The sequence below is a fragment of the Aulonocara sp. 'chitande type north' Nkhata Bay genome, linkage group LG4 (genome assembly GCF_057382095.1).
Source record: "Aulonocara sp. 'chitande type north' Nkhata Bay isolate Kocher_YH1m ecotype deep benthic linkage group LG4, A_spYH_male_GT1.1, whole genome shotgun sequence".
Classification (NCBI taxonomy): domain Eukaryota; kingdom Metazoa; phylum Chordata; class Actinopteri; order Cichliformes; family Cichlidae; genus Aulonocara; species Aulonocara sp. 'chitande type north' Nkhata Bay.
Window position 1 is genome coordinate 24,893,905 of NC_141347.1, and position 135,807 is coordinate 25,029,711.

Below are 135,807 nucleotides of genomic sequence, written 5' to 3' on the forward strand. Positions count from 1 at the left end.
ATCTCTGACCTCTTCCCCTCCAAGATGACATCCAATTCAAAGAAACAAAAAGACATTCAGCTGCACAGCGTGTCTGCCCTAAAGCCACTGTGTGTATTTGCGTGTTGTGTGTGTTCTACTGGAAAGCTGCTGCCAATCCAAGGAATTAGCTGAACTTTCTTTAAACTTCATTTGCATAAAGGCTTAGAGAGTCTCGACCATCTGCTTAAAACGACCACTTTGTTTTCTTGTCTAAGGTGTATACTTTTGAGATACTCTAGCAGATCTAATTAAAAAAAGAAGCAAGCCAAGCGCGTGGTAATCTAGCACAAATAAGTTTACCGTAGTGTTGCCGTTTCTTTCCTCCAGAACACCGACACGCATCTAGAACAAACACAATTGTTGTGAAAGCCTTTCTTTTAGTTTCAGTGTTACTTAAAATTTTCCTTGCAAATGCTTTCAGAGATCTTTGGCACTTTCACTGAAATGTCAGACACAGTGCACAGTTAATATGCTTTGTAGAGATGCGGCTGTATGTGTGTTTGCCTTTGTGTGTTTCTCGGTGCCGTTTCTGTCTGTGCAATTTTCTTCCTCGAGTCAGACCAGGAGAGAACTGAAATTCTCAGGAAAAAATTATTTTGCTGTGGACCATAAATATTTGAAATCGCTAAGAGATGACAGAAGGATGGCAACTAGTAACCTGAAAATGTGGCTGTGGCGAAAACACGCCTTTTTCTTGAGAATGATCTGTAAATGCCAGCTGAGCCCACTCTAAAACCCGTGTTTCTTAAAATGATTAATGAAGTTCATGTCAGAGTGCTGTTTTACTACCAGGTGTTTGTGCTTGTTGCAGCAGGATATGGTATTTTCACTGATTATTGCTGCATAGAAAGGACTAAGTGAGGTACACAGTGCCATCCAGTGTGGTGAATGGGAAAATCCTCTTCTTATTAGAAAAATGACTTATTACGGCAGGATCAAGGAGATATTGCACGTAAATTAAGTATAGCAATTAGCAAACTTAATACAACTGTATTTAAACTGTAACGCTTTTCATTTGAAAGTAATATTTGCTGAAATATTATTTAGCCCTAACAATCAGACACAGGCAGCTGGCATCACTGCAACATCTGGGCTTCCAGCTGTAACAAATATTGACAGTGCCAGCGGCACTGGTTATCCCTCTACTTCATGCTACTGGAAGCAGATCTGAAATCATCACTGATGGTAAATGTTAAACTGAAGTCATTTCACGTTTTAATCACAGCTCACCACACTTCTTTGTTGGAGTTCCCCGCACAATGAATTAGTAGTCATAAAAGTCAGATGGCATAATATTGGCTTCTGATACATTACAATGATGTGGCAGATTTTTACCATTAGGATTAGGACTCAGGAGCTCTACGCCAACCGATGATCAGCTCACAAAAATTTCACACACGTCCTCTAAGCCTGACCCACAGCCGTAAATCTCAAAGACAACAGTGATATTATAAGTTTTTATTGTCAACATTTGTCAAAAATCATCATCATAAAGCAAAGATCGTAAAACGATGTCTATATATACATATATTAGATACATTCTAAAATATGGCCAGAGGTTCTCTATAGAGCTGTTACAGGATGTATAGGTAACCAAACTTTTTTATAACTAAAACTAATCCAGATTGCACACAACACAAAACCACTCGTTTAGACATTCTGCTGAAACTATGGTAGATTTTATTACCTTCTGGGAAATATCCAACAAAAATCTACAGAATTAATTGTTTACATTTTTTGGTTGTCCTCTTTAGTGCACAACAACATCTGTTCTAATTAACTCTGGGCAGCTTGTACCCTTAGCAATTTGTTGTAATCATTTTAGTGAGTCCTGTGAGAGATTTTAGTCATAATATGAAGAGTTTCCCAAAAAAAGAAAAGGATTTTGCAGCTAAGGGTCAACTTCAAGCCAATTATTAGTGCTTCATAAGCAGCACCGGGTAGGTAGGTTTTAGGAAGATTCTACTGATTTATTAAACGTACTAACTTGCTGTTGTATCCAAAGTTAATTAAGAAGATCAATCGGTTTCAGTGGGGTGTTGCTGGCCTTTCTATACACAATGACTGGACGCAAAGGTGGAACAACACGTTTTCCAACAACTATAAAGATTTCTGAAGGAGTTTGCAGGAGCTGGGTCTAACCAGCAACCACTAGGCAAGCAAAGTGCATGCACCTTTACTCTAGATGATTAAATATTCTCATCTAAGTTTGAGCAAATGGATGGAAAACAAGCATCCTGGAAATCAATCTTTGCAGTGTTTTTCAAAAACATCTGTTGTCAAAATCCATTATATTTTCTTATGTGGCTACCAGCCTCTCAACATGAAAACAGGACATAACTGGATATACAGTGCAGTGTAGATTAAGGCCCCTAGGCAGATCACCAGAGAAGCACTTCTGAGTTTACATCAGATACATTAGAAAGATCCATCCGATACTTTAAATCTCCTCCGACTTCTTTCTCACTATTCCCTGATGTGAATAAATCATAAATAATTTTTCTGCCGACATTCTTTATTCCTAAAGATGTCTGAACTTCTTCTTTGTGTAGCACATATTGTATATGTCTCAATGTTTGCAGTGAGCCTGGTTTTGGTGTTCTTTGCATTTCCATTTTCAGCCTGTCCACTTATTTTAAGGTCTATCATTTTTTAAAAATAAAGTCAATAAATGTTTCATTAAGACAAATGAAAGCGATAGTGGTACCAACTATGTGCTGTTTTTAAAGTCAGTGGTGCATCACCTTTCAATGAACTATTCTTGATGAATGTGTTAAAGTCAGAGCCTAACTCGAAATCATTTAAAAGCTCTACGCAAATGCCGAGAGGTTTTACAAGTCAGGCTTTCATAAACATGGACAATGCTAGCTGTATAGCACTGTACATAAACCAAACCAAATGTGTTTCTATACATAGGTAAATGTTTTTTTTAATTAAGCCTAAGGATCCAGGGATAATGACACTGACTTGTCACTATCTGTGTTTTTTTTTTTAAAACTTTTGGAGATGTAACCTATTAAACTTCAGCTTCAACAGAAGATGATTTTTGTTGCTATCTATTAACAAACTCTCTGGGTAGGTTAAGCAGAAAATCTGTCAAAGTAACAACAAACAGTGAGAGGTGCTTACATTCTTGGCAGTAACACCCTGTGTTGTGACCGGTTGGTATGGCTGTCCTCAAAGATATAAGGTTGCATATTGAACAAAGCCTGACTGAAAGAACCGTGATAACATCTCTTGTCTCCCCATTTGTGAAATTACAAAAAATGACACATTTTTCACACAGTATGTGTCGTTTGATGTTGGCATTTTTGAAAGACAAAACATCAAAGAAACATATCTTTCTAAAGTGTTCACTTCTTCCCAATTTCAAAAGAAAAAAATCAAGCCAAAAAAAAAAAAAAGGAAAACAAAACAAAGCAAAAAAGGCAGGAAAATATTTTCCAGTCAGTCTGCTTCATATGACCTGGTAAAAGCACATCCTGCCCTTGCATTATAGGCCATCACTGAAGACCCACATTGAAGGGAATCAGTACTCCCAGAGAGAAGATGCATCGACAGATTTGCCATCACACATAAGTGTGCCTCCCTGGTCTCCACGAAGGTACTTGTCATTGGAGCCCTTGATGGCGACACGTCCATGCTCCAGGAACTCAAGGAAAAAATTCTCTGACTTTTCTCCATCTGAGCACACCAGGCCACTGCTAGAGACATACCAGAACTTTCCATTCACACCTACAGAAGAATACACATCCATTAATAATACAATTAATAGCTATTACATGGCAACAAAATGCAAGTGTACTCATTAAAATGTAATATGTTGTGGACACACTGACTTTTTATATTGTAGGCGCCGTCGTTGAAAATCAGTGTGAAGATGTCGTAGACTGATCGATTCGCATCTAGAGTGTTGGAGTTCTTGTGGTGACACACAAAGCCATTTTCTCCACGAAGGATCAGCATAGGGCGGTTGATGAGTTTCATCAGGAGCAACTCATCATCAGCTGAAACGAAGGATAAATACGTGGTGGGAATTTCAAACAGACACAGCTGACTCTCCAGCATCTTGCTTAAAGGCACGTACCCACTGTATCGCTGACTGCGGAGAGCTGCCCGTTCTTCTTTGTACACACGTACTTTCCATTGCTTGCTTTGAGCGCTACTCTTTGTCCCCTCCATTCAATATCAAACATTGTGTTGACCTCACTGGGTAAAGACATAGACAGGCAGAAGGAGAATCAGACGTGAGATATAGACTTACCAGGATTTCGACATTGATTACCTATGAAATGCCTTTTGAAAACCACAAGAAGTTCTGAAATGACACACTGGAGTGTTTTCCACAACTAGAGGCAAATCTTCCTTGGAGCAGTTAAGTTTCACCGTTAACTGTGATTTTCATGTGCTTAGATTTAAGGACAAAAACCACTTGGTCAGGATTTATAAAAGGCAACAGTTTGGATTGATAATACCAATAATAACAACTGCACTAACAACCAAACCAGTGGGAGGATAACCTGTGTCTACAACTAAGTTACAATTGTGAACAAACCCAATCTAATTAAAATAACAACTCATCAGGAATGGTAACATTTTAGAGTTAAATTCAATTCTTAAACACACAAAGTGCACACTTGAGAACTCTTGAATTTAGTAACTCGAAGAACACACTTTAGTTGTGACTTGCTCAACAACTGTGTTTCTGTATCCTTTTTTCCTCCACTCAACCCCAGCCAGTTACAGCAGACTTCACACCATACTACTCAAAAAGAACAGATTGTCATTAATCAGACTTCATATGTTCTAAAATTACTGAGAGGCGTATATATCAAGTCACATGTTCCATCTTATGTATAGACTAGTTTGTTAAACTTGAAGCGATAGCACCTCACAGTGGCCTGTGAGGCTATGATTTAATTGGATGAAACAGTGTAGTTAGCATGCTAATTTCAGTAGATATGTCTGCAGCACACAGTGCAAAGACGTGTCTAGCGTAACATGCATACTGTTTATTGTTTCTTCACGTTAGTATACAGGTTATACATAGCTCCTGCACAGCTTTAATAGCTACTTACACCTCTGTGGCAGTGGATTGGATCTCTCCATGAGTCACTAATGTCCAGTAGGATCCGCCATTGGTTCTGAACATAGACTTTTTGCTTTCCTTATCTATCTCCATCTGAAAGGTCTCCATGTCTGTCTCCACGTCCTGATTGGCTGAAATACTCACTCCTAGTAATAAAGGGAGGAAGAGATAACATTGATAAGTGTGTCTTGGTTAAATGGATTTTTTATTATCATTTTTTTTATTGGTTTATATGGTTTACTGGTCGGAATGCCCTTTGCTTTTTATTGAGTGATAGATACTCAAGCTATAGCATTGCCAAACAGATTGTTTGTGCATAACGGTAATCCACAATCGTTTTAGTTGCTCCAAAGGTTTTAGCAACAAAAGTGTTTCTGTTGCTGTTGACTCCAGTGCATGCTACCATCTGCTTCAAGACTCCAGCTTGCTCTAGTCTGTTATATATCAGCTCTGCTAACCAAGGTATGTGTGATAACAGGACAAGTTGAATAATATGTGCTAAAATGAATATTACATTTGCATTTACCCTATTCTAAATGTTACACTCACAACAAGTCTCAAGTATGAATCTTATGTGCCTTGTAGTCTTTTGGTTTTGAGTAATAGGTACACTGCAGAATTATTTTTTTTAATTAATTTTTTTCCCTGTCCCGTTTGGATCTTTAGCCATCAGAATTGTTGTCTGCAGGCCAAGAAACATGCCAAGCGGATTCCCTTTACCAATTGGATCATCATGGCCTTGCCATATTGGTCCATTTGATTGACCTTTATTATAATTATGTATTTATTTGATTTGATTTTCGGTTGTTACAGAGGGGACAGACATGACTGGGGGATAGGACAGGGAGAAAGAATGAAAGAAAGAGAGACAAAGAAAAATAGAGGGGAGAAGAGATGGTGAGAAAGGGGGGAAGAAAAAAAAAAGAAAAACAAACAAAACACCTGGATCACCTGTATGGAGATAAGAAAACACAGAAGGGAAAACAAACAAAAAAGAGCAACATAATAAATACAACACCATCACAATAAACTAGCTAACAGTAGATAACAGTACATACTAAGTATTACATGTTATTGTGCAGTATGCAAGATTGACAGCGCACAATGTGCTTTGAGGTAGCAGCCAAGAAAGATGTAGAGCCCCAAACGAGAGGTCACCCAGTAGCCACGGAGCAGAGGCCAGAGGGGGTTGCAGTGATGTGCCTGCAGGCTCTGCCGGCAGCCAGCTGTGCCAGAGAGGACCGGGCCTCAGGCCCAGAGGCCTGAGGGCACCCCACCCTCTGGAAGGGGCCCAGCTGGGCCACAGGTGCCAGGCCCCGCCAATCGGCCACCAGGAGTGAGTCGGCACATACATGAGCACCCAGCCCCAGACACCAAGAACCACCAACACACCAACGTCTGAGGGCATCAGCCACTGGCAGGGAGTGTGGTGAGGGGAGATAGGCCTCCATACCTCGGAGAGCCTGAGATGTTCCCAGAGAGGTAGAGTCTAAGACCCAAGCTGACATATAGACACAGACGAACAGGCGCACGCAGACGCAAACGTGCATGCCCACCCCCATATACATAAATAAATACTCAGCACTCACCCGACATGGAGACAGACACAAATAGACACTGTACACACATTCACACTCCCCAAACATACTCTATATCCCAGGTCCGGGTACCCCTGCCACTGCAGAATTTTTAAGATTTGCATTTGTTGAATTTCTAAGGTAAGTTGCATGCTTTTGCCTTTCTTCCCTACCAGTGAACCATATAATCCATCTATCAGTCTTTCAGACCCTAAGGTCTCAATACGGTTTGACTAAGAAATCAGTTTCCCGGCACTGCAGCTATTCAGCCAATATCCAGCATTTGCTTTCTTAAACAAATTTCATGACCTCATCTCACGTGACCTGTTTTTCTCCTGTTCTCTAACCACAGGCGCCTCACTTGCAGTGAGTCTATTGTTTCAGCCCCTAATCCGCATGTCACATAAACTCTGGTGGTAACACAGACAGGTATAACTGAACTGTGTCTGCTGTAGTTCAAATTAGATGCCACAGAAATATCCTTTAACCTCTCTCTTAATCCCGTTACAACCCTAATCCCCCTCAGTCACCCCTCCACCCTTCCTGTTCATTCGCTTGCTGTAATTCCCTGAGTGGTGAAATGCAAATCTGCACGGCAGGGTCCAGTAAGCAGCTTTCAGAGCCTTGTTCCTTAAAGAAACGTGGAGCTGCCACAAGGCAAACCAGTACTGGCGAAAATTAGTCTTAACCTTCTGTTATGTAGATGAACTGTCAGATTGCTGAAAGATTTCCCTCATAGTAATCTCTTTTAATGCAGAATATTATTCTTGCATAATGTCTGCAGCCCAACATTAGTCTGAGAATCCCCTTCCCACTTTTCACTATAGAGGTAATTTAACAACAGAGTTGTCCTACAGTGATAGTTGTTTGAATTATTGTTTTAATTGACTCTTAAAGCTTGAGAAAAACTTGGAAGAAGAAAAAACTATCTTCTCCTTGTCCTGCTTCATCTGCATAATATTACTGGGCAGAGCAGATCACATCAACCAACCTGAAAGAAGATCATGTGCTTGAGCTGTCTGCTAAGGCCTGGCTATAGCTGCTAACACCTCACTGTCACAGTAGTTAACTATAGATCCACATAATGTGGAGAAAGGTAAAAGGTAAAGAGCGTGTAGCTGTAAGGCTTAAAGTCCATTGATGGTAATTGACACCACTGGGGCACAGATCTCTCCTGGAGTCATTTGCACACTACTTAATCTTCAATGGATACAGTGGAAATGACAAAGCCCATTACTGCAACTGCCTTCACAGTTGCCATCAACCATTCCAACATCCAGGCAAAAGTGGCAGAGCTTTATATTCCTAACTGATAAAAGATAACTCATTGCTTTTTTTCTGGTTACTACAATATAGCTATAAAGATGTATTTTTGTAAACCTAGACCATGTGAAGTTCATTATCATAGACAGAGGCAATGTTCTACTCAGAAGACAAGTCATGACCTCAATTCTGCTGGTTTGAACTGTTTTGCTTTGGCTGAACTCTCAGATAACCCCAATAGCTACACCTAGAAAACAATCAACGTAGCCATTATAGCTCAGTTCTTGAATTACTTTGCAAAGTCCCTGCTGATTTAAAGAGAGGCATAATGCTGCAAAGAGACTACTTATCAGAAATCAAATGTACTTGGATAAAAATATTATTGCATATAATCAGAAATAGAACTTGTTCTTTCCTTTGGCGTGTAGTTATTCTAGCTGTTTATCTCACATGTTTATGCTCTTTTTGGTGTCTGCTTGTTACAATTAATGCATGAATGTTTACCTAAAGATTTTATGTCTTTGCAAATGCTTAAATCGAATTGTTTACCCTCTCAGACTGTCGCTCATTAAAGCTATCCCCTCTTTAATGATTTTGAATCTGATACTCAGTTAAGAATAGTATACTGTAAGTATAGCCTTCCGTTCATCATTTAAAAAAGCAGAGCTGTAATGACACGAAGAACATACTTATTTGTATTACACTGCATTGGATCCAAATTACCTTGCTTGACTGAAACAAATCTTTTATTTGCAGCTTGAAAAACTACTTGTGGATGACTCTCTTCCAGATCGAACAGCTCGTCTTTTCCAGGCTTGGAGCATCGGCCTGACCGCAACGTTCCTGTGGGTCCCACCGGGGCCAGGTATTTCCCGTCACAGTCCTTAAAGGCCAGCTTGCCAGATTTTAGCTCTAGAGTGAAGCTAGTTGCATTGGTATTCTCCTTCACAAGTTTGCCGTCGTTGCTGAGGAAACGGCTGTCACAGGTCTTCAGGCTGTACTTGCCATCGAGGTATACCAAGGTGACGAGGGAGTCCACTCCCCAGGGAATGTTGCTGTCCACAGATATCTCTCCATCTGAAGCAGAGAGATGAGCATAGCGCTTACGTGCCACACTGAGAAGGCTGGCCTGTGGATGTAAAGCCAAATGGACGGCCCACAGCTCTTGTTCCCCAATGATTTGGGCAAAGCAGGACAAATAGTCTGCCGAGCCTCCAAAGTAACGTTGAAAAGGTTCTGATTGCAGAGCCCAGCGTCCGTCAGCTTGGGGCACGATAAGAAAACGGCATTCAGGATCACGCATCTCTGCCCCACATATGATCTTACCATCTTTATCAGAGGCCAGATAGCGTCCCAGGTGGCTGCGGAGGAAGACTACTTGCCCATCTTGCTCATCCTGCTCTAAGGTCCAGATCTGTTTCTTCTTCATGCTAGTAGCCGAGGCGTTTACCTTGAATCCAAAAGCCTCAGCCGTCAGGTAGCGGTTCTCATAGTTGATGAGGCCAAACTGCAGCTTCAAAGCTTTGTTAATTCCGTTTGTAGACATGCTTGGACAGGACGCACGTTACAGATTGCGTGTGGAGAAGGTTAGGACAGACAGAGTAATGAGAAATGAAGAAACTCAGGCATGAGACTGAGCAGTAACAAGTAAAATATTTGATTTCTCTCCTCTTCTGTCTCTCAAGCTGTGAAGTAGCTCCACTTATCTCCCTTGATGGAAGTCCTTGCTTCTCTTGTCACTTTCTCTGTTTCCCCAGAGGGCTTGCTCAGGCACTTGCTCTTGGTTCCCTAATGAGTTAGGATTAAAATCAGCAGGACACAGCTCCTCAATCCAACAAGCTGCTGACGTCACAAACCAGTGCACCAACCACAAGCCACCCCTCCTCCCTATTCTTCTCCAGCATGTTGTCTGCGCAGCTTCGTTCCCCCTCTCTTCTGTATCTCCTGTTCTGCCATCTCCTCCTTCTTTTCCTTCTTGTCTTGCTTCCCTGTAACTCACATTGACACACTCATTTGTCAGCCTGACTCCTATTGGTTCTTACCTCTCCTTGTTTAGGTCCATATACTAGTAGCCACGCTATCCAGTCCCAGGATTATCCTAGCGTTGATCTGCTGGCGAACCTCAGTCTAATTGCAAAATGTCCAGAGAGTAAAGGTGCTTTTGGATGTTCCCCACTTTTTCCTTCTCCTTTGAGTCCCCTTACAAATAGATTTTTTTCAATGATTAAGCAGGTTTTAAAAGTGCAACTTTTGCATTGACAGTTTTAAAAACACTACTTATCTATGAGGAGCATTCTCCTCATGAAGCGTCTCTTTTCCATTGCAATGGGCCAGCATTTATGTATATGGATAATTTAGAATCCCAATGCCTAGAGAACTATAATGAAAGTAAAGTTGTAAATGTTATCTTTATAGCAACAGTTTGCTACACACAGGTCCCTAGAGACTTTCTTGGAACCTTTGTTTCCTTCACAAATTCAAATATCTGAGTCAAAGTCTGTAAGCTCACCCAAGAGGGATTTGAATAGCACACATTTGAATGCACATTTGCCTTTTTCTTCATTCTCATATTGGCTGTGTTTTAACCTTCTTCTTTTTGATCCTGCTGAACCCTTCGCTGTTATCCCGCCAGACAATTAATAATAGAGGACGCAGCTCAATATACTGGCACGCACTGTGACCTTTGTAACAGTGCGTGCTAATATCTACTTTAGTAAGAGCATTACCGCCCTCTTTTACCCTCTTTTAAGGATGTTGTGGGTAATACCAAAAAGAACTGTAATATTGCAAATCCACAAAACTATGTGATTAGGATTGTTTTGCAAAGCTAAATTCTGAGGGTATTATTTCGACTTAATAACCTTTAATGGTAATTGCTCTCATCTATTATTAAGAGTGATTAGCATGGTGATCCCAGACCACCTTAGGGAGTTACCAGTATAATGTTAATCTAGGACAAAGGTTGGCAATAGCCCAAACCTAGACAGAAACTGCACCTAGAGAGCAAATAAATATGCTACGGTGATTCCAGTAATAATTTTTTATTGCTGGAGCTAAATTCTCGGCAATTAAATCAGTGTCACACAGGGTTACAGTAATTGAATCACTGAGAAGATGAGTGGTAGGAATGATCCTGAGTGCAACACTATGAAAACATTCTCAGAAACAGAGTGTAAAAAATGTACACATTATCCATATGTAAATCATACTGTCTTTCCCCTCTCTGCCTTTTTACTCTCCCTTCCAGTGTAGGCATTTTGGAAAAATATATAAACTATGTAGAATTTGTGAAAGGTTGTCTTTAAAACATTTAGGTTTACAGTCATGTGAAAATGATTGATTTACAGGGCTCTATGCTGTCCTGTCAAAACATGCTGAGAATCAAACATCTTGGTTAACTGATCATCAACAATTGTAATCATCTCTATAAAAGCAAAGGTTTTGGTAGTTCGCTCCTTTGGACGGTTCGGTGTGTGTTAACACAATGACACAATCTTCCCAGGAGCGGATGTCTCAGCAAATACATGCCAGGAGAAATCCTCTTCCCTCGGTAAAAAACATGGCAGCATGGCTTAGGTTTTCCAAATTGCGCCTGAGCTAACCACAAAGCCTCTGAACAAAGTGCCGTGGACAGATGTGACCAAAGTAAGGATATTTGGTTATAATGCACAGCACAAACGGCGTATACCAACTGTCAAGCGGTGGTGGAGCGGGTGATGATTTGGGTTTGTTTTACAGCCAGACGAACAAGGCACCTTGCAGTCATTGAGTCTGCCATGAACTCATCTGGTAGACTCTAATGTGAGACCACTTGTCCAACAGTTAAAGCTTGGCCAAAACTGGGTCATGCCACAAGACGATGACCCAAACACAGCAGGAAATTGATAACAGAATGACTGAAAAACAAAACAATCAAGGTATTGCATTGACCTCAGTCAAAGTCCAGGCCTCAACCTGCCTTAAATGCTGCAGTGGGACCTTAAAAGACTTGTGAAAAAAAAAACAGTGTCCACAAACTTTAATAAACTGAAGCAGTATTGTAAAGAAGAGTGGGACAGAATGTCTTCACAATGACGTGAGAGACTGGCAGAGTCATACAGAGGCTGCATTTCAGTTTTTGGGGTGCACACTTGCACATTGCCAATGGTATGCTAAGACCAGACAGTCTACAGCTAACCATGTTAGAGTCGTGTCAAATGCATGGATTCTGAGCCACTCCATGCTCACTGCATGCTCACATGGTCATTGTCAAAAGGTATGTAAATAAAGCCTTTCCTATTATTTGTCTTGGATTGTGATCAGGATCACAATTTCCAAATAAACTAGTGATTGAGACTGTAAACTTATCAGGAAATTGCTTTCCCGTAGACAACTGGACTTAATTTTTACCTCCTGGTGGCTGTTAGAAGCAAGGCTATGCTTTCACTGAATGTTACGCCTATTTGTTGAAAGGACAATATTCCCTGTGGAACCACAAAGGAGCAATTATTACTGATTGATAATTAATTATTTTAATTATTTGATGAGTTTTCTGGAAAAGTCCTATCTCCACACACACACACACACACACACACACACACACACACACACACACACACACACACACACACACACAGAACAACAACCAAACAGTTGTCTGTATTGAGAATTTCATTCTTCAGACTTGACAAAATATTGACTGCTCTGCTCTCAGTTGCCTTGAACTGTGCAGTCACACATTCACACTCAGTCTATCCCCATATTCACACACATGTATTCACTGTACATAATTTTCCATGTGTTTTTGCCCTCTGGTCACTGGGTGGCAGCATAACCTCACCCGGCACATAGTTGTTTACTTTTTAACAATAGATTACATATTAATAGCATCAGAGGAGATGCAATTGCAGAGTTTATTTTAAAGGAGAGACGCAGACAAAGCACAAATTTCTCATGTCAAAATCTGTTTACTGGTCGTGGAGTAAAGATGCTAGAAAGTGAAAACAGCTGTTTAATTCAGTGACTCTACAGCTTTACATTTAGGAAAATCCCCACAGTCATGTCGCTTGAGTAAACGTCTTTTAAATTAATGGGGTTTTTTTGTTTGTTACTTTGTTTTTAATTTACATTGTACATGTCATTGTTTTGTTTTTTCCTTTTCGTTAAGTTAACAGACACCACAATGTAGCCTCTTGTGTGTATTTCATTGATGTTTAATATTTATGAAACAATAAATGATTCAAATGAAAATAGGCTAAAATTTTTCAAACTTCATAAAAGGCCGGCGAGGGTCAAAAGCACACCGGTTTGTTGATATTGATTTTATTTATTTATATCAACCTGCATTGTCCCATTTGTGTGATGATATGATATCAAATGTAAATGAATGCAGTAACACAACAAACTCAGTCTGGCTATTAGGAAAAAATATTTTAACACTAAACCTTTGATTTTAGATAATCTGAAAAATATGGTTGAAAAATATGCTTAAAAATAGGTATATTATCTTCACACGCTGGCTAGAGAAGTTCAATTGATCGATGCCCAGTAGATGGCAGTGTTGGCTAGATGTTTCCCATGCCTTCCAAATTTGGATTCTAGTGCTCACTTGGTTATACTGTGAAATAGAAATGAGTTGCTTGGCTGGTTGAACACAAAGCAGAAGCTGAATTAATTCATGGCAAAGTGCCTCAAATTGATTTTAGGTATAAGAAGTGATGAACTGAGGTTTTTAAGCTGTCCGCTCCTGTTTCCGCTTGCACACAAGAATCCAGAAAAGCAGTGTGCTATGAAGCAATGCTGTCAGTGATGTGCCGTGAGTCTCTGATGATAGGAATAATGTTTAACTAATGAGGACTGTCTGTCTCCTGCCCTTCAGATGCCCCTACCCCCTGGCAAGTCGTGGTTGCCTGGTATTCAAGGAAACTTATGAGCCATAACTGTACATCATTTAAATTGTGGTGGACATCCCCAATAAGAGACAAAAATGTCTCTTTTAGTTGTCTTTGACTTCTCCTTTAACCATAACATGTGTTCGAATTTGCAATTAAACGGTAGTGAGAAAGAAATATTAATCAAACAAGGGGGTGAATGAAAGCAGCTGGCTAGTGCAAACATCCACAAATATACATATATGCAGCTCACACACATCAAATGAGGAGTTGAGGTCTGGCCCTGGGGCATGAACATGGATTAATGTGGCCAGCATGATTATTTAATTTATAACTGTCCTGGACCTTTTCAGATAAGACCATTTTTCAGGTTGCCATCCATTAGCACCTTAAGACTGCATCTATTAGCCTGCCAAGCACTCAGAGCTCCATTTAAAGGGCCAGAACCCTGCCTGTTTAGCTTGCACTGTAAAGCGCTATGAGTCGAGCTTTCCTTGTGGCAAATTTAGACATGTCACATCCCAAAATACTAAAGTGCAAAATGTTTCAAATTATCTGAAAAACTACACTTTGGATGTTAAGACAGGATATAACTTTAAAGTTAAATGTCACGAGGAAGGTTCTTTCACCAATTCATCTGAATCAGCTGGTGATCGTCAAATCTATCACTGGTAATTTCCTTTACAGTGTAGTCGTTGAAGTGGCTGAGAGTTCATAAAATCATAACCGTATAACTTGTAGCCCCACTTTTTATGTCCTATATACAAGCAGTCAAAAATGTCCTCTCTTTTTTCTCCCGCGCTCCCTTTGGACCCTCCTCCGGCCTTCTGTAAAACCAGCAGAGGAAAATGGTCCACATGCAGTAAAAGTAAAATGTAAAATGGCTGCCTTGGCTGGGATTCTCCTTTCTCAGCAGCTTGGTACTCACTGACCCCATTAATCCATTCATTCATCTACAGGAAGATCCTTCCAAAGGCCGTTACGGCTCACCCTACTGCGTTTGCCCAGCCCAAACCAGCCCTGTCATGGGCTTCTCACTCACACTGCTGCCCGCTGTAAGAGGTTCTGGTCCTAGATCAGTGTAATTGGGACTGCCTTTTAAATTTAATACGAACAGCCATATAAATGAGACTTGAATTTAAAGCCTTTTACTACTTAGCTGTAACTCCGCACTTGTTTTGAAAGCTGTCATTTTCTTTTATGGTGACACCTCCCCATCCCCCAAACACACGCACCCAATCTCCTACCCCTTACCGCAAATCTCAAAGTAGAAGCCTAAAGACAGAGAAGCAGCCTATAGCTTTAAGAATAGGTGGTAAAATGAAAACTTGAGCTTACTTTACTGTCAGCGTGTACCATCATTGGCAAAGATGGCTCATCTTTCAGCCAGAGCAGCCTGTAAATAGGTAAACAATAAATGAAGTTTCTGATTAATTAAACTGTTGGACTTTGTTCAGCTGTGCGCAGACTTGGCTCTCGCTGCGACGCAGGCTGGGTGCGCTTTAAGGGACAGGAGTGGGCTCGTGTTAATGTTATCCTTGGCTCACTGGCTTTGACATCAGGTCGAATATGAGGCCACAGCTGCTGCCATTCTGACAATTCAATGTGTCTTTCATAGAACGTGAGTGATCGTGTGAATTAGAAAGGCAGGTATGCGTGTCTGTCTGTAAAAACATGCCTGTGTGTGTGAATCAGTCTAGGTGGATGTGAGCTTGCATGCGTAGTGAATGCTGTTCATTTTGCTTGTGTGCATTTTTTGTTTATGCCTGCATATGCATGCTCATGCATACGCTGTAATTTATGTGCAAACACATATGTTTCAGCGTCCCCACATGCTGGTCGGTTCACTCGCACGTTTATAAACAAGCTCTGCCTTTCACAAGACCCAGACATACATTGTACTTGTCATTTTCCCTCATTTATTTTTTTTTTACTGCATTCTCGCATGCATAGACTGTAAAAGAGAGGGTTTTATACAAGAGTGAATGCCATGACTTGGTGATACCATGCGCTATACCCCTCCTGTGCTGATTTGAAAGCTTTAGTTAGTCCTACGTTAAGCAGGTCAGAGGAGCCCGTTTGTTTAGATTCCCAGCATACACCAGTGTGCATACAAATTACAGGTGTAGATTTAAAAAAATGCTGCAATGGCTAGTCATGGTGACATGTGACGTGAGTATTGGCCCTAGTAGCCAGTCAAACTGGCTAAAATATAGCAGTTTAGGTCAGCAGTGGGAATAGATGTGACAACGTAGGAGGAGAGAGGTTGATAAAGAAAGGAGAGAGAGCCCTTATTATGTAGCGTGAACTCAGCCAAGCTGTATATCCAACGTCTGTCTCCGTAAGCCCTGAGCACTTGCTATGTGTTCATCTGCACACAGCGATGCCATTTGTCCCTAGCAGACACACACGCAAACACACACGTTCCCCCTCAAACAGACTTCCGTAGCTTGTCTGACAAATTGAGCACATTTGTTCACTGGAGAAATTTTCATTGAGCAACTGGGTCTTCTCTGTGTCTCCTGTTGTTTCTCATTCAGAGGTTTCCTCCCCTCTTTCTCAGTCTGCGGGTAGATTGTTTACAGCAGGAAGTGCCTGGCATCCTCTCACTTGGCATTGGGAGACAGCGACTTGGCTGCTGCTGGTAACCCAACATCATTCACAGCCCCAAAGCCTGCTTCAGTGTAATTCATGTGCTTTTGGGAGACATCTTTACCGGAATAGAGAGCATTTTTGTTGATTATTCCGTCTGTTTTTGATTACATCCTGGCCTTCCTCTGACAGCTACTGGACAATTTAGCTATCATTCCTAGATGGGTTAATGGCTGAAGGCTTATGTTGTGGTTCAAAACAGTAGGTTGGCACAGATTTTCACTTGTTACAGCGATGCGGTTAGTGTGTGAAAGTGTTAGTTTGTGTGGCAGTACACATGTGTATCTAGCTAAGCTAGCAACATGGCTTAAGAATGGGAATGTCAGCTAGTCAGTCCACTGATTTCCTCCAAATTTTCCAACGTTTTGTAAAGACATTAAGTCTGTTGATCCCTGGACTTAAGGGGCATTTGGCTTTAACTTTAAATTTGCTTTTTGACAATTTCACTAACAAAGACTTCTAGCAGTGAATCTGCTGAAATCCAGCTTGGGGAGGGACCAAGAAAACATTCTACTTCGTGATATGAGGTCTCTACTACAAAGAAGGCTTTGAACTTATCCAGGTTAACCCTCAGTTTTCTGTGCTATGAAGGTGCTTCACTTCTTACCCAAGTGTATCAACATGATGACTTCTGCTGGAATCCTAACCTGCTTCAGATTAGAGATCAACAGGGATGAAATGACCGCCTGCTGACCAATCAATTCTCCAGAAAATAGTGTAACTATTGCTGGAAGAGCCTTCAGGCATCTGTGCGCAGTTTGTTGGAGGGTTTGAAGGATAAAAAGAATAAAAACTATAACGTTCTGAGTCAAACTTAAGCATTAATGTTGCTATTCGCCCAGATGTGTTAATGGAATACTTTAATTCATCTGATTCTCATGTGTCTTAATGATAGAACTGTGATATTAATGAGTCTTACACTTACACTGTTGGCTTTTTTGCTGGTTTTCCTTCACACTATTAAATAAGCAATACCTACTACATTTACTGTATAAATATAGTAGCTTTTTTCCAGTCTTACTGACACAAAAGCTTTAAAGCACACACATATTCATGCTGACTTTCAACAGCAGAACTACTGTACAGAGTTTTTCCTCTCTCAGGGCTGATTTATTTAAATGTGTGTAACCTTTTTCAAAATTTTCTGATATTCCGTCTTTTATCTTCCTTTGTAAAATCAAACCCTCTGCTGCCAGTAGACTTATCTAAGTGTGTGATTGGTCATTGCCACAAATGCTGTGCAGAGGAAACCCCGAGTTAACTTGCAGAGTTGATAGCTCCATGTGATTGCTTAACCTGATTGTGGATGTTAGGATGAGTGAATCCAGGTAATGAAAAGATGGTATGCTGAACTTGCTTTGTGGTACAAGGCCATGGTCTGTCCCTCTCGGCTACAAAACATGATGTAAAGTATTTTGGCTCAGATTGTGAGAGCAGTGTGGCACAAAAGCAAAATTTCCCTTCATGTTTCTTCTTTTTTTAATTTTGTAAAAAAAAACAAACCCCAGCATAATTGATGTGCAGAAATTCTACTTCAGTATATTGCACAATCAATTAACCTGGCAGTACAGATCACGTTTCACGTGGTGTCCAAAGAGTCGCAGTGATGCTCAGTACTATATGTTAGCAGTTTTTATATTAACAAATATTTGCTCAAACATCAGTAAATTATTTGCCAATAGATATAATACAATTTAAAAAATTTTTTTATTTAAATTGACAAACTTCTTTTTGCACTTGTGATGTCATTACTTTAAAATATGAGAAGGTGTGTGGACAGTTAAGTCTCCCCTGTGAGGCAGTCATAAGTCTTACTTGCCAACGACATAGCTATTGATTGTGCCGCTTGTGACATTTGCATTTTAAGTTCATTCTCAGAGAACTAAAAAGCATTACTTCAGGCTCTTGGCTATAAGTCACCAGATGTTTAATCCATCTCATGACTGTTTGACAAGCCCAGTCCCTGTTGTTTATCCAGCTGTGATATTAAACACTATAAAAGAGAGGATATTGGTGTCTTGGAGGTGTAAACAGAATTTGTGCCGTTTGACCCTTGAGATGGATGTGCATGCTCTGAATAGCACGAGCTTCTGCGTAAGTCCTTTAGCTGCTCTCTGTCGGAGCTGTGTGTGCTGGGTAAGCTTGAATTTCCTCAAGTGTGGACCACCTATAAGCAAGCACCACCATCGTATCTGTTTGGTTTGGTTTTTTCTGTGCATTTATATGTTCATAAACCATTTAGCGCGCCCAAACTGGTAGCACAAGTTTAATTCATGTGTTGTTTTAACTTTTCAGAAGGAATAAGCTACTAACAGTGAGAGGTTAGCAGTCTCTTATTAGGGAGCTTTTAGACGGTGTAATTATATTCCTAAAGCGTTTTCTGCTAGTGCATTCTTATGTCAGTGCAAGAGTGTACATGCAACTTTCCCAGGGGGGGCTACCTGATCCAACTACATTATCCACCGCACATCAAAGGGTTAAGAGCTGTCTGCCTCTATAGTCATTAAGCCCTCTCTTAGCCACAGTAAATCAACGCTGTGCCAGCAACAGCTGCGCTGATCACCTATTAAAACTTCCATAATGTGCGGTGTGTACAGAGTGGGGCCTGTAAGCTGACACTGGCCAACAGACCCAAGATAAAGGCCATATTGAACCTCTGATCTGCTTCGCATCTCGATGGCAAACGAAGGAAAGCTGGGTGGGGATGACAGAAAAAGCTTTGTTATTAAAGCTCCAGTTGGCAGAAAAATAAAGGGCGTAGCCTGAAAAGAGACTGACAGACCTCCACCTGGATTCAGATCCCACTTTTACAAGTTACAGTGCTCCGCTTAACCGATTGTGCCACTGCAGCTTACTTCCTAGGAGGATTTTTTTGCTCATTATTCAATACACCTGATATGCTCTTAAAGGATCATGTGATTGGCCAAAGTCTCCCAACAGGGGTTTGGATTCTCTAAGGTCTGAAAGCAGAGCCCAGAGGAGGTACAGGAGTCTAGCTCCCTCTCAACTAAATTGAAATATGCTGAAAGGTTTTTGTGGCATTTTTGTCCAGTGCTTTATGACCTCTTAGAGCCTGTAACTATACAGGAGAAGAAATGGATATGTCATATATTATAAATGGATTTATATCTTAAGGCACCAGAATATAAGATGATAAAGGACTTTGAACCCTATATCCAAAGCTGTAGATTTCACAGGCCAGAAAAAATAGTGCTTTGTTTGTTTGTTTTTATGTAGTGGCACTGGAGGAAATCTTTATATTTGATTTTTCAATTAAGAATCCTACATTAAAAAATGTTATGAAGTAAAAATATGCAAACTTTAGGTAAGGTTTCTTTGAGTTTCCTTGGTTCAACGCAGACGGTGATCTTCAAAGAATACTCTCAAATGACTGCCTAGGTATGGAGCATATGACGCATGCTAGCTTTAGCTGGTACAGTTTGCTCTGGATCTTTTAATCTTTTAAATAGAGCGACTCAGATGCTCTGACCTCTGGTAGCAAGTGGCGCTTCTTCTTCTATGGTTGTTTATTAGTAGTTGGCAAACCCTAACCCTTGTCGTTGCGTTACCGCCTCCTTCTTCCTTCTTTAAGTATTTGCATTCTACCAGTGAGTGGTTTATTACACAAAAAAGAAAAATCTGTGTTTCACACCAATAACTTCATCCACATTTTTATGACTTAATGACTACTAAAATGTTGTAATCGCACCGTCATGCTTAACAGTTGGTCTGAGGCGTTTGTGCTGTGTTTGGTTTTCGCCAAACATGGTATTGTGCACTGTGGCCAATCATCTCCTCTTCGGTCTTTGTTCTCCGTCATGTAGCACTTAGCATGCTAACTTAGGCCTAACTGAGGTTATGTCCACACATACATGGGTATTTTTGTAAATGGAGATTTTCCATTTTTGTTTAAAGAAAAATCCCGTCCACATGTAACCGCAAAAACGAAGTAAAACGCTGTCAAGAACATGCCAAAGTAACAGGTGGCGATATAATCCTAACCGTGTAGAAATGTCGGCCAATCAGAAGTCTAGAAGCCTGGGAGGGAAAGAGTAAACAAAATAACTGCGTGTGTATATGTAAGACTGCAGAGAGCAAGATTAACAGCAACAGTATTTTGTCTATATGTGCCATTGTAGAAATTCATCTCATGTAAACAATAATGCGTGAGGTCAAAAAAGGCGCACACCTTTGATGTTTTTGAACATCTCCACCTTGGCAGGAGTTTTTAAAAATCTCACTACTCAAAACTGAGTTTACGTGTGGACGAAAGGCCCAAACGCATAGAAAAAGCTGCGTTTTCAAAAATACCCATGTACGTGTGGATGTAACCTGAGTCTGAAATCAAGCTGATGGTTTTTGCTTTACTTGTTTGATTTTTGCAGTTTCTCTGAGCAATGCTTGGTTTGACATTCGGACGAATTTGCTGGGACGTCCATTCCTGGGAAAATTGGCAGCTGTCTTCAGTGTTTTCCACTTGCGAATAATCTTTCTTACTATAGAATGATGGACTTAAAACTGTTTGGAAATGGCCTCATAACCCTTCGCAGATTGATAGGCAGCAAGAATTGCTTCTTTTACATCATTGCTCTGGGTTTCCTTGTTGACAGCGCGTTAACACACATGATTGCTCCAAGCCAGCGACTGCCAAAACTTCTACTTTTATAGTCGTGCTTATTCGTTGAGTTCATCATAAAGTTTTAATTAATAAATCACTTAGACCTGAAAAGTTCAAATCAATATAAATAAGTAAATATTTCCCTCTTAGATGGTGTAGAACAGAAGTAGAAAGTGACATGGAGAAAAGACTCAGTGCAAGTACCTCACAAGTGCACATAGTTACATTTCACCACTGTTTATATGATCAGAGCTACCCACACCCATATATAATGGCTCTTACAAAACACACACACACACAAACAAAGAAAAAAAGCAAGTTTGCTTCTAATGATCAATGCAAAATACATAAAGAAATTAATCTCAACATTGAAGCAAACTCACAGCTGTTCTCCGCAGTTATCAAAACCAGCCCCACGTGCAGAAGACTTGAAGATAGGCTAGCTTTTTTTTGTCACTGATTTTAATGAGGAAATTGTGTGGAAATACTGTCAGTCTGTACAGAAGCACACACTCAGGAGGGCTGTCTCCATGGAGACACAAACAGGGCATGAGACTACCCTCAGGTGAATTCTCTGTGTGGCTCCGCCAGCTGAATTGGTCCATTTAGGTTTCATTTCCTTTCTTGTCCACATCTTTCTTTTTCTCCCTTTCTTTCACCTTCACTCCCACCGTTCAGCCGCGGACCCTAACCCGACTTCACTGCCGTCTTCTTTCATTCACCCACTTTCTGTGTCTCTCCCACTGACATGCAGCGTGGCTAAAATTCAAGAAAAAAGATAAAATTGAGTCTTTATACATAACAACTGTCTCAGGTCATTCAGGTGATAGATGCTGATTTGCCCCTGCTAAGGTTGCAGAGATGTTTGTCAGCTGATCTCATATTGCGGTCCATGCATGCTGTGTTCTTCTCTCTTTTCTTTCTGACAGAATTTCTTTTCACCCTTTTTTTTGTTCTTACCTCTCTTTGACACATTTTCTTTTCCTGATTTTCATTCCTCACTCACGCATGTGCATACTGATTGTTTTTGCTCTTCATTAAACAGACCATATATGGCTTATGTCTCTGTTTCCTCCATCGCAAGGTACATTTAGTGCTTAGGGTTTGTTTCGAATTTAGCACATCAACCCCGCTGGATTTGTTTGAAGAAAACGAGAGATGTCTCCAAAATGTCTGATCAAAGCCTGGCTTAGTTGCCCAGGGGCTTCAACTCATGTTGAGAAGATGTCCAAGTGCCAGTCATGGAGCTTATGAGTGCGTAGTATCTAAGCAGATTGTATATTTTTAAAGTGCTAGATATAAACGAGGAGGAGAGAGGAGCAGAGCCATCCAGTGAAGGACATGGATGTGTTTAAGGGCTCTGGCAATCGGCACTGGAGGCCTGGCAGCTGGGCAGAATTCTTTTATATCCTGCTATGACAGGCATTTTTATACATACACATAGGCATGCATGCAAGGCTCTCTTTCTCTTTAATATGCTCACTCACCACTTGTGCTATTATACACACTGATATCCCTTTTCATCGTAGTAGAGGCTATTATCGAGCTGGACTAGGTGGGAGAAAAGGGGAGTGTGTGTTCAGCAGCTTAAACTGATGCACCCATGTGTCATCGTCACCCTGAGAAATCTGTGGTGAATGTGGAGGAGGGTAACAGTTGCCGTGACCACCTGCATCCCAGTATAGGGGAGGTTTTCCTTTCTGTTTTGCCTTCTTTCCTATTTCGTCTCCATTTTTTTTTGTACCCCCAGAAAACATAAACGCAACATGAGAAGATGAGATCAACACACCCACTGCCTTACTGTACATGTGATGGTATATACTAGACTTGCTAGACTAGGTAAGCTCGTATTCCCCTGGACAGATGCTATTGTATTGTGATGAATGGAGTGTCTCCTGTCGCTGCAGCCACGGGGCACTGCAGTGGTCCACTGGGATCCTGTGGGTGCTTGGTGGCCTTTCTCCTAGGTTTCCTGTCTCCTGATTCAGCACCAGCTGTGCACATCAGCAGGAAAACGAACATGCGAAGGGTAAAAATAATTCACTTGAGATTCCTGTTATAATGACCCTAAGGCAGTCAGATAGACAATGGTCTTCCTTTTTACCTGATAGCAAGCCAGGCAAAGTGTACAGAGGGAAGGATTGTTGTCCACTATATGGGAGAATGGTCACTATAGATAATGTGGATCATGTAGGAATATGCTATATTTAGGTTATCTGAAGAAAATGTGCCAAAATTATGAAAATGCAGAGGAGTTATCTTATTGTAATGTCACGCTAATAAAACCCCCTGTTTCACTTTGGAGGTGCCTGTGCCAGTTTATTCTAGATCATCTGGATATGATTTCTGCTTGTTTGAACCACCACAGAACTGCATCCATACGGAGACACTTAATCAAGAGCTGAACTTGGCAAATTTTGTCTTGCGGTTTGAAGACAATCTCTGACAGTTGCCCCGCCTGACTCTATGCCCAGAAGCCACTCTGGCATTGAGGGAGACTGAGCTTTATGGCAACAATGGCGGGCGTGCCAGCGGAGCCAGGCAGTCATCGTGGTAGCGACCAGGGTGGGCTGTCAAAGAGAGCTGTGTGGCAGCACTGTGCGGTTGAAGCGCCTGCTCTCTCCATAATGGAACAGCTGTTTGGAGCGCGGTGCGCCAGGGCGCTGGAGCACAGAGTAAATAGAGGAGAAGAGCAAAGTAAACAGAGGAGGGATGGTGGGAGCTGCTTCTCTGCTACCGTGAAAGAGGGTAAACACCCAAGAGAACTAGATGGAGGGGTTGTCATCACAGGAATGCACAAACACCACTACACAAGAAGGTGTGGAAAGAGAGGAGGCGTGTATTGTGAAAGAAGTAAACCATAATGCTCTATTGTGGCCTCAGGTCCCATACCATTTCTGACCTGTATGTTTTCATTTTGATGGAAAGGATTAATTATAAGAGTTTAAGGCAAGACATACATTCACCAACCACTTATTTAGGGACACCGTGACCATTTGCCTTAAAACTGCTTTGTTTCTTCATGGCACAGATTCAGCGACGTGCTGGAAACATTCCTGGTTCATATTGACATGATAGCATCACACAGTTGCTGCAGATTTGTCGGCTGCACAACTGTGATATGAATCTCCTGTTCCACCGCATTCCAAAGGTGCTCTTTTGGATTGAGCTCTGATGACTGTGAAAGGTAGGTAGGTGTGGTCTTCTGCTGTTGTAGCTCATCTGCTTCAAGGTTTGATGTATCTGTGTTCAGAGATGCTCTTCTACATACCTTGGTTGTAACAAGTGGTTATTTGACTTACCGTTACCTTTCTAACATCTCAAAGTAATTTGTTCATTCACTCCAAACCTCTGGCATTTTCACCCAGACAACTGCTGCTCACTGGATATTTTCTCAATTTAGGACCATTCTTTGTAAATCCAAAAGAGGGTTGCGTGGGAAAATCCCAGCAGATCAGCAGTTTCGGAAATACTTGGACCGGCCTATCTGGCACCAACAACCATGTCATCTTCAAAGTCATTTAAATCACCTTTCACCCCCGTTCTGAGGCTTGGTTTGAACTTCAGCAGGTCATCTTGACCATGTCTGCATACCTAAATGCAGTCAGTTGCTGGTCTGTGATCTTCCCAAATCTGAACTCTAAACACTAACAACCTGTGGGCTGAATATGCAGCTCATTAAATGTATATCTCTTTTCCCTCTTAAGGTGGTCAAAGGCCTTCCTTTGTTATTTATGGGATATAGAGCTTTTCCAGCTGTCCTGCATTTGCAAGTAGGATAGCACAAGAAGGCGCCTGGCCCCTTTTTTCATGACAGGCTGTAATTTTTCCTGCTATTGTTAGGTCAGCAGAGCACTGCGGACAGTGAGAGAACAACTGCGGCTCTTGGCGCAGTATTGTTTCATAATGTGACAAAAGGGACACTCTAAGGCAATCTATACATGTGAGAGAGCTGATTCTGGTGCGGAGGTTGACTTAGGGGTGACAAGTGACCACTGTTGTAGTTCCTGTGACTATGCAGGGGAGCTCAGCCGAAAGCAGAATTACTGACATATTTTTTTACATCTTTTTTTCATAGCTCGGTCATGTGCAAAAAAACAGAGTCAGAAAAAGATTTGGTATTTTAGATTCAGACACACATTTAAAATCCGCAACAATTGCTGCCACGCTGGGTTACTGCACTATGATTGAGCAGTTTGAAACACATGATGGTGTTTCGTACCATGTAGTTAAGCATTTGCTTTTTTTTCTTAACCCCGTGAGACAGCCATCATATACTTATACAAATCCCCCTTTTCCTGAGATTTGTTCTCTTTTCATTACCATCGTTCACTTCGTTATGAACACGCAAACGTATGCTGCAGAAGAAAAGAAAAGGAAGAGAGAGATGAATGTGAGATAAAACACAGCCCAAATCAGAAACGAAAAGAGGGGGAGACCCTGGGAATGAGTCAAGCAGTTATTTTGTCTCTACCATGTAAACATGTTGGTAATATTACAGCAGAGTTTGTACACAACATATTTGGTGAGGAGACACAGTAATCCCATGTAATACTGTGAAAAGCTCTTTTAGCATAGCTGATACAGAATCTTTACAAGCCACTAATAATGAGCAACAGAGAAATGGATTAGGGGCGGCGAGGCTGGAACTGAGCCACAGGAGGCAATACACAGCACAGCTAGTGAGTTTACTGCATGTTGGCATACAGACAGGTGACAAAATAAAGGAAAAACTCTGAACTCTTGACCCTTCCAGGAGGAGCCCCTGGATCTCCTCCAGGATACCTACTTGCATTTTGCATGGTTGCATGACCTGGATTGAGTTCATTTGCCCCTTTTTTAGATGAAAGGAAATCAATACAAAGGTGTTCTTTGTGATCACCTTTATCCCATGATGAAATATTTTTCTGCTCGTGGGAGGGAGTCTTTTCAAGGATGACAAATTCCCCACGTGTAGGGACAGAGAGGTCACTGAGTGGTTTGATGGATTTTGAAATTATATGAATCACGTTCTTTGGCCTTCACATGCAATTACTGAACAACAACTGAGGGGAAAGCTTTAGAAGAAATGGGGTTCTTCCCTCCTTTAGACTTTTATAAAAGACTTTTATAATCAATGCTAAGGTGCTCTGAAGGTGTTGTGATAGCACATAGTGACGTAGTCGCTTATTTGGAAACTTTTTACTGTTCTTTTCTTTAGTTTGTCACTCATCTGTATATGCTAATATCTTTATTCCAGCATATCCCTTTGAAGAACTATGGGCATTTGCTAAAAGCATTCAGATCCCCACTGATATTTAAACTTTAGCTGCTAACATATTAACAGTTTCTTTGCGATTAGACACCAAAACACTCATTTTATTGAGCATTTACATTTTTATATATCCGGCACCCTGCAACATGAGTCATTTGATATCAAATATGTTTTTTATTTCTCACACTGTGGCTGGACTTTTGCTTCTCACCATTGACGAATGTAATTTATGGTAATTCCCCAGTACAATATGGTCGAGGTTTTTCCACGATGGCTTTAGCTGCTCCATAACCGATTTGCTCTAGAAGAATGATCAGGGTGTCGTTTAAAAATAAGCAGTTAGAGCCCGAGTGATCTGTTTGCCCTGCTCTCTTCTCCCAGCACCTCGTTAAGACCCGAGACCTCACCTCAACCCTTCTCTCGCATGCGCGCACAGAAAACCAGGCTGTCTGTCCCCTGTTCAACCTCGTCACAGTCAGAGGCCAGACAGGGTCAAGCAGAAGGCGAGACATTTATGAGGTGTAGATATTTGTGCAGGAAAGCATTCCTCCTGTTGACACTGAGCAACATGGTCTGGATGCTCACCAAGCTGAACCAGACAGGCACTGAAATGTAAGGCAGGCAGACCAGTCTGAGTGAGATCTCACACTTAGGTTGGGGTGCAGCTGAAGAGTTGAGGCAGTCTTTGAGGAATGCGGTCCGATGTACCAAAGTGTTTTAGTGGTATTTATCTTCCTCATAGAAACAAGTTGTTTAGTTGGCTTAATTCAGAGAGTATAATTTGTCTAAAGTATTTTAATTAAACCCCAAATTATCCTATTAGATCTCTAATGAGTCTTATGTGTACTAAGAAGTAATGAAGCAAAACTATCTCGAAACATAATAATGACCTTAACATGTGCGCACACCCACTCTTAACCCTCTGCTTTAGTTGAGTCCTGCTGACGCAGGAAAGGCAACGGCTTGGACACGGGGCAGTGGCCATAGTCAACACAAAAGGTTGTGGTGGTAAATAGAACTGTTTGTGTTCACTGGGACGCTGTTGGAGATGACTGATGTACCCATTAGTCCCTGCCCGGGCATTAGGGGGCGGGGTTGCGGCGCCCAGGCTCCATGCAGGACAAAAAGACCCCTGGGCCTGCAGAGAAAGGTCACTGACCCATATTGTGTCTCCTTCAGGCCTCGTCAGTAGTTGTTTCCCGGGTTTCAGGTTACAGAAATTGGCTTTGTCAAAGCCGCTATGCATATATGCAAATGGACAGATGCTGTAGGTTACGGATTGTGTGGGTGTACAGAGGAATGTACCTGCTGCTTCAGGCACTGAATGAGCATGGGTTTATATTGCTGCAGGCATTTCATGCTCTATTTAAAATTCATGATACTAGACTGTGTTTTGAGATTAAATCTTGTGAAGAAAAAAGTATTTTTAAACTTATTTTATATGCAGCGTGCTTTGTGTTCCACTAGAGAGCACTCTTCTTTACTTATATCCTTTATTTGACATGTCCTATATGGAAAAATGTTTGAAGAAATCCCTTTATTTTGATAAAAAAAAATAACCAAATATGAATATCAGTTGTACATTTCTGTTATTTCTCTTATTTTGAGAATCTATATCACTGAATTATATATAAACATCACAGGACTTACACATTGAATTTACACATTCAGACATTTTGATGTGATTAGCACTCTAGACTTGGATCTTTTGGGAGGAGGGTGGAGAAAATTGTAGTTTTGTTCACCTTTCGGGGTGATCATATGCCTGTCCACCACCCCCACCAAACACACACCGTCAAAGAACCGTTTCATTTTTAAAAGAAAATAGACAAATATACTCTATCTTGAATCACAGAAATTCAAATTCACATCTATCTCTGAATCAGTCAACATCATATTTACAGAGCTTGGCAGCTAAACCCACTAGGCTTTATTTGATGCTGTGACAGATCTGTCTCTATTTACTAAGGAACACAAAGCTCACATAAACTTAGTTCAGCCAGAGACACTTACATCAAAGGATTTATTGGAACAAATAAAATAATTTGGCAGAAAAGGGGGCTTTGTGCTTGATGGTGCTTTGCAAATGAATCCAAGTAGCCTCAGTATTCTAAGGGGAGCATGTTAAAGCTCCCTAAGGGGTATAAAGAAAAGAGCCAACACAGACATGTAAATGGTGCATGTGATATACATAATGTGCAACATGACAAGAGGTCCCTCCAACATCTAGAAGTGGTGGAGGCTGGGGAATTTGTAATTAGAAGGTAGATAAGTAGAAATAAGTCATGTGAGTTGAGTAAAAAGTAAAGAGTGTAATGTGCAGCAAGCACGAGCTTGCCGTGACGATAGTGTGCCGACTTCACGAATTTCTGTTTTGGTGACTGTTAAGTTCAAACGATACAGAGTGTGCTGTGCTTTGCCTGAACTAGTTACTCCATTTGCATTAACAGCCTTACTTTTTATTATTTCTTTTTCTGCCTTCAATTTTGTGTCCATTTGACACACTCATTTTTCTAGAATTATATCACTCTGTCTTGCTGATATTCAGTGCTTGATAAATTTATTAGACCACCACCCAGTGTAAGGTTTGTGTGACAGCTGCCCTAAATTAACAGTATTGGTAATTACCAGAGACATTTTTATGTTTCTGTAATGACTGTTAATTCACCATCTCTTTAATCAAAATTATATTTTTAATGATAAAATATTATTGCTGTTTTCTATGAATTTTCAAATTTACTGTTTTAAAAAAAAGCATGTTATGTTTTAAAACATTTTTTTTTTAATAAAGATGACAAATCACAGGTAATGTACTTGCATTCATGAACAGAAAAAGGTAGCTTTAGTGACTGAGTGTTATCCTTGATTAATGAATTTCTGACTTGTTAGAGAAGTCCAGTGTGCCGGCTCAAATTTGGGTATAAAAACATGAATTTGGTTATTATTTGCCTAATAAAATGCCTAATAAATAACTATATAAATTTGTTTTTTAACCATTTTTTTGACAGATTTTTTTTATCTTTTCTTGTTTTTATGACTGGTGGTTTAATACATTTGTTAAAGAATCACAGATGTATAGTGTGCACGCATAGAGAGTGCAGTTTTCTAACTTTCTGCTTAAATGAAATAAAATAAGTGTTTATTTTTGCTTCACAAAATTAACTAATATACTGTATATTAAAAAAAGAACAGGGTTAAACATACTCTATATGGACAAAAGTACTGGGCCACCGACACATTACACCCACAGGAGCCGCTCAGCCATGGGAGCTCATGCCCCGAAGCTCTGGGAGCACAGTTTTCGTGCTGATGTTAATGCAATCAGAGATTTGGAAATATCTAGGGGCAAGAAATTTCACAAACTGACCTGTTACAACAGTGGCATCCTATTACAGATAAAAGCAGACTGTGTGGCCAGTTGCTTGACTTTTTTTTTTTTTTTTTTGCTTGATTGAAAACAGTGAAATTTAAAGATTAAGAGGTGTGGGCAATGCTTTTGTCCATATAATGATATAATGTTTGGTAATAGGAAATGAACAGTAAGATGAGTGGGAAACAGTCAAAATAACAGAATTAAATCACAGAGGTTTTTGGATGAGAAGAATCCAGTGTTGCTTTATTTTTTAATCTTTTTTTTCACTAAATGGCCTCTATAAGACCAGTTTTATTTAAGAAATGCAAATGCGACATCACACCAAGAAAAAAAAACAATGTCACATTCTCATAAAGCGCTCTTGGCATGAACAGCAACATTGACAATAAATAAAATGTTGGCAAACAAAATAAAACTTTGTGAGCAAAAAAATACTCAGGATTGCATATCAAACAAGACAAAAATAGAGAAAATGTACTTGGCACAAATTAAATAACATAAGTAATTTCCAGATCGAGTAAACCTGCTCTATGTCCATTGCTTTGTGAATCTGATTGTCCTTCACAGTTAGCATCAAGGATGTATGTGTTCTGTACAAAATAGACACAGACGGCTAATGAAACTAAAAATGGACTCATTTCAACAAATTGTCAGTACTCATCTTCTTTCCTTATCAGTACCTTGACCTTCACAGTCACACCTCCAGGTGGCATTTTGGTACATATTTATGTACTAACCAAAACTGCAGGTACGTGTGCAAGAAACCATTGTCACAATGCAAAGCCAGTAAATTTGCACATAGTGGAGGACAATTATTTTATAAGTTACCAGTGATTTCTGTGTTCAGTACAGGTGCTTGTTTTTTAAATAAAGGAAATTAAGATATTAAAGACACTTTGGTATTTTGTAGGCCATATTATGCTAAACTATGCACTGATGAGTGCATTGCACATTTAACACATTTTCATTAGAAGATCCAGTATTGTGTAACATTGATTTGTGTGGACACGATTATATTGTCGGGACACTCATCGCACACAAACGTCGCGCTGTAACGGTACGCTCGTATCACATCTTAAATCACTTTCGACCCGTGGCTGCGGTTAAGTCTGATCTGACTTTGTGATGATGACCATCAGAGAGGTAAATAAATAAAAAATAGCCAAACGAAAATGTGAAGGAACAGACAACTACGCAAAAAGCCACTTGACCTATGTGGGGGTTTTTTTCTTTTTAAACAGAATGACACCTTTCTCTTAGAAAGGGAGTCTTGTCCTGTTGTAGACTAAATCCTTCTGTCTTTGTCTGTGCTCTGTCTCAGTCTCTCTCAGCAGGGCATATGCAGTGCAACACTAACATCTTCAACCTTAACTTCCTGCAGCAAACGAAAAAAGAAAAAGCACACACAATGTAATGTATTCTACACATATATAAAAATAAATCAATTGCAAACATGGAAAGATACATTTCATATATACATAATAAACTCCTATATAAAATAGCTTTTATGTACATATAGACAACAGACAACAATACAATAATTGAACTATACAATATACACCTGAACAGTTAAGACAGGTGAGAGGTACTGAAGTGTATGGCTTCATTAGGAACATTTAAAAATATTTACAGACATCAACTTTACATCCTTTACATGTTTTCAACTTCCCTGGAATGAAGAGGCTTGGGTCGAGCCCCGTGCCTCACTTTTGTTTCCATTCCCTAAGGCTACCTTTTAAAGAATTGGTCCACATTGACTCTTGAGCCTAATGTTATTTTTTACAGTCAACTACAATTTCAGCTCTCCTTTTGATAGGAGCTGGAAGCGTGAGTTTTTAAAAAGGAGTTGTGAAGCTGTCAAAGGACCTTTTTAAAAGAGATTAGTTAGATGGTTGAAATGTCACTTATTGAATTTTGCTCTGCTCAGAAAGACACAGACTTTCTGCTATTCTTAATGACTGGATCAACCAGCTATGCTCACGGCCTCACAAATGTTAGACACCAACAGACTCCAGTGTGTAATGTCAGTCAGTCCAGTTTTGGTGCTGACATCTTGTCTGTGGGTCCTGGAGGCAAACCCAAATAACATTAGCCATTCTGCCGGACTGAATGGTTGAATAGGAGAAATCATGACGTTATATTCTTCCTCCGAAGAAGTTCTTCAGTAGTGTGTCCCCTTAGTGGATCAGCACATGATGGAAACGCCTTCAGCAGTGACCAACTGACCAGTGGTCGGATCGTACGTCCCAGCCAGGTAGTACAGATCTGGAGAGGTACTGTTCGGCTTCTGATTGCGAGTCAGACACTCATACTCCTCTCTGCTCACCACCTGGCACTTGTGAGAGATTGTCTGGACATCATTCTCATCCTCGTGGCACGACTGATAAAGGGCATGCTGGACAGAAACAAGGGATTAGTTACAGGATATTCACAAAGCAAAACGTTACAAATATAGCTACGAAAACAGTGTTATGAAATGTATTTGCCTGCTTCTTCATTTTTTTGCATATTTGTCTGCACTGTATCCCGTATAACAACCCAGCTTACCTTGCCATCTCGATGCCTTTTCCCTAGCTTTGTCTCTTCAGGGTGGTAGAACCATTTGACTTTGACTACCATTCTAGAAGTCCATGATTCCCAGAAGTTCTCAATTTGACCCACATATGGGAGGTTAGGTCGTCCAGCTGAGAGGAACACAGCACAATCTCCCACTTTCACCGTTTCTCTGCCTCGCACAATGGCCTTATAGAAAAGCTTCTTGGCCTTGCCCTTAAGTCCTCGCCTCTGTGAAAAACCAGACACTTTGACCAATCCTCTTTGATAATGACGATTATTACTGATGTTTGTTGACCTCAAGGGGCACGTATTGTAAACTATTTGAGCTAATATTGCAAGAGAAAACCTAAACCGATTGATAGCCTATTCTCACCTGTGTAGGGCTTCCTGACCACCTCCACATTTGTCTTCCTGAAAGGAATGCGGACATCTTGGGCCTTGGAATAAATGTAGCCTCATCTGGAAGCATCCTAGGTTTCTTGACAAAATCCTTAGTTGGTTTAGATAGGGAGCCTGCACATTCTTTCCTCTTCAAGGACTTGCTGTGAGAGACCTGGTTAAGGGTGGCACCTTTGGCACTGGAAACAGCCATAGCTTTGGCCACAAAGGCATGCTGGCGAGGCCTTGAAGATGTAGAGGGTTCTGATGGTTGTAGGAGCCCCCGATGGGAGGAAAGACAACTCTGCAGCATCAGTGTTGAACTATCCTCATCCTCTGAGCTGTACGAGGAATCATTTTCAGAGGAACAGAGGCTGGAACTTGAAAGAGAGCCTGAAGAGGAGGAGCTTGAAGAACCTGAAGAAGAGGAGGAGACCGAGAGACGAGAAAGGAAGCGACCAGCAGTCCTTAGTCCTCCTGAGGCTGCAGCCAGTGCAGCCCTCCTCTCTTCCTCTTCTTCTTCCTCTTCATCATCCAGATCAGAGTAGGAGCTGTGACAGTCTCTGTGAGAGCTGAAGCCCAAGTCACCATATTCCCCGAGACGCATAGAAGTAGAGGGCTTTCTTTGAGGTGTGGTCCCTTTTAGAAGAAGTTCTACTCTGGAGGCTCCCTTCTTGTTATCCTTTACCAGCAGGACTGGATGAGAGTATGCTTCTGTCCTGGGTAAGCCACTTACACTGGAAGATGCCCCTCGCAGCAGCAGAGCCTTGCTGTTCTTTGTCTTGGGGGATGTCACTCCTTCATGATCCAACTTGATGAGGAACTCTTGTCCAGACCTTTTGCTCCTTGGCATAACCTGTTCATCTTGTTTGCGCTTTTCACCATACAGCCCACTTCTGGAACCCAAAGATAAAGCCGAACCTGGTCCTGTAGACTGGGTACAGAAGGAAGAGTAACCATTTGCAATGCTTCTAAAGGAATCCACCTCAAACGAGCTGCTGCTGAAAAGGCCTTTGGTTGGGACGGAAGCCTGTGACTGGGAATGAGTCATAGAGAACAGGTCATCCTCCTTTCCTTTCAAGGTCCTCTTGGGTGCACCGTTGAACTGAAAGAGATTATCAGACGTCCTCTTTCTGGTGTTGGTCAATGAGCTCCAGCCCAGGAAAGGCGAAGGATTTTTATTGGCATTCTCAATTTGCTGCTGCTTTTGTTTTTTCCCAGAACCCTTTGGTCTCCCTAGAATGAAAAAACATAATATGCTTTAACAATAAATCACAAATGAGCAAACACGGGTGTGTATTTGTACACACCCGTGTATATATATTAGATATACCTTTCATACAGTGGAAACACCTTTCAATAAAATATGTCTAGAATGATACTGAAAATAACTAAATATAAACACAACAATAAGCTGTTCTAACAGCGAACCAAAGCTGAAAAATAAACACTTTACAAAGTATTTTTGTCAAGGCTGTTGTATTAGATCGCATTGCAGCCTATTTATTGAATTATTGTCAAGAACTCCTAAATTTCTTGTTAAAATCAACAATGTTTTGTTATGAGATAAGACATGTCTTCATCTTTAACATTAGAATTGCCAAAGGGTTCATTTAGACTCCTCGCTTAAAATAAAACCCCATTATCTCTTATTTCATGACTTTTCCTAAAATAAATTTCATTATTACATAGTGAATTCTGGGGTTTGATGAGAGACAAAAAAGAAAAAATAATTATACCTAGAATCGCCAAAGAGGCCATTTTGACCTCCATAGAATCGAAGCATGCCTGGTTGCCTAGCAGCACATATTGTTTGCACACATTTTGATATGCAGGCTGTCGTCATGACTGATGGATAAATATAGACATGCAATGGAACACGACAAAAGCAGAGCGAAAACGCAGACTAAGAATCCCAGCTGTGCAGAAATATAGCCAAACAATGACGCAGTGAAGAACCTCCAACATCCAATATTTGTTATGTTAACTTCACTGTCTGCAAATATTTCTTAAAACTATGTCGGAAGAAAATGTTGTTTATTGAACAGTTTCTGATAATAAACTGCAAATAAACGGTGCACTGTTTTGCCCAAATCCTCGTCCAGCAAACCTTTTGGCTACGATGGAAAAACCTCAGCATGGGCCACTCACGCCTAGGGGTGCGACCGGTCAGTGGGTGAAACTTTGTGTTGCTGGCAACTTTTCGATCTTTAGCCTGAGTATGTATCTATTTGCAGTGTTACTAAAACTACAGTAATTCTTTCTCAAATCGTCAACTTATAAATTCATATAAAATACAGATAAATTTAAAAAAATTGTTCTTTTTTTGTTTTCTTTGTGCATATGAATCAATACGTTTTGAAATTATAGCACAAATTAAATATCAAAATGAAAATTTTGGATCTTCTTTATTTTAGTATAGCTAATACTATAGGTTATCTAAAATTTGCTTTTAGCTTTTCCATAATGATGATTGTCTAAAATGATTATATTATTTTGAACTGTTAATTATCATTTTGTTTGTTGTACCTTTGTTTAGATGATTATAAAAGTCTTTCAATCTGTAATAAAATGATCTAAATCATTTATAAAACTCCTAACAGCTCATGTAACACTGGAGGTAAACATGGTTTCAGGGGTTAACTCTCACCTGGTCTTCTTTTAATAACGGTCAGACTCGGGGTGGTGTTTACAGTGTTAATAGTGCTCAGTCTGTCTGAAGGTCTCTCACTGATTGGTGCCTGCTCCAGACTGGAGGTTCTCTTGGCTGCTGAACCACTGGGAACCAATAGGGAAGGAGATGGCTCTCCACCTAAAGTAGAACATTATCAGCATTTAGTTAACACAGTATGCCACACACCCCAACAAAAAAGGGTCTAATTCCATGTTACTCCAAGAGGAGGCACCCACAGTGAATTTGGTATCCTGGAGGCAGGAGGCGGATGTTGGGGAGTGAAATCTTCCCTCGATCCCCATCATCAAACTCTACCATCACCCCGCCTTGCTTCCTCTCATCAGATGAACCACCTGCAAGTGGTAAAAATTCACTCTATCAGCTGTGATAAAAGCGGACGATATGCATATACAGTTTTCTTTGTAACTGATGCCTCACCTCGGCGAACATAGCCTGGGTATAAGCAGCGGGAGCGCTCACTCCAATAAGCGCACACTCTGGTTCCTTCAGCGAGCATAGCCTCCGACTCTGGACGTATATCCAGGACCTGGAGTCAGACCAAAACATAATTAAGATTCATTACAGGTTCCACACAATGCACACACAGACATGCTTGCATACACACACTGACACACACATACAAACAGTGTGAGAGCAATGGAGCATTGTGCTTGGGCAGCCACTGTGCCACGTTTCCAAGCGGCACTTATCTCATGCCAATGTGCCAGTCAGGGCTGAAAAGAACGGAAGCCATGATGCAGTAAATCCTGACTTGCTGAGTAATACTAAAGAGGGCCTGAATAGAGGGCTTGTGATTGCAGGTTGCCAGATCCTCCCTCCAACAATGCAGGCAGCCCCAGCATCCGCCACTCACTGGGGGCTCTTTCAGGTTGCTTTCATTTACTGTTGCTATGGCAAGGGACCCTTTGACTGATGAGGTGTAGATGTGAACGTGTGTGTGCTTGTGTGTGTATGCGTGTCAGGGGTTGGGGGGGGGGGGGGGGGGTATCAGGGTACTGCTGTCAGAGTCAAATGAATGGCTCTTTTGAACCTTAACACTCTTGGACTAATCTAAAGACACCAAAGTGGAAGTATGGCACAATTAGAACCAGCTGCTATGTGATGAGTGTTTAGATAAGAGCAGTTTTGCCAGAACTACTTGGTATAAAACTGCCAGGAAAGTTAGAAAATGACACTACGAGCGGGAAATAGAGAAGAAAGTTAAAGAAGGAAACGAAAAAGCTAAACTGATCACATTAACAAGTTGACATTGATGAGAGGAGGTAAGTGTTAAGGTAGAGAGTAGGCTAACGTGTACTAATGGGCATGCAAGATCATCTTGAGGATAATTGAAATAACATTGTGTTCTTGTATGACTATGTCTGCATTTATACCTGAATAAAAAAGCAAGGGCGTTACACTATACAAAGAATACTTAAAAAGTAAGATTTATTTTTATTATTGTCTTTGAGACCATATGAACATGTGATATATAATTATGAATGAAAGGAACAGCAGTGTGGGTTAGCTGGACACCTTGTTTGGCTGACATAGACATAAAAAAAAATCAGAGACCTGTTTGTGAGCATTTTAGGTCATGATTTCTAGATAGATATAGCTACTGTTTGGGTTTTTTTTTTCATTTTATAATGAATGTATTTATGTATTTAGTTTTGTTTATTAAGAGCCACAAGGCAATTTATGTTGTAGTTCCATTATATTAAAGAGAATGCAGATACATATATATGTATAAAAAAAACTGGTCACCTACACCACTCACCCTAAACAATCTAAGTATAAAATCAGTGATTTTGGTGTGAAGTTTGAACTTTAAAAGATAAAAAAATTAATGAATAAATAATGTAAATAAATATATAAAGTCATCTTACTAAAGCTAGTAAGTACATTTTATTTCTATAGTACATTTAGAAACATTTAAAAGTGGTTTATCGTTAAAAAAAACGTAATAACTAAATATGAAAAAGTTTTTCAGAAAAAATTCATGAAATACACCAAATATAATACACACAATCTCTCTGCGTTCGTTTCTTTGTCCTCCAACTCCTTCTACACAATCAGAGTTACACCAGCCAAACTTGGCTCACGAGTGAAGACTCTTATTTATACTAGATATTATGATGACATCATGTTGCCTAGCAACCAGCTAGCAGCAAGTGAAAATGACCTATAAGACCTTTTGAAAGCATCTTTATCGTTTTAATTTCACAACAGCAACATCTCATTTATATCCGCAATAGCTGAATGATACATTATATACAATAATGTCATCACGTTGCCTAGCAACCACATAGCAATGAGTTAAAATTACCCTCTTTTCTTGCATCCATTCACCTAGAACAGCTTTATAAAAAGCATTATGTCATTTAAAATGTGAATGTGTTTGAAAATGTTTGCATGCTGCATGTATCCATAACCATGAGGAAGTTTTGGTTACATGCAAAGTTTAAAAAACACCCACAACTTTATCGTTTAATTTCTAAAAGAATTTTAAGTGAGCTATGAGCACAACAGCATTTAGGATGAAGTCACTGCAAAGTTACAATGGCCTCTTAACAGCTGCAAACCACAATCGTGCCAGTTAAACTCTGCTCTACTTTTCAGCTCTCCTCGTCTTAGGAATATTCCTTTTGAGCAAGCATAATGTCCTGTGCCCTGTTTGGCAATAATGAAGTCAGTTTCAGGAGATGTGGGTACGACAGCTCTGCTTTGAGTGACCCAGTTGTTATTAGTGCAAAGAGACCTGCATGAACAAATCTGTCCCACTATAGTAAACAGTATGAAGCTATTGTGAATACAGAGAAGGTAAAGAACCAGCCAAGGTATTGAAGCGGTTAAATAAATGAAATGGCAATATTACAATAGCTCTGTAACCCAACATTTGCTTCACAACAGGTCTTCATACACATATAGTGTATTTGTTAATTTCAGCCTTTAAACAGCTCTTATTTTGGCAGTAAAGGGGACGTAATGTACGCATCATGTCCTATTTAATCTCCAAACCGTGAATGGATCCTGGTTTTGGTGGGATTATTCAGCCCACACAAAGAGCTTAGTTTAACAGACATTCAAAGATACTCACACACATAAACCTAAAGATCCTGCCCATCTGTTCATATTCACTTAAGTTTAGATGCTCTCAATGACCCCTGAGAGGAAACAAGGGAAGTTGAAAGAGAGAAAGCGAAATGACTAAAAGAGGCTAAAGAAAAGCTGGAAGGCAATGTGGAAAAAAGTACAAAGAAAGAATATATTGTCGTGGCCAAAGATGAGACATGGCTTTCTTTTAACAAAGAGTGTTTAGGTGCAACAAGGTGAACTTACAGCTTCTTGTAGCAGTTGCTCCAATGAATAGATTCTTGGGCGGTTTCCTCTTTCACCGTCAATAACAACACTAAAGCTAGAGGGAGGCACAGCAGAGAGAAATAAGATGAAGCTATTTTCAGATGCTTGTATTATGCTTGCCTGGCTCCCATGTCATGTGTTACTCCCACTCTACTGTTGTTATAGCATCTCTTTGCTGCCTGCACCAGAGGAGCTGTATTGATACTCAGAGCCTAGTATGGAATAATGTGACGTTTGTTAAGTAAGAAGCATGAAATTATTGATAACTTCTATGACGAGCATGCAAAAATCCTTTTTATTATCAACATGGCTCTGACAGCTATAATAACCTTCTGTAGACGCCCTTTTTTGCCATACCTCAGCTTCTGCTTAGAAATGCCACTTTGACAAAGTTTACTTCAGGTTAACATTGACCAAAAGGTCAGACTAAAGTTTTTAGGATATAATTTGAAAGCTAACATCCTTGAGTTAAATTAAGACTAACATTAAAAAAAGTGTTGTGTATATTTAAAAAAAAAAAAACAGTTCACTTACATGTCTGGTAGCTCCAGAGTGTGGACCCTGGCAGCATATAGAAGCTCATCCTCCTTGGAAATCAGCACCTTCAGGCCATCGGTTAACAGCTCTTTGGTCAGGACACAGTTTGGAACTGCATAAGAAAGAGCAAACAATGTATCCTGGTTAAAATTTGTAATGGTGAAAGTAACCATTCTATCTGCTACTTAAAACACTATTAAAAAAAAGATATAAAATTTTATCTCAGACCTTCAGGGTTTTTGCGCGAATGGCTGCTGTGCTCCTCTTCCTCTGAGAAGCTGCTACCATCCATCTGAAAACCCTCATCAGCGGCGAAGCTCTCCAACAAACGACTCACTGCTCGTCCCTTTGGCTATACAGAACATATCAGAAGGGATGAAAGGAAGCATAAATGACTGTGAAGATGAATAAATAATAAATGTGGAGATAGTGTGATAAGATATTGTTTATAATGCTTTTCAAACTAGCAGTTAACCACAGGGGACAAAACCTGTACCATTACCTATCTGCACTCATTTTACTTGTTTTTTCCCTCCCTCATAACACATAGTCTTCTCCGCAGAGTTTAATCAGCAGGAGGCTGAGCTATGCAAAACATGCTGAATGCGTATAGTAGTTCCACAATAATGTGTTGGAAAGTAAGGCTACGTTCACACTGCAGGCAAAAGTGCATCTAATCCCATTTTTTTGACCCTATGTGACCCATCATGGTATGGCAGTGTGAACGGCACAAATTCGATATCTTCAAATCCGATCTGGGTCACTTTCGTATGTGGTACTGAATCCGATACATATCCGATGTTTTAGAAAGTGACTGCTGTTTGAACGGTCATGTCGCATTAAATCCGTCTTTTACGTCACTGACACAAGACAGACGCCAATTATCAGCGCCGGAGAAGACATCGCGAACGCTTCCTGGCCATCCAGTGTAGATGTCAGTGAAACTGTTGGGAAGACAATGTTGGAGAAACGTGAACATTTTATTTGTACTGAAATATCTGCAGATTCTGACAGAAATCTGCAACTATCCTTTGAAGCACCGCTCCACATTTTATTTGTAGTGTGAACAAGCAGACAAAAAAAATCGGATTTGATCAAAAAATCGGAATTGAGCATTAAAACCTGCAGTGTGAACGTAGCCTAAGATATGACCAGAATTGAAAGCTAGTGTTTGTTTGCTGTTCGCCTGCTGGTACCTGTTGGTCTTTGCTCCTTTGTCCCCTGCTTCCATCTTCGCCCTGCAAAGATGAGCCCCCAATTGGCCAGCAACTTCTCCTCTGGTAAAGTGAGAGAAGAGGAATTATTGCCACAGCAAGGGCACATGAAGATATACCATATGCAAAGTTTGTACTTCAGTTTTGTTGTGTCATATCTTCAGTATATGTGGTTTAATAAAATTGGTTGATCAAAATTTCGATTGGAAAATTTTTTTTTTTACCTTGTTAATTGCTCCTCTCAACATGGTGCTCTTGCGGGTTGCCCGCTTCAGCCTCTCACTTGTGGTGGGAAAGGTAGCTAGTCCCATGCTCCTCCTGTAGCGGTTGCCTCTGGTCCCAAGACTGCCCCACCGAGGTTCCTTAGACCTGGGCCCACATGTTTTTCTTGCTACTTCAGGCTGCCGATCTTGGTGGTCTTGGTGATTTTTAACTGCTGTGGTCATGCCCATCCTAGAGTTGGACTTCTTCCTGATTTTGACTTCCCCCTCTGCACCAGACAGACTCTGGGATCCTGTATGGTTTGATTACAGAAGGACATTTAGACTGAGCTAACAATACAAAGGAGGACAAATGTAAAACAGATGCTTCTTGAATTATCAATTATTTTCAAAGGGCAGTCTTACCATAAAGCTCCTGCCTTTGTTTTTTGTTCCAGGCTTTCTGGTTGGCTTCCAGTTTTACAACAGACGATGGACTAGGCCCAATCATGGAGGAGCTTAAAGTGACATCTCTAGAGGGTTGGACTTTGTAATCTTGAACTTCATCAGTATCACAACTGCCTTCCTCTTCTTCATCTTCTAGCAGATTTAGGAAACAATAAAACATATATTCAGTAAAGGCATGAAAAAAAACTTAGCTTATCCAATCCATCTCCCCACGTCATTACCAACCAGTAAAGTTCTTTAACTCACTCCCAATCAATCCACAGACACTTCATTAGCATTAAAGTAAATAGTTTAACGGTTCATAGGAAAGATATATGAACTGCTTTGCTTCAGTGGTATTTCCTGGTGTGAACCCACATGCTACTGAGAATGTGTGTGCTAGGGAGAGTATGAGGGAGTTTTTATGTTTGTCACTGCAGTTTTTTTTCTTTGCAGCGGCTCTTTGACCTGGTATGTGGGTCTCCAGGGGTGTGCAAAACTCTCACAGCCAGGTGTCTATAGTTGTGTGTCTGTGTCCAGCCCAGACCAGCCAACAGAGCTGACCACTGAGCTGTTGAATGTAAATGCACATCTCTGCCAAGACATACATCCCAATCTTTCTTCACTCGCCCATCAAAATGGATTGGTTTTCAATTTTTTTTTTTTTAGAAATTAGCAAAAGGCAATATAGATTTAAAGGAGCTTTTGGATCATAGACTGACTCAGTACATTAGCTGTACTTGTCAGATATGCATTTTTATTTTATTTGTAGAAATTTGTAGAAATGTTTCAAAAAATCCCTGTCATATTTTCATAGCTAGCTATTTAGATATCTAAAGGTAACTTTCAATTTTGGTATTCAATTTTATCTATATAGCAAAAATTCACAATTGGCGGTGCCTTAAGGCATTTTATATTGTAGATAAAGACCCTGTGATATTAGACAGAAACCCCAACAATCATGAGCAAGCACTTGGTGACAGTAGGAAGGAAAAGCTCCCTTTTAACAGGAAGAACTCTCTAACAGAACCACCCTAAGGGAGGGGAAGCCATCCACCGCAACCGGTTGGGGGGTGACGGCAAAGAGAAGCGAGCAGTGAGAGAAAGACAGGACAAAAGACACACTATGGGAGAAAGAGCCAGAGTTGAATAATTATGAATGATTAAATATAGCAGTGGTGTATAAACACAGAGAGAGCAAAAAGAGATGAGTGAAGAAGAAATGCTCAGTGTGCCCAGCAACCTGGGTCTACTGCAGCCTATGTTTTAGGGATGTTTCAGGGTCACCCGATTCAACCCTAACTATCAGCTTCATCAAAACAGAAAGTTTTAATCCTAATCTTAAAAGTAGAGTGTTTGTCTCCTTAATCATTAACTTGACTTAACTACGTCTCCAGGCTCAGCATTTACTGTCCCACCTTGATCAGAGGAGTCGCTCTCTGCAGGCGAGCTTTCTTCCTCCTCCATTGCTTCGTGCCTTTGGCCACGGTGAACCTTTGTTCTGTGCTGGCTCAGGGTGGTCGATCCCTTTTTACGTCCACAACGCACCAGTCCGGTCCAGCTCTCTTGGTGGACACTGTCCCCACTGGCTGCTGAAAAAGTTTAAGAAATAAATCACTGCTTAACTCTAAGGGTAACTGCTGATGGGGGGAAAAACAACAATACTCTGCACAGTAAAACTAAAAACAGGAGGAACAAGCACAATCAGTGCAATGATTGCCACTATCTACCTGTATCGCTTTGTCCCCCAGACTCTCGCCTGGAGTCTGCTTTGCTTGTGCCCTGGCTTCTGTGTCCATGCTTAAGGTTGGAGCTGCAGAGTGAAATTTCCTTGTCCCTCGAGCCTGTCCCTGAGAGATTCTTTTTAACCTGGGCCTTTTGCTTGAGCTGAACCACATCTCCAGCCAGCTTGGAGTTGAGCATGCTGTGAAGACTGCTTTTTCTGCAGCTCTGTGCTTTTACCTGCTGCAACAGAAAGACAGATGAGACTGGTGAAAACCAGTTACACTCCTTACAGAAGCCACAAAAGCATCACAATGACATCATCATGACATCATCATCTCCTCTGACATTGTGAAGAGAGCCCTTGTTTTCTCAAGAATAGAGAATTAAAAAAGCAATTGGAGAAGCTCTAACAAGACAGACATTTATATGGAGAGCAGAGGATCAGGATGAACTCCTGAGGGTAGCGCCTAATTAGAAATGGGATGCAACAAAGGGATATATCAAATGCAACGAAACAAAGAGCGGCTTCTTTTATTTCTGGCTATGTGTGGGACAGAAGGGAGTAGGACAAGGGGACCCTGACCTGTGTGCTGCTGAGTCGCTCAAAGCCTCGACTGGACAGCCTCTTCTTCCTTCGCTGGCTTTCTCCGCCCCCTCCCAGGTCGTCAGGCAAACCAAGCCCTGCCCCCATTGATCTGCAAGGGGAAAAAAAAGAAGGGAGTTGAGTCACCTCTCTCTGGGATCTGGTAACTTTCCCTTTTCTGTCAAGTGAGCCGAATGACAAAAAGGACAAGAAGAGTCCAGTGTCTGAGACACCCACTTGAAAATTAATCTCTAACAAGAAAACTGGGATTGTTTGAGGGCAATTTGGTGCTTCTTCTAGGGAGAATGTTTGTCCCCTGTAAAGCACTACTGCACAGCTTTGAAGGATACCGTGAATGGTTAGAAGGCACTGGAATTTGAATGTGGTCATATTGTATTCAGTGAGTATCATGCCTCTCTGGTTGCTTTTTCATATCACTGTGGCACACACTTTCCCCTATGCTGAGCAGCATCACAGGCCAACCACTCCAAATGCCCTTGAATTTCCCCCTGGAAGACTGCCCGTAGACCACACCGAAATGAGCCAGACCATGCTCAAACAAAAGATTAACTTCCTCTCTCCTAGCATGCATACAACCTCGGAAACCATTCCATTCCAATGACTAAATCTGACGTAGATAAGTAAAATACTGCGCATTTGTTCTGCTTCCATATTGGTGCAGAAACTGTTTTTAAAGTAAAGAACCATGTGCTGGGTTTTTTTTGCATGTTTGTTTTGATGTCATTTATCAGCAGCATGCGAATTCACAGTGCCCATGAAGGTGCTGATTGTGTGTAAATCTCATAATTCCAGCATGCACCTGCAAGACTCAAGAAGAATGAAAGCAATTGTCAGGCAGTGGGACTCTCTGCCCACTGACTGACAGGAGAGTGACAGAGGTGCCAGTGGAGTGTGAGTTGTCCCCGTGAGGCAGATCCCACCACGGCTTGCTTTCCGCTGCTGACAAACACAATGTGACAGAGTCCCTCCCATTTATGGTGGAGGGGGCTGGTGGAGCTGAGTGTACAGTGACTAATTAAACAGAATTGATTATCAGGGTTTGCTGGCAAGCAGGAGTTCTCTCTAGCATACAACCCCGTCCAACCCCAAATCAAAGCGACACCACAAAGGACCCCAATGCTCTACCCACAGGAATAACATAAGCGTGCACAGAAACAAACAATGCCTGCTTCAGTGCTCATAAGCACACTGCTGCATCCATCTCTAACTAAACAGATGCATAAAATTTGCAAGTTGGAAGGCTTGATCACGAGGCCTGAATGTATCTCCCACTCAAACACTACCACACACACGCACCCCCGGTGGTTAAAGCAAAGTAGGGAAAAAGATACTGAAAGGCTGGGTGGGCTATCCACTGACCCACTGACCCACTAACCCCCATCAGCACAAAAGCATCAGCGTTTTGTAGCGGCATGACTGGCAGGTGCAGGACAGCGCTTTTATAGAACCCTGCCACATAACGCAACATGGGGCTAAACAGTCCTCAGTCTGCTTGCTTGTTTCTCATTCACAAGTATCACGTCATTCTCTTTTGGGTTGTGCACACATCACAAACAAAAGGGTGTACTCCCTGGGAGCTTTTAAGAAAAATAAAGTGTCTTGGCTGTGATTGAATTTAAAGTACAACAAAAAGACAGACTTCAGTTTACTCTTCTGTGAGACTGTAACCCCATATCTGCTCCCACTTTCCCTCCACTGCACTTCACTTGAGGGCCCAGGCCTTATATTTGGGTGTCATTGTCACTCAGCATTAGCATCTGATCAGCACGGGCCCTAGTGAGGGGGGTGCAAGAGGATACGGGTGGAAGAAGAGTGGCAAGTGACATTGCAAAGGGGCAGCTGTGGACAGTTGTCCAGAAACTGAAGTGAGAAAAGAAGGATTAAGATGGACAGAGAGGGAATGCTGCGAGGTAATATTTAGTGCCCAAAGGCATTCTGAGCCTAGATGCCGGGGATAACTGAAGCCTGAGAGTAAACCTTTTACCAACCCCTCCAACACAACTTCCAAACAGGAAAGGCATCCCTATTTTTACAATGTTGATTTAAAAAAACATTCTCCTGCTCGTTTCTGCTAATTTTTCCTCTTTCGTCATATTCCTCAAACACATACACGGACAAACATATACATGGACTCAAAAAGTCAGCTTAACTCTTATTGCCTTGCGAATCAGACGTGCACAATTCAGCCCGGTAAAGTTGAATGTTTTTATTTATATATATATTAACCCTGAATGAGTATTCTGTAGGACACAGCTGACACAGACTGCCCCGTTACGCAATTAATAACACCAATGTTGATTAGAGTAGAAGAGGTTTGATTCGACTTCCTAGAATAGTTCAGCGGTTCTCCTGTTTCCTGCTTATGCCAATGAGAGGCAGCGCCTGTATGGCAGTGATACAGAGGGGCTTATCATGCATGACTGGACTACAGCCAGCTAGCGGAGATGGGCTAACTGATACTCACTTGACTTTTCTTTGGCCCTCGGATGAGGACACTGGACCTGTGGTGAGGGTGGGTTTCCGCTTCCTCGGCCGCCCCGGTCCTCGCCGTGCTGGGCTGCGAGGTGTTTCTTCCTTCCTGCTGGCACATGCAGATGTAAACACACATGCAGCCGGTCGAGCTTTAAGACGCTACCTATATCTAAACTCTGAAGGTTCTAAAGCACTAAAAGAAATCCATTTTGAAACTATAAGTGAATGAAATACGTTTATGTTTTTACTACTTTGGAATGGACCGATTGGGAATCGGCACAGGTAAAGGAGGACCGCGCCATACTCACTGATGATCATGCTTCCTCTGAAGTTTGGCAAGCTCCTTCTGCTTCTCTTTATAACGACGTTGTAACTCAGCCAATTTCACACGCATTGCAAGCTCAGGACCATCCATTGTTTCCATGCTAACTTTGGCTGGGCACACCTGAACAACACGCATAATTAGTGGTTATGTAACATGTAACAAAAGCAATCAAGGAACATTTTAAGTACAACTTCATTAGTTACTATTTGTTTGAAACATCGTTAGAATTCTGGGAACATTTTGAAGCGTCAAGAAGGGCACACTTTTATAGCCTTACTGGTTCATTGCGAGGTGTCCAGGTGCATTTCCTTCGTAAATTGAGGATCCTGCGGGCTGGAAATTGTCGCTCAGAACTCGCGCTGCTGCTTTCCTCGGAGCCCAGCTCCAGCGCACGGGCCGTGGCCAGGGTAGCAAGGCTTTGGAGGTCAAACATGAGCAGTTCCTCCTCTGTTTACAGAAGGGGGGGGGGGGGGGGGGGGGAAGGGTTCATATTGCATCTATACATTTTCGATTCAGATGCCACAGTGGACAGAGCTTATTTACTTAACATTTGTGAAAGGAAACTCATGTCAAAGTGAGAGAGAAAGATGGGTCTTTTTGTTTTTGTTTTGTTTTCTGCAGAAATTTGAGCAGATTAGGACAGTATGAGAAATCAGCAGCATATCTTTTCAGAGGTCACATTATTTTGGACTCACCATATGCTGATATCTCACAGACCATCTGGACTGAGCTTTTCCTATGTAGCCTATCTGCTTATGACACTGAGTAGTCTATCTGCCATTAATGGTCTGAGCCACAAGCTGAATAGCAGATTGTAGCCTAGTCACAAGGAAAATGACATTTTGTTTGTAAGAGTAACACAGTCTTACATCTTAACATGAATAAATAAAAATATACTGAATCGTCTTACTAACCATAGTTGTGACTCTAAATCGACATTTGCTACTTGCCTGAGCTGTCAACAATATCGCATATCGAAGACATCACTGACTCTGGAATCAGATGATACCCTTTTTAAAGAACCATCTTTTGGGAGCAGTTAAATGCATTAGGATGCTGTGGTAAACACAAAACATCCTTTTGCATGAATAAAAAAAAACAAAAACGCATGGTACTTTGAAAAACAAGGAAGCTTTTAAAGCCACTTTAAAACAATGGGGTCTAATTAGCCAGGCAATGCTCCAGGGTGCTGAAAACAAAGACTGCTTTTGTGATTACACACCAACTTTCAGTATGAAGTGTTATGTTAGTGAGAGAATGAAACAAACTGGTGTCTCTCCTTTAAGTTTAACTCTGTGTATTTGCAGTTGTGCGTGTTTGGGTGCGCGCGCATGAGTGTATCAAACAGCTGCAGGATGGAGAGACACAGACGGTTCCCTGAGGAGAGCTCGAAGGGAGCGTGAGTGAGAGAGGAAGGTGTACACCCTTCACTAGTAGTTCAGCCCTGTCCTCCTGCTTTTTCTCCCTCTCCTGAGGCCCTGCATCATTAGAACAGCCTTTTAGGAAATAAAAGTGGCTTTAACATGCCAAAGAAGAGCAACGGCAAGCAAGCATGTAGACAGCCTCTCTGGGGATGTGTTAGAATTCACAAGAGGCTCATGAGACCGGCAGGAAGAGAGGACTATCTGGGAGGGAGCACAGAGCGATGAGGCTAGGCCTGAGGGGGAGTGGGAGTTTGTCTCAATGGACATAGAGGAAAAGGAGAGTAAACTATGAGAGAAGTGCATTCTGTTGATGTGAGTGTTGCTGTGTGAATGTGAATGTGTTAGAGTCATGGAGGAGCCACTGTTTCTCACCCTGGCTTTTTCCACAAGTGCGCTTTTGCTGCTGCAGCTCCAGATCCGCTAGTTCACTCAGAAGCTCGATACCCTGGTGTGGGTTGCATTGCGATGGGGCAACTGATGGTGTACTATATGAGAACAAGGGAAATGGAGGCACATCTGTACAGAACGCAGCAGCAATCAGCAGCTCCAGACTCCAGTAGCAGGGCACAACAGGTTTTGGGGCCACAGCAAAAGATTCCTCGCTTGGGCTAGGGGCAGAAGCTGAGGCCGGGGAAAGACACACAGAATCCACTGAGGCATCATTAGAGGTCATCTTGTTGTCGTGCTTCTGCTCACTGTCCTCTGCGCACTCATTAGGCGGGGACTGTGACTCAGGAGAAGCAGGATCAAGCTCGATGATGGTGGGCAGCTCTGGCTCTTGCTCTCCAGGCATGCTGACCTTTTGAGCATACTCCACCTGAATCTCCCCACCCGTCATCTCATCATCCTCCTCTTCTTCCAAGGTAATGACAGCGTCTTGCCTGTCAGGTTCTTCTGTTGAAATGGAGACTGGGCAGGAAGGAGCCTCACACACAGTACTCTCAACAGGTGGACAAACCAGCACCTCTCCTGCAGTTTGTCCCTGCTCCTCTGGTTGCTCCTCCTCTCTGTGGACATAGTTAGCTTCTGTCACGGCTGTTATTTCCACCTCATCCCTCTGCTCCAGAACTCCATCAACCACTCTGTTTTCCTCTTCATGCGCCACTTCCTTGAGTGGGAGTGGCTCTGGAAGGGGTCTGACTACCACTTGACAGTCTAACTCCTCCCCTAGGCTGGCCAGAGACTGGGGAGCATGCTCAGCAGGCTCCACTTGGACTGCGTCCAGGTCAGCTGGCTCAGCCAGCTGAACACCCTGAGGTGACGGTCCGCTCCTGTAGTCCATCGCAATAGCAGGGTATGTGTATCCAGGAGGCAAGTCTATAGATGAAAAGAATATTTATTAATTTAATATTTAACAATTGTCTATTTATTCCAAAAATTCTGATAAACCATCCTCCCAAAAAAACCCACATATTATGATTCCTTAATAGAAAGCACTGTTTTTGTGATGCGGATGTGTTACAGATTACCAATCATACCCATGATAAACGAAACTCTCTTGCTAACTAGGTTCCATGGAGTGAAAAAGCAGGGCAAGGAAATGAAAAAGCACTTTCCCTTGATCCCCCAACCTTAGGAAGTTACCACAAGTAACTGTGTGTGTGCGTGTTATTTAAAGTGGACAAGACCTTTAGTTTATCAGAGAAACTGATACAATTCCTCTGGCTTGCGGGAGCCGTTAGCCAGACATTAATAATGATGAAGATAGTGTCAGGCGTGTGGGGGTGGAGGAGATGTAAAGGCCGCTACTAAGGTATTTCTCAATCATTACCAAGGTAACAGTTCTGGAAAGTCCCAGCACAGCCGGCAGCCATTTTCTTCACCGTTTATTCAATCAGAGGCTTTGCCAAAAGAGCTACCCACACATATTACCGCAACACCAGCAGAAAAAAATGGGGTCACTGAACAGTGACAACTCCAGTTATAAATCGGTATGATGCACAAGATTTGACTATATGTTAGAACAGTTTTCTGTTCTCTTTCTGGTTTTCTACATGACTCTGTTATTATACCTGATTAGTGTGAGTATGTTATCTCACAAGCGCTAATTTGATGATTATTGTTTGTACAAAAACCACTGTGCACACTGCTTCAAAGACAGTTTGAAAACTTTTACGCACAGTTTTTGCATTTTTTTTCTAGACACTTCTTTGCACTTACCAGGCTCCAGAGACCCTGGGTATTCCTGTGGAGGCTGCCCCTCTCCCGTCTTGTCTTCGGATTCAGGAGCCTTTAACATTTGAGGTGGAGCAGGGCTAATGGCAGGTGAATGAGGTACTGCTGCAACAGGGCTAGGAGCGGGGCAGGGTGTTGAAGGAGTGCTTTTGGGATGTTGTCGCAGCGAAGGGGACTGACAACAAGGGGACAGGTGAGTGGTGCAGGTCCCAGGGGGTGAGGTGTTTCTCTGCGGTGGGTTGTAAGAGTAAGCTTTGGCAGGTTTAGATGTTCTTGGCTCTGAAATGAGTTCTTCCAGTTCAACTGAGGGCTCGTCTGCTCTCTTCTGTATCTGTGGCATTAATACAAAATTATTGCATATCTAAATTTAGTGAACAAGTGATTTTATGCATTAACCAAATAGTACATTTATTGCAATCTGGTTGACAGCCAATGCTACTTGCTTTTCTGTATTCGGGAATACACTTTTTTTTCCCCTGTAGGAAAGTTGGCATATCCTTCAAAGAATATTATGCAAATTGAAAATAGACTCAAAAGTCACGGGATCCATGACTCGCTTACGCTTCGCTGTATTGCCTGCACTTTTGCATGTATTAATCTCCCTTGCGTATTTTGACTCTGCAATCACCTGTGCATTGTGAGCGGGTTGGTGCTGCATGTTCATGGCATGTGCAGCTCTGTGCTGCTGTGGCTGCTGCTGCTGCTGCTGCTGAGGTTGAGACTGCAGTTGTGATTGCTGCGACTGGTGACTCTGATGCTGATGCTGAAGCTGTTGATGCTGCTGGAGAGCGTACAGCTCCTGTTGCCGTAGAAACTGGGATCGGGAGTACACAGCAGGATGTTGCATGTGGGAGGGTGGGCCCCGGGCGCCGTACACAGGGGGCCACAGCCCTGGCTGCTCCATCACATCTAATGAGAAAAAAAAAAAAAGGAGAAATGTGATGGAGGGGGCTACCTTAGAACAAAAACACATGCATACACGTACACACACACACACTCTACATCACTTTTCTTTGGGCTCATACGCATTGACAGTAGGCACGACTCACTAGAATACATTAGCAAACAGAGAACAGTTGTGTTCTCCATATTTATCATTATGTGCCTCCCACACAACTATTTCAAAACACTGAAACCATTATGGATCATTTAAAGAATCATTGTATTCACATTTATAGCAACAACATGTATCCTTTAAGGAAAAAAAGATTTTTGACTTCACAGAACAACATCTCCCCAGGCAGAAACAATCCCACACTCTCCTCCGCTCTGAACAAAAAGCTGTCTCTTAAGAACTGCTTTGAGAATTTTGGAATGCTGGAAAAAGACGTTATGAAAATGATGAAATGTGAACAGAATATAATGGTCATAGGTTGATTAGAGGTCAAAATGCTGTGCTGGAAATGCATGTTTTTCTCGTCAGAGCATTCGTCTTGGCCTTTATGCCAAAAAGTCCCACCTTCCCGGCCAAACCACAGTAGGGGTTCTGCAAAAGGGCCCAGCAGTAAGCCTGGTTCCCATGTGTGTGGGTGTACAACCTGTCTCATTATGTGGATTTAAGGACACGCACAACTCCATATGGGTGATCTACAATGACAGAGGTGCCTTTTGGAAAGTACTAAGACCACACTATATAGAACTACATAATGAGCGTCTTCATAATATCTGTATTAGCACTGTGCTACACACTCCACATTAGCGGTTTTATTATCCAAATGAATTTGATCTTTCAGCTCCTTTTGCAAGACACACTAAGAATTTCGCCACATAAAATCGGATATGAAAATATTTCCTGTGGGAAAGTTTCTGTGGATGCACTTCCCTTCTCAGCTGAAACTCCTGTGGCGCGCAGAAGGAAACATATCGTCAAAGACTGGGAGCCAATTAAATTTCACAGTCTGTTCACTGAATACGCATCTACAATGACTCTGGTGAAGTGATTTTCACCTCATTCACTTCCTCTTCCTCTGCTGTGGTATTGTAGGGGCAAAATAGCTTTGTATGAGCATCCTGAACTACTGAGAGTGCCACTGTTGCCAGGCCAAGCAGTTGGCATGTAGCAATTATCATAAGATTGCAAACTTATCTTAGCCCAAAGTAATATTAACAGTGAAATAACTCGTTTTAGTTTCACAGAACATAAGCTAAATTTGGTGCATTTCTGCTGCTTGTGTTGTATTTATTTGGATTCCCATTAGCATCGGCCTTAGCCCTTAGCTTCTCTTCCTGTCAGTCCTCATTCATCCATACACACACAGTTAACAATCACAAAAACATAAGCATAATAACAAACAAGCTTTTCTTATTTTTACTCTTTGTATACAGATACTGTACCAGTGGAGTTTGCTGTGCTTTGTAGATCGATTAGATTAACATATAAAATGCCATGGCTTACCCAGGTGATGGGTCGCAGGATGGGTGGGAGGCTCGGAGGGCAAGACCACCAGTTGGGCAGAGGGGTCTTGAGGCAGAGGCAGGACTGGCTGCAGAGGGCCTGGCATGGCTGCAGAGAAAGCTGGTGGCAGATTCTGGTGTAGGGTTGTATGACCTATACCTGCTTTATAAAGAAATTAAATTACAGAATTCCATATAAACAAAAGAACTTTAAATATATGTATCAGCTGATCAAATCAATTCTAAACGTCTTTGTTTTGGCCTTTTTTTCAATAAACAAAAAAAAGCTGGACTATATGTCTTTATAACACATGAATAAATATAAACATAACCATAACAATAAAATCCTGCCATCAGAAAGCGTCTTACCATAAGAATGTCCCGTCATCCAGAGAGATGGGCTTCCAGTTCTTGGCATCCAATGATGGTGAGCAGAATGTGCAGCAGGATCTCCCAACTGGCCAGACTGGAGGGACGTCCCGCCCGGGACCATGAGATGAGAGGCAAGGTCTCCGTGACAGCTGCTGGAAGGGTGGATCCTTGCAAATTCCACCCTCTCTTTGTTATCCCTGACATCAGAATGACATAAAGATAAAGAAATACAAATTAGAATGTTTCTGTAAAGATTTTAATTTATTAAGTATTGAACAACACCTTTAAAAATACATACCTGATATATGCATCCCTCTCCCTGTCCAAGCAAGTGAGACCTATTTGTTCCTCACTCAGCCTCTTCCTGTCTTCCTCAGTGGTGGGATCTGACAGATACATGGAGCGGGGCTGCCCTGTGAGGCAAACATCAACTTTCACCATTGTGGATCACAGTGAGAACAAAATCCCAAGTCTCTCGCCACTTGTCAGAACCGTGCCGCAAGTTGCAAATGAATACATTTTGAGTATTAAATGCTTTTGTATTGGCAGAATTCATGCTAAAACCATATAGTGCACAGTATTGACATATTACTGTCTTATTTGGAAAGAAAAATAACTTGCTTCATAATATAATAACACATTCAGATATTTATGAAATAAAATTGAAACTTGATGTAGGTCAATTTTGTCCAAAGTTGTTTTGTTTTTTTAATATTGTATTTTTTTGTATATCTATTTATTTCCATTTATATACTGTTGTTCTCAGAGCGAGGCTTAGAAATCTTATATTAATTACTTTTTATCTTGGCAACTCTAAATGGACTCAGACTTGACATCTGTAAACATCATGGTTGATGCCTGTTTGACTCACTAATGTTTGATTAAGGGCAACTAGAAAGTTAAAGAGGGGAAAACCAAGTTAAAATCAGCAAGGCATTGTTTGGGACTGCTGCAGAGGAAATTTATATTTAAACCCATAAGTATTAAACTCCATTCATAGAATTAGCTATGCCTATATTATCCTGTAATGGATCATGGGGACTGGAGCGTATACCTGATGGCAATGAGTGTGAGAATTATACCATTCTGGATTTTTACTGCATTCAGCAAAGGGTATCACCACAAAATCAATATTTTTCTGGCTTTTTATCCGCTTAAAAATGTGCTTTTTCCTGTTTGTTTATTTTCTATATGGCTGTTTCTCTGTTTGCAGCGATATTGTTGGCAAGTTACAGATAAAGAAATATAAGGCCTTCTCACAAGCCAGTGACCTGGATTGCTTACCTTTCACAGACGGATGGACCCTGCCCTGTCGGCTGTTCGGATGATTTTCAGCTGAACGACAAGGTGGTTCCCTCTGTCTGGCCACCGCCACCGCTATTCCTACTGGCGGCTGCCGCACCTCACTTTCACCATGACCTGGCTCCCCCATTTCCCTGCTCCGCCCGTTATAATCAGGACGCTCACTGTCATTAGCCGTACCCTTCCTGGAAGGCAGAGTCTGTTTGTTGCCCTGCAGGGCACAGCTCCCCCCAGATGGACCTGATTTGAGATTTCCTAACCCCCCAAATGGATTCTTTTGGGAGACGAGCAGTGGTTGTTGCTGGTTGCTGTACTTTAGTAAGCTTTTCATTGCACTGCTCTCTCCCTGAGTTGGACCCTGGGGATCAGGTTGCTGCTGTGGTTGCTGCTGTTGCTGGCTGAGGGGAGGTGCGGTGGGGGGCTGTGGAGGAGGGAGGCTTATTCCCGGCTGCTGCTGCTGCTGTTGTTGTTGCTGCTGCTGCTGCTGTTGTTGTTGTTGCTGCTGCTGCTGCTGTTGTTGCTGCTGCTGCTGCTGAGAGTGTTGCCCACCAGTGCTCCCCAACTCCATATATGACTTCCTCTGCTCCTCCTCAGGTTGCGACATGTGGTGAGGAGGCCTCATATTCCAGGGTGGCACTGGGGGCTGCTGGTGGTGGTGCTGCTGCCCACTGCTGTTGCTGTAACCATAAGGAGACATGTCCATCTTTCTTTTAAGCTCCTGACTATTCCCCTGGTTCAACTCAGTGGGTGTCTCTGGGCCAGGTCGGCCATGCTGCTGGTGGCGAATCCTGGCTACCTTTTGGCCGTCTCTCTGTAAAGAGCAGCTACCTCCGGGACCACTGTGTTGTGTTCCACTGTGCTGCCCCATGTTTTTACTTCCAAGTGGGGAAGAGTTTGGCGGGGGTCCGGGATGGGAACAGTCTCGATAAGGAGAAGTGTTTACAGAATGAGGGACCGAGTGCCCTGCCTTGGGTCCCTGGGGCAGCGAGGGTCTGAACACATCCATTTCCACACCACTGTTGATACACTCAGCACTCCGCGATCGCACTACTTGATGCTGCTGTTGAGAATGTGGTGGTTGTTGCTGGGGAGGTGGAGGAAGCTGTGAGGACTGAAGGTGTTGATGGTGGGATTGCATCCAGTCTGGAGCCTTCTCTGTCTTTCTGTATGGGTGCTGCTGCTGCTGCTGTTGTTGCTGTTGTTGTTTTCTGTGCCAATTACTGTGGTGCCCACCGCCACCATTCTTTTCGATTGTCTTGTCCTTGGCATTGCTGCCTCCTCCTCCACTACCCACACCCTGGCAGTCAGGGTTATTAAGCTGGAATGGCCCATTAGATTTATCGCCTACGTCTGCCACAGATGGCACAAATGTAGGCCCTGTGACTTTAGGTTCTCGCCCCACATTGACTGGCCCCCTCTCGTGCGAGGCAGGGTTGGCTAGAGGAGCAGGTGGCGGTGGGCAGAAAAACTCTGGATGGTGGTGTGTGTGGTGGGAATGATGTGGGTGGCTGGGGTGGAGCTGAAGACAGTGGAAGCCCCCTGGATGGGGATGTGTATGGGGGTGAGCATGAGGATGTGGATGGGCCCCTCCAGTAGCAGAACTCATATGTAAGGGTGGGGGTACAGAGTAGGGCAGAGAGTGGTGAAGTGGTGCCTGACCCCTTTCCAAACAGTCTGAAGGTTGTTCACTGATCCTCATTTCCCCACTTACCCCCTCTTTGGTGCAGCGGCCACTGCCACTAGTCCCCAAATGTCTGTTCTGGCTGCTCCCCCCACCACCCATAACCCGAAGGGTTGTGTCCTCACCGCCACAGCTGGACATGGACACCTTAGCCCCTGCTCCAGTTCCTGGATCTCCATTTTGCATCTTGCTATTGTGCAAACAGGCACTGAGGGGCTTGCTCATACTTTGAGGGTGCTCTTTACTGTACATCGTGAGCGACGCCTTATGCCTCTCCAGGGCCCGGCTGTTTACCTCCTCCAGGGGCAGCGGGTGCTGAGGATAGTGCGGGTGCTGCTGATGAGTGTGAGAATGGTGGTGGTGTGTTGGCTGGGGTGGCTGGTGAGCGTGGTGCTGCTGCTGTTGTTGCTGCTGCTGCTGTCTTTCCTTAGCCTCTTGTTTACCACTGGATCTCTCCTTGTCCTTGACATTTACCACTCCTCTTTCCACAGACCCCTCTTTAAGACCCTTATGTATGCCTGTGCCTACCCCTTGATCTCTGTCTCTGCTGCAGGACCCCTGAGTGTGTCCTGAACCTGCCCGAGACATTGGTGGCAGACTATGATTGGCTGAGATGAGAGGTGGCTGGGATGGGAGACCTCGAAGGTAGAAGTTCTCTATAAAATAGAAAAAAGAAGACAAATTAGTCACGGAAAGAAAAAAAAAGCATGCTCTCAGTATTGCACAGACAACAGCACCAGACTATACCGCTTCCATTTGAATTCATATTATTTCCGTGTGATAAAATTTTAATAGTCTCACGTCCCACCTTTTTGTGTGTCATAGAAACGGTGTTGCCCATAGAGAACTCCACTGTTGGCATGGTGATCCAAGTGGCTCATAGGAAGGAACGTGTGGGCCAGACTCCCTGAGAATCGAGGATACCCTGGACCTGCTAAGATATCAGAGAGGGAGAGAGTTGATAAGAAAGGATAACAACCACAGAGATGCAGTTATCCAGTGTAATCCTTCAGGTCCAATGCAGCTGGTGGTGTTCATACGCAAATAAGTGCTGGCTGTGCCTCACATGTTTGCCTTTCCTGCTGGAGTTTAGAATGAAAACAATAACAGACAAGCCTGGGGATTTCTGTAATATATGAAATTTGTCTTTGAAACATATGGTGCTTTCTTTAACTCACTCTTAGAAGTGGCAGCCGCACCTTGAACCATCTGAATGGGGTGATAAGGATGGATTTGAAGCTTGTGTTTGCAATGAACAGAGAGCTGGGCGGCTAACCTTTACTGACCTACATCAGAGGTAAGAGGTCATCGGGATGTTGGGCCTGTAAGCTAGTACACCTGGGCTTATTACACCAAGCCCATCTGGAGGACGTTTACGCCACAACCAAACAAAAAGCTCATTTTGCAACGGGACACTGGAAAACACAAAGGACTTTGAGTGTAGAGGAGAGAAAAGATGGACTGAGATGAAAGCCCATCGCAATATCAATACAAAAAAAAAAAAAAAAGCATCTCTATGACAACCCACTTTCACTGCATTTGAGTAACTATAGCATCTAAACACATCAATGTGAATTAAATTAGCCTATCTATGCTACCGTGTAATTAATCATTTCACCCAACCAACGGAATAAAATCGAGGTACTGTAAAGGACACACAAAAAATGTCCAATAATGCGATGATGTTGCTTAGTGACAGCAGCGCTATAGCGTAATTTTAGTTTAATACTTTAAAAAAGCATGATTAAATCCAAGTCATCAGTCTACATACAAGTTAAAGAAATAACTAAGGAAAATAAAAAGACTATATATATATTTATATACACACACACACACCGTCACATGAGTGAACCACTTTTGTTGAAATGGAAAACCAAAAAAGACAGAGACACACTTTTTTGTTTCTTTTTTAATTCATAGGACAGACAGGTCTATCAGCCCACTGTCATGAAGTAAAATTTAAGTGATTAATTTCTCTTCAGCTCAACTATTAGACCCATCTGTCGCTGTAGCTTTACTTTCCAGTGCAGCTCATGGATGGCGTAAAAAGGATACGGGCCGAAAGAGAGGAAAAGATTTTCGGAAAACGTGCGACCTGATCCCAGAAAGCGCAGATGCACTTTATTCGGCCATGTGTTTTTGTACACACATGGTTTTTACAGCAGCTATGAGTGTTGAATGTCTCACTTTCTGCCGGTGGAACAATGGGGCCCGGTCCCAGCTCTGGGGAGGGAGGAGTGTTGTGGTGGGCTTAATGACCTCTTCTCAGTGCGGCCTCTGCATCCTCCCATCTTAATTAATGAAATACACAGAGGAGGCAAACAGCCCTGCAATAACACAGGAGGTGCTGCTTTCTGAGGAGGGCAAAGGGGTGATAATTACATACCCTCACTTTTCCCTTTTCCCGTTTTTCACCTATGTTTCTACCTTGTTTTTTTTCCCTTCCCATCCCCCCTCTTTTGTCTCTGTCTCTTCCTTTGCTGTCATGATTAATAAGAACGCAAAATTATGCCAATTCATTTACAGCTTGGGGGGGGGGGAGCTTTGTTTAAGCAAGTCATTTTTTCCTTTGATTTCAGGAGAGGGAAAAGCAGAGAGCTGTTTGCCAGTCTTTATCCAAGCTGGGAGAGGGTCTTTTTTTTTTTTTTTCTGCGGCAGCATGTTGTTTGTGAGCGTGACGATTGATGGCGTAATCCCTTTTCACAGTGTGGTCTGGCTGTGCCCGATAATGCCAGCCTGCTCAGTTTCAGCATGCTCTCCACTGGGGCAGCAAGAGGGGGACTGCTGGGCACGGCGGAGCTCATTCAGCCATTAATCTGGCCAGGACAAGGGAAGCTGCTACTTCTGCTGCCGCTGCCGATGCTGCTGCAGGCGACGTGAGCAGGGTCTTAGTGCAGTCTGCTGACTGCACAGCAACCTCGCTCTCCTTCGCTCCCTCCGCACACTCACACATAAACACGCCAGCATCAGCAAGTGAATGGCAGAGGGGAGTTCACAGCGCATGCCCTCCTTTCCACCGGCAGAGCAGGGGTGAGAGGCAGAACAAACAGAGCTGCATCCCAAGGAGGGATTTCTAGAAGTTCTGAAGGTATTTCTCGCAACATGGTGGGTTGAGAGAAGCAGGCCAACAGGGAGGACAAAGAAGGGGGTTAGATATAGAACAGCACCTAGAGGCAGAGGAGAATTATTCCTGCTGCTTTAGAGGCGGTTTCTCACTAGCACAATACCAGTCCTCTTACACCTTCTCTGAAGACATTCAGTTACTGATAAGGCTTTCACCACTTTTGATAGAAGAAAAAAATAACATAAATGAAAATTCTATTTTCTCCAGGGAGGTGGCTGTAACGCATCAGAGACGAGGAGATAGAAGGACGGAGAGAGAGAGAGCACGCCACAGGAAGACCGAGAGGAGAGGAGGAGCAGCCTGAGCTGCCTGTCAGGTCCGCTAATTGAGAAAAAAGTGACAGAACCATCAAGACACAGAAAGGGAGGAGAAGAGGAGAGGAGACGAGAGATGTTTGGCGGAGGAGGGGCAGTGCTGTGGTGGATCTCTTCAGGTTTGACTAATTGAAAGGAAGGGATGCAGACTGGCACAGGAGAGAGAGAGGGAGAGGGAGAGAGAGAATGAAAGAAGCAGGAGTAAGGAAGAGGAGAGGCGGGGGGTGCAGCTTAAATCCTACAAAAGGAAAAGCAAGCAACTGCTCACAGAAGGAAAGATGGACAACTGAAGATAGGCTTGGAAAGGCGTATCAAACAGAAGTGGATTAGACAGGTGTGTGCAGGCAACTCTGTGTGTGCGTGCACGCGTGTGTTTATATGTGTGGACAAAGATATGAGACTGCGATTATTTTTGGCATAACTTAAGAAGTCATTTGGACCCTGGCCAGCTGGCCTCGGGACTGCGAGGAGTCGGCAGGTTTTCTTTTTATTCTTTACCCACTCCCCACCCTTTTTTCTCCTCTTTTGGTCATTTTTATTTATTTATTTATTTATTTATTTCATTTTTCCACTCAGTCGATTCAGTGGGGTTTATTCAAACAGTCCCAGACATGAAAATAAATCTTTCAAAAGCTCGGTGGGCCTAATTTATTTTAACAGGTGTTGTGAAAACATTTTACATTTACTGAAACATTCACTACACTGCATCTGCCCCTATTTTTGTGTCCCCCCACCGCTGACCCACCCTCCTTCTTGCATCCGTAGCCGTATACTAAGACTCCGTCTCTGTGACAGTGAGCTCACAGCACTGCTCAGCTCAGCAAAGGAAAAAAAACAGACAATTCCTTGTGGTAACATACAATGGCTGCTGCTGTAGCTGGCAAGAAGAGATTCTGAAACAAAAACTTCCTTTAATCTCTGTTAACTCCTCTGACGTCATGAAAGCCACTAATGATTTGGGTCTTGTTGCTGTGACCTTACAGAAATATCCTAGAATTTGTTAGACTGGCTGTACACTTTCCTTTTCCCAAAACAATAAATCTTTAACCAAAAGTCAACAAAAGACTGTTGTGTTAAAAAAGAAAAAAAAAATGCCTTTGCCAAAGTTATCCTTACCGCCAGTGTCATTTAAAGGAGCCTAAACTGACAGGAAAGCACGTCCAGACTACTGCCCATGCCAGGGCAGCTGAAGTTGAGAGACCTTTTTTTCCCTCTTATTTTAGCCAACCTGAGAAACTGAGGTTGAAAGTTTGCGATGGGATATTTTGTTACTTTAGTAGCCAAAGTAGGGGCGTTTCCATGGATATGTTTAGGGTCAATGCATAAGGTTAAAATATTCAAATTTTTGTAACAGCCCGCATAATCAGTAAAAGAAGTGTAATGCTGGTACATCTGGGTGCTGAAACCTTGAAAGAATGCTGCATTTCTGAACATTTTTGCTGTTTTCTCTGGGCTTAATGGAGCAAAAATAATATCCATCTTACATTTTATGTGGCTTTTCTTTATCACCAACTCATTTCAAATGCCCGCAAAACTTATTATATTGAAAAGAGGAATTAATTCTTAATTGACTCACCAAATAGGAGTAATAAAAAATAAATGTGATTAGCCTGCTCCATATAGCCACAGTCCATTGTTTATCCCCACTAAGTGACTAGTTAGCAAGCAAAGGAGATAATTGTTCTCATCTGCTTGTTACGTGCTAGATTTCGGGCTTTTAATCTGCAGAAAAATGTGTCAGAGGAATAGCGGAAACAAAGACGTTCCGCGCAATGACAGGTATATGCCAGAAACGTGCGAATCGTAAAATCGTTTTCGAATACAAATTTGAACTGCTTTGCTTAGATATGCATGCAAGCAGCCACTTTAAAAACAGAGAAAAAGAAGAAGAAGAAAAAAAAATAAAAACACAGCACTTCTTTGAGGTTACAAGCGAAACACTAATGCACCGACACAAGCACAAGTCAATGCCTGCTCTGATGCTGGTGGGGTTCTGCTGACACCCGGAGAGAGAAGGCGAGAGTCTGGGTAATTGTGCCGCTCATTTTGATGACTTGCTTTTTATGCAAAACAGGAAAAAGACAATATGCAATTATCTTGAGGAGGGAACAGCTGAATGTGGTTGATGAACAGTCTGGATTCAATCATGCTCTTAGTGCGTTATATGCAATTAAACTGCAATAGAGATAATGGCCTCCATTGCCAACTGAGTAATAATCCCAGTCATAATCACCTCCATTACTTTTATTAGGCTTGGCATTATCTTCATCACTCTTAATATTATTTTACTTTTCCACAAGAAGAAAGTGTTTGACAATGAAACCTAGAAAGTATAAGATAAAGGAAACACTGATGCTTACAAAATGAGTTTGGAGGGAAATGTCTGAGATTGGGCTGACGCCGGAGCTAATATTTTGGAGAAGTCTAGAGTTTAATCTGGTGTAGCATCTGTCCACTGAGTCAGCGGCCTGGTGCCCGGGGCATCAGAGCAAGGAAGTTGCTGGGAGATATCATATGACTTAACAATCTTCATGACAATACAGCATCTCAGCTGTAATCCACTTAATCATCCCTGGACACATAACATGTAGGTGGGGTGCCGCTGATGAGTGACCACGAATTTCAAAAAAAAAAAAAAAGAGAAAAGAAACACTTCCCACTGGTCTCCCCACCAATAACATCTGGGCTATTCTTAGATAATAAATATATTATAACCGGGGGCTGAAATAACAAGAGTCCATCCAGGATTGTGATTCACCAGGTAATTTTAGGTGGCCATCACAGTGCGTAATTAGCAAGATGTAAATCTGAAGGTGAAGACACAGAAAAGCTGACCTTACGTTAATATATTAATAAGATGATTTGTCTTGTGTTTATCTGTCACCCCAATTAATTCCTGAAACACCCAACTTCATTAATCCCTCAGCTTTATCGTTATCTGACTTCCTGGCTGTATGGAGACAGAATATGAGGTGTTGAAGTTGGTTTGTGAGTGTATGTGCGTGTGTGTCGAGTAAGGGTTTAGTAATTCTGATTGGTGGGAACCTTTTTAAGACTGTGATGGAGACACCGGCTGAAAGCTCTGCAATCACTGCAACTTTTTTTTTTTTTACTGGCACACAGTCGCATGTGCTGCTTCAGAGGGCCCTGAGTGACATTCCTGCTGACATGAATCGAATACCGCAAGATTCTGTGGCTGAACCTTTAACCCTGTGTCTGTATCCAGAAAACCGTGGCACAGTGCTCTATCCCAAACATGCTGGGTGTGGGCCTATTTTAGTGCATAAATAAAAGGGTTGGAGCCCAGACGATTATAAGCCATACTTTGGTGCAAACCTAGCGCGACACAAAAATATACAATATCAGAGTAACAATACACCGTGCAAAGCTGCCTCCAATAATGCCAGGACATAAATATCACCTCATCCAGATGGTGCGGTCAGATGAGGGGCTGTGTGTTTGTGTACATGTGTGATTTGAGGTACCTTCATGCGAATGGGGAAACCAGATTTGCGAGGCGCTCGAGTGGGGTCCGCCACGGAAGGAGGGCGAAGAGGGCGAGGAGGGCGGCCGGGAGGGATGAGACGGGTGGGAAGGAGGGGAACCCAGACTACTGGCCAGAAAGGTCCCCATGAAGGAGGCAGAAGAATTGCCCATCAATCCACTGCCTGCATTCCCACAGGAACAAAAGGTAAGGAGAGAGAAGAATGGTTAGAATTGGGAGTGTGTGTACACTGGGACAGTGAGTGTGACTAAAAAGGAAAAACAACAAGAATAGCTTTGCATCTCAGTGTGAGGCCCACTCATATATACATATTTTTCTTCTCTTTTTTTGGTAGAATCATTAAGCCAGGCAAATGTGATCGCTGCTCTCGGGAGAGGCTGAATGAGTGAGAGAGCGTATGTGTGTGACAGAGAGAAAGTGTGAGACTCTCCTCCCCCTCACTGTCAGCAGAGTCCTCTTCCCTCGTCTTCTCTCCCCTCACACCACCTCTCCCCATGGGCAGACAGAGGTCTCATCTCACAGCTGAGTACACACTTTCTCAGGCTCTCTCCCTCTCGCTCTCACACACTTTTGCTCCTGCTCCCCAGTGTCCCTTTCTCAATTTCTCTCCCTCCCTCCATTATCTTGTGCTCTCCATCTCTCACTTTCATGCCCTCAATCTCTTTTATTGCTTTGCTCCATTTCACCTCCTCTCTGTCTGGTTTTCTTTCAGTCTTGCTTTTTCTCTGCGTGACGCTGACAATCCCGTGCTCTTCTTTCTTCTCTGGTTCCATTTCGGTGTTTCACTCCTTTCTCCTTCCTCCTGCTTTGTTACAAAAGCTGTCTTCACTCTTCTCGTCCCCTCCTCTGTCCCATTTTGATGTGCAGAAATACACCATGCCTCTTCCAAATCCTCATTGTCTCTTCCTTCCCTCCCTCTTTCCCTGTTTCTAGCATTGCTTTGCTTTGTTCTTTACCATAATAATGGCACCAGCAGAGCAATCTGTCCCTGGCTGGCTGAACTGTGTGTTTAACAAGACTATGATGAGTAATTGACCATTTGTAGCAACGCCCGTATGACTGGGGGCTGATTGTCTATTATGCATTGCTGGGCAAGCTGGAGAAAACACACTGATTAACCACTGCTTAAATTGCATTCCCATTACGCGCCCGCCAGTGCACTTGAGCGAGGGGCCCGGGTGCCCAGCTCTTTGCGCATTCATTTCCCCCAAGTCACACCACCGTGAAGTCTCATGCATATGTATGAAGTTGCCTGTATGAGAGCACACATGCAGATACATGCTCAGACACACATTAGTGTATCGTATATCGCGCACACCAAAACACGGGGAGAGCGACACAGTAGAAATTCATTATGAGCCTCTTATGACAAGCTGATCTCCCAAGGAATGCTGAGTGATTTGATTTTCTTGGAGCATGAATCAGTCCAAACATGCATCGATCCTTTTTTTTTTCTTTTTCTGGGAGTGTGAGAACAATTGTGTGGGAGCCTTAATCAGCCAGCCAGTGAGTGAGCACATCCTCTGGGCAGACAGCAGGGATAAACCCATCAGTCTGCTTCTCGCTTTTGCACCGAATAGCCTATGGCTCATAGGCCAGAGCACAGAAGCATGCAGAGGCGTGCGCGCACAAACACACAACACGTACAAAAGCACCTCTGTCACACTTGGTACCACCGCCCCAGACAGGTGGAAATCCCCCACGATCCCCAACCTTACAGCGCCCTGCCTCGAAAAACTACCTTACAACCAATCCTGCGTGTGTGTGTGTGTGTTTGTGCGCATGTGGATGCAGCGACACTCTTGGAGGTCTCTGAAATTTGATCACAGAAAGAAATGAAGCCAAAGTGTGTTGTGATTCATTTCTCTTTTGCTGTAGATTATCTGGATTATCAGGTTATCTTAGTCTAAGCCTGTAAAATTGGGCTGGAGGTTTTTATTTAGATCCACTTCTAATAACAAAACATTGGAACAAAATAATGAGACTACATCTCCTAAATCACATGGTAGCAAAAATCTTCTATTTAATCAGATTTCAATTGTCTATAGCAACATTTCACATGTTGATGGGAGACACTGTCAAGTAGCCTGGTCACATGCTACACTATCCATGCTGTTCTCCTTTTGCTCTGTATCAGTCCCCATTCCCCTCTGCTGCCACCTCCTATCACTTGGTCCCTGTGGAGGGCTCCTGGCACGGTTCTGCGGAGTTCAGAGTGGGTGTCGGGGGCCAGTGGAGGTGGGGGGTGGGTGGGTGGATTATGGCCAGCATGCTCACCAGGCACACATCCAACCTTCATCATCCAGACACGTCGGGCTCCTGTATGTCACCGCCCTCCATGCTGCACACTCATTGCCCCCCTCCCCTCTTCTGCCTGTCGCCCCCAGGAACCCCAGCTTTCCTCAGTGCCTCCGGCTCACATAAATCAGCTAATCCTCCTGCATTATTAACAGCCTTGCCTCAGAGTGAGAGAGGGAGAAAGGGTGAGAGAGACATAGAGTGACAGAGAGAGGCTGCAAAGCCCCTCTTAACGCAGTGAGGAGAGAGCCTCTGCCAGAAAGACAAGGAAAGGAGAAGGACAATACATTAAAAAGGGGATGTGTAGATGTCGGGCAAGGAGATCTTTGAAGTTTAAGCCTGTGTTCAGGGAGAAAGGGATTGAATGAAAACCTCAGAAGGGTCTTGGATCAAATCAAACCACAAGCCCTTCCCACAGCACAACCAAATCAGACCTTCCAGTGGTCCAGTTTGGCCATGGCATCTTCACTTGGTGAAGGACTGATGTAAACTGTAGCAGGTGAGAGTTAGTGGTTGGCAGACTCCTCAACCTGTCAATCACACTAAATAACCTCTCCCTTAGTGTTATAGTTGCCTCCTACTGAAAGTATGCTGTGCATGACGCCACACAAATTCCTGCTTCTTTTTTTTTTCTTCAAATTTTCATACTCTTGTTTAGAAAACACAAACTCCACTCACGCTGCGTTAATACAATGCCCTCCCTGAACCCATTTAAATCCTAATGAATCAGAGGTGTCGGTGAGAAAGCACATAGGTTATAAAAGTGGGCTGGTTTTTCACCTTTCTTTCACTTCGGATGCCAACTAAAGCAGTGCAGAACAAGTGGAATAAAAGTCTGAGCCATGACGGCACCACTGCTCGACTTACTATTACAGTTTTAGTGGTGTAATAAATAGTGACTTAGCCGTTGCTCCACCGCCTCCTTGTAAAAGTTATGTTTTCTTCGCCTGTGTGTTTTCTCTAAACTGTGTTTATTTATTTCTCCAGTTCCTAAGTGGAGCCAGCAGTGCAGTTGTATGCGCTCTTAAGAAAATCGGGTCATGTGCATCCTAATCGGCACCGATCCCTGACAGAGATGAAGATTAATCCTATTAGGGAATTAAAGGAGAAGGGGACACCGGGATAAGGGGAAACCCACCTCCCTTCCTGACATCTCAACACCACATCCCAACACTCAAACTCACACAGTTGTGTTCACATAGATCCAGAGAAACAAACACAAATGCCGCAGAACCTCCGGAGGTGGAAGTGTTAACTAGTGCTACTGTTTTGCTCCGGCGTTGGTGTGCAAGGGTGAAGGAGACCAGTTTGCGTGCAACAACAAAAATATACATGCATGCACACACAATAATGTGGGCCCAGGCATGGGCCCCTGAGGGCGGCACGGAGTGAGCAGCAGGCAGGGAGGCGTAGCTAGGAGAACGAAGGCCCAGTTGTCATGGGAACGAAAGAGAAACAGCGCTCGAGGCAAGGAGGCTGAATACGAGCCATTACAACAGCAGTGGGCAGATGCAGTTGGTCAGCATGCTGCTCAGCAAGAACAGCCAGTCTACCTTGAAACCCCACTTAGGTCACAGTTGCAATCAAACACACACTCGTCCAGTGAATTTAAACAGGTTTCAATTGTCAAGTTGAGGGGAGGATGTGATGTCATCATACAACTCGGGGTAATTTGGGGCCTTGACGAAGCATAATACAATCTCATCTGCATGTGGACCACAAAGTGATGGGGTAAAAGGAAAAAAAAAAGCTAGGAAGACAACAAGCACCCACCCACAACATCTTGTTCTTTTCAACGCTGGGAATCAGATCAAAAATTTCTCCTGAAGAGGCAGACGCCCATCCACATGCGCTTGTGTTTATGAGCATGTGAGGGAGCACATGGGGATCTACAACTACGCCTCTAAGAAGAAGAAGAAGAAGAAGAAGAAGTACATTTATTTCACCTTGGATCATATTTCTCTGTCTGCTCTTGAAAAACAAGCCAAGGCAGTCTAAAGCCCTCCGTCTTATTCACAGACCGCAGCCCGAAGGGACGGATGGACGTGTCGTCTAGACAAAGAAGCCAGACGCACAATGAGAAGTGAGAGTGATGGTGACGCGAGGAGAAGAGAGACGGAAAGAAAATTGCAGATGTGACTGCATCAACCTGCTCTCCACAGCTCAGTGATCACCAAGTGCCACAGAGTGGAGGGAAGAAGCAGAAGAAGAAATGCCAGAGAATAAAAACACACAGACACACAACCAGTTTATAAGAGCTCGTATCAGAGAGTCTGTGAGCAGTTTAGGTCGCTCAGTGAACGGTCAGTGCCATGTGGCAGCTGTACTCTCTCTCACTCTCTCAGTCATGTCCTCTGACAGAAAATACACACTCCCCTTCTTGTCTTAAATGAATGAAATTAACATCAGATTGGTGATTCAAGGGAAAATAAATATAAATGTACTTCTTCCAGGAGCTGCTAGTTACTGGCACTGCTTTAACACAGAAAGAAACGCGACAGAACCTATACTGGTAAGCTAGGTTTTATATTATATCAGACATTTAAGAATTTCTGTGTTTAGCTGTAAATTGTAGCAGCTTGTTTCTTTAGCACTTGTTTACGAAAGAACCCACTATGAAAGTAGGAAACAGCAAGGAAGAAACAGACATTTGAAGAGTTACTTACCAAGTAAAAACATACTGAGCAGGATGCTCGTTGGTAAGCGAACTTCACTCCCACTTCAGTGTCTTTTTCATCAGAGTTTCCTACTAATGTAGTTCCATGTTCTGCCCAGGAATTCAGACGCCCAAGAAGAAGCCAGCCAGACTTTCCACACATACACATTCACTCAAACACAGGACTTAGTTTTTGACCCTCCAGTAACACAGACTGGATTGGGCAACTGTACACATCAGCAGCCCCAGACAGACTGCACTGCTACCCTGGAGGGCCGCTGACTAACCCAGCACCTACTTCCTCACAATAAAACACAGATGGAATTTCAAATGGCTACTAAAGTGGGGGGATTTCCTTCAAACAGTCAAAGTCATCTTGAAAACATTAGTGCAACTGGTAGCCAAATTCCTCCTCACTTCAGAATGGCTGTAGCAAGTTTTTTTCCCCTTCCTCTTCTTAACTTGCCCCCTGCTTTACAAACTCCCACCTCCCTGACTTTTTTCTTTCTGTGTCGATGTCAGGCTTGATGGTGGGACTGGGGGAGTGGGCTACTGCAGGAGGATCAGAAGTATACTGAAGTGAGGGAGAGAAAGAGTGAGAGAGCGAGCAGGCAGTCCAGTCCTGGACCTGGGCCCAGTGCAGGGGTGGGGGAAAGTGCCAGCAGCGGACGCCTCCAACACTCTCCACACTGCGTGCCTGTGGAGTGAGTTTAGTGGATGTGGTCAGTGTGGGGGTGGGAGAAAGAGAACCAGTTATAAGAATGGATGGCGAAAGAGAGTGAGAAAGCCTCGTTACTACATGCAACATCCAGAGGAGGGGAAAGGGGTGAGAGTTTAGAGTAGATAAGAGACCGAGGAACTGTGAGAAACTTTCAAAGTGAAATCAGCAGAGAGCGTGTGGGAGTATGTGTGTGTGCGTTTATGAACATATGTGATCCTTTGTGTGTGCGATTGTGCATCCGTATGGTGGTCGTCTCGCTCAAGTTGACAGCCTGTGTTTGCTGAGTGGCTTCGTGGTCAGCCACTCTCTCACTACTGAAGTGATGACGGGGTAAAAGGGATTCTGGGAATTCTTTGCATGAGTACAATGCAAATAAAATTGGCCTGGAGAGGTCAGCTGAAGAACCCCTGCCACTTCACCCAGCTGTTTATACAATATAGAAGTCGACATGATATGGATAAGAGATTCTAATCCTAAACAAATTAGACCAACTGGCTCACTCAAGTTTGGCAGGGAGCCCGAACATAACAATGGAGCCACACATGCCACGCTAAAGAGAAAACGGGAGAAAATGTGCACACATGCCACCAGCGTCTCTCTTTATCTATTCTACTCCTCGAACCTTTTCACTGTTTATACAGCAGTTTGCAAAACTGCAAAAGCCAGCATCACATGTGTCTAGGTACCTGGCCAGGCTGCCATTTCAAGGAGTACAGCACGTCATGTTTATCACAATTAATCATTCATGAAGCTCTTTTTCAGAAAGGTTTATTTTTATCAAAAAGGAGCTTCCTCTTCAGTTCCATAGCCGCTGTGCCAACACTGGTATGAGGGGCAGGAGGGGGCCAACAGAAAGAGATATCAATGTCTGATAGAGTTCCTGCTGAAGAGGTGTGTTATGGGCAAAGTAAATAAAGAAGACAGACTGAAATTTCATGGCTATTTTCTGGGGAGCGGGCCAGGAAGTGTTGTTTAAGAGACAATCAGACATCTGACTGTCAAAGTGAGATTGTGCTAAGCGGTGAAGATTGCAGGTGAGAGCTAGAGCGGAGTAAAAAACTGGGGTAAGAGCGGGGCGATGAAGGGTAAAGTGCAGTGCTAAGGTTTAATGCTACTCACTGTTTATTGCTATTAAAATATTAATAGCCTCAGGCAAAGGTTTGGGCTCATCACTTAGACCCTTGCTGTGAGCCATGTGAAAGTGCAGTTGTTTGCTGAGTCACTGGCCTCATCTGTGGAGAACAAGCAGACATTCCAGGTCCGGGACTCGGAAGGTGGGAGGACAGATTCGAAACAGCAACAGCACCAGGCCAGGCCAAATGAGCTCAAGGCCCATTACCTTCCTTTTATACTCACCCACACATGCACACTCTCTTTACCTAGTCCCACAACAGAGATTTAAGAGAACATACAAGAAAACCACAACACGAAATCACCGCATTCTGCTTTTGCTCGTTTCTGTCCTTTCTGTGAGAACTTAAGTGTTCATGATGTAACAGGAAGTGCAAATTACTCAAGCAGTTTTCTCATTACGAAGTGTTTTCTCTCAAAGCACATAGTTATTTCCGTCAGCATTTTACTTTATTAAACTTCCCTCCACGCTTTACTAAACCTATCCCTTTTTTTCCCTCTTGGCTACGTGGATAAAATGCAAATGTTTCTTATGGAACGGGCATAAAAGGCATCAGATTTAGTTGGAACTACTTTACTCCTTGTAACTTCTACAGGACATTTGATGTGTCCAGACCAAACTGGTGGTTGTGCTTGTTAACTGACCCATTGTTCCACGAGGGTCATTTGTTGCATCCCAGCTCTTTATTCCCGAGGCATGAAATTGCGATTCCCATAGTGGGGCTCGTTCTCTCATCCACAGATTCACGCTAACATCCACATTTTTATTTTGCCTTCTCTTCCCTTCTCTGGTTGATCCTGTCTTTATGATATACGCACACAGCAGCAGCACACCCAAACACAAAAAGAGCCGCCCACAGCTGCGTCAGGCCATCTCTCTAACAATCCAATCTGTTTTCTTTCCCATGATGTTTCCCATTGGCACAGGGAGGAGAAAATCAGATTTACTCCCCCACAGGGCCCATGCAGTTGCACTGATATGGAAAATGATTTCAGTGCTGCTTGAGCCCATAAACATTATTTTGGTCTCCCCTGTTAATGACACATTTCTTCCCAGCATTGTGGATCTCACAGAGGAAGAGATGAGATTCAGGGGGCGAACAAGGGAGGAGGAGGAAGAGAGGAAGAGGGGAGGAATCCTCCAGGGCCTCGCATACGACAAGGGAGTCCTTCACCCCTCAAACTGCTTTCTGACATCCAAGACTTATTCAGCCTCTTCTTCATTCACACACGCACACACTCAGAAATACAAACAGCTAATCATCCTACCAATCATTCAGGAGCTTGAATTGCATGGGTCATTAAATACCACCACTCCCCAAATCCCAAAAAACAAACAGACAGAAAAAATAATAATTCCCCGTTAGAAAACAGAGCAGAGTCAAAGAAGGCTTTCTCACCTCTCTCTATATCGAGCTGTCAGCCTGATTCTAAACACACCATGTTTGGCTCCGGGGCTCAAAGCCGCCTTACTACAATTGTGTCATACAGCCCACATATCTTTTTATTGGTGGTAGCAGCCAATATAGCAGCCCCTCTTCTCCTCCTTTAATGCGGGGATAAAATTTATACTTTTAGCGGTGTGTTACAAACACTTTCTGCCCGAGGCATATTGTCAACGACAGGAGCACGCCGTTGCCTTGAGTCCTAAACGCAAGTCATTTAATATGATGGTGTTAAAAAAGAGACTCCAACAGGCCAATAGTGAGGCACTAAACCTCCCATTTGGCATCCATTAAAGCCCATCTGCAGGAACAAATACAAGCCGGATGAGCAGGAAACAGCCACGTTAGCTATGACTAAAAACGATCCTTCATTTGTGAATATTCACTCACAGGTCTCTGAAAACTCTAGATCCAAAAATGGGATTTTCATGGTCCTCCTGTTTCACTGGAAAGATCAGATGGAATGCTCTGAATCTGGTTTGTTTTACAGCTGATGACTGATCCTTCTAAATCCATTGGTTTTATGTTCTGGCCATGGGGATGGATGGGTGACTAACGGCAGCTTGCGTGCCATGTTTCAGCCGACGCAGGCAAAGCTCAGCCAGCCAGGTCACGGACACAGACATGCCTCGTAGTGGGGAAAAAAGAGAGATTAAAACAAGGATTCAGCACTATTCTCTAATTAGTACCCTGTTAACTTTTGAACTTAATTGGTTAATTGAGATGTGGTTAGACCGGGCAGGTTTCCCCTCCCTCAGGGTGACCATACGGCTCCAGCATTTCAGCCTGGCAGTGCCTGGCACAGGAGGTGGCTGCGTCTCTCTCGCTCTCGCTCTCCTTCTCTTTTTGAGCATCCCACCGCTCCACTGACGAGGAGTAATGATGCCGCACAGGAGGCAGTAAAACTGTGTTTTGCGAGTGTGTTTTAGCAGAGATTGTACCCATGCACTGCACATATGCTCGTGCCACATCAAAGCGGTGCTTTGACTACCCAGTCCTGGGTGGTCTAATCCTCTCTTCTCTCAACCAGCAGTGCTAGGTAGATAGACTTTGGAAAAGTGTAGTGTGGATGTTGGTGGATGTTACCTCACCACAGGCGAGGGTTCTGTCAAATTCAGAAGTTAGTTTGCTTTGGAGGAGACATGGGCAACGTGCTGAGGGAGAATAAAAGTGCGCTGCAATGCATACACAGATAAACGCACGCTCACGCTTGGGCGTCGCATTGCTCGAGTCTCCCCATCTCCTTTGGTTCATGCACAATGATAACCACAACACCACATAAATCTGCAAGCAGCTCAATTCATTGGAGCAAATTTTGCCTGCTGTCTTCCCTTTTTCACTTTCATCCCTTCTTCTCCATTTGCTCCTTCGAGCCCCATCACTCATTCCCCTTCTCAGTTTTCCTTTTCCGTCCTCACACCCTCTCCATCATCCCACATCACTCTCCCTCCATCCCCCTGCTGCTCAGTTCCATATTTCTGTCCTCCCTCATCACCTCGGTCTCTTCCCTCAGTTGGCGTCAGCCACATGCTTCAAAATGGAAACACTTTCTCTTCATTTTCAGTTTTTTTTCTCTTTAAAAATCACTTTTCCTCCCACTCTCTTGTCCCATTTGCGCTCCGTTTCTCTGCTCTTGTTTGTCCATCAGTGTTCACAAGGTCCAAAAGTGTAATGAACATCTTGTTTTATGGGGTTAGCCCCTCCCTATATCAGAGTCACCCATAAATCAACATCCTAGCATTCAAACGGCAACGAGGACTCGTCGGAATGTCCTGTTCTCCCCAGTCTTCCCATCTTTTCTCCCTCCCTCCGTCTGTAGCCTGGCACCTCATTTAGGTCATGCAGAGCAGTCCCGGACATCAGGGGTCTGGTTGGAGTCACTACGTTGCTGCTGTCCTCCAAGTTCTCTTGGATTGTCCTGTAATATGATAAAGTCTGATGTCTGTGAGAGAAACAGAAGGCAGCTCCCTGCTCTGGCTTCTCTCTTTTTGATGTAGCCTGTCAGACGCACAGAGCAGAACAGTGCAGATAACAGAGCCGGGAACCGCTGCACCAGCCAGTCCAAGGTCTTTCTGCAGCCCTGAATGTAATTTGCTGTTGGTTCACAGGGGGAACAAAGGAAAAATGTTTAATTCTTGTAGCGTTCGGCTAAGACAAATGCAAGCAGTTTTGTTCTGATAACCTACAGACAAGGGGAAGCGAGGCACCTGGGTAGCCAAGGCCAAACATTATACAGTATCACCTTGTAAAGAACACAGTGTATAATCTCACATGCATCACCTTGACTTCTCTTGTTACCAAACGTCTTAGCCATAATGACAAAACTCTTCTCGACTCATGGAGATAACCACTTCCTCTCCCACTTTATCCATCTGCACTTTCAAATGCACCAGTTTAGCCAAATCACGCTGCCAAACTGGCCTTTAAAGATGAGTTATATCTTGCGATAACTCTTGACACCGGTCATCTATGGAATGCTGCTGCTGGTGCTGCTCAACATCTGCAGCCACAAAGGCAGAAATGAGTAAAATTAAGAGCATTTCCTGTCATCATTACAAAAGAACGGAGCTCATCATTGCACAAACATCAGCAGATGAAGTGTAACACAGAGCAAGGCAGCAGCAAAGACAAAACCCCCCACAAATTTAAATGCCTCTTGTCTCCCCTCCTGTTCCCTGACCTGCCATGACCTACCTTAGCCTCCTCTGCTCTCCAGCTGGTTATCTTGACGGCTTTAACGACTCATTGTGGAAGAGGCAAAAATACAAGGTCAAACCACGGAGGAGGAAGGGGGATTGTTTTTTCTAGATCAGCTGCTCATTCCTGTCTGTGTGGATGAACAGCTACCACTGCAGTCCTCCATTACTTTTACAGTGATCGCATTTAGTATGTTGGAGGGGCATTATGGGCCATCGTGTGTTATCCTCCCCTCTGTATTTGTCTGGGACACACACACACACACACACACATATATATATAAAAGAAATAGCAGAGAAGAAGGGAACAGACCTTGTGGGCTTACAACAGGCTTGCAGCATCTGATCGAAGTCAACAGATGTGTTGCAGCTGCTTGTTTGGTTTGCCTTAGCAGATCCTTCCAATCACACACACTTACTGACAAGTCACACAAAAACACCACTAAATACTGAAAAGTTATAAACCTGCAAGTTAAAAAAAAATGTTTTCCAACTGGCCATGTCTAATAGTTCTATACTAGCAGTGTTTTAGGTTTCAAATAAAAACTCAGTATCCCTGAGTAACTATTAAAGTTACTTTGAACAGTGCACCTATTCTTATTTTTCTTTAATTTATGCTTAACATTGGTGGCCATAAAATATATCAGCACCTATGCTGGGTCAGAAAGCCAAAATTTATATGAAAGGTCTGAACTCATGCAATGATTTGGTGAATGTATGAAACAAATGAAGCAAGTCATAGCTGTGGGGTTGACCGGAGAACACGAGGGAAAAGTGATGCAGGGAAACCTCGGCTGGGAGTCTGCATGCTCACAGGAGAGCAACAGCTTTCAGCAGGTTATCATAACGCCAGTGTGAGCCAAGCGCCGTCTAGATCTGGCAGAGGCCATAATGGAGAGGAGGGGCGTGTGGAGGGGAAGCGGCGAGGAAGCAGACTAAAGAAGAGTTATTAGGGTGCTGTGAGGCAATGAGGGGAAGAAGGTCTCCTGAAATGTTTTGACACAGAGATCACAAATGTGACACAGGTGCTTAAACACAGATTTTGAAAATCAAAACACGGACATCTTTCTTTTTGCGTCCTCTCCCCTGCGTCCTTTGTTTTCTTCTGCTTTTTTTTTTGAGACAACTATTAGTTGTCACTTCACCTTAAACCGCTCATTCACTGATGCTTAATGGCAAAGCGTGTTTTATGACTGTCAGACTGATTCGTTACCAAGCTGAGCAATAACAGCAGAGTCCAGGTTCTTTACGCAGACTGCCAGCACCCTAAACACCCCATTATTTTAATGGGTTAACATGAAAACCAGACAGTCTAGCAGAACGAATAACCTGTGCTGGGACCGCAGCTTTATCCATTGTTTTGTGCTGTATGTATTACCACATGCACCGCATTCCCTCACAGCCACTGTGTGAGTATGGATTTGTGTTTTGGAGAGTGTGGTTTCTAGCCTTTACTGTATTTGATCTGGCATAGCTTTCTATTGTGGCGATGGGCTTTGCTCTCCTCAGATAAGAGAGCAGTTATGTCAACACTGGGTGCTGTGAAGGAGCCGCCTGGTCGTGTTGACATTCTACAACATTGCTTATTTACTCTGACCACAGAGTTCAGTCATCATCTAGTTACTAATACGCTAATAACCAGAATCCTCCTGAGGGTGGAGCCCCCTACTGGCACTGCCTGGTACTGACTGTGAGCAGGTGAGTAAAGAGGAGTAGAATGGGGGTAACAAATGGCTTTGAAAAACCCTGAGTTTAAAGCAGGCTGCTAGCAGACTGAAAAAAAAAGCTTGACAAATGCTTCTCACAACACAGACTCAGGCAGCATGAGTCTGCATATTGAGCTGTGCTGAGCAGCCCTATCAGTAAAGAGCCAGTGGAGCAATCCATGCATAATTAGAGTAGGGGGAGGGGGTTAATTGACTTCTTTGAGAAAGATCCTGATTTCTATCAGCCAGTCCCATAATCATGTGAGTCAGGGCTCTCATTAAGCCCCCTCCCTCATTTATCTCTCTTCTCGTCTTCTCTTCCCGTCTAACCCTTTGGCCTCCTATACCCCCCCCCCCCCCCCCCTCCAATGTTTGTAAAAGAAAAGAAAAGAAAAGAAAAGAAAAGAAAAGAAGAGAGAAGAAAAGAAAAAAGGTGAACCCCCATCGGCTCCTGCTGTGTCCTCACCAGGCCAGGAAAGGGTGAGCTAGATTTATAGCTAGCACCTGAGTGAGTAAGGTCCACATAAAGACATGATAAATGTACATTCACATGCACACCAACACTAAAAGCTCCAGACTTCAGTTGACCCGACTGCGACCTCAGTGTGGTAATGTGCTCACCGGCAGATATTAGCAGCAAAAACCAGTTACATTCAGCCCCGTGGCCAGCAGTGTTCTCCATATAAAGTTGCACAAAAGATGCAAACACATTTTTTTTTCATTTATTAGTGTCAACAATGATGCTCAAACCACAATGCAGCGGGAACAGCACCATAACAAGTGTTTTGAATTATTTACAAGCAGAAAGTATACACTGCATACCGACATGCCTGCTTGCCACAAACACAATACGTTACGCTGGCATGTCAACACCTATGAATATTTACTTGAAGCATATCCGCTACGACAAGGCTTTTATTCAACATGGTTTTAAACCAATCGCAAAAAAGGACTACGGCTTCCTTCTGGCTGCCGTCCTTTTCGCTTCCCTTTCTCCCTTATTCTGTCTTATTCTATTGCTGCTTTGTGGAAACAGTGAAAGATCTGGAGAAAAACTGAATTCCACTGAGACGGAGTGAGAGAAAAAAATGACATGAAAAAAAGACGAAAAGTGGCAAATGAGAGATTTCCTTCACAAGCCCATACATCACAAGATGTGGGCAGGGGCAGTATAAGGTCCACCTTAAATTTCTTTTAAAAAAAGACTAACTTTTTTCACCCTTTTTAAAAAAAAAAAATCCTTTCACAAGTAGCTCTAACCACCATTCTCCCTTTGCATGTTCACAAATACAAACCTACACAAACATATGTGCATAATCAAAAGAACACAAACTTTCTCCCTTCCTCTCCGCACAATCTCCCAGATGGTGTATGTGGTGGGATGGCACTGCTCCCCACCAATCTGGTTGTGGCACAGCAGCCTGGCTGACTGGCTCAGAACCGTGCCTCATAAAAATCTCTTGCAGTTAGGTGCAGGGCGGCCTTCAAACAAAAGCAAGTCCAAGCAAGCGTGCTGTAATGAACCCTGCTCATTCTCAAATAAAAACATACAGGCTGGTAGACCCTGAAGTGCAGCTGCTCCTTCAGGTAAGAGACATGGACCAGTGTGGGGAAATATGCCCTTTGGTGAACTTGGTTAATGCATGCAGTGTAGGGCTACACACTTGGTGAGAAGCTGGAAGAGCAGAGGGGCATAGATACCCTACTGGGATTAGGTATCTGTTGAACTGGTAGGGAGGAGGTGGAGTAAGCAATGGGAGCAACTGTCAGCAGCCTTTTTAGCTTCAGCGCTTGCGTGAGTTAATGTGGACTGCTGCTGGATGCGAGACTTAAAAGAACCGCCGTTACACTCGACATACGTGAGCTGGGTAAAGCAAGGTGACGAAACGGCTGGTTTGGAGCGCCGGGAAGGCTCAGCCGGTGCTTGAGAAACTTGAGCCCTGTGCAGGATGGTCCCAGAGACTGATGGAGATCCAAAAGGACTTAGGATCTGCTTTCATTCTGAGTGTTCGCCATCTGCCTAGCTCGAAAGAGAACCCATGGAGCTGGAGAAAACTGACAACTGACAGATGAGACACTGAGCCCAAAAAAAGTGTGTGTATGTGCGTCGTGCATGTGCACGAGTGCAGTCAGCATGTCAGTATTGATCCTCAAAGCAGCTCCACTTTCTGAAATAAGATCTGTCAAACAGGGATACACGCATTTAGTCACACACACACACACACACACACACACACACACACACACACACACACACACACACACACACACACACACACACACACACACACACACACACAATAGAGTTAATACACTGTGGACCTCATAGCTTAAAGAAAATTTGCTCTCTAAAATAACAGACATCTGCACAACCCTCACATGTTCCACTCTTCCCAACAATCCTCTGCTTCCCACACAGCTGCCTACTTTACCGCTACACACGTGGTATTTATCCATCCAGTTTCCATGTGTACAGATTATTCTAGTCTCGCAATACCCTGTTACCAAGGATGACCAATTCGCTCCTCATACCTCACTGCTTAGCCGACACGTTACTGATCTTGTACATGAATTAATAAACTCAAACTCATCCCATTTTGTTTCCTAACAACCACACACGAATAAACATACACATGACACATTTATGACTGGTAGTCATCAGTGGACTGTTGTTGGGGTTGCATTTGGGGTCCCTGCTGTATGAAAATGCCTCCTGAAGATCTCTCATGTGATCCCGTGAGTAATCCTTGAAACACACCAGTCTATGTAAGAGCCACGACTAAACCAGTAAGTAATCAGCACAGATACACACTAGAAAATTCCTGTGACTCTGTTGAATGTTTTCTCTGACCTCCAGAGCTCAGAGAAACCACAATGATGTCTGTATTTTTTCTGCCTAGATAAAAAAACAGACAACACAGGCCTAAGGGTCTGAAGAAGAAACAGCAGATATTTCCCATAACTGTCAGGCCATATGCAAGGAATATCATGTGATTTTAAGCACTTTACTGCTGAGCTTCTTGTAGAAGGGAAAGAAGCCTTTACACCTGAATAAACACACACACACACACACGCAAAATCCTAATTATAATTCAAATTATGAGGTGAAAAATAAGCACAGCTTCTTAAAAGTCCTACCTGATTACTTCAGCAACAGGCTTACAATGTATAAATCCATCTGTGTGCTATTATTCAGACATACCCGCTAATCAGCAATGTAATTGAAGCAGGTGGATTTATCAACCAGCAGCCCCATAAAGAACTGGAGAAGAGAGAGATGGATGGAATATAAAATGCCCAGAGATGAGGTAGAATTAGGCACCTGCATCAGCCCCCTGTCCACCCCCACATGCTGCCCTCTCAGCTGCCTGCCACTCTGTTTCCTCTCTCACTCCTTTCATACAATCTCTACACCACACGGCTCCTTTGATTGCCGTTTCCCATGGGCATACACAGACACACACACAAATACAACAGAGGCATACACACAAAAACTCAAAACACACTAAAACACACTTCTTCTGTACTGTTCAGAGACAGTTGTGCCAGCTGAGTTTTGATTTGGAAAGAAAAGTTGCTTCTACTACAAATAATGACAGGCACTCAAGAAACAAGCGGAGCACAGCTATCAAACAGAAAACGCACAAGTATGCAAAAACTTGCGGGAAAACATGCAAAAAGCACAAAAAAACCCCACTCCTTAAAAGCAAGTTTAATCAGAGATACACACAGGCAGCCACCCACACATACCAAACACACACACACACACAAGTGTGTTCACACACCCTCCCATTATGCTGTATAACCAAAAGGCATCGAGCCATTTCAGCAGCTTTCTGAGAGCCAGCCAAGTAAGAGGTCTGTCAGTGCATTAGCCAGCATGTAATCATAGCCCAACCTCACTGCAATTAGAACTGGTTCTAATTCTTCACTGGAATCGCTGCCTTCTCCCACCACTAATAGTTTACTTTACTGCAACAGCTGACAGACCCAACCCTGCCTCCCTGCTACAACACACACACATCCACAGCTGTAGCTCGTCCGTCAGCATGCCAGATCAAAGTGGATCCTGGGAACAGTCCCCTGCCATGTCCCACTTGTGCCACATGAATCCCATGAGTCTTTAGGCTGTGACACAGTTCACCTTCGTGGTGAAACTCTGTGAGTAAAGGCCTCTTCTTTGCTGACATTCGATGCCTTAAAAAAAAAACTCCTTACACAAATGTGAATGAGAAATGACAGCGAAACCACGGAACAACTGCAAGAATAAAACACGTAAGTGTTCCTAAAGGCTGTCTATATAAGAGGCAAGCATGTAAGGCGTGGGTGGCGAGAGAGTACTGGGGAAACTTAGCTAATGAAGACTGAGGAAGAGGGAGCACTCCCTATACCGATGGCATTGCCATTAGCCTGTGAGCGGGTGCACTTGGGTGTCACTTCAAAGCATTCCCCACTATTAATCAGAGGCTATCCAGCCCTCCGGCAACGACCCTGCTAGCTGTGCCGCTAACTACCCCCCTAAACATAAGCACAATGGAGCTATCATTACGGTCGTTACGCTACACCTCGGCCAGACAGAGCACCTTTATCTCGGCATATATGTTACACACTGGCAGCCAATTAATTTACCTGCCACGTCTGAGAATAAAGGAAAAGGAGTGGGTGGTGGCAGTTTGGTGTATGCAAGCAAGCATTTCCATTATGTAGGAGTTTATGTATTAGGGTGGGGGGATGGGAAGAACCTGTCTCAAGTTGCATCCCACAGGCTGTGCATTCAGCCTCTTTTCTTTTTCCTCTTCTTCCTCTTTTTCTTTTTTGTAATGAAAACACCTGCAAGAGGCTGCAGCCTGCCTGCCCCCCCCCCCCCCAAAAAAAACCAAAAAACAAAAAGAGGCACATCCCTGGCCTGATCTGGCTCTCACCTGGCATCCCCAGGCAGGAAGCCCAGTGCCTCCCCCGCTCCAGCCCCACCGGCAAACTGCAGCCACTCAGCTGGGTGTCAGCCACCAAGCTTGAGGATTAACTACAGCACTGGCCCCGTCTCTTTAATACTAGATACATTTTATACAACGTTAATCCCAAACATCAACTCTTACTTCGTTTTGTTTGGACTGTTTTGGATGGACGGCGCTCTCCACTGGGTCAAACTAAAAGCCTACAGGGCACGGGTGCAGAATTTATTCTCTTTTATTGGGGTGACTGTCAAGGCTAATGGATAAGGGGGGAAAGGAAAGAAAGAAAAAACAGAAAACAGCGATTGCTTTGTTTTGCTGTTGCTTGTTTCTCATAAATTTGCACATTCATGTTACATGAGGATGAGAGGGCTTACAATACAAGACACTCTCCCCCTCCCTGTCCTGTTGTACTGTACTGAGACACTGCAGACTGTAGCAGTGCTGAGGGGATGAGATAACCGCTCACCATTGTGAGAAAAGGCTGTCAAGGCTTTGTTTTTTTTCCTCTTTCTTCTCTCTCTCTCTTCGTCTCTCTCTCACACCTTCCTTTTATTCCTACTCCCCAACTGTCTCCCTCCCTCCCTCCCTCCTTCTCTCTCTCACTCTGGAATATGAAAAAAGCTGGAGTAGTGGTTGCAGAAATAGCCCTGTTTCTATAATTAGATGTAAACAGATGAACCAGACTCTCAAGCTTGCTCTGTCCCACTGGCCCCATGGCCTCCTGGGAAGGAAGATGTGTGAGTCTGCATGACGTGCTTATGATGTGTGTGTGTGTGTGTGTGTGTGTGTGTGTGTGTGTGTGTGTGTGTGTGTGTGTGTGCATACGCAAGTGTGTACATGCTGTTTTTTATGCGTATGTATTTGTAATGCACCAGCAAGTGTATGACAGCATTTGACAAGTGTGCATCCAGACTTGCCGTCACATCCCTCTCTCTGTCCGTTTTTTCTTTCTTTCTCGAGGAAACAAAGTAACCTTAACTCGCTAACACCAGAGGGGAGGTCAGTGGGCACGCATGGCAAGAGGAAAAACCTTACTGCAAAGCAGCGACAGCAGACGTACGCACATCTGTTGCTGCAAAGCCAGTCATTTACCCCGGATCCACGGGATGCATACTGTATCAGAGAGAGAGGAGGCAGTGTAGCCTAGTGGTCACATCAGGCAGAGGGGGCAGGGGGAAAATATGCAGAAAGAGGTGGAGGGCAACAAAACAAATCCATTTTGAGGAACTGGTGGTGGTGGTGGGGGGGGGGGGGGGGGGGGGGGGTGAATATGAAAAGGGTGGGGGAAATGGAGGATGTGGGGAAGCTTCAGGGAGGAGCAGAAAGGGTATGACATGGATCATCAAAGAACAAACGTGTAGGCATGAGAGAATTTATGGTGCAAAACGAGTGATTTGAACAGAAAGCAGAAGGGGAGGAAGAAGTTTTTGGGGGGGTTCTGATCAGTGTCAGGCAGAGCTCAGGATATTCATGCAAGAGAGAGAGACCAAGACAGAGGGTGGAAAAAACAGAGCGAGAGAGACAGAAAGTGCAACAAGTCCCTTTTGGATTGAGGACTTGGCATCTGGTTGGATATTCCCAAGAGACTTATTAAAATGGAATTCCTGATGCTAATCTTTGTTTTCTCACAAAAGGGCTGACACACTCTTCAGAGGCATACGGCTTGTATATTTAATGGCAATTTTCTTTTTTGCATATACTAAGTGGAACATCTTATTGAATGGTACTGTACATCACAAACACCTGCTTCTCTTCACTGGCAGACTTCGAAACGTGGGTAAAGTTTTTCTACCAGTTTGCCGCACACTATCATTTATAGATTACAGTCATTTGAGTAAGGGAAGCTCAGAATCCAGAAAATAGAAAGTGAAGGAAATAAAGACAAACTCTAGAGAAAAACCATAGCAGTTGCTGAATTATATCGTTGTTTCAAAATAAAAATCCAGACATTACAACATGTTAGTGCTGAAGCAGAAAGTGAAGCCTGCACAGCTACCCCGAAAAACTGTCATTTTCAAAACTCCTAATTTGTGCGGAGAAAGAACACGCCATTAGAGCAGCATGCTGTTTCCTGTGAATGCAGCACAAACTGGGACTGTTACACATGCCGCACCAAGTGGCATTCAATTCTGCCAGAGAACTAACATCAGATCCAGCAGAGACAGGCTCAGACGTTAGAGGGTTAACAATGCACCTGTCTAGGCCTCACAGCCAACCACGGGGTGCCTCAGCTCTAGTGGGGTGGGGTGGTTTGTCTGGAGAACACTACCCCAAGACACACAAACACACACGCAAACCCACCCACCAACCCAAACATAACCACACACACATTCATAACACTCGTGTGCTTGCAGTATTGTCACTGACCGCAAATCTGCTAACAACAAAAGGGCCCCCCTATTTTGTTTTTTTTTTTGTTCTTTTCACTGAACGATTACAATAATAAAATTGAAATTAAAAAAACAGTAATCTGGATTTTCTGCTTGAGCCGTTAATAATGTCTAACAGCTGTCACATGCAATACGGCCATGCGCTGAGGTGGGCCTGGGGCTGCCTGATGAGAAGCAGCCTGATACTAGAAGAGAGAGGGAGGGAGCATGAAGGGGGCAGAGAGAGATCTGAATCACAAACAAAATAGCAGCGGTTGGCTTTGGGCAAACCTATCAGTCTATTTAAGCAGGCAACAACACTTTTATTTTCATTATTTTTTGCGTGCATGCATATGTGCGTGCATGTTCATCGTGGCTTCGTTGGATTCGTCAATTAACTTTTCACTTCCTCACATTGAGTGTAAAAATACATGAGAGGGTTTTGAAATCCAATGCCCTGAAATCCAATACAGGAAGGTACTACCCTGGTAGTCACTGTCACCCATGGGACTCCTTTGTGTTTGTCCTGTGTACACGCCCCAAGCTCAAGGCAAGGGTTCTGTGGCATCATGCCACATGGTGTGGTTTGGGTAGCGGACTGAGTCAAGAGCCTGTATCTGAGGTAACATGGCCACCAGTTAACCACAATCCTCTTGCAAAGTCAGATCCTTTTTTTTTCTCTACCCAAGGCGTTCACTTTGTGTGAACAGTTTTGCTGATAAGCAACAAAATTTAAATAATAGAACTTTAAATTTATTACACTCAGTGGCTGATTTAGATGCTAATATTTTTTCATGATCACTTAAATCATTAGTAAAAAAAATTCTTTTTAATGATACAGATACACCTAAAGTCTTGTTACTCTTGCAAGCAAAGGTATTTGCAAATATGTAAGGGGCTTACCCTTTCACAGACAGTTGACTGCCCTTGCCAGTCAGTTGGATTTCCAGGGGGGGCCGCAGTGTCAGGGGAAGGTGACAGATGGCAGCTGCACAGGGCAAGGTGCTATTTCAGCCAGGTGTAGGATGCCAAGCAACGCCTCCACTATTCAGGGGGACTCCACTGACAGCATGTCTGAACTGTGTTATATCACAACAATCCACAAACGAGCCCAACAACAGGCCATGGTTCTCACTCTGTTTTGCAGAGCCGTAGCGTAAAGCCAAATAGAACTTGGCTTAAGACCCATGCTCTGTCACTGCACATCAACTATAGTTGCCCCTGTGTACAAGTAGCCTTTTAATACAATGCTCACTATATTCAAAATGTATGTTCGCTCAGATGTCACTATAGCCCAAAAGGTTTAGAGTTCCAGAGAAAAGACTAGTGGCAGGATGAGTGAGGCTGGAAGCTGTGCTGCTAAATAATTACACTGGCCATGAAACACACTCCAGCCGCTGCTCTTGTCTGGGGTCAACAAGGAAGGGGAGTGGGCAAAGGCAAACAGGAGCTGGGTACAAACCCGGTGAGTGTTCAAAACACTAGAACTACAAGGCCAAGAAGAAGAAACCTCTTTTCCCACAAACAACCTTCACTCACTCGCTGAAGTTTATTGTTTTAAAGACCCTGGTTGTAACCAGCCCCTTGCTAACTCCACCAAACACCTGTGTTTGTGTTTGAAGCCTCTTCCCAGCATCCACAGACCCATGGGACAGTCCAGCAATGAGACGTTCAATAAAAGTCCCAGTAAAGTTATTTATTCTCCTTTGGAAAAAAAATGGGAGAAGCCAGACAGCATGGCTAACCTTTGAAGGGGGGGGGCGCTGCTCAGATATTCAACTAGGACATAAAAACCAAGGGAATGACAGGGACATCCTACCAGAAAACAATAAAGGGGGTGGAAGGGGCTGTTTTTTATCTTTAACAGCAGCTGTAAAACACACACAAATCTGTGGTCTACAACAATGGCCCAGGGGCAAGGGAGGGTGGCTAAAACAGAAGTGGCAGGAAGACCACTACTTCCCAGACACAAGAGTCTTCCTGCTGGAAAGAAAGGAGACTGAAAAATGGAAGGGAAAAAGAGACAGAGGACAGCCTATGGAAAGGGAGGCCGGGCAGATGCAAAGGAAGAGGAGACTAAGTGAGATGGCATAAATATGACCTTTGATTACATGGGATGTTTAGAGCAGAGCTCAGCCATGGACAGGCTGTGAACCCCCCGCTGCTTTCACACAGCCACACCTCAGTCAGAGCACACTGATCAGAACAATATGGCTGAAAGATGAGCCCACAGCCATAAATGCCAGCAGTAAAGACAGCTCCACTGTGTCTCCTGCTCTGACACTATCCAACATCTGAATCTTGGCCTCACAGCCAAGCGAGGACCGTCTCCAACTCTGCATTGGAGCCAGAAGAAGATAAAATTACTATTTCAAAGTCCTTGTAAATGAACTGGCCAAATTAAATCGCATTAGAGGAGTTTACAGGTCTGTGTCGAACTGTATCAGCAAGTACAGGCAGAGAGAAGTTGCTCCAATGTCAGATTCCCAGAACACAGTGCAAGTGTAAACTATAAATCGACCACCTGACATGCATTACAAATGACTGGCTTGTAGTAGGTGAAGATGGACAGAGGCAAATGCAAACTGACAGAGTCTCTACTGGCTCTAAGTAACATGGTTCAGTGGACAAGAGGGTAGAAGTGTGAATGTGGCATGCCGAAAACCCCCCCCCAAAAACAAAGGAATTTTTTCCCAGAAAAAAAATTCAAAATTCCAAAAGCCTGTTAGGAACAATGCCAGAGGAGAATGCTGCAACTGCCATCGCTCTTTTTTAGCAGCAATGGGTGAAGGGAGCGCTCGCAATAAATACCTCCGCAACGTCAGAGGAACCCTTTCAAGGAGCCACATCAGAAACCCGCCTTTGAATGCATTTTTTACATCAACCCTGAAATATTCATGCTCTTTGTAAAGTATTCATGTGAACCAGTGTGCAAGTTAGTCCCCAGGGGTAAAGTGAAGAGAAACTGAACACACTCCGCAAACAACACGCTCAGTTGTGCTAATGTTGCCAGCATACAGGACACTTGAAGGGACACTAATGACCTGCCCTGTCAAGATGAACAAACTGGAACCAGTTTGGTTCGACACCCTACAAGCATTTAACCAATCTTACATAGTAAGATTTGATTTAATGTTTTGGGGAAACTGAAAAAAAAATCTATATGAAAGCAATTAAATTGCAAAGTAATGTTGTTCTTTCTAAAAAAGAATTCAGAATAAGTACAAATCTTTTTTTCTTTTTCCTTTTACAACACGAGTTTACATTTAAATTGTGTTTTAATGAACTTTCTATCCATGTGCTGGTATTAAAAGCTAGTTCTGCCACCAAATATTTCTTTTTTTTTAAATGTCTAAAAAAATGCAACATGCGGTCTTGACAGAAATAATCCAATATTTTTACAAGCTGCTATTATATGTATATATATATATATATATATATATATATATATATATATATATATATATATATATATATATATATATATATATATATATATATATATATATATATAAATTATGCTTCATGTCTCATCCACATATCTGCATCATGGCATGCCTGACATTTACAAATATTATTGAAACAATGAATCAAATGCTGGATGTCAGCAGAGCACAATAACAAAGTCATCCTAGTGGAGGCTAGAGAAGATTTGGAAATTATGTCAAATTATTTTTATGTTAATTCAATCAAACACTTGAAATGTAAAGAATAAAATCATTTTGCAGATCACGAGGATATTAGATCGCGCCGCTGTCACGCCCATGCGCTACTGACAAGACTGAGGAGAACAATAAACCACCTGTGTTGCTCATTGAACAGTGATGACATTTGGAAGGTTAGGCCTTCGTGTGTGTAGCACAATACTACGAAAGGTACACCAAATATGGTTGGGGGGCAGGCGGTGGAGGGGTGCACCTGTGCTCTGTAGCCAGCACTGAGCCTTCGTGCTCTCAAGCAAAACATCTGTAAGAATGAATGGTAAGAAAATAAAAAAATAAAAATGAAAGACATATGGATGCAGGCACTGTGTGTGTGTGTGTGTGTGTGTGTGTGTGTGTGTGTGTGTGTGTGTGTGTGTGTGTGTGTGTGTGTGTGTGTGTGTGTCACTACTGCCAAAAGCACACATGAATGATGAGAGATGAATTGTGAACGGCACCCATGAATTCTCCTGAATGACTAATTATGCCTCATGTTTAGTAGGATTTTTGCAAATGAATGCAGAATTTGGTTAGGATCTGGTTAACTTACTACAACCCTGCCCTGCTGTAGCAGAACACTTTATTTAAAAAATCCCAAACATAAATAAACAAACAAGTATATAAAATAACAATTCAGATTTTTTTTATCATCAGGGATGACATGCATGCTGAATTTTCACCACCGACACTGAGCGGGTTGTTACACTTTTAGCGGCTTGGGCATATAAAATAACTTTAAAGGGTTTAAATATTTAAATATGCCTTTTTGCTTGCCAGTAACCCAAGACTGCTCAGCTGCATCATAAACATGTGTTTTTAGGGGTTGCATTTACATATTTTCAAAGAAGATTCTTTCAAAAGTGGAGCTGTTTGATGCAATCAATACGCCTCTGTTTTGACTTATCTTATTTAAATCTCTTTTGTTTTACATGGGTGGACAAACTAAAAAGGGCCAACACGCATTTTGTGATCCAGTCCATTAAAACAGATGTGCAATATAATTATATTATCCTTTTTTTCCTGTCTGAACTGAATTCTTGCCATTATATATTTAATTAAATCCAGAATAATGTGTGAAGAGAATTTAAAAAAAAACTGAATGTGGGCACAAAAAGTGACCACAAATCAAGTAAATGTGTAAAGAGGAGCACTTTCAAGGTTTTGTGGGGTGGAGGGACTGTGCATCATTTTCTTTTATTGTCCTTTAAAAAAAACAAAAAAAAACAAAACATATGAGCTGTTGGAGTTAATTCTGCAGGGTTGTAAATTTTGGACTCTTCTGTGCAGACACAAATGTGCATACTTCCGTTTGTAAAACATTCACATTTGGGTTCACATGAAACCCAAGTCACTTGCTAAACCTGATGCATTCACTGTGAACACATTTGCACCCCGACACTTCAAAGCCCAATATAGAAGGAGGATTAGTATTGCTTTCCTTCCTATAACCTTCATACGCCATAACCCATGCAGACCTGCTCATCCATCCATCCATCCATCCATTCCGTGCTTATGGCTCTGGGTATGGCCAAGGGTTTTGGTTAAGCGATGGCATCATTGTGACACTTTACAATTTAACGTGAAGTGACAAAATCTCATTTTAAATTCAGCTCGCGAGCCAGCAGGAAATCAGTGTCGTTGTGCTCTGTCCAGCTTCCTACGTGCAAACTAAAACAGCTCTTAAACACATGGCATTTACCCATCTTATCAAGTGACTATTTGTTTAACAAAGATGTCGTCATTACCTTTATGATAAATGTTGATTCAGCTTAATCACAATTCCTGGTTTAAGGCCTTGTGTAAATCAAATCTCTCTTGATTTATTAGCTGATATTTGCATAGCGGATTCCTGTAAACAGTCACACCTGAGCAGCCCATAATTTATAACAGAAAACCCCCCTCTATTATTCTCTTTTGTGCAAAAATAATCAGCTTGGTACGACTCCATATACATGCCCGACACCGTCTTGTATTCGGGCTGATAAATGCACAGCTGGCTTTATGGCACAACAAAATGAGAAAAAAAAGAAAAAAGAAAAACAGTATTGCTGTGTGGGAGACACACACACATTATACGTTTGACTAACCTGAGTGGGGAGCCATTGGTATGTGTGAGGGGTAGTATTTCCCCGGCGGGAAGTGGCCGGCATGCTGCACAGAGCTGTGGCCCGAGGGAGCGATCCGAGAGGCGGCTCGGTGCACCAAGGCGCCCCGCTCAGAAAGGAGGTGCGCCGGAGCAGCGAAATCCCGTCCTTCCATTCCGAAGAATGTTTAGTAATCCGAAATCCGGATAGGGCAGGTCAGGAAAATCAAATGCAACCCATATAATAATCCTTTCCCTCGTATCTATGTGTTGCATTCAGTCGATCGCAGGCTTCTCCAGCCAAAAACGTAGCCCCCGATCATCTTTTCTGTCAGTGGAGAAATTCAGAGACATGTTCAGTAAATGGAAAAAATGGAAAGGTCATTTAAGATAAGCCTAACACGATGCAAAACATTACTGCAGTCTAGTACTATAAAATAAATGGGAGAAAACACATCATTAGTACCGCTTCATTTATTTCTGCTCAAATATCCTTCCTGTCACACTAAGTATATATATTTAAAATATTGCTAATAAAAAAATAAACCTTACGACTTATAACTGACTACAGAAAATAAGACATGGCAGATACAAACGACCACCGAGGCGCCCGAAAGCCCACTGAGCCGGGTTCAGCTCCGGCTCTATTGATCAGCCTGGGATACAGGCCTAAATATGGAGGGGAGTACTTCAGATTTCACAGACACGTCGAGCAGGGTGACACATTTTAGGTTTCTATATGTTCACTTTTGTATGCAAAGCATTACAATGCTCAGATTACGTCGAGCCTAAACATTTTATTCAACATCCATGTCAGCAGTCACCAGATGTCACCATCTCTAAAAGCACAATGACATGCAATATAATGATTTAGATCAACTGTGATTTCTGCGGCAATCTGACAATCCCCCCTACCCCCGCTTTGTAGTTTTGATAGGGAGAGGAAACGTGTCGTCCTGTTTCGGAGGGTTAAAAATGATGGAAGCCTACTCAGCCTATCTCAAGGTGAACAACGCTGCCTGCCTTCTCTAGCTCGTCCTATTGTCTCGGGTTGATGCATGGCGTTTTTTGTGCCTCTGTAATCTCCATCCACCTCTCATTACGCATGGCACCGTTTTGCTCTATAACGATATTAAGTGGCATAAATCGCGAATATATCATGCAGCATTTTCAAGCTACAAAAATCCCAGTTCTTAATAAATATGACAATAAAAGAAACTATTTGAAGAGGAAGTCTGAGCTGTCACTTCGCAGAGTTTCGACACAAATCGTAAGAATTGTATTGAAAATATTAATAGTAATAATAATAAATAATAATATACTTAGAATACAGCCTTATAACAGAGATGCATCAGCTCCTGAAAGGCATGGACTCACCCCCCCCCTCTCTTTCTCCCTCTCTCCCTGAGTGTGTGTGTGAGCGAGTGTGTGCACGTGCGCGCGTCTGCGCGTGAGTATATGTGTGTGCGCACGTGAATAACTGCACTCTCACTGTCTTCGTCTGCCTTGACCTATTTCAGGTCAGGTAATCAAATGGAGTAGTAAATACATTACAGGCTACATCCTCTGCCATGCCACAAAAATAGAAATATTTAGTCTGGATGGGAAAGTGGCCCATTCTCAAAATGAAAATAAACTGTATTTTACTGTTAAAAAAAAAAAAGGAGAAAAAAAATATATATATTACGAATTTTAACAGGTCTCCCAAAAGGGGAAAGCTTATATTGTGCTTCAGTACTGGCTGTTGGTGGGGGGGATTAAAAAACAACTCTAGTAATTTCCAAAATATAAGTGAAAGATTCATTTTATATTATAGATTCTCCATCTGAGGTCATCAATAGCTTTTACAAATGGATTGCCAAGATAATAATCTATATCTGTTTCATAAATGTAATAACTAAAATAAAATGTAATTAAATTAAAACTATTTTTTTACAACGTCCAATAGAGAGCAGGCATATTATCATTTAAGCTATTTCATTCTCAGCACCATTATCTCCCCATGTTGCCAGTTACAGCCTCCAATCCAATGCCACACCAACAACAATAAAATCGCTCCATTCGCAGGTCCTTGGGAAGAAGAAAAAAATCGTATTGACCGAGCCTTCCTGAGGTAATGTGTGAGCTTGCATGTGAATCCTCAACGCGAAAACGTGAAATAAGCCCTGCTATAGCATTCATGATAGCAGAAGATTGCGTTCTTGGGCTGCAAAGCGATCCAAGGTGAATGGCCGCCCGTCAGGAGGACTGCCTTTGTTTCCACACTGAGAAAGTGCTTTGCAGTCGGCCATTACCTTCCCCTCGCCATGCTGTTACGTTCAGCCTTCCCTGTATGCCAACAGACCTGTAAGAATAACACTACTGAGCATTTACCAGCTTTCTAAATATTCCGAAAGTATACGCACGGGCATGTAATTGCTGCCGTGTAATCGCATGTGGTTATTTGTTGTTGTTGTTTTTTATTTTAGCCTAAAATTTGCGAAATCGTGCATCAAACAATCGTTCGAATAACGGGAGAAAAAAATCAAAGGATCGACCACCATAATACAATTGATTAAGCCAATGTCAATTACAATTGTAAGATCGAGTCGACGGCAGGAAAGCAGATAGTTAATCAAATCACGCGGTATAGGTCGGATAGTGCTGCGAGACAAGCGGCCCTCCGCGACTGAGCTGGCCGGCAAGGAGTGCACATCGGCCGGGGTGTGTGAAGACATTCCTCCCGTTCTCTTTGTATGCAAATTTTCCGCTAGGAATTTATAAGTCTGGCAGCCATAATATAGACACACCAAGAGGTAAAGCACAGTATTCTAAACTATTAATCAAACGATATTATTTTTTATTTTATTATTATTATTTAAATAGCTGAAATTAAAATTAATCAAAAAATAATTAAACTAAAATATAAAAACACATAAAATATAATACAGCTAAGCTTCTTGATAATAAAAAAGAGCTGTAAAGTCGTTAATTAGTAGTCATTTTATAATATTACATTGCATAATAATAATAATAATAATAATAATAATAATAATAATAATAGGCCCTTGATTATGTCATGTAAATGTAAATGTAGGGTATAAAATTACAATTTATTCCTCGGAAGATACAGCTCATCCTGTTTTGTTATTTTAGAAATTATAACAAGGCACTCTATAATGCACAGCATGCCACATACAGCCTGGCATTTTTTTAAATCTGCATTTTTACTACACCATCTGTCATTTTACAACGAGGAAACAGGCCCTGGTATGTTTTATTAAAAGTAAAGAAAATCAGGTATATAAAATTACTACTTACTGGTATGTTAAATCCTTGCATAACCATAAATTATAAAATCACAAAATTCAAGGAGGAAAGGTGCAAGGCCAAGTGCGACGCCCATTTAAATCAAAATCTGAAATAAACCATGTGGCTAGAGTGTAATCCTATAGTAGACTATTTCCATCTGAGGCTGTGCAGTAGCCTGCTGGTTCACTCTATGGAAGCAGTGCGACCGGGGCTTCCGGCCTGGCTGGATTGCGGCTCGGATCTCCGAGCAGCGGTTTCTCTCCCGGTGCAACTGCGTACCTCGCGTCTCGAGGGCAGGGTAAACACATCCTTCCATTGGTCGGATGCCTGCATGTTAATGAGCTCGTGCCGCCTGCCCGTGGACAGGGTAGTTTCCGATTGGCTGGCAGCAGAGACCAATAGTGTGGTGACTGGCAGTGATAAAAGGAGTGAAAAGCGCCAGATTTAAAAGCACTGGATGCACAAATCGCTACAATAGAGCGCAGTGCACCACGAGCACAGCTTTTAATCTATCGCAGATAAAACTAAGATAGAGAACGGCTTGATGATAGTATAAAATCAAGAATTAAACGGCACATATTACATTCATGTGCATTTAATTATTTATAGCAGTGCACCAAAGTATTCTAAGGAAGAGACACTAATAAAAAAAAAGAGTCGTTTTAACCATTTACCAAAATTCTAAAGCCACAAATGAGCAATAATCCACATAAAAGCATAAACACTTAATATACGTGTGTGTGTGTGTGTGTGTGTGTGTGTGTGTGTGTGTGTGTGTGTGTGTGTGTGTAAACAAGAGAGAGAGAGAGAGAGAAAGAAGAAAAAAAAAGAGTACACTGTAGAGCATGGATGTCAATCTCATTTTACTTTTTGGGCCATATACATCCAACTTTGATGTGAATTGGGCTGGGCCAGTGAAAATGAAGGATATACGTGTTCATTGCTCAGACTGTCTTGTAATTGTACATTTAGAACACAAAGCTTTCTTTCATTCATAGAAAACGTCCTTTTACTTTGGTCTAGTGTGGATGGCAGTGGGGGGTGGGGGTCTTAATCAATAATCAAACCTATAAAAATACAGTTAAACGTTCCAAATTTTTGCACAACTTTCTAAAGCTGTACAGGGAGCCGGATTGGAGTCTTTGCAGAGCTAAATCTGATCCTCAGGCCTTATGTTTGACACCCCCTATTGAAGATGTTAAATTAAATTGTTTTTGTTTTTTTAATTACTTATTTAAAGCTAAACAAGGGATCTTTGCCTACAAACCATCTGAGCAGTCTTTTCATCGCTAGAATATATAGTGTTTAAATAATCAATAAAATAATACCGTTTTTATTCACAAATGCAGTTTTGAAAACAAAACATTGCAACACCAAGTACAAGCAGACTACTTATAGATTATAGATTAATAGCCCATATCTTTTAAAATGTTGTTAGCAATTCAAGGCGTTCATCCATGGGGATACATATAAACACGTGTACTTCTACTTTTCCCCTTCTTTACAGCCATTACAGCATTTCTGACCAATGCTCGCAAGACGAATTTATCTTATCTCCATGCGGAATCATGGAGATAAGATATATTCCCCAATTTTATCCACGCAGTGCTATTACTATGGATTGGTTACTGCATTATTTTAAATGTTTACAAATGAATCCCCTATTGTATGCTTGCTTCTGATTGGCTGGCACGAGGACAGAGCATTGTCAGTCACAGAATGTAAACAAGACTCTGATTGGCTGTTGGCCAGTCCGCATTGGGCTGTCCGGGAGGGAAAAAAAGGCAATAACTGGCCCTGCAGTTTCAAGGCGTCCCAGGTTAGATGATGAAAGGGGGGATAAGAAGGAACGGTTTTAAGGCGCCCCAAAGGCGGACCCCTATTGGCCCTGAAGCCATATGAGTCAAGCGTGAATCAAAGGGAATACTGCAGAGAGGGGGAAATTATGTGTTGGATATTTAAAATAATGGAGGTTAGTTTTCGTGTAAATGCCGACTAGCGATGCCGGGGCTTTATGAAAAGTAATGAAAACAAGTGAAACGAGCCACGAAACGATTCGGGTTATAGGCTGCACGTGAGGGCGCTGGAAAAGGGGGTTAAAAGAAAAAAAAAAGACACCCCCCCCCCCCCCCCCCCCCCCCCAAAAAAAAAAAAAAAAGCAAACAAACAGAAAAAAAGCTCCGGTTGTGGATCACCCCGCCGAGGTCCGCTTTAATGGAGAAGAAATCCTGCATGGAGTCTTTCAGCGCTTTAAAGTGTGGCTGCATGAGGTTTGTCGTAGTCCGGTCAACGTGCTCCTGCTGCTGCTGCTGATATAAAAATGGGGGGAAGTCCAGCGTGATTTGTTTGCAGGAAATTTACTTGGAGTTAATCGGATGATCGCGTCGCATGCTGTTTGTCTGGCTTTCGGTAAATTCAGATCGGGGTGTAAAATACGAGAGCGAGGCGAGATAGCGGATGGATATGTGGAGAGGCTGGAGAGACGATCGTGAATGTGGTGCAGCCAAAATATTTGACTTTTTTTTTTTAAACGACGGTCCTGCATGTCCCTTGTTACTATTCCAGCAATAGCTTGTTGACTCAAGGATTTACTGAAAATACTCTTGATCCTGCCTGCCTCGCTGCAAATGTGGGTTGAAATATTACTGAAGACGTGTTTTATTTTATTTATTTATTTTTTAATGTGGTATTTATTTTGAATAATAAAAAAGCGAACTGCCCTAGTTTATTTTTTTCTTATTTGGCAATGTATGGATGATGACTAATAACTGTAATTATTCTTTTATTTATTGGAATTTTTTTTAATGTGTGTGTGCGGTTTTAAAAAGGTAGACTTAAGGGAATTTAGGGACAGCTATTCAAGGCAAAAATAAAGGTTTATGGTAAATTATGTGTGCGCGCGTGTGTGTGTTAGACATCCATCTAAGAATCTTATTTTTAAATGGATAGCCAAAAAAAGAAAAAGAAAAGAAAAAGCGAGTAATTTATATATTTTTGAGCAAAAAGAAAATCTCAGGCTGGTTTGGTGTCACTTCACTTCAGAGAGCCTGTATACCTCAGCCCTCAATTGTTAAAAATCAAAATATGCCCTACGTTAAGATGGACTTGGCTAATGCATTTCCCCCCCTTTCTTTCTTCTTTCGAGTTTTGTGTGCACTGCCCTGTGTGAGATTTCACAAACGCTCGGCCACATTGCTTGAATACTAACTTGTATTTTAGCAGAAGGTGCTGGAATTTCATCTCATCATGAGCCCTTCTCAAGTGAGTGCGTGCAATGCGAAATATTCAAAAGGGTGCTTAGTTGCACACAGGAGCACACACGCTAATACGCGCGTGTGCACGCACGCCCACACACAACAGACATAGTGATAATTAATGCGGAGTGAGAGATTTCTGCAGAAAAAAAAGAGAGCGAGAGAGAGAGACCGTTTTTACGACGGGGATTGTCCTTGATCAATGAAGCATTAATGATTGACAGTCTGTAGCCTCCCACCCACATCTATACACGGATAAAGGGCCCTTGGATATTAGGGAAAGGGGAAAAATGTCCATATGATTTTAGTTCCACAATAAAATACCCAGCAATATTCCAAGCAGCCGTACATCCGGGGTAATTTGAGCGTTATATGGATTCCACGTTTAGAGAATATCTGTACCAGGTAAATTTGGCGAAGGGGAAAAAAAGAAAGAAAGAAAACTTTACATGAATCAGAGATTAAAAGTCATCTAGGCAATTTTAATCCAATTTTCTTACAATTTAGACACATATTCCAAAATCGTAGTGTATTGAGTTTAACCTAAAACAATGAGATTCATCCCTGAATGAATTTATTACTGGGGGTCGCTTTCATGTTTCTACTTTGGCCAAGTTAAGCCTTTAAACAGCATGTAGCCTGAAATAATACAGAGATGGTTGACAACAAATGACCTATGACCTATGAGTGTGTGTGTGGGGCCGTGTGTGTATCTGCATACTTGTGTGCTTGTAAGGTGCTAGTGCTAATAACTGTGAATTGTAGTGGCATATGGCAAAACCAGAAGCCTACTAGGACTGGACTCTATTTAAAACTGCCCTCTATGTCGTCCTGTCTTCACTTCAAGGAGAGAACTCTGGTTTTACCACACTAATAAAAAATATAGATGTTATTCTTGCAAAAAAAACAAAAGAACACGCTCATTTCCATCATATTACCTATGATTGTAAACAAAAGCTTACTGAAGGTGTCTACAGCCAATGCACAGAATGTACATCCACAAACCTCCACGCAGACACACACTTATCCATCAGCTGTAGATCAAATGTCTGTGTTTGGCAAAGAAGTATATTTTGACTGCTTTAAAAATAATAAGTACAAATTTAAAAATGAAGCTTTTCAGTCAAATTATCGCAGAGCTAAAAGTCTCAAGGTTTTAAATGACGCGGGTCAATTGTTTGTTTAAATGCAAGATCTAATCTTTTTCTCTCCAAGTTAGCGCTCTGTTGCGTTTGCCCTTCTTTACCTTTAGGTTCACTGAGCCTCATGTCATATTTTAAAACCCTCATTACCTCAGTGAGGATTATAGTGGAGCAGCGATTGTTTCGCCTGTAGCCCTGCAGGCCCACAATAGAAATGATAATATGTGAAAAGTGCATAACCAGTTGTTAGTACAATTCCATGCTTCTGCGGTAACATGAAGGAAATGCACTCAAAGGCTAAGTGAGTGTTCGTGCTCATGTATGTGCTGAAAAAAAAAAAAAAACATACTGAATTGTTGCAAGTAATGAATTCAACTGACAGGATGCTCTTTTGGTCATGTGAGCAAAATGGCTGTTGTTACCAAAAAGCTCTTGTCTGGGAAAAGAAAAGAGGGTTTGTGTGTTGGGTGACTAATTTCCACCCCAGCTGCAGGTTGGACAACATTGCATAAGCGTCACATGACCAAACTGGGCAACGATCACGACAATCAGTTCGGGGGGTCCCAAACGAGCCTGGTGTCTCCCCAGACCCTGGTCTGTCTGTGGCAAATCAGCTCAGCTATTTGGGTTTCCGCTTTTCATTCAGGAGCACACACAGACACACTCAAACACACAACTCACTGTGTATTCCCTCCCCCTCACAACACCATGAATCCTTGTTAGGACTGGTTTGTTAGGATTTTTTGATTTCAATTGCCAGTTTCAATACTGGGGGATTTCTGCTGACAGTGAAATAGTTCAAATAAAGAATTCTTTTACTGCTTGCTTTGTAATGTCAGAGAGAAATTATGTGGCAAATCCTGCTTTAAGATGATTGCTAAAATCCTTTGCACGAGTTTTAAAATGACAAGAACCCAGATTGTCTTGAAAATTCAGTATAAAGAAAGGAGAGCAAAACATTTATGAGCAACATTTATGATAAATCCAGCTTTGGAAAGGAAAAAAAAAAGTATGTCATAAGATAAGATAAGATAAGATAAGATAACCTTTATTAGTCCCACACGTGGGAAATTTGTTTTGTCAAGGTACCAGATAATAATTAGCAAAAGCTGTAAATGTGTTTGAACGGCAGATGCAAGGTACAAACGAGCCTCAAATAAATAATTATAAAAAAAAATACATTTTATTGCTCATGAATATAGTAAAACAGCTCTGCTTCTGCAATGCTGTATTGTGACTTTACTGCAACACATGTAGCAGAGACTGCAGAGCAAAGCAAAAAAATGAAACCAGGGCATAACACTACACCGCTGCCGAATCAAGAAGATGCTGAGAGTGAGCCACCAGTTACTGATGAATGATCAATAGGGATTCAGTGACTCAAGCCTCGCGGCACAGCAAGCTGCGGGCCTGACTGAAACTATGTGGCTTTTAGTTAAAGGCACTGATGTCAGGACATGTTAAAATGCCATGACTTCCGATAACAAGCAGAACAATTGGAGTAAAACTAAGCATTCCTTCACAGCTATCTGATGCGGTGCATTGATTGTAAAGCAATAACAAGAATATAATAATAGTGGCCGGGTGTCTGCCTTTGATTTATTTTCCTTCTAAGCATCTCCCCTTCTTGTCCTGTGTCTCTGTGTCTCTTTGCAGGCTACTATAAATCCAGCTCAGCCATCATTCCAACAAATGAGTTTATATGACATGTATATATTTTTGTGTGACGCATCCAATTAAAAATGTCCTCTGCAAGGCCTAAACCAGTTTTCCTGAATGCTATTGTGGTCTCCTATAGCAGATGGCCCTTCTGTCATATTAATTTCAAATCCCAATGGCCAACTGGGGTTCCAACATAAAAGTGAGCAGCTGTATTTCAGGGTCCTGGCTAATACATGTCTTGAAAGATATGGGGGCCTTCTTTATGGATCTTCAAATATGCAGTTATGATTTCCTATTGCTCACCTGACAAGCCTGCAACGTCTGCCAAAGATAAAAGTTTAACAGCGCCAGATCCACCACAGCAACGCTGGAGCGGAGAAAAGCAGAAACGGCATCAGGCACTGTCAGTTCAATAAGCAACATCTCCTCTAATATCATCAATAACCCTTCATTTTTAAGAAAGAGAAAGTTTGAATGTGGATTTATGAGCTGCCAAACCAGCAGAGTGACACAAAGCAACACACAAAGAGAAAAATTATCTTATTTTTTTTGATGATTTCACTACAAGCTTTGGCCTCTTTTTTAAAAAGTTTGTGCTTTCACATTTTTCTGACCTGAGCACGAGCTAGAAAATCATTATCTATCTAAATCATTTTTCATTATATACTCAGGTGGGTTTAAATGTAAACCTTTTAGCATGATCATTTGTCTCTCTGTTTGTTTCTGTTTGTGCGATTGTGCATCAAGTGTACCCCTGATATGCATTTATTGCAAAAGATAGGGGTTAATATTGTTGTTCAGTTGAATATGACCAGGAAGCTATGTTCTTCATCCTCAAGAGGACATGACACATGGCCTAGGCCAGAGAATAGAATAATGTGTGGCAGAGTGAATGGCTGCACATGCTCATTAGTGTCATTAATCACTAGGGACAGAGATGCCTAATGATAGAGGGAGGAGGGACTTCACAGAGAGAGGGGAGAAAAGGATGTGACAGAGATGGAGGATTCCTCAAGAATATTAACATCTGGAAAATATAAGAAGATTTCACATTCATTTAAATGTATCTATTTTGAGCACTCCTGGGTCTGGCAACATCGCAGGGATTTCTTGAAACAAAAAGAACGATGTAATTAATACCAGGCTTAATTGTCACTCGAAATTGTCATATAATTCTCACTCAGAGTGTGAGAGCAAAGTGGGCTGTGCCTGTTCCCTTGTGAGGGGGGGAGATCTCTTTTGGGATCAAATGGGTGTGTGACATTTTCTCACAAACGTTTGATTGTGAACTGATGGATTTCTCTTATGGGGGTTCTGCTCAGCGCTTAGGCCTCCGTTACCCTGCGTCATATACGGCTAATGGGAATAACTGAGCCTTGAACCAGATCTCAGGGTGGAGAGTGTCGAGTGGAGCTGCTGGCTTCTCTGTAGCCTGCGCGGTGAGAGCAAGAGGCCGTGAGCTTGTCCATCCCTCTGCTGCAGCAGAGGCTCCGGGGATAGTTGTACACGGTGAGGGCAGACTGTTTGATCAGCACATATTTTTAATTGGCTCGAGGCACCCTGGAGTGTCAGCATTGCTATGGAGTAGACTCCTACCGCACCTTTTCTAATTAAAATCATTATAAATTCCAGGCGCATCATAAAGGATTAAATGAGACTTGTGTGTGTGTGTGTGTGTGTGAGTGTATGTTTTATCTAGTAGTGTGTCTCTGCACAGGCGTGTTGTCTCCTTGATAGCTAACATGTATAGCTTAATTGTTTTCTTCTTAGTAATAGTAAATGAGAGAGGGCTGGCTGTAATTCTGGTCCACCAATCAAATTACAAGAAAGGGTATCTCTCAATGTATTCACAATGAAATGCTGTGATGGAATATGTGTCAAATAAAAAAAGCCTTACTGGAGTGTTTACCTGCAGTTTTGTATCTTTTATTGAATATTCACATATGTCCTGCTGTGCATAGCAGACTTAACAGGAGCATTTTGTCTTATAAGAAATAATTGATGTGAGACAAATTGCGCAATTCCACAGAGAATCATTTCCGAAAGGCTTGGAAAACAAATGAGTTCAAGAAAACTTCAGTGGACGTTTTATTCCCCTGCTCATTTTGATGGGAACAACATACCTTGCCTGTCTTAATCTACAGATGATGACGATATTGTATTAAAGCCCAGCTGCTATACTGCGCTTTAGGGGAAAAAAAGAAGGAGTGGCTTCAGTCCGCTTGACAAAGGAGGCTTAAATCTCTTAAATATCTAGCACTGCCACTTTGCCCTGAGGGAGCATAGGAACAAGGGAGTGTTTCTTTGGTCTGATATTGGAAGCTAGAGTTCATGGGAGCAAAATGCAAGCAAAGACTATAGAAGAATTTGAGGAGCTGGCTCTTTTCAACAAAATATGCGCCTAAAGCCTTAACATACATCCTGAGATAAACTTCAAAATCACATGACAGAGAAAACTACTGTCATTCATATTGTAATAACCATGCCTGACCAACATTTACGATGAATATCTCAGTCATGAACAGTTATAAAAACCTCTGTGGCATTCAGCGACAACATGCAAGTGTTCGACAGAAGCTTTATGGAGAAGAGTTATGAAGATTTGGATTGATAATGGCTCTTTTGGAACACACAGTGGTTCTTTTCACATCAACAACCATAAAAATACAGAAACTTCTACAACTGTTAATGGATGGCATTTTACAGCAATGAATGACTGTACTATAGGTATGTAGATGCAACAATGGATGGCATGCAGACAGTCAAAGTTCACTTTAAGTCTTGTTTATGGCGAAGTAACTGCTAAAATGGTGGGGAACTGCATGGGTTTGAGTGACTGTATTGAAAAAGGATGAATGTATAACAAGTATTTAGTGATTTTCTCAAGCTCCCTTTATGGAGTCACAGTTTGCAGAAAATACATTTTCTCAGTGTGGCTCATGACCAACAGACTAAATTTAGACAAACGTGTTTTTGAGGATTCAACTTTGTAGAGAGAATATGAAAAAAAAAAAAAAGAAACGCAAAACGTCTTTTTGAGGCCTATTTTTGTGGAACTGGGTTTCTATTGATGCAAGGATGACGGACAACTGAGAGACATGGCAGATGCAAGAAAGTGAAAAATGGATCGGAAAGACGACGGAGGGGTGGGGTGTCTCTTCAAACATTGCCGCTTCCTGTCCGGAAAAGTCCATTCATCATTTTCACGTCTTCATGTCGTGGCTTACTTTAGCAATAGCCAGAAGTGTGGGAATGATGACACCCAAGATTGATGAGGTGCAGGTGGGGGTGGCTAGCAGGGGTTTGGGGTTGAGATGGTCAAACCAGATGCGGCAGGAGGTGGGGCTGGATGGACAGAGCAGGACCCGATGAAGGTCATGATGTTACCCATTGCTCCAATAACCGTATCTGTTTGCAGAACTACATGGATGTAGGCCATGCACAGCAGTCGTGCTATGAATTCTGATGTGTGTGGAAAAAGACACACAAATGCCAATTTCCACTCATATGCTTCCCTTCAGCATGCAGGGATACTTTAGCCATGATGTGCGCAATACATCAGCATTACAAACAAAAAAGTTATAGTCATTAAATTAAAAGAACAGCATTAGGAAATTCTCTTGATAGAAATAATGACACTAATCTTAACGTTTGCATGCTGCATGCAGTACACAAAACTACTGCTGGCAACTGGTGATACACAAACAACCTCTTATTTTCCCACACAAGTAAAACAAAATCTTAATTATGCTTTGAATGAGAGACAGCATCAGTGTGCCTGTGTTTGAATAGATTGTCTTCTTGATAGCTAATATATATATACTTTCCCCCCCCCCAGTAATAATAGCTGTAATCCTGCTCCTGGTATTAGAGATGTTTATACTTTGAGGAGGGTGGGGTGGTCAAATGCAGATCTTTCACTCAGGAGATGAGGCCAATGTTGGGTTCACAACATTGGCCTCATTTTAGAGACTAAACTGTTTTTGTTATGGTTACCAGTATGATTTATTTCCTGAAAGAAAGTGAAAAAAAATTATCTTGTAAATAATATAATTATATATAACTATATATGCTCTCTCTGAAAAAAGGAAGGTTTGGGAGAAAATATAGTCATCCATCCCAAAAAGGTTGATTCTGTTCATCTGAATGTAGCGCTTTCAGTGGAAGAAACATTTCGTCACTCATCTAAGTGACTTCTTCAGTCTCAGCTGACTGCAGGTTTCCCCAACCTTATAAACAGTACATTTGCACAATAACTGAACTTTGCCCACTAAATGAACAATGAGCTGTGAGGTCAGTTGTTCATCCGTTATATTCGTCCATCTTCATCTGTCTATCCAGTTCAGGGTCATGGGGGAGGCTGGAGCCTATCCCAACTACCAAGATAGGCTATGTCCTGATACAGTGAGAATCACAAATGAACCAGACTGGATTTCAACCCAAGACCTTTATGCTGTGAGGCAACAGTGCTAACCACTGCACCACCGAGCTGCCTGGGAGAGAGAAAATATGTTTCACGCATAATTTTTTAAGACTGCAGTTCTATATGGGAACAAGGCATGACTGTTAAATCTCCTTGATGACTACAGCGGTACACAGGTTAACATGTGTAAAATGAAGCATATTTTTTAATGTCTGGTCTTTAAGTTTAGCTTCTCTTCTAACTCTTCCTGAGATGAATTTAACGTTTTAACTTCTGACAGCTGGGATAAGCTCCAGCACACCCTCCCCACAACCATGAATTGGATTAGTGGAAAAAAGTAGACGGATGGAACTTTTGACTAACTACATTAAACATTTTTATGACCCATCCCTAAAACCAAGTGCACCCAGTGACAACACCAGCATGCCCCCAAATCTTTTTTTTATACTAGTTTAAACACTGTAAAATGAAGCGAAAATAAAAAAGAGGAGCCTAACAAAGGCATTTCGTAGATTCCTGCACCTCAGCTGCAAATGGTTTGACCTCTTTTGAGTTCTGTTTGTCTTTAGATGCCTTAAGTTGCTTTAAAAACTCAAACCTGTTGATTGTTAAGTGGATTTAAAGGCTACAGCAAAGGTTTTTAATTATCCTTCAAACTACTGTAACATTTCAACTACCCCCTGAGGGCTTGTACATCTAAGATTGAATCTATATTCTATCCAACATCAAACCAGAAAAGAAGGATGAAAGATTCTTGGGTCTACAGAAGCAGTGATACATGAGTGGGTATTGCCAGACTCCCCCTTGTGGCAAAATAATACAACTGTAAACGACTACAGTCTGGCAGACAGGCAGGGACACTCAAAATTGTAAAGAGGCAACAGGACTCAAACTGAATTTAATTAGAGCCAAGGGTGATATCAAAATGTGTCCTCTCTTCCTTCACTCTCCATCTTTCACTCCGCAGCGTACCCCTGCTGGCACTCGGCGGACTCCAAAGAGTGTGGTTCTCCCAACTCAGTAGCTGATCAAAACCAGGTGGGAAGGCCTCCATGTGCTTTCCATTTGTGCAGGATGTAAATGGATTCAATTAGATCCAAATGCACAACCTGTCAGCCAGGGGGAAGTGGCAGACTTTCAAAGGCCATTAGATTATGGACAGGATTTGGAATAAAAACTTCACTGGCCGGGATTGAGCTATTAAATTGGTTGATGTGAAACTACTGAAGTGATTTGAGCTCGCATGCTGACTGTGCACTGTTCATGTAGGTGCAAATTCTGTCACATACACCCATTCCTAAATTATCATTAGAAGAAGCCCCCACCCCTCAAGTTCTTTTTCCTTCTCTCGCTGTCACTCCCCCTCTCTCATGCACAACCTCTCACACATGCGAGTGCAAACACACAAAGGGTATATGCATAAAGCAGTAATATGTTTTGAGACATATTGCCAGTGGCCTCACAATCTTGCCTGCATAACAAACAGGAGCTCTTACAGCTTTAAAGTCAAATGGCTCCATCAGTCATGGCTGTTAAGAAGCCCAGCCATAAAAATTAAAGACTTCCGCCAAACTGACCAACTGTAACACGTTTGCTTTTTTTTGATTGGCTGCAATGAAATGATGTCTACTGCACACATTTGCTAACACTCAACAGTCTGTTTAAAGGTGCAAAATATTGTAAAACATGGCGGATAGTATGTTCTCAAAAAAAAAAGAAGCAATAACATAAGATTGGGAAGCCTTACAGAAAGGAATATTACAAGAGATGCAGATGCGTTAACTACAAACCAGCTTCACTTATCATGCATTGGAGTGGGGGAGGGGCAGTCAAAAACAAAGGATCTGCCAACCCGATAGAGGCAAAACATACTGTGGGAGAGACCGTTCAGTTGATGACCTATGATTTTAATGAAGAGAGAGCCTTTACTTCACTAGTCTGATACAGGAGTGAATCAATGAGACATTTCTAAGCCATTATTATCAATCACCATTGCTTAAGACAACCTAGTGAGCTCATTAGATAAAATGAACACCAGATTGATTGCAGAATGTGGCAAGTAAAAAGTAAGATGTAGAGTAGTGGGAGGTGATGGAAGAGAAAGGAAATGGGTCTCATGGATCTCTCCAGAAAAAAGAACTGGGGAGTGAAATTAAACGAGTAAGAGACAGGCCATGTGTCTTGAACTGTATTTGAGTTTCCACATTTTTATTCAGATCTAATTATTTGCGTCTTTTCAGTCTAGTTTGAAAACCGCACAGAACTTAGGTGTTTTTATTTTGTTTGGGGGTTTGATGCAGAGTTAGCCTCCGATGGCAAGATGTCATCAAACGGCGGTGACGAAATGACCACAAACCCTCGCTGCTTTAGAAATGATCTTGTGTCTCCCACACACATCTAGCTGTACGTGTTCCACGCAGTTAATTACGAGTCACTTTGATAATATGTGGACATATTATTAAAGTGGGGGAGGAAAATGAAAAGGAAGGGGAAAAACTGAGGGGGACAGAAATGAGAAAAATAAAAGAACAAAAGGAAGAAAAATCAGCGAAGTCACAAGAGGAAGAAAACAAAGAGAAGGAAACAACAACGTAATAGACTGCTCTGTCTGAATAGGGGGAAGGTACGAGAGCCCCGCTGGTGTAGGATTTTGGCTGTTGTGTTGCTGCAGTGGATTGAAAAGTGAATATATGTAAAGGAGGGTCAGTATGAAAGCAGCAGAATCCCACTCTGTCTCCACCTAGGATGGAACAGATGGGCCCACAACTCCAGCTGTTGCCAGATGTGACTATAGAACCATCTGCATGAGCTATTACCGTGTGTGTGTGTGTGTTAAAAAAAGAAGAAGAAGGGGGGGGGGGGAGGCATGCACAGAAAGTTGCAGCTTATATGAGTCAAACTGAGTAATGTCACTATTTTTGATGATTTGATCCTGACAATTTCTCTCTGCAATTATTCCCTCTAAGAATTATGGATGATCCAGATAGCCTCGAGGTGCACGTGGGCTGTTTTATGGGAGAGAAAAACAGCTAAATGTTTAATTACTGGAACATAGTTTGAAGTGTGTATATAAAAAAACAGATCATAAACTGTAGCTGTACAAACACAGTTTGATCTCCCCCATGTGACTGCTTCTATTCATCAGTTCAGTCATACTGACGCACGTACAGCATTCATAAAAGGCATGTTTCTTTCTATTTTAGCGCAATGGTACATGCACATCTCTTTTTTTTTTAAACTATTGTACTGAAGTGTAAAAACAATACTTCAACTTCTCTTAGGGCCCCATAACATCATCCACTCGTTTAGCTGGAAATATCGAAGAAAAGAAATTGATGTGACTGAAAAACCAAAAACGAGATCAAAGACATAAAAAGCAGAAAGTCATCTTTTGTATGATCGTAGAATATAAAACCTGATGAGACATATAAAGCTATAAAGTGTTATGAAACCCCGGGAGATGGCAGATTAAAAAGTGCAAGGGCAATTTCCACCAATAAAGTTGGAGACAGCGGCTGCTCCACCGCTGTGCTCTGCTCCACCAGGCAAAGAGAATGGTCTGAATAGATTTCAGCAACCTTCATAAGGCCAGGACTAAATCCACTTCACAAACGGGAACAGAGAGCAAGCCAATCAATTAATGCCCCCCCCCAACAATAACGAACACAGACAGGTAGAAATGCTTTCAGAGCCGGTGCATGTTTGATGCTCGCTGGGTTCCAACGTCATGTGGCATTGAGCAGGAAAGTCAGGGTCTACTCTCTGCATGCGCATGGCTTCGTTCTTTGTGTGTGTACACGGGTCTGTGTTCTAATGTATTCCTGTGTGTATGTCTGTGTTGAAAAGCTCACTATTGAATGAGTACATTCAACAGAGCGCTGTGCTCTTTAAATGCCAATGAAAATAAAGAAAGGGAAATTGTAGGCACTCTGAAGCAACAGGGAAAAAACCAACAGAGCGAGACAGAGAAAGCAAAACCTTACCGCGCCAAGAGAGACTTCACAAGGTTTAGCAGCCCTCCACTCAAATATATAGGGGCCATAAATCCTCTACTTAATGTCTTTTGGGCTCGACTTTTTATGGGCAGTGACAGCGACAGTGAGTGACTTCTTTTTTTTTTTTTTTATGTTAATCAACACAGCAAATTTCAACAGCCCTGTCTGGACAAACTCCAGCTTGTACTCTCTGAAAAACTCCAATTCCAGTAATGAAAGTCGACATTACGTTCTGCTGCACTACACAAGACATTCAGAGGGATGTAAAATATTATGTTTCCACTGAAGTTTCGCGGGAGTAAATCATTAAATAGAAACCGGACAGCTCATTGCATGACACTGCGCTGTTTTAAAGACCACACTTGAAGAAATAAAGGTATTATGTCTCTTTCTGGCATTCTTGGTAGATCCTATTCGAGTCCTAGGAATTTAATTTACTGCGACAATACACGTGCAACCTTACAGAAGAAGTTGCGCTTAAGTATCAGCTGTAAAATTTACTACTTAGGAATCAAAAGTAATAGTCATCTTTATGAAGAATGGCCCCTTCCGGAGCGCTAAATTATTAATGCACAAAGCTGTAGGGAGGATTTTAATGTAGTTGTGCAAACTATTTCAAACAGTGTTAGACAGTCTGAACACCTATTATCATTTCAGGAAATGTGGGATTGTCAGAAAGAAGGGGTGCTGTTCACACACAGAACCCAACATTTTGTGAAATGTGCTTCTTCTTTCTTTCTTTCTTTCTTTCTTTCTTTCTTTCTTTCTTTCTTTCTTTTTTTTTTGGTGTAGTATTAAATGTGAAAAATCTATATTGTCACATTTGTGTGAAAAATATGAAGCTAGACCTAACAACTTTGCTCAGGATGAAGATTCAAAGCAGGGTCAAATGGATAACCTGGCTGTGTTTAAAAGGAACAGAGTACACTTACTAGCACTATGGATTAACTTATTTTTGTTTGATCTATAGCAAAGTGAATATGTCAATATGTTTTGATCTCCTGCTGTTAAAAAAAACAGTAAAATTGATGATATTTTTAACTGAATGGAATATTGAGCATAGAATACAATAATATTGTGAATGTCTGAGAGGTCCAGCTAAGAAAATCAAACATGCTGAGGCAATACTTCATAGACAGCTGGGCCTAGTCAGTGCCACTTGTCACATAACTGTCCATCCCTCTAAAAGTGCACAACTTTAAGCCTTAATACAATGTAAACAGCAGAGTTTGTTGTAAAACATTTTAACATGGGAGTCTGTGGAGATTAATCACAGACTTTGTACAGATGAACATAGCCACTGTGATGTCACCCACTGGTTTTAGACTTCCCTTTTAAAGCCTTAACTTTAGCATTGTTTAGGGGTTTTTTGAAGCACCAAGATATCGGCTAATGTTAGCTAGCTGTACTCATAATCTGCATGGGTGCAAGGCAAATACATTCAGATCAGTTAATGAATGCTTACATGCTAACAAAACACTAGAATTTCACTCACCACAACTGAAGATTGAACAGGTTGTAGACAATTATGCACCATCATTCACAGTGACATTTAGGCGTTTCAGCAATCATGTGCAGTGCCAAAAAAATACTTTGTCCAAGGATTACTCACTGTTTTCTTTGATGAAAAAACACACAGAAAGCTAAATTATGTATCAGATCATTCAATTAAAAATGCTCCAAAAGGCAGGTAGAGCATAAACACACAGTGGACAATTCAGTGGATTTTAGGCCGTTAGCTAGAGCAGGTATGTTAGAAAAGCTATCAATCAAGGGACCGTCCCCTTTAGTCCACAAATCAAAACATTCTCCAACCGAACAGCTGTTATGATGGAGGAAACTACTCATGTAGGCTAAAAACATATATTATACTTCTTCATGCTGTTAAAGTAACTAGTGAAAGTCAAGTGGCCATTAGAGGAACTGCAGTTTGGCTTGGCTTTTCAGTCCTGACATCACAGCAAAATTTAGAAATCTGAAATCAAGTCAGCGAGGGGAAAAGGTGCATTTCAAACTAAATTCCTGAATTACTTTGTATGCTAGCAGAGACTGTATAAAAGACTGACACAGCCACCATCCTGCAACCCATTTGTTTTGGATTCCACATTTTAAAACCACTTGCACATTGGGTTCCTGCAGCCAGAATTGACCATACTAGCTTGACCATACATGCTTTGTTACGTCCAAACGCTTTATGGACATAACAAAGCATTTGAGTTATAAAATGAGTTACAACTTAACCACATTTCAGTTGCTGCTCGAGAGCAACTCGCCTTTGGTATAGAGTTTCAGTGTGTTGTATAACTCCCAGCATCCACATCCACCCATACATCCGACCTTCATTTGCCTGAAGTGAGTATCCTTTACAACCAAGATTCCCATCTCTGAATATCCACTTTCTTTAAACGTCTCACCTCCAGTTTGTAATGTAAGCTTTTTGTTTCAAATCTAGATTTGATTTTTGATTTTTTTTAAAGTCACAAGTATGTTTTTCCCACATTGGATTCACAGCCAAAGGAGGCGGTGGATGGTTTAGAGCAGCGGTCCCCAACCTTTTTTGCGCCACGGACCGGTTTATGCCCGACAATATTTTCATGGACCGGCCTTTAAGGTGTCGCGGATAAATACAACAAAATAAAACTAGTACAGGTCCCGAAAAAAAGAAAATTTATTCATAACACACGTGAAAAGACCAAGGAAAACCGAGTAAACGATAAAAACGATAACAAAATAACGCTGAAAACCGATAAAAACCCTGAAAACTATACATTTCACACCTGAGCCTCAACTCTCGCGGCCCGGTACCAAACGACTCACGGACCGGTACCGGACCGAGGCCCAGGGGTTGGGGACCGCTGGTTTAGAGACTCTTTTAAAGGCACTATATTTTCCCTTAAATTTCACTGGAATAAAGTCAAACATTGCAGAAATCGCCAAGAATAGCGCAAGTGAAGTCAGAGAGTTGAGAAAAAAATGCACTTTACTATATTCTAACTCTACCCATCCTTTTTTAGTATGATTCAGTTAACTCAAAGGTTATGACATGATTCTTATACTCTGAAATACTTTTCTTCATTCTTATGCATGTAATTAAAAGCTTTAAACATTCTCATATATGTGTATATTTTTTTGTGGGAACCCTTCGTTGTTTAATGGTTACTCATGTTTTTACACCCCCTCACCTTGTAACCAGTCCAGCACAGACAATCATGCCCCATCATTCACAATAACATTGAGGTGTTTCAACAATCATGAGTGTGCCCAAACAATGCTCTGTCCAAGGATTACTCGCTCTGTTTTCTTTGGGGAGTCAGTTTGTTTTTCTGTTTTGTCCATATATCCATGACTCCATATAAGCAAGCCCTGTGATGTCAGCCTTTTTTATCCATGTTTGTGGTTGCTCAGCGTCGGTCTTGATGGCTCATCAAGTTGTCATGGCCTTGCAGCTTTTACAGCATTCCTTTCTTTATGTCCAAGAGGCTTTTTCTTTTTTCTTCTTCTTTTTTTAGTGCACACTAACTCTTCTGTAAAATAAACCCATGAATAGACCAAAAGCTTTGAGGTGCACTCAAGGCCAGGTACGCTGTGTTGATATTGGAGGAGCACTGTTTTCCCTCAGAGAGTGATGCCACTTTGGACCTGGCCTTCCTTTTCGGGGACCAGTGGGAGGTCAAAGTCTTTGAAAGTCTTTGCTGTGGGTTTTTTGTGTGTGTGAAAACAAAGGTCCTTGTGCTACATAGAAGAAAGCTGCATGGGATTGAAAAAAGAGCAAGAAGAGGAAAGTTTGGTCACTGTGGGCTTGGTTGCACACTCGGTAGAAGAGTGATCATCAGTGGCGAAAGGAGGTGGAGGGAGAGATGGTGACTGAGTGATTAACGGCCCACGAGATGTGATAGATGTCTTTAATAACGTCGGGCTGTTTTCTTAGTGTCCTCGAGGATTTGTTGTTATTAAGAAGCAGGTCTTATTATGATGACCACCTCTCTCGTAGTCTCCCACATCACGCTGGGCTTCGGTCCAGACAGTCAAAATAAACACTAGTCAAAAGCCCCGCCGCCCCGTACTTGCGCTGATGTGGCACTTGTTGATGGTGCCAGCATGTCTCAGTCCTGACTGAGGCATATGTGTTCTCACATCAGCAGTGAGGAAAAAACACAGAACATCGTATCACCTGTTGAATCAGCTGGAACCTGCAACCAGTGATCTAGCAACACTATATGACAGGGTAACTACCACGATGATGTTTAGGTAAGTGGTGTATAATGGTTTTCATAGGCATTTCCATTATTGGAAGGAGAAGAAGATAAAGGATCTCATTAGGAAATGCATGTTTGACCATGGGAGCCATAAGAAGTTGTGCTCATCACCGCTGGAAAACAAAATGAGAACATTTTATTGTACTTCCTTTTCTTCTCCAAATAAAAATCACAAACACTCTCTCCTTTAGTGTGTCTAAGTAGCTCCAAGCTCTATCACAGACATAGAGTTGGTGAAGGCCCATGTTTTATTAATTTGCAGATGAGCTCAGCTATTGATGGTGTTGGCCGCCCATGGGTTCAATTAGGATAATACAGGGAGAGGGGCAGATTATGGGCGGCTATTTAAGTGAGGGTATATCTCTTCCTGACAGTTATAGTCCAAATGCAACAAATTGCCCTTTGGTGGCTGCGAGCGGCGCCATATCGGTCCTCTGGTGATGAAACATGCCAGTGTGGCAGGTCAGCCGTGTTGAGACGACACCAGGCTGTGTGAGCCGCGTAGCTTGTCCTCTCTGAACTAACAACGCAGGCCTGAGTGCAGCCCATTTCCATTCAGTTAATAGGGTCCATTTAGAAAACAGCAGTCTATATGGTGGTGTGCTGAGTGCATGTTCTACCCAGCCAACCCTAAACAGTCCCACTTAGCATGACACTCTCTAAACTATTGCACTTATTCTCTGCAGAGCTCTCTGGGTTGAAAGCCCGCAAGTTTTGACAGTTCAACAGAGCAAAACGGAACCACGTAAACATCACATTTTACAAATACAAGACAGCGTGGGTGAATATTCTCCTAAGCATCCATAAAAGGAGGAACAGCTGCAGCATGCATGTGACACACAGAACTCTGGGATGAACGTTTATAGCGTCCGATTGGGGCCCAGACTCGGCTGTGCGATGAAAAGCTTAAACTGTACATTGCCCGTGGAATGTATTGTGTGAAATTGAATAGGGAGGCCATAAAGTGGACTGGAGACAGCGGCCCAAGCATGCAGAGCTGGTTATCTTCCTTGTCTGGTCAGTCCGGTCAAAGCTTTAAAACAGCTCTATAGATAGAGGCCGCACTGTGCTTTCTTTCGCTCAGGAAAATGACGACTGTGTCTCAGCTGCATTGGAGCTGCATGTTTAGGCTACAGTCACTGAGGTAATCCAGCCCTCCCGTCCACACCCGGACATCAGCATTTAGGAAAGTGAGCACTCACAGGAGCAGTGCAGGTCAGCTCATAAAGGAGAAGGAAGAAGATCCTTAGTTTTTGTTTTTACTTAAGAGCAAGTCGTTTTAGCCTGAGTGCTGTGCTTTAGTAGCCATACATTCCGTATTTTAACGACCTCTATCCTCAGATGACTTTCCCTGCTATGTGTTGTTTTTTTCAGATATTGCAATATTTTTATTCTGGCAGTAAAATTATTGATCAAGGCCAAGTGTATAAAGAGAAAATACTCAACATTTCACAATCACCTGAAAATTTATTCATCTTGATTCCTGACCTGTACAGTACTTTATCATCCGGACCACTAATCCTTCCCTCTCCTTGTTTGCCTGCCCTGGCTTTCCTTGTTCCCATCCCCAGCCAGGCAGGGGCAATAGGGCACTGCTAATGTGCTCGGTGGGTCATTAATCCTTAGGATGGCCGTGGGCAGCAGAGCAGGCGAGCTTTGTTGTTTGATATCGGGCGAAATGGTGATGGGAGGCAAAGCAGATGTTTGTGTTGGCTGGAGAAGGAAAACACCATACTTGATGCCAACCCAATCACCATTTCATGCCAGGCAACAGCTGCCCAAATACATTTCAGCCAGAGTCTGGCAAACAGAGTCAAAGGTGACCAGAGCAGCTTAACACAGACTTTTTCTGTCTTTTCTCATGTTCTTTTAGTCCTTACACTTATACGTATAACTATATATACACCTGAATGTCCATTACTTGAGGGACTGCCCTGTGAACATTATTTAGAACAATGTTGGTTAGATTATTCCAGGAGCTTTGGTATCTGCAAATCTTGAAACTGAAGGTGAACCAGACACTGATGAATGTAAAACATGCACAGGTTTCTCTGTTTGCCTGCACTGTTGTGTGTAACTGGTGTTCACCGTGCATTCACCTTTAAAGCGAGATGGGAATCAGCCGAGAGGACACACAGAAAAGGAGCCATAGACTAACCCAGATTTTTAGCTGGCCATGGTAAAAATATAACAATGTATGCGCATACATAGACCGCAGAACAAGGACAGCACATTTAACTCTCTCCTGCTTCTCCACTCAACTGATGGGAGCCATTCATCATCGCCCACCTTCATATCTGTGTGCTGAAAGGAAAGGACTCTGTGTGTGTGTGTTTCTATGTAACAACTGATTAAAGATAAATATCTTCTATGTAGCTCACATGTCTTGATCCTGCTGTGGAGTTGTTTACTGTTTATGAGTTTCAGACTGCAATGAACACCGTTGTCTAGCTAACAGAGTGTGCTGCCCTCTGCTGCTCTGTTTGAGAACATCTGTGCTTAGAACATCTGCCGCTTCCACAGCACAGACTGGGATGCACACTCAACCCTACTGGGGTTGTTTTAATGGCAGGTTGGTGCAGGAGCAGCCTTTGGGCTTTTGCAAAATTTCAATGACACTTAATGTTAAATAAGATCAGAAAAGTTAGATTAATTCATAAATAAATACATAATTACATACTTGGTTAAAATAAAGACAGCCCTTGGCCAACTTTAGCTGTTGTACCTTTTACAGTTTATTACTTCATCAACTTAAAGAATCATTTTTGGAAGCAATATTGTATAATATCTTTAATAGGCTTCTTTCCTCCCTCATGCATATTGGAAAAAGAAATTTAATCTATTTATCTCTCTCTATATATGTATATATATCTGTCCACAACAAAACAAGAGGATATTCTGATATACTTCAGATGATGATGCTTAGATGAAAGGCTGTATGTTGCTGTATGTTAGTTAAATCATGCACCTGCAGAAAGAGGTATATCTGTACAATGCGGGAACATTTCTAACCCATTTGTCATCTCTAATTTAGCAGAGGTGGAGTGGGTGAATCAAAGGAGGCAAGTAATGAGCGCCCACAGTAGCCAGTACGGTAACCGTGGTTACATGTGGTGCATTAATGTATGTAATCTATTACTGTGTCTGTGACAAGGACACATAGCATGCTAATTAAAGAAACCTTTCATTGTGCTTCCCTTAGACACAGGTCATGTCTCATTAAAGATGGTCTCAGTGCATGGGGAGCCATTCATTACTGGAGGGGAAAAAAAAGTGGATAGATGGGATACCTGTATGCATAGACTTTCCACAATGAGCAATTCTGACAGCATGAATAGCCAATAGAAAACATTCCTTCTTGCACTGAAAATTAAGAGTTGATATATTAACAACAAACCAAAAGACATCATTACTTTGGAAAGCATAAAACATTTGGTGACCAGAAGCAAAAAAAAAGAAAGAAAGACAACTGTTGAAAAATCAATAAATTTTATTTATGAAATGAGAGGATATTCACAAAAGAATCATTGCCACATTAATATCATGTAAATTACTAAATATATAATATAGAAAAAATATAAAATTGAACAAAAATAAACCACATCTTCAAAAGGCTTTCATTTCTGCCATGCCAGTTTAAAAATTAAAATAAAAGAAAAACAACAACTGAGTTTAGTCCTGGGACAATGATTTAAATAAATCAATCCCAACAGGATGCTAGAAACCCACCTGGATGTTTGGTGCAGAGGGACACTCATGCAGCAATATCTGAATGGTAGTGCACAGGCAGAAAAAACTATCTGCTCTTTAGTGGCTCCAGTAATAATTGCAGTCCAAGCCTATTTTTTATTTTTTAAACCTAAAAGGCTGCACCGCAACTCTGTCTGGACAGAAACAACTAGCTGTCCCCCAAATGCACCATCCCCTGTACAATAAAGGAAAGAAAGAAAAAAAACAAAAAAAAAAAAAAAAAAAAACTGAGAAAATAAGACATCTGGAAGGCTGTAGAGCTAATGGGTGTTATTACTGTTTGGATTTCTCTTTGTGGTCACGAGATAAAAAGGTAACATACTGGATCACTTTTCCATGGTCACAAAACACTAAAATTATCTTTACTTCGTCTGAGCTCAACTCACAATAATCAAAGTACTCTTGTGTTTTTGTTAGTCAGCTTTGTCCACTCAATTTTATACCAACCAGCCTCTATTGTCATTATTATAAGAAAAAATAATAATACAGACAAATAAGAGCATTCCCACTGTCCCTTTTGATCGTTATTATATTAATTTGGAAATGGCTTCATCCAGTTGTTATTTAAAACAGTAACATTATAATTACATGCACCTTATTATAGATGATTCAGTCTGCATTAAGGGCTGAGTGGTCGACCAATCTTATCAGATAACTTTCACAAAACTTGCAATACAGAGGTATATTATTTTAGGTCTAACTGGAACTAACTACCTTACCCTAGCTCCCATGTTGGCCAGGAGGCTATTCTCGTGGTTTTCATGTCATTTCCCTGCCTCTCCAGTACTTATCACGTTCCACAAATAGACTTAAACGCCATTGAATTGGACTACAGTTAAAGATGTTGGTTCTTGTCCTGATCTGCACGTCTGCTGAGCTTTGCATTATGAAACATGTACAATTTCTGCGTCTGCTGCAGATTCTGGCTGAAGTGACCTTTCAGCTTACAGCTGATTTCGTACCGAGCCAGAAAAGAGCCTTCTTGGGATAACAGACTCACTGAAGGCAGCTGAAAGTTTCCCAGCTAGCAGAAAAAAGGTGGGGCTAGCTGGTTAGCAGTGCCTTGGCTTTCAAACTAAAATAACAAGGTACTGAATTGAGAAAAAAAAAAAAAAAAAAAGTAAAAGCAAAAGCACTGGTCCATCTTTTTATTTATTTTTTTTTAATTCAGTATCTTGTTATTATTAACATGAACTAACAAAAAGTGTGATTCAAGTGATCCACACATGGTAAATTTCAAAATCAGAAGTAAATTAAACTACATGAAAATGAACACAAGAATGCAATGGCACTGAAAATATTTTACCAGTCAAACTGTTGGAAATTCTCTGTAGTGGAGTGTTATCAATCCTTCAAAAATGTGACCTTCTCCGTGACCCAACTCTAACACGTTTGATTGAGATGCATTTACAAAACAGTAAATCAGGTATTTAAATAATTAAGGGTTGAAAAGATCTTGTCCTTTGCCAAGTTAACAGCCATGGTTTCTACAGCCCCCCATAAAGTAGTCCCTGTCTGATTATGAAAGCAAATGAGCAGTCCAAGACAAGTGCAAATCCTCCCTGAGACTGGTCTATGTACTTACACAGACATCTGATTCAGCATTTTACAACCCCCATTCCCCTACTAGAAGCCTAAAGCAGTCACACTGACCAGCCTAAAATTGTGTATGGTGGCACCTTGACAGCTTGCTTTGTTTTCACACAACATTTAAGACAAAATACATGGATTCATCATCATCTTCTAGTCACAATAAGGCTCATAGAGAAGCACGTAAACCAGACTGGTCGGAAAATAAGTGGATCAAAAGAATGGTTGTTGATCACAGTTATTATTGCTAAAATGATTATCATTATGATTTATTTTAATGATGAACCATCCTCAGACACATGACCAGATGCTGGTCTCCATCCACACATCTATAGAGCTGTGACATACCACAGTGGAGATGGGTGGGGAAGAGATGTGTGAAGTGACTCAGCATGTGATCCTCATACTCATCTCAGGGCTTCAATCCTCTGGCGACAGACAGAGGGACGTTATGTCGTCATGTGTCTCTCAGGTGACCTCGGTTTTGAAGGCTCTGGAAGTGGGCATCCTTCAGGATGCGGTTGATATGCAGGTAGGACACTGGGTTTGTGGGCTCAAAAGAATTGCCCACACTAAGCGGACTGCAGGGGCCCTGAGCACACTGACTGACGCAGCTCCCAGCTGCACGTTCAGGACTGCTGATGCTGCTGCTGCTCTCACTGTTGGATGACTGAAATGCAGATATTACATTACCATTAGAATGTTAGAATCCAGGGTCTGCACATCAACGTGGAATTTAATATCATACAAAGTGAAACAGATACTACCGTAATTGTCGGGCTATAAGCCGCTACTTTTTGCACAAGCTTTGAACCCTGCGGCTTTTAGTCAGGTGCGGCTTTTCTATGGATTGTCTCTGATTTTTGTGCTATCGTAAGACGATTTGTTTTGTTTGTTCCGCTGTTGTACGGCACTACGTTGCCTGGCAGAAGGATCGGGGTTCAAGAGTGGTATGTTGGTCACATGTCCATCCGCCAGGCAACATAGTGCCGTACAAGTAGCGCGAAAAACAAACTTCAAAGTAGCGCTACGCGTTCAGCGGGAGTCGTGGATGACGAGCGGCGATAAACTTGCGAAAAGCAAGTTGTGCTCAACTCCACCGGTGGATTCTGACAGCGTGGAAAAGTGTGAAAACATCCACGATCACCAACGGATTTTGAAGGGCTGGACTGCTGCATGATGAAGAGGAGGACACCGCCACGGCCCTTCAGAGGGTGTTCGACTCCGACACTGACAATGACAATGAGGATTTCTTTGGTTTTGAAAGTGACAACAAAGGAAAGAAGCTGAGAGTGGATGACGAAGCCATCCTGATCCTGTTCGTATCCGACACTGGAGAAGAGGACTTTGGTGGTTTTAGAGCGCAGGAAGATGGTGGTGAATGACTGACTTTTCTTCTTGTTAAAGCCGTGTCACTGCACCTGAGCCTAAAAGGTAGTCCGAATCTATTTTTCTGGTGTGCTGTAGGTTATTGTTATGTAATACATTTGTTACTCATTTATGAAGCACAGCACATGTGCAAATATGTACCCATAACTTGTTTTTCAAAATATTAATAAAAGGGGTGTGTCTCCAAACAGCCATCTCTTTCCTGACAATTCCCTTTGTGCATATTCTCTTACATATGATGAGTCAACATTGAAACACCTGCGGCTTTTGGTCAGGTGCGGCTAATGTATGTACAAAACAGGATTTTCCCCTGATTTTAGCTTGTGCGGCTAATATTCAGGTGTGCTTTGTAGTCCGGGAAATACGGTACTTTAAATCTGCATCTAGTAAAATTCAAAGCTCCTGACTAAAAATAAAATTAAATACTACAAAGTTAAAATACCACATGTACACAGACTAATACAGGAAAACAGAGGGATATTTCAAACTAAGGAACAAGCAGTCATGATTTTACAACAGTTTCATCTGCACAGTGACATTATGGGTGCAAGTAAGTGTACTTGTTTTCTTTTATTGCAGATTTGGAAAACTGACATGTTTCAGGTCAAACCAATTTTAGCATTAGACAAAGATAACCTGAATGAACACAAAATGCATGTTTTAAATGATCTTAAATCTTAATATCTTTAATTGAAAGTTTTGGAAAATAAGGTTTGAGTTTCATTAGTACCAGCATAAAATTTAATTTGTACATCAACATCATATCCATCTATTCTCTACTGCTTATCTTTTTTTCAGGGTTGCAGGGGTGCTGGAGCCTATGCCAGCTGTTATAGGGCAAGAGGCAGGGTGCACCCTGGACAGGTTGCCAGTCCGTCGCAGGGCTAACACACACACACACACACACACACACACACACACACACACACACACACACACACACACACACACACACACACACACACACATCTATGGGCAATTTAGAGGTTCCAATTAACATATCCCTATTAACTGCATGTCTTTGGGCTGTGGGAGGAAGCCGGAGTACCCGGAGAGAACCCACACAAACACAGGGAGAACATGCAGACTCCACACAGAAAGACCCCGGCCTGATAGTGGAATTGAACCCAGGACATTCTTGCTGTGACGGAACAGTGCCAACCACTGTGCTGCCAACATTACATTAAAAGTCAAATATGGTAGGTAACGTTTAAGGGAGAAAGTCTGTTGATCAGTTTGTGCCATGAAGCTCAAACACACTAGTCAATGCAGTAGGACTTTTATCTAAAAACACACAAGCAAGTCCACCTTTGAATGGCTCAAGAAAACAAAAAAATGGACAGCTTTGGACTGACCTAGTCAAATTCTAGACTCAAATCAGATTCGGATGCTTTGGGTTTCTCCTGAACTCGAAAAGTGCTCAAAAACCTAGAGAGTGTAGCTGAATTAAAACAATTCTGTAAAAAAGAAAGGGCAAAAATTCATTTACAGTAATGTGAAGGACTCGTAGCCAGTTATCAAAAGCTAGACTGCAGTTCTTGGGTCAAAGGATGGCACAAGTAGTTATTAGGTTTACTTGTTCACATAGGGCCAGGTAGGTTTGGATAGCTTTTTCCCCTTAATAAATGAAACCATCATTTAAAAACTGCACTTTGTATTCACACCAGTCATCTTTGTGTAATATCAAAATTTTCTTAATGACATGCAAAAAATGAGAAATGCTTATTCTGCATTTCTATTCAGGTTTCTGTGAGTATCATGTTACCTTCCCTCTATAGTTTCTAAATGAACTGAATAACATGCTTAATGCAAGTTTCAGTTAACGCTTGTACCTCAGAGTCCCAGGCATCACGCCCTGGCTCAGGAGAGATGGGATGTGCTCTGGTCTGCCTTTTGGCTTGGGGCACCAGGTGGCCATTCTCCTCATCACCACCACTGTGCTGCCGTTTCCTGTTCAGGTAGAAAGCCAAAATAGGTAAAGATTAATTTGGCCTCACCAACTTATTAAAAACAAGTGTAAGCAACATATGAGACCTAACTCCTCAGTTAACTGTAGAGTAGACGAATTTAAAAGCAATGACTTATCCCTGCTACAGTGTATACATGACGATTATTATGCAAAGTCACTGCAAGCTGCCATTGTTATATTCAAGACCAGCTAGCTCGGTATATTCTCAACGGTACTTCGAAGACACCATAGACCTACAGCACTACAGTTGTTAAAGTAATACAGTTGCTGTGACCAGTTACGGTTGCTGGAACCATGCTTATTTTGTTAGCATATTCAATATTTTACGTGGGTCCTGCAACAAAGGCCACGGAAACGTCGAGCCAACTCTCGTTCAATCACTACTCAATCTACTCAAATGGAGTTATATTGTAAGCTCACCTGCTTTCAGTCAACATATGATAACACTTGAGCAACCTAAATGAGATTCTTCTTTTTATTTTCTTCTGAGCAGACAGGAGGAGCCGGTTGGCTGTCGTTATTTGCTGGTTAACGGAGCTCGTTTCCTGTCTGTCGACGGCCTGTTAGTTTAGCTAACTTTGCCTGATTAGCTAATTACGCTCAATAACAATGCGATACGGTTTTCCATTTCAGTCACAGTGCCAAAGACATCAGTTAGAGTGATAAACCACACAAAAAAATCAACGTGGCGCTAATTGACAACAAAAAAAGATCAGGCGTTGACGAGCTAGGTAGTTAACAAGCCTGTCCTAAAGCGCTTTATCATAGGTTCAAAGCTAATGCTAACGTCACCGCAAGCTAACGGGAATCCTCTTATCATATGTTAGCTAACTACAGCACGCAGTACAATTTTTACTCCCTTTCGGAACTATTGCGCTCTTAAATCGAAATAAAATTACTAGCGTTCAAACTCAACCTAGCCAACGATACTTGCAACTGATAACACGCACAACCAACCGCAACTGTTGTGTTTACATGGCACCGCGCCTGCGCAAAGACCAATTATGGTGCCTTTAAAGACCAATAGGAAAAAACGAACCCTAACTCACATGGCTTTGTTTTTTTGGGAGAACAAAGCATATATATATACCAATATAGACGTGAAGGTTAATAACAAGGGCAACAGAAATAAGCAACAGAAAATAAAGCTAACTTGTGTAATGCATGCTTTTCCTTTTTCATAAGTAAAAATATGAGGTGGCTTGGGACTGAAAGGAAGAACGCCTAAAGGTAACAGTATTCTAGCAATTATAGTGTGAAATTTGTACATTCGCTTTAGAAGCAAGTTTTTGGTTCGATGTCAGTCAAATGCACAAATCTCTTGCTCTTGTTCCCGGATTCTGTGGTAACCGAAAGTAACAAAGCATTCAGAGACTTACGTTCTACACAAGAACTGACTTTAAACAGCACATTAACCCTGAAAATGTACTGATCAAGTCAACCCCATTTATACCACATTAATTTCCCCATAGGATGTCGCCATTTGCAAACACATTTATTGTCATAATGTTTGTCTTGAGGGCTGAGACTATTAAATAGAAACAAGTCAACAAAGCAGTAAGCTGAAGTCTATTTCCACATATACCTTCTTATGGATATTTTATACTGAAGAGTAGACGTGCAGATTAGGTTGCCATGTATTATATTGTATTTTCTGTTGTATGGCAGATAGAAGGCTTAAAACAAAATATCCACTCTGAAGTAAGTGGCTGGCACATTTTCAACCCGGAAGTTGCAGTCTGTAGTGCAGCCTGCTTGCCCAGTCAGCCAATAGAGTGAAAAATTGTCTCCGCCAATGACTCGAGCGAAGGACGAAGGTGAGATTATCAGGGATTGTCAGTAGCGGCGGTCCTTCTGTGTATAAAGGCAAATAACCGCAATGGGCAGCACCGACTCTAAATTGAACTTCAGGAAGGCAGTGATCCAGCTCACGACCAAAACACAGGTGGGTTATGAGCAGTTTATATATATATTCTATCCAACTAAATAAATCGTTAAAAGACAGAGCCAGTGGGCGCACCGAAGAGCATCGTCGACGAGATGAAGGGATAACGCTTGCGACGCAGGAGCAAAAGAAAATATATATAAATAAAAATAAACTAATCTCGTGTTGCATGCAGCCTTTTCGGGTCACGTCTGTTTATTATTTTGCAGATTATAAATATTTATCACCTGAATGTAACGCGGCAAACAGGCCTGTGTCGTATTTTTATTAAACTGGATTAAATTGTCACAGAATCTGTTTTGTGAGTCACCGTAATTTGTTTTTGTTTGTTTGTTTGTTTTTTGCTTGTTTGGTTTTTCAATGCTGTACGCGTTCAGTTCAGATGATTATACATTATGGCGTACAGCAAAATCAAAGGTGATGACGTAGGTCTGGACTACGTTTGCAGATGCGGCAGGTGGACTGTGCCGTCAGTGTCACAGATACTGTTTGCGCTGCTGCTAGAACAACCAATTGTGTTGACATTGCCATGAGCTCTGATTATGTATAAATAAAGGATAAGCGTGTACATCTTTGTATGAAGGTAAAGGTCTCAGATGCGATTTTAATGCTGTGCAGCGCAAGATCAAGGCTGTTGTAAATAAAATAAAATAAAATAAGACGTCTGGCCGAGGTTAAATGCTCAGCTTTGCTTCAAAGGGAACTGAAATGTGCACATATTTTTCTCCAGCCAGTGGAAGCCACAGACGATGCCTTCTGGGATCAGTTCTGGGCAGACACCACCACCACGGTCCAGGATGTTTTCGCACTGGTGCCAGCTGCAGAGATAAGAGCTGTTCGAGAGGAGTCCCCCTCAAATTTAGCGACCCTTTGTTATAAAGTAAGCATTAAATAAACTCTCGGCGCATTTTGTGTTACATAATGGAATGCTGTTGTTTGGAAACTGTGCTTTATTTTGACTGCAGAGCCCTGCACAGGCTCTTAGATGTCTGAATAAATGAGTCAGCTCCCCTTCCTTTTCCCGTTGCTTCCCGTCTCTAGCCACCAGCTTCCGTTTTGAAGCTGCCTGTCAGAAACAAACACAGTGGGGCTCACAGCATAATTAAATGAAGAGGTGGGGATGAGAGCCCTTGAAAGCTGAGCAGGTTCAAAGGGGTTCTTGCTTATTTTTAGCTTGCTTATCTGCAGCGTGTATTTGATTAAATTTAGATAATAAATCACCAAGTAAATTTTTGTTTTTGGTCCAAAAATTGCAGATACAGAGATTAAGTATGCTTGTCTGTTTGTTGGTAAGACTGCTGGTGCTTAACATGGTGCCATGTTTCCTAACAAACAAATGAGCATGACTCTTGATAACTGCTATAATATCTTTATGTCCTCAAACTAAAAGTTGATTGGAAATTATTATAATCATAGATTAAAATCTATGATTATGGATGGATAGCTGTTTTCCTCATGGTGACATTCTGGTTTGGAAAGAATTCAGTGTTAAAATAATTATATTATTTCAAAAAAATGTTATAAAACACTATAGATCCTTGATGTGTGGTGAGGTGTGCTGTGTGGGTCATGCTTCATTAACTAAACAAGTTCTAGCACCAGTGTAGCTGAAGCATATTCACTGTTTTTAAATTGAATTAAAACACAATATCAAACTGAATTAAATGATCAGTGCCATATATCAGTACAGAAGATGTAGATACTAGATATTATGTTCCATACTAAATATAATCACCCACTTACAATGTTTCTGGATTCTTCAGGCCGTGGAGAAGCTTGTCCAGGGAGCAGAGTCTGGTTGTCCCTCTGAGAAAGAAAAGCAGGTAGTCCTGAATTGCTGTCGCATCCTGACCCGCATCCTTCCCTACATCTTTGAGGACCAGGACTGGAGAGGATTTTTCTGGTCCACAGTGCCTGGTGCTGGGCGGGCTGGGGTGAGTTGGCATGGGAAAAGGAAGATCAGTTTGTCACAGATTAACATTGTGTATCCATGGTTGTATGGAAGAAAATCGAGGCACACACTGGAGAGGTCACCAGTCTATCACAGTGCTCACAAGGCTGGATCAGGAGTTAAGAAAATAGATAGCTAGATAAAAATATTCATAAATATACTCATCACATTCAGCGGGTTTTTAAATCACTTGTAACACTAAATACTGCTTTTGTTTGTTTCTAAAAAAATATGACAGAGTGTCAACAAGCTTCTCGGAAGCTTTCTTATTTTACTTATATAAAGATGGATTCACCTAATAAATTAGTTGCAATGTTCCCTCTAAGCTGAGCGCGTGAGCAATCGCATACTGCTGACACGGTCTCCCCACACAGAAAATCACACACACAAAAAGAAAAAAAATCCAGCCTGAATTGGAATTAAAGTAAATACATGTATTTATTTTATTTCGCTGATTTTCTGTGCGCGGAGACTGTGTCAGCAGTGCGCGATTGCTCATGCACTCAGCTTATAGGGAACAGTGGTTATAAGCCCTGTGCTTTCCCAAGTGGGAATGCTTTATTCCAGTGAACCTAAATTCCCTCATTCCAGATATAAAAAGGTGTATTCTCTTCCTTTTCTTTAAAAAAATGTAAATATTTTTGAAGGATTCCACTTTTTCCACATTTTTTCAGACAGACGAGCTGGATGATGATGAAGGAGCTCGACCACTGGCCGAGTCGCTGCTCCTGGCTATCGCTGACCTCCTCTTCTGCCCTGACTTCACTGTGCATAGTCACAAGAGGGGCCCTGTGAGTAACAGCTGTCCTTCTGACACGGTACAGTCCAGTGTCATTAATTTGTCATCCTACCTCCATCCAGCAAAAGAAGTTACTGCTGACAGAATAGTGCAGCACAAACATTTATTCCTTGACCTTAGTCTCTAACATTGTTCCAGACGTTAGACATATTTCTTCAAGCACTGTTTCCTTCTTCCTGATCAAAGATTTCCCAACTAACCTGCCACTCAAGTTTGACCGAAGCACCGAGCTAGGTTCTGGTGGCTGATACTTTCTCAGCGACAAAGGAAGAATTCTCCATGAGTATGAAAAGAATGTTGCTCAGTCTGTAACTTTGAACTCCCCATTGCTGTTCATGTAATCATTTCAGTGCTAAGGTAGATGTCAGAAAAGTCTGTTATGGCAACTAAAGTGAAATTATCTTTTATATAAAAAGTGACAGCAACAGCAAATTATACCTACCCACAATCTGGATGGCAATGGCAGAATATTAGAATTCATATACCAGAAATCAGGTTTCATAAGCTATTTCTTACCAGGAGTTAACAATGTTTGACAATGTCAATCTTCCCATTATCTACAATTGAGTCTAAGTCACTGAATAAATTACTTTGCAAATCTAAGACCAGGAAATGTAGCTATAAAGCTATTTGACTGGATTTTTTGTGTGTGTGTGTACGTCTGTGTGTGTGACTTTATCCAGGACTCAGTAGAGAGCATGCAGTCTATAGACAGCTGTGAATACATTTGGGAGGCAGGGGTGGGATTTGCACAGTCGCCCCCTCTAAACTACATCCATGATCTGAATAGGTGAGTTGGCCTCAAGTGTGTAAAATCTCATGTGTGGTAAAAGCTAAAATGTAATCTTATTTTTGTGTGTGTGATTTACTTTTCTTTTTTCTTTTTTGTCTTTTCTGTCTTTTCAATCTCCATCCTTCAGGACAGAACTGTTGAGATTATTACTGACCTGCTTCTCCGAGGCCATGTACCTCCCTCCTTCATCAGACAACACTATCCTCAATCCTTGGGTGACATTTTTCTGCTCAACAGAAAACAGGTAATGGAAAATAAAAGCACATGCACACATACAGCAATGATTTAAAAAAAAAAAAAAAAGAAAGAAGGAGAAGTACACAAATTTTAAAATCCAATTCTAAAGTTTTACTCACAGGACACGATAAAAAAAAAAAAGGCCCTTAGCACATCTCAAAATGAGGTAAATACAACCTCAGATGAACTATGGCATATGACAGCATGTCATTTATCACTTAACACAACTTAAACCAGACTACAGAAGCGGTGTGTGACAAAACCAAGTACATCCTTACTGGTTCCATGGGAATTAAGAGCAGCCAGGTGCTGCTAACCAAATATACGTCATTAACTGATCATCAGCAAGTGCGACAACTTCTAAAAAAACAGATATTTTGGCAGTGGGAGGTTTATAAGGCAGTTTCAATTGTTTTTCAGCGAGAGACATTATTCACAAGTGGAAAATATTGCAAGACAGCTACCAGTATCTTCAGGAGTGGGCATCCCAGCAAATTTACCCAAAGGTCAGACAGCACAGTGCTCACAGAAAGTGCAAAAAACCCAAGCTGCATGTCAGACTCAAAAAGAAAAAAGTTAATGTTTTTTCAAAGCGATAAGAAAAACACAAGCATCTTCTCTCTAAAAAGAATGGCTTAGATGTGAAAAGTTGCATCTGAAAACACCAGTGTCTTTTATGCAAACAAGACCAAAGCAGAAATGTTTGGTCATCATGCAAAGCACCACATTTAGAGAGAACCAAACAAGGCATATCAGCACAAACACCTCATACCAATTATAAAAGGTGATGATTTATGCTTGTTTTCTTGGGCACTTTGCAGTCACTGAGCTGACCCTGAACTTTTCTGTATACCAAATTATTCTAGAGTCAAATGTGGGGCCTTCTGTCTGATATCTAAAGTTTGGCTGAAACTGGGTTATGCATGTAAAGAAGAGTCCATAATGATGGAAAAGACTGATAAAGTCATAGAGAAAACAAGTAGTTCTAGTTATTGCTGATAAAGGCAGTTCTTCAAGCTACTGAATGGTGCATTTTCTTCAATTTCATATCAGTTTTTAAATAAATAAAGATAAAGTGTAATATGTCATGCTGTTGTTCATCTTAGGGTGACACAGTAAGGACTAGAAAATGTTTTAATAATTTCCTGATATGTAAACCTTAGAACTGACAGAAGGTTTTGACTATTTACCATGACACACACACACACACACACACACACACACACACACACACACACACACACACACACACACACACACACACACACACACACAAATGTAGTGATGTACGCAAAAGGAGCCAAATGCAGACTATAGAGGCCAATCTTGCTAAATAATAATGACTTTTCTTCTAGTGGAGTATAAGTCAATACAAATAAAAAGCAGAAAATCGACCACTGAAACCAAGGAACCATAACAAACAGATCGGACTGAACAGGCTGAGAACACAGACGGCCTGGCAAAGGACAAAGGAAGATAGTGATTATAAATACACAGAGGGGTTATTGGTGCAGTGAGGAGGAACCTGGGACACACAGCTGAACTAAATCAGAATAATAAGTAAAATTAAAACATGACACTAGGAGACAAATGACAGAATAAAGCAGGAAATAACAAGACAGAAAAACACCTACCACAGAGGCTAAGAGCTGACAGCAGGATACAAAGAACACAGAGGGGGTAAAAGAAACCGAAGACTTAAGGAACTAAATATTAACAAACTACCATGAGAAGAAATCAAATACTTGTTCAGAAACCAAAAAAGCCTGAGAGTATAAACATAAAGAAACCAACCAAGAATAAGTGCTGAAAGTAAAATAATACAACACTCAAACTCAGTCACAAAACCCCCTCAGTGTTCGTGACATAAACCTTGCTATATCACCATGGTGATGTGTCATGGTTCAGTTATCTCTTAGATGTAAATAAAATTGCAAAAAATGAAAGATGGATTGCATGACATTTAGTGACATTGTCACCATCTTTGTTTGTCCCTAGACATGCTCTGCCTCTATTCACGTCTCTCCTGAATGTGGTGTGCGCTTATGACCCGGTGGGTTATGGCATCCCGTACAACCACCTGCTCTTCTCTGACTACCGGGAGCAGCTGGTGGAGCAGGCGGTACAGATCCTCATTGTGACACTGGAGCATGATGGAGGGATTCCCCACCCCCCTGCCTCTCCATCCAGCATAGAGGAACAAGAGGTAACTTCAAGACTGTGACGAAGACACTTGATGGCTTTATTGCATTTAATTAATGTTATTCAAATCTTTCTGAATTTGTTCGGCTCAGTCTACAGGACCAGAAAACCTGTTTGTGAATTATTTGTCAAGGATTCACAGAGAGGAGGTATGCATATCAGTGTTTCTTAAAAATCCTCCAATGTCATTACTTTAAAGACTGTATTGTGAAAATCTGTATCTTTGTGGTCTCCCAATGGTAGGACTTTGATTTTGTACTGAAAGGCCTGGCTCGTCTGCTGACCAACCCTTTGACCCAGACTTACCTGCCTAACTCCACCAAGAAGATCCAGTTCCACCAGGAGCTTCTGGTGCTTTTCTGGAAACTTTGCGACTTCAATAAGGTTAGAACAAAGATAAAGGCTTCTTTGGGGAGGCGATGCATTAAAAGGTGCTTTCATTTGACGTCACAATCTACTTTGTGTTCCCACTGCAGAAGTTCCTGTTCTTTGTCCTGAAGAGCAGCGATGTGTTAGATATCCTGGTTCCTATACTCTATTACTTGAATGACGCGAGAGCAGACCAGTGTGAGTCTCCTCAGTTGCTTCACTGCACACGACAAACCTCTACTAGAAGCATGCATTTAACAATTTCTGGTGTGATTTGTCTTTTCTGCAGCACGTGTTGGACTTATGCACATTGGTGTGTTCATTTTGCTGTTGCTGAGTGGTGAGAGAAACTTTGGCGTGCGCTTGAATAAGCCCTATTCTCTCCATGTGCCTATGGACATCCCGGTGTTCACAGGGACTCATGCTGACCTCCTTATAGTGGTAAGACACACCTGCTGCTGTGCTGAAATGGGAGTTTTCTTGATAGCTAACTAATTCAAATACAGTGAAGTTTTACAGCTGTGGCTCTGTTTGGTTTCTAGGTGTTTCACAAGATAATCACAACAGGCCACCAGCGTCTCCAGCCTCTCTTTGACTGCCTACTAACCATCATTGTAAATGGTAAATACGCATTTGATTTCAGATTTTGTTTTCAACATAACCACGCCATGACAATTAGTTGTTACAGTTTTTATTTCACACCCTTTTAATACTCCTGCTTATCCTTCAGTTTCCCCTTACTTGAAGAGCCTGTCAATGGTAGCAGCTAATAAACTGCTCCACCTGCTGGAGGCCTTTTCCACCACCTGGTTCCTGTTCTCTGCAGCTCAGAACCATCACCTGGTTTTTTTCCTTCTCGAGGCTTTCAACAACATTATCCAGTACCAGTTTGATGGTAAGAGAAAGCTGGAGACATTCAAGGCATAGATAGATAGATAGATAGATAGATAGATAGATAGATAGATAGATAGATAGATAGATATCTAGTTCTTTTGTTGTGAGATACATTATTTTCACAAGTGTCCATGTTTCTCTCCCCAGGAAACTGCAACCTGGTTTATGCCATAATTCGCAAGCGTAATGTGTTCCATCAGCTGGCTAACCTGCCCTCTGACCCCAGTTCCATCCAGAAGGCTTTGCAAAGGAAGAAGAAGTCGCCCGACGTCATTTCCCGCACCAGCTCCCAAGAGACTGTATCCATGGAGGGCTCACACCCTGCAGTGCCAGCGGAGCCCGGTACACTAAAGGCCAGCCTGGTTGCTATGCCAGGTAATGACTCTACGTGTTGTTTGTACGGTAATGTTGTAATTTCAAAACAATCTATTCACTGTGTGGTAGTCACAGCGCACATAACATATATCTTCGCCGGACACATTTTTCCTTCAGAAGTCTTTTCATTTTTCATGGCACAGATTCAAAAACGGTGAGGAAAACATTTCTCTGAGATTTTGATCCATATTGACATGACACCACACAGTTACTGCACATTTATGGGCTGTAAATTCATGATGAGAATCTCCTGTTCCACCACATTGCAAAGGTGCTCTATAGGTCTACGATCTGGTGACTGTGGAGGCCATTCAAATACAGTCAACTCATTATCTTCTTCAAAAAACAGACATAATTTGAGATTCGTCACGTGGAGCGTTATCCTGCTGGAAGCAACAATTAGGAGATTGGTACACTGGTCATAAAGGGACTGATATGGTCATTAACAATACTCAAGTCCTCTGTGGGGTTTAAATAATACTCAGTTGGTAATAAGGGGCCCAAAATGTGCCAAGCGTTTATGTTGTTCACACCAAATTTTGTCTCTACTATCCGACTGAGACTTTGAGACTTAGCAGACCTGGAAGAGTTTTTCCACCAGCCCGTGTGAACTGTAGCTTCAGTTTCCTGTTCTTAGCTGACAGGGGTGGCACCTGGTGTGCTTTTTGTCGCTGTAGCCTATCTGCTTCAAGGTTCAATATTTTGTGTGTTCAGAGATGCTCTTCTGTGTATCTTGATTATAAGAAGTGGAATTACTGTTGTCTTCCTATAAGCTGAAAGCGGTCTGGCCATCCTCTTCTGACATCAACAAGACATTTCACCCAGAGAACTGCTGCTCATTCCATATTTTCTTATTTTTAGACCATTCTCTGTAAATCTTACTCAGACCAACACATCTGGTACCAACAACCATTTCATGTTCAGTCACTTAAACTACCCTTCTTCCCCATTCTGATGCTCGGTTGGAATTTCAGCAGGCTGCTTTGACCATGTCTACATGCCTAGATACATTGAGTTGCTGCCATGTTATTAGCTCATTAGATGCAAGCTGCTGAACATCTATAACTAATAAAGTGTCATGTATTTCATGTACATATGCACATCATGCACATGAAAATGACTGCCTTAGAACTAGCAGAATGAATTCTTATGTCTTTAATTTAGTCTCTATGCATTTTTTAGTTACAACACAAAATTAGTTGGTGTTGCATTTAATTTTTTGGTAAGACTATAAAAGTAAAGTAATGTCGCCAGACACATCTGTAACGTATTCACTAATGTCCTGTGATTTATGATGCTGGTTTCCTGTAGGCATTGATAAACTGACAGAGAAGTCCCAAGTATCAGAGGATGGCACCATGGTGTCAGTTCCAAAGACAGACTCCCCAAACGCTGTCCACCCAGACCAAAGTGCAGTCACTGGGACCAGCGACACGGAGTCTAACTCAGGCAGGGACAATGAAGTAAGTGCCTTTTTATGGGGTGTATTGGTTTGCTCCAGTGGAAAGAGGATATTTCTAAATGCATTTATTCACACTATTAGGATGTTTTCTACACTGAAGCAGAAATGGAGAGAAGACGTTTGTCAAGTGCATCGTCAACGTCCTTTTGGGCTCCCACACCAGACTGGGTTTGCTTTCAGCCTCTCATTCAGTTTTTGTTAGATGTTGGATATTTAGAGGAATGAGAAGTCAATTTAGATTTGCTCGCTTTTATCCCAGGTCCTCTCTTGGAAATGTAAGCTACCCCTGCAGACCATCATGAGACTTCTACAGGTGCTGGTGCCTCAGGTGGAGAAAATCTGCATCGACAAGTATGCAAACACTTCGCTTAGCTTTGATCGGACTGCAAAAAGCATATTCTAACTGTTTTGATATATTACTAAAAATGGTGTAAACGTCTACTGTGTCTTTCATTGCAGAGGTCTAACAGATGAATCAGAGATCCTAAAGTTTCTACAGCATGGCACATTAGTGGGCCTGCTGCCGGTTCCTCACCCCATCCTCATTAGGAAATATCAGGCCAATGCAGGCACTGCCATGTGGTTTCGCACCTACATGTGGGGCGTCGTTTATTTGCGGTGAGTTAGAAATTTTAGACGAGAATTATGGACACTGATATCCTCAAAAGCAAATTAAAACGAATCCATTATTTTCTTTTTTTCTGTTTCAGCAATGTTGATCCTCCGATCTGGTATGACACTGACGTCCGACTATTTGAGATCCAGAGGATGTAGACTGTCAATGAAAACGAATCTAGGGTTCTTCATCCCTTCAGTATCTGCTGGTTTTGTGGGAAACCTCATTGTGTTGAAACTATCCTTGTGAACCTGTTGCTTGCTTCTGACACCACCAAACTAGACAGGGGAGTCATTCAGATGAGTGGAGTAGAAATTTCTCTCTATACTAAGATAGAAAGTGTTTGAATTATCACTAGTGTCCATAAACAACTGTGTTTGTACATTTCTTCAAACCTTAAGACCGCAGAATGTTTGTCAAAGCACTGAGATGACTGGAGTGTTTGGTAAGGGCTGAGGCAAATTTTAGCAGTATAAAAGTGAAAGAGGGAACATTGTTTAACTTTCAAAGATGTGTAACATATCCTGTATAGCTCAAAGTTATCATTCCAATATTATTTGTTGTACTTGAAATGCTTTAAAGTGAACTTGCACCTTTTTGAGTTGTCGTTTGTGGTTGAAGTTTATGTGATTATATTTTGAGACAGATTGTATGTTTTTATGTATATGACAAGGTTTCATTTTTGAGAAATGCTTATAATGTTCTATGCTGAAATTGTATTTTCCTTAAAGTGTCCTGAAAAAAAATATATCTAATATATAATATGTATCTGCAAATTCTGCATTGGTCACATTATGTATGACAGTGCTGTAAAGCAAATCTGAAATTTCAGGTGTGTAAACAGTTCATAAAGTAGCAGCAGTTCTGCACAAAGTCCAATTCTGCCATCTGTAAAAGCGCCACCTTCACATGTTAACCACTAGGTGGCATCATGCTCCTGTTCGTCACTTAATCTGCAAAAGGTTTATTATATGAACACATTTGCATCGCCACATATCAAATCCCTGCACTGAATCCTTCTACAGGGAAAACTGAAAACACGAAGACATTTTTTAAATTTATTTATTAAAGGTAGTTAAATAACATGTTAAATGTTTTGATACATAAAATTGTTCACTTTTTATACACCTAAATCAAAATAATGATTACGAGATTAGTCAATCTCTTAGATAAACTTCAAAGAGACTGGCCACAGCGTGCATGCGATAGAAGATTCCAAAAGGAAGTCCAATATTCACAATTGCGTTCCACATTGTGTAATTGTAAAAGTATATCTCAGCGGAGTGGTCGAACTGGGGACGAGCCCCAAATGCAGGCATGATCCATAGCTGTCAATATAGAAAAAGGGAATTAGACACATTTTGACAGGAAACACTGGTTGTTACAACTGTAGATAGTCCAATAAGCACAAATACAACTTACAATTATGTTTGCCAGGAGCAAAAAGGCACACACTTCCCTCAGAACTCTCCTTTTCCAACTTGGCTTTTTAGAAATTGAGTATCTTGATATTTGACCCTCCACGTCATTGGCCATTTCAGCATGATCTTGAAAAGCACGGGCATTTGCCGGCATTACATTGATGGGCTCCCGATGGAGGCCTTCAATGATGAAATAGTTCTGCAGGCCAATCTCAACCACCAATACCACAGCCCAGGCCAGGTTGAGCACATTTAGGTAACCCTGGGCTCCAGTCGCCACTGTAGCCACAAGGCTGAAATAGCTAATGATGAATTGCCCCAAAGAGGATGCCACCAGTAGCCCCACGTCCAGGCTGCGAGTGGGGTTTTTGTCTGATACATATTCCCTGCGGTCCAGTCTGTAAATAATGCAGCCAATCATAGTGGAGAGGGACATCAAGCTAACAATCACTATGTTCATAATGAAATGAATCAGCAGGGCCTTATTTCGTTTATCCTTGTCTTCTTTGAGTATGTTAATCTTGTACAGTACAAATGTAACAAGTCCTGCCACCACCAGGAGCAGTCCTGCTACAGGCCCTACGAAAACATCTTTCACATAGAAGTTAAATTTGTAGTGCTTGTGATGTTCAACAATTCTGCCCACGTTTTTCCACATTATGTAGGTCATGGCAGAAGCAAAGAGGCTGTATTCTATGTTGAAGGGGTACAGGTAGTAGAAGGCCTCTTTGAAGGTCTCACATGCCATATGACTGCATGTGCACTTCTTGGCACCGTAGTTGGCTGGAACAGAAAGAGCAACCATCAGTTATTTTCCTTGTAAACACTGACCTTCATCTAAAAACAGGAAGCTACGGCTCAATACCTCTGTACAACTTGTGCGAGACACTTATATTCAGATGAGTTATCTCAGTTTGATGAATTGACTCCTCAGTCACTGCTGCCATCCACACCACCAGGTTAGTTGAAAGTGTAAGAGTAAGCCCACATCTGAAAGGGAAAAAAGATAAGGAATGTTATATACTCTGAAATGAGTGAATGGAGGTGATGAAATGTTTAAAAGAATCTACCGTGTTAAGCTGGTGTGTAGCTGCACGCAGTCCCTTGAATGAAACCACAGGAAGTAGGTCTAAAAGAGACAACTTTTAAAAGTTTTGCCAGTGCAGCATGCAAGAGCGCGTATATTCTTACAATTTTCATAACATGCAACAACCTGGAAAAATAAAAACACAGCTTGCACAGTGGGGTAGGCTACTTTAACAGGAGAATCACAGTGAAGGTAGCCCACATAAGTGGCGATCTTGAAGATGTCCATGAGGAAACTAAGGAGGCCAAACAGCACAAGCCCAGCTGCAACATATAAAAAAATAAAAAATTAGGGGTTTAAGCTGAAACGAGCAATCAGAAACAGAGCCAGAAAGCACTGCTCGGACTTCTCACCCTTGAGCCACACAGGCCCAGCATGGCGATCTTTAAATAAGACTGCACGATCCTTTCGGGAGGTGACGACCATGTAAAACAGCATCCACAACATAGTAAGGACGAGGAGGGTGATGAGGAAGATTTGCCGGTGCACTGGTGTTATGGCCACAACATTGAAGGCGCTGCTGCTGACCAGAGCACAGCCAAGCATCAGGATGTTGATGCAAATTATCCCAGACAGGAGCCATTCACCACCTTGGGGGGTCCTTTCTTTAACTACTTCCACATCGTGTCCACTTTCACTAGCACCATCCACAGTGGGAGGATGGGGGGGACTGGGCAAATGCTGGATGCTGTCCACTTGTGTCACAGTTCCACCATTTGATGGATGAGCCGTCATAACAACGTTTGGCATTTTCCTACAAAAGATCATGTGCTTTAGCTTAAGTGAAGCTGTAATGATCCCATATCTTTACAGGTTAACCGCTGAGAAATACAAGATTTTATTATGAGCCTACTAAAGAAAATAAGCGGGGAAGGACTATAAAAGCGCACTCAAGAGTACTAAAACACCACATGAGTCTTTTATTATGGAAAACAACGATATTTCAGCTTTAGCTACAGGATTAATATTATTTACATCCACCACTATTTTAAATGTGATTGTCCAAAAAAGAGAGAGAGAAAGCGAGAGAAAAGAAAGACAGAAAGAAAAGTGAATCTTTGAAAACTGATCTACAGCGTTCGTGTTGGACTTTCAAACTAGTGTCAAGATGCCAGAGGGTGCATGTTGCTTTCGGGTTAAAGTTTATCTAAACTGAACACTGAGTTGGAAAACAAGGCATAGCCTAAGTGGATCAGCGCTCTAGTCTGCGCAGGTCAGATTGCACAGAGAGCGTCCGCAGTGCTCACGTAAACGACTAAAAACAGGTGCAGTTAGTTTTGGCTGATTGTTTAATCTCTCACCGCACCCAAAGGAGACTTACACCACATATTTTGGTGTTTTTCCCCAATCGTCACTTGTGCTGGTCAGGTCCGGTTTCGTATTTGGTCGTTATTCCATAAACAACGGACTCTACTAGCTCGTGACACTGGCGCACGTCAGGAACTGCCTGAAGGGAAATCCAAGTGCGACGGGTACTTGAGTCTGTTTACTATGCAGATACTTGCAGCTTCCAAGAAGGAGCTATTTTGGTCGTGCGACTGTAAGTGTAGTCCTGTTGACCTTAGACATTTGAAAATTCAAGAAGTAAACTTGATGGCTTTCCTTCGAATGCAAAATAAACAATGTAAATGATATGGACTTTGATGCATTCATATTAAGCATCTGAATGGATTTATGTGCATATAAATGCTCATTACTCACTGAAAATGAATTAGATGATGGTTGATCATTAAGGTGCGTATCTGATGCTGGTAGCAGTCAAATTAATTATGTTTGACACACACACACACATTATTTATATATATATATATATATATATATATATATATATATATATATATATATATATATATATATATATACATATATTGTTAAGGTTCAAAATTGAGGAGGGAGAGTACAAACCACCCTTGGTCCAGAAGCTCTTGGTCAAACAATGATTTTAATGACTACACACGTGTGGGAAGACACTCTGTACGCAGACAGCAAGTGATCTTCGACTTAATCAAAGCATAAACAGATATTTTATAGCATCAGGGTTTGATTTACTGACGCCCCTTCATGCGTCACAGATACATTTTATACATAGATCAGATCAACACCACAATGACTTTTAACCCAGAAGATCATCTTCTATTTTCATGGCCGGCACTTCCTTTCTACCTTTCAGTTCCTCTTTCTTGCCGAGACGACAAGGACGGTTCCTCTTTTACCGAGACATGACTAATCTCTCTCTCCTCTAAATAAATCTAACTCATGTGTGTGTGTCACGACCTCACATGCTCTCTGTGTCACCTCTTCACCTGTTGCACTTCTGACCTTTCACTAGACCAGAGGCTCACTGAGACTATGTGTATGTCTTCTACTAAATAAATGTTTTAACCAAGAACCTCTACTAAAACCTTAATATGAAATGACCTGATATATAAGTGTTTTGTAAGCATGTATTGCAATTCCTTCTATGTTCTAGTTTTCCCTCAGCATGTATCACCTGAACAGTCACGTCAGTGAAGCTTAAGACCTTTAAAGAACCTGAACATCAACTCAAATAAGCACAGATATGCATTGTGTACACAATAGTTATAACTGCATCTGAAATACAAAATTAACATCATCATAAACATCTTAAGGCCATCTTAAAGCTATCTGTTACATTGTTAAAGCAATGATC

General features: G+C 42.0%; 5 protein-coding genes across 10 annotated transcripts; 1 reads left to right on the forward strand and 4 right to left on the reverse strand.

Moving 5' to 3' along the window:
- Window positions 1-1,464: 1,464 nt before the first annotated feature.
- fscn2a (fascin actin-bundling protein 2a, retinal) lies at window positions 1,465-9,735 on the reverse strand. The gene is made up of 5 exons (XM_086289339.1): window positions 8,674-9,735; window positions 5,100-5,256; window positions 4,109-4,230; window positions 3,861-4,028; window positions 1,465-3,756 (listed from the first exon to the last, which is right to left on the reverse strand). The coding sequence occupies exons 1-5, from the start codon at window positions 9,494-9,496 to the stop codon at window positions 3,551-3,553; spliced, it is 1,476 nt and encodes a 491-aa protein (XP_086145465.1). The 5' UTR covers window positions 9,497-9,735; the 3' UTR covers window positions 1,465-3,550.
- Window positions 9,736-28,177: 18,442 nt separating this feature from the next.
- bahcc1a (BAH domain and coiled-coil containing 1a) lies at window positions 28,178-91,804 on the reverse strand. 6 transcript variants are annotated; one of them, XM_086289342.1, is made up of 29 exons: window positions 91,565-91,804; window positions 88,269-88,592; window positions 62,484-62,666; window positions 56,369-56,494; window positions 53,862-56,216; window positions 52,876-52,990; window positions 52,575-52,774; window positions 52,207-52,365; window positions 50,440-50,720; window positions 49,797-50,142; window positions 48,009-48,953; window positions 46,490-46,659; window positions 46,196-46,332; window positions 45,880-45,993; window positions 43,395-43,506; window positions 42,817-43,051; window positions 42,505-42,678; window positions 41,066-41,239; window positions 40,664-40,953; window positions 40,422-40,502; window positions 39,454-39,577; window positions 39,223-39,337; window positions 38,668-38,743; window positions 35,764-35,872; window positions 35,562-35,678; window positions 35,302-35,463; window positions 32,647-33,887; window positions 32,265-32,501; window positions 28,178-32,112 (listed from the first exon to the last, which is right to left on the reverse strand). In XM_086289342.1, exons 2-29 carry the CDS (start codon window positions 88,438-88,440, stop codon window positions 31,903-31,905), a joined length of 8,760 nt encoding a protein of 2,919 aa, XP_086145468.1. In that variant the 5' UTR covers window positions 88,441-88,592; window positions 91,565-91,804; the 3' UTR covers window positions 28,178-31,902. The 6 variants fall into 6 exon arrangements, with proteins under 6 accessions (XP_086145468.1, XP_086145470.1, XP_086145469.1 ...); XM_086289344.1 differs by having other exon boundaries at window positions 42,505-42,675; window positions 52,207-52,368; XM_086289343.1 differs by having other exon boundaries at window positions 41,066-41,236; window positions 52,207-52,368.
- Window positions 91,805-113,759: 21,955 nt separating this feature from the next.
- On the reverse strand, window positions 113,760-119,969 carry LOC147332664 (protein VCF1). The gene is made up of 3 exons (XM_086289346.1): window positions 119,406-119,969; window positions 118,849-118,966; window positions 113,760-116,297 (listed from the first exon to the last, which is right to left on the reverse strand). The coding sequence occupies exons 1-3, from the start codon at window positions 119,420-119,422 to the stop codon at window positions 116,085-116,087; spliced, it is 348 nt and encodes a 115-aa protein (XP_086145472.1). The 5' UTR covers window positions 119,423-119,969; the 3' UTR covers window positions 113,760-116,084.
- A 799-nt stretch (window positions 119,970-120,768) lies between these two features.
- On the forward strand, window positions 120,769-131,392 carry hid1a (HID1 domain containing a). The gene is made up of 19 exons (XM_086289347.1): window positions 120,769-120,930; window positions 121,661-121,810; window positions 122,694-122,864; window positions 123,556-123,672; window positions 124,364-124,470; window positions 124,601-124,717; window positions 126,709-126,916; window positions 127,005-127,061; window positions 127,156-127,296; window positions 127,389-127,479; window positions 127,571-127,722; window positions 127,824-127,902; window positions 128,012-128,176; window positions 128,323-128,550; window positions 129,862-130,013; window positions 130,094-130,180; window positions 130,272-130,363; window positions 130,472-130,630; window positions 130,723-131,392. The coding sequence occupies exons 1-19, from the start codon at window positions 120,865-120,867 to the stop codon at window positions 130,784-130,786; spliced, it is 2,403 nt and encodes an 800-aa protein (XP_086145473.1). The 5' UTR covers window positions 120,769-120,864; the 3' UTR covers window positions 130,787-131,392.
- A 353-nt stretch (window positions 131,393-131,745) lies between these two features.
- On the reverse strand, window positions 131,746-133,978 carry LOC147332666 (proton channel OTOP2-like). Its single transcript, XM_086290633.1, has 6 exons — window positions 133,490-133,978; window positions 133,263-133,399; window positions 133,120-133,178; window positions 132,915-133,039; window positions 132,051-132,832; window positions 131,746-131,956 (listed from the first exon to the last, which is right to left on the reverse strand). Exons 1-6 carry the CDS (start codon window positions 133,902-133,904, stop codon window positions 131,786-131,788), a joined length of 1,689 nt encoding a protein of 562 aa, XP_086146759.1. The 5' UTR covers window positions 133,905-133,978; the 3' UTR covers window positions 131,746-131,785.
- Window positions 133,979-135,807: the final 1,829 nt, after the last annotated feature.

Bases quoted from the DNA above. Each gene is read 5' to 3' on its own strand.
- fscn2a (XM_086289339.1), bottom strand. From the start codon at position 9,496: ATGTCTACAAACGGAATTAACAAAGCTTTGAAGCTGCAGTTTGGCCTC. The intron at 5,257-8,673 runs GTAATTTGGATC...CTTTATTACTAG, and splicing joins ATTTGTTTCAGTCAAGCAAG to GAGTGAGTATTTCAGCCAAT. The intron at 3,757-3,860 runs GTCAGTGTGTCC...ATTCTTCTGTAG, and splicing joins CGGCGCCTACAATATAAAAA to GTGTGAATGGAAAGTTCTGG.
- bahcc1a (XM_086289340.1), bottom strand. From the start codon at position 88,440: ATGGAAGGACGGGATTTCGCTGCTCCGGCGCACCTCCTTTCTGAGCGG. The intron at 56,217-56,368 runs GTGGGACGTGAG...TCTATTTTATAG, and splicing joins TTTCTATGACACACAAAAAG to AGAACTTCTACCTTCGAGGT. The intron at 43,507-45,879 runs GTGAGTATCAGT...TTCCCCTTGCAG, and splicing joins GAGGGCCAAAGAAAAGTCAA to ATCAATGGGGGCAGGGCTTG.
- LOC147332664 (XM_086289346.1), bottom strand. The intron at 116,298-118,848 runs GTACAAGCGTTA...TCTGCATTTCAG, and splicing joins GTGATGCCTGGGACTCTGAG to TCATCCAACAGTGAGAGCAG.
- hid1a (XM_086289347.1), top strand. From the start codon at position 120,865: ATGGGCAGCACCGACTCTAAATTGAACTTCAGGAAGGCAGTGATCCAG. The intron at 126,917-127,004 runs GTAACTTCAAGA...TGTTCGGCTCAG, and splicing joins CCAGCATAGAGGAACAAGAG to TCTACAGGACCAGAAAACCT. The intron at 127,062-127,155 runs GTATGCATATCA...TCCCAATGGTAG, and splicing joins CAAGGATTCACAGAGAGGAG to GACTTTGATTTTGTACTGAA.
- LOC147332666 (XM_086290633.1), bottom strand. From the start codon at position 133,904: ATGATCTTTTGTAGGAAAATGCCAAACGTTGTTATGACGGCTCATCCA. The intron at 133,179-133,262 runs GTTGTTGCATGT...TGTCTCTTTTAG, and splicing joins CTGTGTTTTTATTTTTCCAG to ACCTACTTCCTGTGGTTTCA. The intron at 131,957-132,050 runs GTAAGTTGTATT...CTATATTGACAG, and splicing joins TGCTCCTGGCAAACATAATT to CTATGGATCATGCCTGCATT.